Below are 139,719 nucleotides of genomic sequence, written 5' to 3'. Positions count from 1 at the left end.
ATTTGGGCCTTCCTTAGCCAGAGACCCGCATCAAGCATCCAAGGCCTCTTTCGTCTCCCGGGAGTCTCCATCCCCTGGCCGGGCTGAAGGCAGCGCGTGACCCCAGAGTTCCCCGGAGGCTCATCCATCGATTCATGGGTCACCAGAGCAGGTCACAAATAAACAGGCAATTCATTAATAATGTGGGGCTGGCAGGCAGCGGAGGGGGGAGAGTCGCTTGGGGCGCTGCTAGATTCCATTTGCCTCTCCATGGGGCTGACGTTCCCTCTCCTGGCAGGCCTCCTAGAGGGGACCTGGAAGGAAAGAGAGGGAGAAAAGGGTGGGAAGGGAAGGAGGAGGCCATGGGGAGACCAGGACTGGTCTGTCAGCCCCCTCACTCGCCCGCCCAGGTGCTGCTCCTGGGATTTTAGGCCCTTGAGGAGGAAGGAGGAGGAGGAGGAGGAAGAAGAGGAGGATGGAGGATGGAGGAAGAGGAAGAGGAGGATGGAGGAAGAGGAGGATGGAGGAAGAGGAGGAGGAAGAAGAAGAAGAAGAAGAGGAAGAGGAGGAGGAGGAAGAGGAGGATGGAGGTTGGAGGAAGAGGAGGAGGAAGAGGAATAAGAAGAAGAGGAAGAGGAGGAGGAAGAAGAAGAGGAGGAGGAGGAGGAGAGAATCCGGTTCCCCATCCTAGGAAAAGCCCCATGTTCCATTTTGCAGAGTGTTTGCTGGGCCTCCATGTGGGACATCTATCTTGCTTCCAGTCTTCCCTTTGCCAGAGGCTTCTTTTATGTCCTGGGGTGAGCCACCCCCCCCATCATCTCCTCACCTTCCCAAATCAGCCCCTCTCTTTCTGAGGGGAGAGAGGGGTGTTCAGGTGTGCGGTGGAAGCGGCCATGAATTGGAATCCTTCTGACAATAGCCGAGACTGACGGTTGCTGAGGCCGAACGTTCAGCCATCCAACTCCCCTCCTCTCCTGTGCTTTTGCCAAGCAATCCGAGACTGCGTGTCAGGGAGTGTTGATAACAAACGAGCCTGGTTAATTGGAAAGGAGATTTATTGTAAAAAACAAACAGAGTTCGACTGGAGCAGCAAGCACAGCCGTCCATCCATAAATCAAAGATGTCCCTACCAAGGAGGCTTCTTCCAGTGGAGCCAAAAGCAGCCCAGTCCTCTCTTGTGACATGTTCTGTCTTGAAGACCCCCTATACTCCTGGACCTTGGACTAAGGGGGTCAGCTCCCCCCCCCCTCCTCATTTCCGGACAATGAACTTCCGTGGTCGTTCCCGCACTCTGTGCTATGACTGATTTCAGTCTCTGTAGTTGGAACTTCACTGGTTGGTTGGCTGACAAACTGCTGGCTGGCTGCCATCAGAGCTGTTATCAGTTGGCATTCCTAAGGGTTGGGGAGCCGACTCTCAGCTATGCTCATCCAGTCTTGCATTTAACCCTCTCTTACTGCCTGCTTTTTCCAGCTGCCTGTAAATCTACCCTGGGAGCTGGTGCATTCAGGACACTCCGCCTACATCCAGTCTGCCTTCGCTCCTCCCATTTCATTCCTTTTCTGGTTCTTGGAGACCCAGTGGAAGGGAGCTTGCCACAGCAGGAGAGGTGCGATGGCCTGGGATTCAGACTCAGATGCTGAACCTGAGGAATCCCAGCCTGCACAGGATTCCCCGCCTCCAGAACCAGCTGAGCCGGGGCTGGGGCATCAGCCTGAAGGGTCCTCACCTGTGCTGGGTCCTCAGGTGCAGGCTCCAGCTGAGTCTGCTCTGGCTCCTGAGGTGATGGAGGACCCATTGCCTGCAGGTGCTCCACTCTCAGCCCCGTCAGAGGAAGGTGAGGTTGCCTCTGGGTCCGGTAACCCTCCAGCCTCTCCTGAGCTGCAGAGGCTCAGGGCAGAGAGGCGGAGGGAACTAAGTTCTCGCAAGAGGAGTGCTCGCCTCCAGGCCAGGAGAGGCGAGTCACCTGAGGATCGTGGCCGCCGTATGCCTCGTGGCAGGTAAAAGCCGGCCAACCCAGTCCCAGGTTGCGGAAGCTAGTTCCTGCCTGAGCTCCTGCCCTGCCCTAGCTTCCTGCTTGCAAGCCTGTTCCTGACTTCACCTGACTCCCTGCCCTGCACCCAGCTTCAGCTACTACTGACTGCCTCCATGTTGCATCTTTGACCTTGGACCTCGCCTCTCAGGTAACCCACGGGACCAGCACAAGGGGGAAGACACCATTGACTCTTCACTGCTTCCCTCCTCTCTGCCTCCTTCCTCCCCTGCTTCAGCCTCTGAGTCTGCACTGCTCTCTGCCACAGCCTCTCCCTGCTCACTAAGCCCTGTTCCCTCTTCAGCTTCTGACACCTCCTCTTCCCAGTCCTTTCCCTCTTCTCCCTCTGACTACTGATCATTGTCCCACCATTGCTTCCCAGCCTGTGAGCCTTCTTCCCTTGATGGTTCCCCAGCTGGTCCCCCCCATTCCTCTGTGTCCAACCAGCTCATGACAAGAGGTCAGGCAAGTAGGAGCTGGCCGAGGGCAGCCTGAGCTTGGGGGGGGGGATGCCCCATCTGCCCCGACAGATCAGCCTCCCCTGGGCCTGGCCTGACTCACCCCCTTTTGCTCAGCACCAGAAACAGGCCTCCCCTTTTGGGTTGCAGGCTCCACATTCCTTGGGGAGGGAGCCTTTGTCTTCCATCCTTGGCACAAAGGAAAAGGTAGGGGAGGGATTCTCTAAGGGGGCTTGTGAAAAGTAGAGGGATCCCTTGGGAGGGGGGCAGCTGTGGGATGTAATCCACTGGGAGCAGTCAAATACAACATTCCTTGTTTTGCTAGAGTGGACATGCAAGGGAATGTTCAGTCCAGCCAGTCGAAACTTCCTGCTCCTGTGACTAGTGGATGGGCGTGGCCTTTCCAGACCTGGTAAAAGGACAAGGCACACTGCCCCTCTCCCTCCTTTCCATCTCTGTCAAAGCAGATGGTGGAAGTGCCATTTCAGTTCCTGTGGCAGACGCCCATGTTCAAGGCAGCAGGTTCACAGAGGGCAAGGAGGGAAAGAGAGAAGAGATTTTGAGTCCTGAGTGCAATTGTGGAAATGTGTGAGGAAGAAGAAAGAGCCATGTCAGGAGAAGTTTAAATTAATGACAAATCTTCCTGTCCACCTCCTTTCCTTCATCCAGGAGTACCTCAAACGTCCTGGGGACTATTGCACTGCAGAGGTCGGAGGAGAGGTTTGGCCTCATGAAGCTGGAGAGATGGAGGGGAGAGACTTATAAGCTGCCTCCTCTGAGTCCCCCTTGCCCCTCCTGCCTGCTCTCCACCACAACCACGTCCATTCAAAAGACACACCTCCGTTGGAAAAGGGCCTCCAGGGCCAAGTCAAGGATTAGGGGGCACTTGTTAAAATCATCACGGAGGTCCTGGAAGAGAACGGAGGAGAAAAGTCAGGATGATGGCTCCAACCCCAAACTCCAAGCTTGGCTTGCCCATCCCTGACCCTCCCACCCACCCACCTCCCTGCGGGGGTCCCTCACACAACCAGAATGGCCTCTGCGCCCAGATGCTTGGAGGTCTGAATGGCCCTGAAGCCGCTCAGCGCAACTTCCTGGCAACTCTCAATGACCTGGGTCAAGAAAAGTCAAGAGAAGTCAAGACTAAGTTCATGCCTCTCTGTCCTCCTTATTCTTTTCTTCTAGGATGGCCTGGAAAGTTGTGTGGACGATTGCGCTGCCCACGTCCAAAGTGGAGACCCCCCAGCAGGCGCTGGAAGTGCCGCTTCAGTTCCCGTGGAAAAAGAAGAGAGAAGAGAGGTTGAGTCCTGACTGGAATTCTGCAAGAGCCTTGCCAAGACAAGTCCAGGCAAAGGACAGACCTCTCTGTGCTGATCCTCTTCAGGAACACCAGGTGGGAAAGGCCTGCCAGGCAGGGAGCAGGTCCTGCAGGACTCCCAGCAAGAAGACCTGAGAGGTGAGTCTTGGGTACAGACCTTCAAGCAAACAAGGGACAAGTGAGTTGCTGTCCCCAAGGTGTGGGGCTCACCTTTTGGACTTGGCCAGAAGCAGGCCAGCTCCGGCTGAACTACTGTCTTCTGCAGAGGAAAGAAAAATCCAGGTCAGATGATACAACGAAAGCCACTCTGGATGGGTGCCTCTTTGGCCAACTGGGATATCCAAATAGAGCCAGCAGGTTCCTTCAGCAATATTTTAGGGATAGTATCCATATACCTGGAATTTTGCCGTTCTTCCTCCCTTTCATATTCTCCCAACAGTCGCAGAGCTGTCTTCTCCGTGCCTCCAGGGTCTCCTTGCATTTCTGCTCTCCTCGTTGATCTTTATATTTGTACAGCCCTCCTTTAGTCCGAGAGATTTCGTCTCCTTCCAACGAGGGAATCTTCTCAGGACCATCCTGTGGATCTTGGCATCTCTACACTTCCTCTTTAGCCAGAGAAATGCCATCTCCTTCTAACAAGGGAGTTTCATCAGTCAAAGAGGGCTGCTCTCCGTCCTCTTGGATCCTCACTCACCAGAATGGCTTGGGCCATCTACTGCTTGGAGGACTCCAGTTCTTTTTCCTCTTTTCACCAATCGGTTCTCATTCCTCTGACCGGGCTCTAGATTTTCACTTTGAGTTCCAGGAGCTGCAGATTCAGAAGTCTTCGCAAGTGGACAAGAATTTGGTGATCCTATACATCTCCCCTCCTCTGGACCCTTGCCCCTCCTCTGGTCCCGCCCCCCAAAAAAGATGAAAAGAACCCAGAGATAGGTATGAAAACCAACCGAATGAGACCAAATGGAGAAAAACCACCTTCCTCCTTACCCAGTGGCCTCTCTCTGGTGTCCAGCGGAGCCCGAGGTCTGCACTGAATACATGTCTTTGATGATGATGTCATCTGGATGGAAGAGAATGGAAATGAGAGTCGGTCCAGGCGCTGCCCTCCCAGGCCAGGTGTGAAAGGCCTGCCAGACAGGGAGCAGGTGCTGCAGGATCCCAGCAAGAAAACCTGGGAAGAACGGACCTTCAAGCAAACAAGGGACAAGGGAGTTCGCTGTCTCCAAGGTGTGGGGCTCACCTTCTTTGGGTCTCCTCCAGAAGCAGGCCAGGTCTGGCTGAATTACTGTCATCTGCAAAGAAAAATCCGGGTCAGATGATACTACGAAATCCACCCTGAATGCGTGCAAGAGAATGGAAGGACAGGCCTCCCTCTGCCATGGGCCCAATCCCTTGTCCCAGAGGACCTCCCTGGGCCCTGCAGCCTCCTGGGCAGAGGTGGAAGGGCAGCAGCAGCAGCAGGAAAGGGGGCAGGAAAAGCCTCTGGCCTCATCCTGGCTCCCAGGGACACACAGAGCATCATCTGCAATAAAGGTCGCTGGGGGATGTGCTCTTTCGGGGATGGAAGCAACCAGACAAATGAAGAGAAGAAGGTGAGGGACTTACTCTGAGTTGGGGGAATCTCCGCGCCACGGCCAGAAGCAGAGAAATGCAGCCAGCCACTAGTGTTTGAGCCTCCCCAGTTTTGCCAAGGGAGTATCCTCGGCAGTCCTGTGGGAGGAAAGAGCGTCACAGTTGGGGGCAGTTGGGGCCAAAGCAGCAGGGCAGGCTCAAGGGCCCAAGCCCCAAGCAAGTTGGGGGGACACTTACACTGAGCAACTGGAGGAGGGTGCCAGGACTGGGGGCTTCCATCAGGAGACTCCCCAGCAGGAGCCGGAAGCGCCACTTCAGTTCCTGCAGGAAAAGAGAGAAAAGTTGAGTGCATGTGTTTGAGGAAGAAGAAGAAGGGAAGTCCAGACCAAGGACATACCTCTCTGTCCTCCTCCTTTTGTGGGCCCCCAAGAACAGCCTCCAGGGTCCCGTGAAGGATGGCGCTGAGCATCTCACCATTATACTTTGGCCTCATGATGCTGCAGAGATGAAGGGGAGAGGGTTAGACGTTGCCCCCTCCCCGTCTCCCTTGCCCCTTCTCCCTCCTGCCTGCTTTTCCCCACCTGGAGCTCCCCCTGGAGTTCTGCCCCCCACCCACCCCACCCCACCCCCGCAACCCCATCCATCCCAAGGACCCCACTCACCTCAGCTGGAGGAGGGCCTCCAAGTCCAGGTCAAGGGTCAAGCAGCAATCCCCCAGTGCTCCAAGGGCCCCAAGATGTCCTGGAAGAGAAGAGAGGGGGAAAGTCATGTCTTTCTGGGGGCCTCTGTAGGATGGCTCTGACCCCTAAGCCAGGCTTGGCTTTCCTGGGGAATGGCAGCCCCATGCCCTAAGCCGGCAGAGTCCTCCTCTCCAGGGGATACACAACCCCTTCCCCAAAGCCCCTCCCTCCCCGTGGGGGTCCCTCACACCACCCATCACTCACCAGAATGCCTTGGGCCAGCTACTGCTTGGAGTAGGTACTTCAGAGTTCAGAGCCCCCTGAGCTCAGCTGCCTGGCAGCTCTGGCTGACCCCCAGGAGGTAGCGCTGTTCATCCCCCAGCAGCTGAAGTGCAAAAGTCAGGCTGTCAGTTCCTCGTGAGGAGAGGGCTTCTCTGCATCAGAGAGTGCAGAGTTGGGGGCAAAGAGCCCGGGCAGCAGGGGGCAGGTCTGAAGGGTCCAGTCCCTGTTCTTGTTTTCTCCAATGCTCACCCCTGGGAAGGGATGTGGAACCGTAGCAGAACTGCAAAGAGAAGGACTCGGGGAAAGGTGAGTTCGTCCCTGAGCCCCTGGCAAGGCCATTCCAAGAATTTTCTCCTAGATTCCAAGTCCTACTAGATGGGTGGGACACCCCAGGCCTTGGGGGCCAATCCTGGCCTCCTTCCCCCAGAATGTGGCTCCCCAGGGAAGGTGCCCCTCCTGCTGACAACTGCCCCCTCCCAGCCATGCCCCCCACCCAGTCCCCTGCTTCCTCCATTGGACCCCACAAAATGGGTTGCCTGCTGGGGGAGGTAGGGTTTCCAGGCGCTGGCCCAGATGGACCTTGGGTCAGATCCAGCCATCTCGCTCTTTGCATCTTTTGACTAGCTGCCCCCCATGCCCATCCCTGCCCTCCTCTGTCCCAAAAAGGAGGGCCACTTGCTCACCTGGCACCACGGGCTGCTCCGGGCCTTGCTGGGGGGCCACCCTGTTGCAGCGTCTGAACAGGCGCCTTAAGCACCCGATCCCCTTGTCACCATGGCAACCCCCCACACACACACACTTGGACCTGGGCCCACCTGGCCCCTCCAGAGAGGGGAGGCTCCTCTCTCAGAATTGGGAAGCCCCTGCTGTTCCGCCTGCAGCTGGGCTGCATCTTCCTTTCACCTCCTTCTTCCTGCAGCCCCATTCCCAAAAGGAGACCAGCCCCACATCCTTCCAGGCAGGCTAGGGGTCTCCATAGCGCAGGATTGGACCATCTGCTTTGCATGCAGGTCTTCTGTCCTGGGCAGCATCTCGGGGGGCTAGCAATGTGTGTGTCCCCCATCCGAACCCCTGGAGAGCTGCTGCCGGTCAGTGCAGGTGATGCTGAGGTCAATGGGTCACCGGACTGACTCTGTCCATGGCAGCTTCCTAGGAATATTCCTCTTCAGTTATGTAGCTGAAGAGGAGCAAGCTCACTTCTGCACCAGACCCACCATCGATTCCTTTTGTTAAGAGACAATCTGGAAAAGTCCCTGTTTAATATACAACAGTGCATGGGCAGAAATGCTGAATGGGAGAGGAAGCAGAATTCTTCCCTCCCGCCTGCTGCAAGAAAGCCATAGGCCAAGGGACCCCTCCCCCGGTGGACTAGATGACCCCCGGGAACCCTTCCAGCTCTACCATTCTATGGTGTCAACTGCAGCAGACCCTCTGGATTTCCAAGGGGGCCGTTGGAGCATCTGAAGGCAGCGGCCCCTTCTTCTGAGTTCCTGCACAAGACTTGGCTCACCCATTCAGGCTGCAGCCCCTCTCCTGTTGTCCTCTCCCCACCCCCAGGTATTGAGAGGTACACCCCCCCCCCGAATATGGAAGCTCTCCATTCATTTTGGTTTTTAATTTAGTATATTTATATAAAAGGTACTATAAGAATTCTAAGGTCTCAGATCTATAAAACACGTGTTCATAAATGTACACGGCAAAAACATACATGAGTACATATAAACCACGTCTCTGAAATAGTACAGGAGAACAATCCTGAGGCCATTCTGATTCAATGACCTCAAATATTCCTCTGCAGTAAGGGAGGCAAATGGCAGCCTCCCCATTGTCTTTGTGCTTACAGATCCTGTCTGAAGGGTGTATTTGTGTATAAATGGGGTGAGCCTGTGACCTGCATTCAGGAACTGAAGTATGGACCATCACAAAAGAATGGCCAGGCTGCCCAGGTAATGCAGTCAGTGACCATTGTCAGGTATCCTGGCAGGCAGGATTTCTGCTGGAGCCCGACCGCCTCCTTCTGTAACAATGTTTTTGGGGGTGGTCTTGGGCCACAGGGTGGGCAATTTCAAAAGTCTATATAAGGGCTTGTGCACCATTGTTCAGGGTTCTTCCTCCTGTGTGTGGTGAATGGGGAAACTGTTGCAACAGTTCAATAAAGATCAGGCTTACTAGCCACTTTGCTTCTCAATATTCTCTGCTTGGCCTCTGTTATTTTCTTCTACCAATAAGGAACCCACTTAGGGACTCTTGACGGGCTCTTGGATACCCTATAAGGTAAAAGGAGCAGGTTTTTTTCTTATAACAAAGATAAAGCTAAAAAGTAAAGGACCCCTGGGTGGTTAAGTCCAGTCAAAGGCGACTCTGGGGTTGCAGCACTCATCTCACTTTCAGGCCGAGGGAGCCGGCGTTTGTCCACAGACAGCTTTCTGGGTCATGTGGCCAGCAGGACTAAACTGCTTCTGGTGTAATGGGACACCGTGATGGAAGCCAGAGTGCATGGAAACACTGTTGCCACAGTGGTACCTATTTATCTACTTGTACTGGTGTGCTTTCAAACTTCTAGGTGGACAGGAGTTGGGACAGAGCAACGGGAGCTCACCCCATCGTGGGGATTCGAACTGCTGACCTTCCAATCGGCAAGCCCAAGAGGCTCAGTAGTTTAGAGCACAGCACCACCCACGTTACCTTACGTTATATTGATATACCACCTTGATTTTCTAATGATCTCAAGGTGGCTTGCATGGTTTTCCTCTTCCCCATTTCCTCCTCACAACGACCTTGCGAGGTAGGTGGGGCTGACTCCAAGGGCACCCAGTGAGCTTCATGGCTGAGTGGGAATTCGAACCCAGAGGGCATCAGAGGAAGGAGGGAAGGAAAGAGGGTCAGGGGCCAGCGTTGCCCGAGGCACCCCTGAGCATCATTCAAGGCACCCCAGGGGGCCACAGCACCCTGGTCAAAAACCACTGGCTTAGATCATTCTTGAACTGCAGAGTTGGAAGGGACCTCGGGGTCACCTGGCCCAGCCTCCTGCTACTGCGCCTCCAACCTTGATCCTATATATCCTTTGCAGGGGGTTGGACTAGATGGCCCCTGGGGTCCCCTCCTGTGTAAAGGGGAATGCACTCTGCTAAGTAGAATCCTAGAATCCTAGAATCATAGAGTTGGAAGAGACCCCAAGGGCCATCGAGTCCAACCCCCTGCCAAGCAGGAAACACCATCAGAGCACTCCTGACATATGGTTGTCAAGCCTCTGCTTAAAGACCTCCAAAGAAGGAGACTCCACCACACTCCTGGGCAGCAAATTCCACTGTCAAACAGCTCTTACTGTCAGGAAGTTCTTCCTAATGTTGAGGTGGAATCTTCTTTCTTGTAGTAAAGGAACTTGCCACAGCAGCATCAACGTCACAGCCCCCACCGGCACCCAAGAGAGGGGGGGGGTCTCAGCAGCCCTTTTGCCAGGAAGAGGAGCAAGAACGGGAGGAGGAGGAGGAGGAGGAGAGTCCCTGTGGGAAGACCCCCCCCCAAAAAAAAACATTCTCCTTTTGATCTTCCTTATTTGCAATATATATCATTGCAAAACAGCGGTTGGTATAAAGCTGATTTTTTTGTTATTACAGCCCCCACCCCCTCACCTAGAGAAACACCACCTGTCAATTTATATTATTATTATTATTATTATTATTATTATTATTCCCTGCCCATCTGGTGGCTGCTCTGGGCGGCTTCAGCCCTTTAAAGCTTCCTTCTGTCCCCTCTCTGTGAATTACCTGCCCGGAGCGGGTTTCGGGGGGGGGGCGGCGCTGCTGCCGGTGTCCTCCCCGTCGAGTCTCGCCTTGCCCGGCGCGTGGCGGCCGCCCTTTCCCACACTCTGCCGGCTGCGCTGCCAAGCCCCGAGGCTCGGCCTGTCAGCGTTACCGGGCGAGCTGGCAAGCCCCCATTTGCATGTCTGTTTTCCGCAGCCCTTGGAGAGGATTAAGTCCCCCCCCCTCCCTTGCCTTCTCCGCTTCCCCGGAAAACATTCTTGGCATAACTCCATGAAAGAGGCTCCAGCCCCACATGGGGGGGGGGAGGCGGGGGAAGTGCATCCCCCAGGCCCAGTCTTGGCTCTGAGGAGCCGGGAGGACCCCCCACCTTCACCGGCCCTGGGAAAGCCCCAATTCACAGAACTGTAGAGTTGGCAGGGACCCCAAGAGTCATCTAGTCTAAGCCCCCGACAGCGCAGGAATCACAGCTAAAAAGTCCCTGGCACATGGCCACCCAACCTCCAAGGAAGGAGAGTCCACCATCTCCCATTGCCCCCCCCCCCTCTGAGGGTGGGACCTGCTCCAAGGACCCCTAATTCCGAGGTGCCCCTTCCTGCTCTCTGATTGCCACATGTTCATTTGGGGTTTAACCACACTTACCTTTCCAGAGCTGCTCTGGTGAAACCTGCTCTTTTAAGCTCATTTGGAGCAAACATCCATCTGCCGAAAGCACAAATGGACGTTTGCTCTGATTCAGCTGCAGAGAGCAGGTTTTCCTGGGGAAAGCTGGTGGGAGGGAGCACAAAACACACACACACACGCAGACCGCCATGAAGCCTGGAAAGAGGAGGACAAAAGTTGGTGCGTTGTGAAAGAGGGAGAAAAACTTTTCTCAATCCACTTCCTGACGCCGGGCACAATTTTATGAATTATTCTCACAGTGACCAAACAGAAGTCTCTCTTGGGAAGCCCCCAAGCAGTAAATCATGAACACAGCGGCCCCCACCGCTCTTCCCAGCATTTGGCATTCAGAGGTGGGCACAGCCGTTATGCCTAGTAGCCATCCTTTGTGGTTTCTCTAATTTTGAGGCTCTCCAAGTCGGTGGCCATCACTGCGTCCTGCAGCCGTGAGTTCCACAGGTTAACTGTGCTGCCTTATGTCACTGACAAACCAGGTCAGCCAGACAGCACCAATTATTATTATTATTATTGTTATTATTGTTATTATTGGTGCCATTTAATCCAGCCTGCCATCATTCTGGAGACTTGCACCCTGCTGGAGCGCCTGGCAGCTCAGCCGGGGGGCGTGGAGCAGGGCACCCTCTTCAAATGCCTGGCACAGCAGAGCCTGCCAGACTGGCCCCGTTCCGGAGTGTCAGAAACTGGAACACAATAATGAGCCCATGTGGTTCAGGGAAGGTCGAGATGAAAAGACCCGCTGACAGGCCTTGCAAACCGACACCCTGAGAACAGCTCCAGGCCTGAGGTCATTTTCGGCAGCACCAGGTAAGGGGGCGGTGAGGGGGGAGACGCCTCCTTGGGCCTCCTTTCATCCTTCACACTTGGCACTTTGAGAGCCAGGAGTTGGTCGCAGGAGAGGGGGCTCCCCCAACAGCAAGCGGGGGGGGGGCGGCATTGGGAGCGGTGCCTGCAGCAAGACGCAGCCGCCTTGGCCTCCTGGATGCAGCCGTGTAAACCTCCAGGGCAGGGGAAAGCCGTTCTCTCTCAACTCCACCAAGAGGAGCCCCCTGGATGAGGCCAAAGGGGCCCGGCTCCCTGTTCTCACTGGGGCCACGCAGCTGGGGCCATTCTGCGAAACCCGCAGGCAGGATTCGAGCGCAAAAACAGCACTCTCCCCTCCTGCAGTTTCCAGCAAGGGATATTATTCAGTTGCGCTGCTCAGTTCATGAGAGCGTGGTGCTGATATCCCTCAGGTTGCAAGTTCGGTCCCTGTAGGAGACAGCTGCGTATTCCTGCATTGCAGGGGGTCAGACTGGATGACCCTCAGGGTGCCTTCCACCTCTGCAATTCTGTGATTCTGACCATGGAGGCAGAGCCCTCGGAAGCCCCCTCCTCCATGAACTTGCCTCTTACTCCTCTTTTAAAGCCATCCTTGTTGGCCAGCCCTTCCAAGAACAGTATGGTAAACCAGGTGGGCCTTGGGCCTGATCCTGCAGCCTCTTCTCCCACCTTTGGGTTCTTGCGCTCAATGCAAAGGGGGGTCCAGAAGATTCCCCAGCTTTGTCCGTGCAACACTTGGGAGCTCCCAGTGGGACTCGAGCAAGCGCACTGAAAACGGAAGTGGCCCCATCACAAACACACACACACACACACACACACACACAGTGGTCAGGAATGCGATTCCGGCAGAAAGGAGGCTGGCGCTGCTGGAGGGGGGGGGGAGAGAGAAAATGACCCTGGGAATCGGTTTTTCCTCCAGGAAGGAAGGGCTAATCCTGTTTGGCTCAGAGGCCACCATGTCTGTCAGGCGGCTAAGTGCTGCCCTCCTGGCTGAGCCCCAGCCGCGCCTTCTTAAGTCTCCTGGGAAAGATGGATGATGATGGAGGAGGGAGAAGGAGGAGGAGAGAGAGAGACGCCTGCAAGGGAAGAAGCCCCTTCTCTCCGCTTCCCTCCCTGCATTCAAAGAAGCAGCGGTGTGCTTGGGAGGGACCCCTGGGGTCATCCAGTCCAACCCCCTGCAATGCAGGAATCTCGGCTCAAGCCTCCCTCGCACACTGGCAGCCCATAAAGCAGTCTCTGCCTGAAGCCCACCCTCCCCATCCTGGGACCCCCTCCATGAGGCAGGATGCTTCGCTCCGCCCAGGGCTGTGTCTGTGATGGACTGGGGAGGGGAAATTCCCAGAGAGATTTCTGAAGTGTGGGGGGACGGTTTTTACAGTGTCGGGGCCACATTCTCTTCTGGGTGACCTTTTTGGGTCCTGTGCCAGTGGTGGGTGGAGCCAGAGGCAGAATTGGGTGGGGGAACAGGAACAGAGCTGACCTTCCGATGAGCAGCCTCCTCCTTTTACGCCAAACTCCTTCCCTCTCCTCCTCCTCCAGCAAGAAGCAAGAGGCTCTCGGGGGGGTTCAAGGGCGCCTCCCAGCCAGGCAGCCTCACACACACAAGGAGGGTGCCGGTCAGGGCTAGTAGGGGGTGGTGCTGGGTGGCAAGAGCAGGTGTAGCTGCAGAGGCTCCCAAGGGCCAGGCACAGAGGCGTGGAGGGCCGCATTCAGCTCCTGCGCCTGAGGTTTTCAACTCCTCCTGGCCTAAAACAGGAGGCCTCCCCGGAACTGATTCCCTCCAGGTGTTTGGACATCTGCAGTGCCACAAATCCAACTCAATGGTGTAATGTCAATCACTTCTCCTATCTGGGCAGTTATCTTTACACAAGGGCTAACATTGATGCCAAATGTGTATCTGAAGAAGTGTGCATGCACACGAAAGCTCATACCAAGAACTGACTTAGTTGGTCTTTAAGGTGCTACTGGAAGGAATTTTTTTTGTTTTGACTATGGCAGACCAACACGGCTACCTATCTGTAATTGATGCCAAAATCCAGCATCGCCTGAACTCCATGAGGGCGGCTTTCTCCTGGTTGAAGTGCAGAGTGTTTGAGGGACATTTGCAAGGAAACCGAAATGCTTGTTTACAAAGCTATTGTACCACCAACCTTACTATATGCTTGTGAAACGTGGACCACTTATAAATGCCATCTCCAACTCCTTGAAAGATTCCATCAACGGGGTCTCCGAAAAATTTGACACATCACTTGGGAAGACAGGCAAACTAATATCAGTGTAGTGGAAGAAGCAAAGATCTCCAGTGTCAAAGTGATGATTCTTCAACATCAACTTCGTTGGACTGGTCATGTTGTGCGGATGCCTGATGATCGTCTTCCAAAGCTACTACTCTATTCCCAACTCAAGAATGGAAAGCGTAATGCTGGTGGTCAACAAAAGAGATTTAAAGACTGTCTCAAGGCAAATCTTTAAAAATTGTGCTATAAACACGAGCAATTGGGAAACTCTGGCCTGCGAGTGCTCCAGTTGGAGAACAGCCTTTACCAAAGGTGTCATGGGCTTTGAAAACATTCAAACTCAGGACACAAGGGAGAAACGTGCTAAGAGGAAGGCACGCTTGGCAAACCCTCACCGTGATCAACTCCCACCCAGAAACCAATGTCCCCACTGTGGAAGGACGTGCGGATCCAGAATTGGCCTCCACAGTCACTTACGGACTCATTGTTAAAGCCGTGTTCATGGAAGACAATCTTACTGGGCTATGAGGGATTGCCAAAGAGGAAGAAGGACATCCTAAACAGCTGGAGGGCACATGGTTGGGGAAGATTGGTCAAAAGCCCCTCCCTTATAAGCACTCAAAGTTAAACACAGCCGACGGTGCCGGGCTCCCCTTCCTTGGCGGTTTTTAAAGAGCTCAGATGGCTGTCTGTCAGGGATACTTTGCCTGTGAGTCCTGCACTGCAGGGGGGGTTGTCTGGAGGACCTTGTAGGGTCCCTTCCAAGTCTATAATTTTGTGATTTTGTGATTTTAAGAGCTACCTTTTGACATTGCCTAGTAACTATAGCCCTACGATTAACCAAAGCCACACCTGCTTTTCTCTTTAAAAAATAAAAATCAAAGGATTGTGCTTTGGGCAGGCCCTCTCAATACATCAGAACATTTAATTGGCCAGGCAGGGTGCTCACAAGCAAAGATGCTTGACCCTGTGCTGCATGAGGAGCTGAGAAAGCCTCAAGGCTGGGGAGACGTTTGTCCCAATTCTCTCCTGGGGGGCTGGAACTGAGCCCCACAAGAGACTTGCTTGCCTGCCTGTGTGAGCTGCGCCCGGGCGGAGCAGGCAGAGGCCGCAGGTGAGGTTCCTCTTCCTCTGTGCCCCCCCTTCCCCACCCCACAGCTCCCCTCTCGCAACTTCATCCCCCTCAGCCTCCTTCCCTGGAGTTTTTATCCCCGCACAAATATTTGCGCTTTTCAAGTTCCTCCCCGGGACTCTTGATGCTCTTGTACAAACCCAGACAGACCACATCAAACGCTCCCCGTGCTCCTTGCTCCGTCTTGTGTTAATCATTAATGCGGAGAACAGGAGCAGGTCAGGGAGCCCTTCCCCGACGGCAGCGGTGGCCCCGACCCTGGTCTGTTTGCCCAGGACAGAGCAGGAGCTCTGCCCCAAAGAGTCTCCAGTTGGGGGTGGGGAATGTGCAATGGCTGTAGGAGGCTGGCGTGAAAGCCCATGACTGGCTGCAAGGGCCATGGGGACCAGGGAAGCTGCCTTGGGCTGAGTCAAGCCCTCAGCCCATCTAGTGCATAGTGCATGGTCTGACTGGCAGCAGTGGCTTTCCAAGGTCTCAGACAGGGAGGCATCTGCTAGTCCTGCCCAGAGATGTCCCTGAGTTACGGCCTTTCCTCTTCAAGCTGGCCCCAAATGGACCGATGAGCAACCCAGAGCAGGGGGCTGACAGGTTCTTTCCTCCATCAAACAGTGCAATGAACCCCTCAATCCTCTTTGTCAGAAGTTGGCAACCTGAGGCCCATGGGCCACCTTTACCTTTACCATGGGCCCATGGGGGTGTTTAACCGGCCCATGGTAAAGGTAAAGGTAAAGGGACCCCTGACCATTAGCTCATCTCGCTTTACTGGCCAAGGGAGCCGGTGTACAGCTTCTGGGTCATGTGGCCAGCAGGACTAAGCCGCTTCTGGCAAACCAGAGCAGCATATGGAAACGCCGTTTACCTTCCCGCCGGAGCGGTACCTATTTATCTACTTGCACTTTGATGTTCTTTCGAACTACTAGGTTGGCAGGAGCAGGGACCGAGCAACGGGAACTCACCCCGTCATGGGGATTCGAACCTCCGACCTTCTGATCAGCAAGTCCTAGGCTTTGTGGTTTAACCCACAGCGCCACCTGCATCCCATGAGCTGCCCCCCAACCGAGCCGCCTGCTTGGCGAGCCCCCATGCGTTGCGCTAAACCGGCACAGCCTGGCGCGGGGACTCGCTTATGCGGCACCAAAAATTGTGTCTGCGCAAAAGCAGGCACTGGAAATCGCAGGTGGGCACATGATCCAGCCCACGGAGGGCTCTCCGCTGGAGTGAACAGGCCCAGGTGAGGTCAACCTTGCCAAGCTCTGCTCTTTGCCTTCCAGATACAGCTTTCTGCTCTTCCATAGGCATGAGCCCAGACCTCCTTCTCCCTGTGTTACTGGAGGATAAAGGGGAAAAATCTCATGAAAATGGCATTGGGGGGGCAGAGGAAAACACAATGGTTACATTCTTATTGTGTTTGTGTGTGTAATATTATGAATACTGATGGATTTAGGATCATTATAGATAATGTACAAGTAAATGGACATTATGGACATTTAAATCAATAGAGAGCATGCGTATTGCTTTGATGGATTAAACCAAGGCCCATGCAATCCAGTATTCTGTTTTCACCTAAAAAGGGGCGTTAAAGTGGTCATAGCTTGAGAAGAGGAAGGATCTTGGCTCAGTCGCTGAGCACGTTTTGCATGCAGACAGTGTCAGGTTCAATCCCTGGGTAGAGCTGGGAATGCCTGCAGCCTGAAACCTTGGACAGGTGCTGCCAGTTGGTGAGGACATCACTCAGCTAGATGCACCAAAGGGTTTGACTCGGTAAAGGACAAATATTGATGGATTTAGGATGATTACAGGTCATGGGTGACAAGTATTAAGAAATATGCAAAGTAACTCCAAGTTTTGCATTCAGTTTTCAAAAATGTGGCCAGGTGCTGAATCATACAGAACTGCATTCTTCTACTTCTCCTGCTCTCCTTCATGGTTCTCTGGCGCTTTTCAGAGCATAGGAAGAGCCTCTGCTGGATGAGGCCCATGGCCCATCTGGCCCAGCACCCTGTTCTTGCAGCAGCTGGCCAGATGCCTTAAAAGGGAGCCTGCAAGCATGATTCGAACACAAGAGCAACTCTCTCCTCCTGGGTTTCCAGAAACTTGCATTCAGAAGCATCGCTGCCTCCAGCCTGGCTAGTGGCCGTCACTGGTGGACTCTCTTCCTTCATCGGAGGTTTTACAATGGAGGCTGGATGGCGGTCTGTCATCTGATAGCTGTGCTTTCAACTCAACAGTTCTCTGTTTCTGTGCTGCTGTGGCTTCCGATTGTGTTGAGTTGACTCAATATTTGTATCCCACTTTCCCAGCAACTTTCGCAGCAACAAATGCCCAGCTCGGAATAACCACAACAGCATGAAGATGCATCAAACACTGCAGTCGCTATAGTATCAAACACAACAGCTTAGAAAGCAAACAGAGACAGCAAATTCACCAAAACAATTAATACTGGTCCAAAAAGTCATGGTAACTCATAGTATTACTTCCCTGCTGCTGCTGCTGCTTCCTCCTTCCCTTGGGGGAACAATCCCTGGAGATGATCTAGGGTTCATTTCGCCACTGAAATCTGGCCCCCAAAGCAGCCCCCGTTTTGCCCACTGAAGCCGGACAGGCTCTTTCCCGGCAGGGCGGTTTGTGCCAGGTGCGGGGAGGTGGTGCCAAGGAGGTGCCCGTGACTTTGGCTCCCGGAGCACCTGAAGCCTGACTTATTAACTTTATGAAAAGAGGCTGAGGCTTTGATGGCCCCCGAATTGCCTGGGACTGCAGGGCCTGCCTTGTTCCCACGTACTTTCCTCTCCAAAGGGCTTTGTCTTGGCACTGGCGCTGTTGTGGGGCTTGGCTTTAACAGCCTCCCATAAAGATAGTGGCCAGAGAGAGAGAGAGAGAGAGAGAGAGAGAGAGAGAGAGAGAGAGAGAGAGCACCAGCCAGGTTGTTGCAGGACAGCAGAGGAGGAGCAGCTGGCCTGGGCTAAGGGGCTCCTGCAGCTCAGGGCAAACAGGGGTGTTTTTTAGGAGGATGTGGTTCTTTTTAATATATATATAATTTTTATTTAATTTTCTGTTTTACAATTTAGAATACTCATTTAAGCACCCTTAAAATATCAATGACTTCCCTCCTTCTCTTTCCATGGTTCATTTTGCATATTTTACAAAGACTAAACCATTCAGTATTCCATTGTTGCATCCATAAAAACTTAGGTATTTACACTGTTGAATTTATCTTAATGCTGCCAATATTTTCAGCTGTGCACAATTATTTCCCATATATTCAATAAGCGTTTTCCAAACGTCTCTAAACGTATGTTCTTCTTGTTCTCTTATTCTATATTTTAAGTCTGCAAGCTGCGCGTATTCCATCAACTTAAGTTGCCATTCTTCTGTAGTTGGGGCCTCACTTGTTTTCCATTTTGGGGCTAACAAAACACAGGCCACAGTCAGGGACGCGGACTTATAAAAAATATTGGGGGGGCCCGGGAAAGCTCATGAATAATAAATAAGCTCATGAATATGCAAATAAAGTGGCGCCGCCTCCTCGTGAGCGAATAGGGGAGAGCGTGCTGCGCCTATTAATCAGCTCCAAAGGAAATTGGGTGGAGCTTTTGCTCGGGAGGGAGGGCAGGAGGCATGCAGCCCGCCCCTCCCTGTGCATTTTGGGCTGGGGGAGGGGCGGCAATGGCGCTCTGCTGGAGGGGCGCCGGAGATTATTGGGGGGGCGGAGCCCCCCCAAACGAATTTTTGAGGGGGCTCGGGCCCCCTCAAGCCCCATGGAGTCGGCGCCTATGGCCACAGTAGTGACACACATAAATAACCTTTTTTGACAGCTGGGAATTTCAGTAGAATGATACCCAACAGAAAAGACTCTGGGTTTGGGGGGGGAAGCATTTTAAACACTTTTTTCAATTCATGATGGATCATTTCCCAAAACTCTTTTACCCTTTTACAAGTCCACCAGCACCTCTTTAATCTCCTACCTTCGGACAGGAGATACAGAAGTATAGTCAGCCACACCAACAGGTTAAAGAACAGTTTTTATCCGTGGGCTGTTGGGCTGCTGGATGGGAAAAAACAGCGGTGGAACTGACTTCCGACAAGCACACAGAGCGTGAACAAGACTGAGTGTATGGGGGGGGGGAGTTCATTTAATTTCACTGCACACAGGTGGTGTAGTGACAATAAAGGTTTATTATTATTATTATTATTATTATTATTATTATTATTATTATTTAGAACGTTCAGGAGGGGGCTGGCTCTAGAGAGCTGGGCAGCTGGCACCCATAAAAAGAGCCTACTGGATTAGGCCAAAGGGGGGGGGTCCATCTAGTCCACCATCCTGTTCTCACAGTGGCTGGACAGCTGCATGTGGGAAACCCACCAGCAGGATCCAAGCACAAGAGCGTCTCTCCCCTCCTGCAGTTCCCAGCATTGCTGCTTCTGATGATGGAGGGCACAACAGAGCCATCTTGCAAGGAACCACCGACAGCCCTCTCCTCCCCCACCCAGGGCTTGCTGTTGGTCTAGCGCAGTGGCTCCCAAGCACTTTGAGCTCCCCTTGCTCGGTCCCTGCTCCTGCCAACCTAGCAGTTTAAAAGCACACCAGTGCAAGTAGATAAATAGGTACCGCTCCAGCGGGAAGGTAAACGGCGTTTCCATGCGCTGCTCTGGTTTCCACCACAGTGTCCCGTCATGCCGGAATCGGTTTAGTCCTGCTGGCCACATTACCTGGGAAACTATCTGCGGACAAACGCCAGCCCCCTCGGCCTGAAAGCGAGATGAGCATAGCAACCCCATAGTTGCCTTTGACTGGACTTAACCGTCCAGAGGTCCTTTACCTTTTGGTTCCTTCAACTCATTCCCAGTACCCCCTACCGTATAAAAAGCATTATTCAGAATAATGGTTTACATGACCCAACCAAATAGCACAATAAGATTCCAAACAGCAGCAATGAATTGCACATTTATTCAGGACGAAATCAAAACTGTTTAGTTTACTTAAATCAGTAACACGGATGAGCTTGATCTGGTGATAGCAGCTTTTCAAACACTGAGAGTCCTTTATGCCTCTGTCGTCCCCCTGCCACCCCCTCGCCCCTTAGCAGCCTCCAGGGAATCCTACTGCCCACTTGCGGAAGCCCTGATTGAGTTTCTCATCCTTTTTATCTCACTGGCCAGGGCAGGGGACAGGCACCCAGCTGGGACCCCACCATCATGCCAAGGCTTGACTCCAGGAAGCAGACTTGGGTCTGCCCAGCTCAGCAATGCTTAGACCTTTCTGGAGGCTGGTTCTGGCACACAAACTCTCTCTGCGCATGTTCAGGGGCATGTTCAATCACAGACCTGATTGCTGTGAATCCAAAGAAGGTAAGGAGGAGGAAGTGGGTACATAAGGATCCACAAGATTCACTGAAGGGTTTTCCCCCCCTAAAAGAGATGGTTGACCAATTGTCTGGGTTTCTTTAGCAGTGATTCCTACATTTCAGGGGGTTGGACTAGATGACCCTTGGGGTCCCTTCCAACTCAAGGCTTATGCAGTTCTCTGATCCTGCCTGATGATGAAAAGGACTTAGCCAAGAAACCCTTTCCCAAGGATACAAGGGAAGAAAAACAAAACCCTCCTGGCCTCTTGACTCCCTCGGGCTTAAAGGAAGAACAGAGAGGCTCTCTCTAGGCAGCCGTGCAAAAGCATGTTCACTCTTGAATGGAGAATGATTTTAAGTAAGTGGGAGGTGGGGGGGGCTGAGCTGGAGGAAGGAGGAGGAGGATGAAGCAGCAGGAAGAACTGAGCCTGGGACTGGATCTCTTCTTAGAAGTGTGGGGTGTGACTGGCCAGCCAGTCTCTGCCCTGAACACTTTTTCTAATAAAAATATTTTAATGGTTTTTTCACAATTTTATACATTTTAACTTAACCATTTCAAACATTAAAATACAAGGTTCTTTTGAACCTTCAGACCCCCTTCCCTCCATCCATGGGTTCCATATTTAAGATTAAATTTACTGCATCTTTTACCCTTGTCCATCTGTTGTATATCCATAATTACCATAATTAGTTCCACATTACAAGTGTCATTACATCCCTGCCAATGATTTTAACTATTTACAGTGGTCCTTTAAATAAATTACAAATTTGCTCCAGTCTTTAGAAAATTCTTGATCTTCCTGGTTTCGGATCTTCCCCATCAATTTCGCCATCTCCGCATAGTCCATCAGTTTCGTCTGCTATTCTTCTTTTGTTGGTACTTCTCCTTCCTTCCATCTCACTGCCATCCTAGCAGACATCAAAAGTCTTTTATCCTCGCTTGGTATCTCTTCACCTATTCTACCCTGAAAACTTTTCGCTCTGATCACTGAGGACCAGCAGCTGCCAGGGGTTGCTCAGCCGTGTGAAAGAGCACTCTGCACACACTCAGGGTGCTGTTTTCTGTGTGTTGCAGGGCTGAGGCACAGTCTCCAAAACAGCTCCTGGGGGGAGCTCCCTGTTTCTTTCAGAAGGCTGGCCAGACAGAAGACCTTAAGAACAGAAGGAAAAGCCCTGAAGCAGCAGCCAAGAATCCCCTGCTCACAGTGGCCCAAAACTGACGTTTAGTGAATCAAATGGATCATTCTGCAATGCTCCACATGAAATCAGAACTGGATTTTTAATAATAATAATAATAATAATAATAATAATAATAATAATAATAATAATAATAATAATAATACAGAATGGACACCCCTGATAGGGACCTATTCACCCAGCGAATGTCTTCTGTAGTTTCCGAAAAATGCAGGTATTTTCCTGCAGGTGTGTGTATTTTCCTGCATTTTATTTTCTTCCACACCACTTACCGTTTTTGCCCCGCTCCCAACCCCAAGTAGAATACCTGAAGCTCAGGGTAGTTCTTCTGATGGAGTAGGAGGCTGCAGCAGTCAAACGCTGTTGCCATGACCAATCTGTCAGTCTTGCTGTTGTTTTCGAGTGGCGGGTGGCATGTGATTCCTGCCGGCTCAGAGGTCTTCCCTGTGAAACCCAGATGGATGTCCCACTGGGCTTGGCTTCTCCAGCACCACATCCACCCTTAAACCCCTTGCAACCACCCAGGCAGCCTTTTATCAGCTTCTCGATCTCGGAGCAGTTACCTTACGCCCTCCATAAACAAATAAAGCAATCACGGTCCTTGTGACAGATTTGTGCCTCTCCGCCCTGGAGACTTGGCAGGGTCATCTGGCTCCCCAGAAGAGAACTGGGCAGGCTCTGCAAGCTGCCTGGGGAGGCTTCTCCGAGAAAGGGGGGCTTCCAGGCTGTGATCAGCTCACAGCCCTGGCATGGTGTAACCCACAGGGGCAAGAGATCAGGGACCCCCACTCCCTCTTCCCTTTCCCCAGGCACCTACTTAAGGTGGGAAGCTGACTGGGCAGACCCTTTGTGAGGTAGGAGGCAACTGGGGTTTCTGGAGGCAGGTTCTGGAGTATGTGGTTCATGAGAAGCTGATGATGGTAATGAATTATTGCACCTTTATATCCTGCCTTTTCTTCAAGGAGTTCATATATGGCATATGGGTCTCCTCCTCCCCATTCTGTCCCCACAACAACCCTTTGAGGTAGACTAGGCTGAGAGGCCTGTTGTTTTTGTCCATGTATAGTTCAAGCCATGGTTTTCCCAGTAGGGATGTGTGGAAGTGAGAGCTGGACCATAAAGAAGGATGATTGCCGAATAATGGATGCTTTTGAATTCTGGTGCTGGAGGAGACTCCTGAGAGTCCCATGGACTGCAAGAAAATCAAACCTCTCCATTCTGAAGGAAATCAGCCCTGAGTGCTCACTGGAAGGACAGATCCTGAAGCTGAGGCTCCAAGACTTTGGCCACCTCATGAGAAGAGAAGACTCCCTGGAAAAGACCCTGATGTTGGGAAAGATGGAGGGCACGACAGAATGGGACGACAGAGGACGAGATGGTTGGATAGTGTTTGCAAAGCTATCAGCATGAGTTTGACCAAACTGCGGGAGGCAGTGGAAGACAGGAGGGCCTGGCGTGCTCTGGTCCGGGGGGGGGGGTCACAAAGAGGCGGAAATGACTAAATGACTAAACAACAACAACAGGCTGAGAGGCAGCGACTGGTCCACTTCATTGCTGAGTAGGGATTCAAACCCAGGTCTCTCCCAAGTCGTAGTCCTGCACTCTTAACTGTTACGCCACATGGCAGCAACAAGGGTCAGGCTGGGAATAGGTTTGCAAAAAGAGGAAAGCAAACCTCATCGCCCCCACTTCCACATCACGCAAAGCCCTTGCCAGGCCCCTCCCCAGGAGTGGGTTCCCTGCAAATGCTCGAAATCTAGGAAGCGGGGAGGGGTCTTCATGTTTTCCCAGTGATAACATCTGGGTATTTTAAAGGGATAACCTTTAAAACCCTCGGGAGGTTGTAGGCTCTCCTTGGAGGTTTTTAAGCAGAGCTTGGGTGGCCATCTGTCATGGATGCTTGAGCTGAGATTCCTGCATTGCCCAGGTTGGACTGGATGACCCCTGGGGTCCCTTACAATCAGGCACGCCAAGCAGGGCCCCAAATGGGGGAGGGCTGTCTCACCTGCATGATGTCACATCCCTGATGCCCCCTACCCATCTCCAAGCTGCCCTACTGGCCCGCGCCCAGGGGTGGCGGGGAATGGCAGCCCCCTCAATATTGGGTGGGGACTCTTCCCCCTGCCTCAAAATATTGAGGAGACGGAATCCCCTCGCGCCCCATATAACCTGTCTCCAATTCTGTGATTCTATGATCAGGCCATTTTTGTTACCCCTTTGTGGGTGGGGAAGGTCTCTGCCAGGGGTCAGCAAACTTTTTCAGCCGTGGGCCGGTCCACTGTCCCTCAGACCTTGTAGGGGCCGGACTAGATTTTGAAGAAAATATATGAACGAATTCCTGTGTCCCACAAATAACCCAGAGATGAATTTTAAAGAAAAGGACACATTCTACTCATGTAAAAACATGCTGATTCCCAGACCGTCCATGGGCCGGATTGAGAAGGTGATTGGGCCGGATCCAGCCCCCGGGGAGCATCCCATTCAAAAACCAGCTGGGGAAAAGACTGGGAGAGCCATTGAACAAAGCCAAAAGGAGCACTTTGGCTGCCTGTCTGGGGTGTGTGTGTGTGTGTGTGTGTGTGTTGCGTCTCAGGAGGTGTGGGGATGGGAACGCTCTGGCTCTGGGAGCTCTGCAAACATGTCTCTTCTTTCCTGGACTTTATTTTTCTCACGGTCTATGAAAAGGCGAGATCAGGTGATATGTGTGGGACTGGCCCCAGCCAGGTGCAGATCAGGTGGGGAAGGAGGAGGAGGAGGAAGCGGGTGGTGGACTTGTGCCGCCGTCGCTGCTGCTGTGTACTTGCAGCAAAGAAGAGAGAGAGAGAGAGAGAGAGAGAGAGAGAGAGAGAGAGAGAGAGAGAGAGAGAGAGAGAGAGAGAGAGAGAGAGAGAGCGCTAGCTTTTGATGAGAGCAGCCCAGTCCTTGGCAGGCGAGTGAGTCAGCCTAAAGCCGGCAGAGCAGACTGTGGGAATCCAAGTGTGAGAAAGTCAGTCAAGCGAGGGGGGGGGAGAGAGAGAAGGGAAAGAAGGGGGGGTGAGACACCTCCTAGGCCTCCGGCAAAACACTCCACTCCCCCACTGCCTCCCTCCACAAAATGCCAGGGCTGGAGCCAGGTAGCAGGCAGGGCAGAGAGAGGCTGGCAAGGCCCAGCCAGGAGCCTCTTCCTCCTCCAACAACTGAGGCCGGCTTGGCCCCTGAAGCTTTGAAGGGCCACCTCGGCAGCTGCAAAGCAGAGGAGCTGCCCCGATGTCCTTGCCCCACCCCCAGCCCCTAACAGGACCCCAGGGAGGTGATCCAGAGCGCCGCAGGCAGGCTCTGGGTGGCAGCTGGCCAGAGAGGACATGCCGTGCCTGTTCCCAAGGATGAGGCACAGAGGAGCCTGCCAGATCCTGGGCCAGTCCATTTCCTTCAGTGCAGCCAACACTGGCTGACAGCAGCTGACAGCTTTCAGCCCTGCCTGGAGTCGCTGCCAGGGAACAGCTGCCAGGATTCCTGCAATTGCGGTTGGTTGGGCTTCCTCCTCTCTGATTATATGATTGAACCTGCAGCCTTTGGCTCCTGAGTTAGGGCCGTTTCCCAAACAGCTTCTGGGCAGACAGTTCAAAGGCCTGGTCTCTAAACATCAGGGGAAGCCCTTCCCAGATATGGACCCCTGGCCTTGTTCAGCAGCTGCTCAAAACCTTTAGAATATCCGGACCCTTCTGTTGAATCTGAGGGTTGTGGTGGTGTTTTAATGATATTGCTAAACACCTCAAGATCTTGCAGGCTTTTCTCCTTGACTGTGTGGGTGCCAGAACCCCCACCCCACCCCCCTGGAGTTGGCTTCTGTGTCAGGGAATGAATATGAAAGAAAGCAATTTATGTCTCTGAATGGAGCCATCATTACTGAGCAGTGAGAGTGGCCGCTTGCAGCCAAAGATGCCTGGCTTAAAAGCAAACGACTGACACTCTCTCTCTCTCTCTCTCTCTCTCTCTCTCTCTCTCTCTCTCTCTCTCTCTCTCTCTCTCTCTGTGTGTGTGTGTGTGTGTGTGAAAAAAGGCTGCAGAGATGCTCCTTGCATCAATGCTGCTGTGCCGTGCAGTAATGAGGCACCCAGGGGTTGCCACTGTCTCTCCCCCCCCCCAAAATTCTCATGACTGTCAAGCCAATTTCATGGGAAGGAAGCAAGAGGATTACCGCCCCCCCTCCAACTTGTAGGTGAGATTCCAAAGCTCCCTTCAGCTTCTACCACCAGGCAGCCAATCCTGTCCAGGAAGCCCCCCCCCGCAGGGAAACAGGCTCCGGAGACACCCCACCCCCTCCCCAATTTCAGGGGGCCTGGGAAACCCTTCCAGAAATGGAGCCAAATTATTGTTATCATGATTATATAATCACAGTATTTATACCCGCTTTCCCCCCTGACGACGACTCAAGGTGGCTTATGGATAAAAATAAGAACAAGTAAAGACACAAGGGGGAAAGCACCCCCAGAGAAAGGGCACAGCACCCTCAAGAGTGCCCCGGGGCTGCCAACGCTGCCCCCTTTGCCCAGCCCTTCATTGAGGCTCTTATTTTAGCTGTCTTGGAGCAAAGGAACTGCATGTCATCTCTGGCCAACCCTGAAGTTCTAAATGCCCCCAAATCCTGGGAAATGCAGCTGTGTGGGTGTGTGGGGGGTGTCTGCCTGCCTTGTGGGTCTTTCATCCCCTGCAAGAGAAAGCCCTCCTCTTCGAGCCAAAGGGCAACACTTTTGCTGGGGGCTCCTGCTGGAGCTCTGAAATCTGCTCTCCAAATAAATCCCCTCTCTCAAAGCCTCCCTCTTGGGCAGCCACAGAGAGACCCCCATGAAGACAAGCCTGCTGCCATGGCTGCCCCCAGCCCAACCTCTTCCCCAACCCCAGACACTGAGCTTTCATTGAAAAAAAAAAGCCTCTAGTCCTCCCAGAGAACTTTGGAACTCCCTGCCTAGGGAAGCTAGATGGGCTGCCTCCTTAGTGGCAGATGGGAACTGACTGTGTTTTGAGGAAAGGGCTGGCGCTGTGGTATTTGTATTGTTGCTATCCTATTTTTTAAAGACATCTGAAGGCAGCCCTGTTTAGGGAAGCTTTTAATGTTTAATGCTGTATTGTTTTTAACACTTAATTGGGATCCGCCCAGAGTGGCTGGGGAAACTCAGCCAGATGGGCGGGGTATAAAAAATAAATTATTATTATATTATTATGATGATGAGCTCAAAAGCATTCTTCAGATCACATTTCCAAAAAAACCCTGAAGCCTTTCTGTTAGTGACCATTGGCGGCCAGAATTGCATAAATTGGAAAGAAAGAGAAACCTCAACCAAAGAGAGAGAACGGCTGCACAAATTGTCAGAATTTACAGAACTTGAAAATATGACGGCCAAAGTAAGGAATCAGAATGGGGTAAAAGACAAAGGGCGAATAGGATAGTTTTGGGGAATAGTTTTAAAAATATTACACTAAAATCGATTTACAATTAGGGGTATTCCTATGAACAGCAGTTAAATACAGGAAATTAATTTATTAGCTCAGGGTGGGCTAATAAACTGATATGCATCAATGTTGAGAATGCCATGGAAGGTCAGGTTGGGAATTCTGCACAGAAATTATGCATGATGGTAAAGTACGATGTGTCAATCGAAAAATGGAAACTGCTAAACAATTTTTAAAGGGCTCTCTGGGGTCCTGAAGAGCTGCTGTTTCTCCTCCCCCTTTTAATGTACTTTTCCTGTTACTGTTTCATTTTCTAGGCAGAAGTTCCACAGGTTAAACCTTTTCTCCCTATGGCAATGCCATTTTGGGGGAAGTCTCCCCATGGTGCTTCTCTCCCCCATTCTGTGTTGTGCCACCCCTCCCCCACCCGTGGCAACCATTTTTTGACTGTCTCCCCCCCCCCCCACTCTCACAATTCAAAGTGTATCTGAAGAAGTGTGCATGCACACGAAAGCTCATACCAAGAACTGACTTAGTTGGTCTTTAAGGTGCTACTGGAAGGAATTTTTTTTGTTTTGACTATGGCAGACCAACACGGCTACCTATCTGTAATTCAAAGTGTGTCCCCCTTCGGAAAAGGGTGGCACCCCCTGCTGCAACCTCTTTTGATACTGAACTTTAAATGGCTATAAACTTCCCTGGCAGGTAAGAAATCAACAGCAGCAAGAAGAATTCGGGACTTTTTGCTCTTTTTTTCCAAAACATGCAAGTTCATACATAGCGAGAAAAAAGCAAATAGCCAAGAAGAAAAGGAGCTCCTCACTCCATGTAAATGGAGAAAGTTTGTCACCGTTACAGCCTTCTTTCAATTTTTTCAGTACACAGATCCGCTCACTCGTCTAGATACTGATGGCCTGCTTTGCATTGAAAGCTTCTTACACTGTCAAGGTAACTTTGAGGCAATACTTAATAGTTTGTGAGGTCCCGCCTAAGTGTGCAGATTCCCTGAGACGTTTTCACAGAGGGAGCTTGTCAGTAACAGTGGTATGAATTAAAAATCAAAATCATAGTATATCCATTTCTAAGCAAGATACATTTCCACCCCCGGAGGATGGAGCGTGATCTCGAGGAGAACCGCTGGGCTCTGCCCCAGGGTCCGCCCTCGCCTCCCCGCACCCGCAGCTCCTCTGGGTCGCCAGAAGGGTCCGTGGGAGGCGTCGTCCCCCCAAAAAGAGAGTTGCAGCCCCCCGCAAAAGGGAGAAACCGTCGCTCCCCAGACGTGGCCTCCAGAGCCCCGTCCCCATTTGCAGACTGCTCTGTACAGCCTCCCAGTTCAGTTCCGTCTAACATTAAAGCCAAGAAAATAATGCCCATCTAATTTTTTTTTTTTTTAGGGGCGAGGTAGTTGAAAGCAATTAAGTTCGCCCCTCCCCTGAAAAGGGGTATGCGAATTTTCAGATCCCCCCACAACCCCGCAAGGTGTGGGGGGCGCTGAGCCAGGCGGGCACCTCGAACATTTTGGGAGATGGGGATACCCAGATGTGCCCCCTTCCCCGTTTGCCGAACCAGAACGAGGGTCTTCGCCTCGGCCAGGGCCGGGCAGCATTCTTCAGGGGTGAGGCTGAGGAGGAGCCCCCCCCCCCCGCCTGCTCTGAGGCCGCATTCCTGCCCCCGCTCCCGAAGGCTGGGTTTTCCCAGGCCCTGGGGCGTCGGCGGCAGCTGCTGCTGCTTGCCGCCCGCCCGGCTTCCCTCCCCGACGGCTCCGTCCAAGCCGCGCGCCAAGGAGCGCACACCGCCCGCCGCTGAAGTCCCCGGGGGGGGGGCAGGAGGAGGAGAGGGCGGCGGCCGCAATAAAACCTCCTGGCACGTGCTGGGCTCGGAGCTGCCGCTGGCGAAAGCCCCGCTGCCCTTTACTCGCCAGGAGAGGCCGTTGTGCTCCTGCGACCCCGCGCCTTGCATTTTTCTCCTCGCCGTCGGGATCCCGGCCCCGAAGAGGAGGCTGCTCTCCGGCTCGACAGCATCTTCGAGAGGTGCAGGGACGGGCAGGTGCGCCTCCCCTCCCCAACTCACCGCATCCTGCATTCACGAGAGCAGGACACCAGCTAAGGGGGTTTCTCCCCCCACACACACACCCGCCAGCGACCCTCTCCGGCCCCGTCGGTGGGCGGCCGGGGATCCTTAGCGGATCCCCATTTAACTGCCGCACAGGGTGCTCTCGGGGGAAAAGCTCCCCTCTCCGGAGAGCCGCCGGAGAGCGAGCCCCCGAGACCCGGCTGCGAGGCGGAGCCCCGAAGCCGTCGGGTGTCCGGGCGCGCGGCGCGGCAAGGGTTAAAGTCAAGCGAGCGGCTGGTGATTGACAGGGCGGCCCCTGGTGCCCGGGGTGGCGGTAGCGGGGAGGGGGGGTGTCCGGGCGCGCGCCATTGGCCGCCGGGCGTTGCGCCGGGCGGCCAATGGGTGCGCGCCGTCCACGAGCGGGGCCGCGTGCCTCCGGCTCCCATTGGCTGAAAGTCACTGTGGGAAAGAAAGTTTGGGAAGTTTCACACGAGCCGTTCGCGTGCAGCGCAGCCTATAAATAGGCGCCGCCGGGCGGGGAGGCGGCCGGGATTGCGCCGCGCAGGGAGGCAGCAGCAGCAGCAGACGACGGAGAGCGCGCGCCAGGCAGCCGCCGCCTGTGACCCGCCCCGTCCCTCCGGGCTGCTCCACCGCGCGCGCCCGCCCGCCCGCCCGCCCGGCCGTGCGCGTCCCGGTTGCCAGGGCGGCTTGGGAAGCAGACGCCGCCGCCGCTCCGGCTCCTTTGGACTCGCCACCAGCCGGAGAGCCGCTCGCCTGGCACCCTCGACGGCCGCGGACGCTTTTTCCCACGACTCGAGGGGTTGGCGCCGGCGTTAGCAGCTTGCCCCGCCAAGCCTCTCTTGGGCCAGGATGCCCGCCGACCTGATGGAGAAGAGTTCCTCGTCGCCCGTGGCCGCCACCCCGGCCAGCATCCACGCCACTCCCGACAAGCCCCGCACGGCCTCGGACCACCGGAAGGTAACAGCCGGCGGGGCGTGGGGGGCCGCTCTTCTCCGCTCCCCTCCCCGTCTCTCCCTTCCTCCCTCCTTCCTGCGGGTCTGACGGGCGCTTGTCTCTTGCAGTCGTCCAAGCCCATCATGGAGAAGCGGCGGCGCGCGCGGATCAACGAGAGCCTCGGGCAGCTCAAGACGCTGATCCTGGACGCGCTCAAGAAGGACGTAAGTGGCCCGAGAAAGGAACCTCCCGGGCGGCGGGTGGGGGGCATCGGCCTTCGCGGGAAAGGGTCCCCCATCTCCGGGTCCCGAAGGCCGGGCGACCCCCAGGCAGGCTGTGCATTCAAGGAGGCTGGACGCCCCCCAGCCCGGAAGGCTGCGGGACGTCATTCTCACAACCAGCCTGTGATGTGTGCCCTCCCCCCACTTCAAAAAGCCAGGAGCCCCGTGGCCTTCCAGGGTCCAAAGTCTTCCCATGTCCTTGTTGCTATTATTATTATTTAGTATTTATTAAATATCAATCAATTAATTAAATGTTCTTTGTAAATTTATCAAGCAGTATATCTTAACATCCCGACGATAAATCCCACCCTCACAATTAGTGCGGATAACCTTATGGACTTGCCTGGGGGCGACCTGCCAGCCCCCTTTTTCTGGGAAAATGCCGACCAGCATGTGCTGCCCTTCTGGGACCTGGGGGTGAGGGTCTTCCTTCGCTTTCCAGCTGAGATCATCCCTCTTTCCCTCCTTTGAGATCCTCCTGTGCCCAGACTCTCTCCCTCGCCCCCCCCCAGCGTGTCGCCCCCTGGTGCTCACTCTCCCCCCCCCCCCTTGTCTTGCAGAGCTCCCGGCACTCGAAGCTGGAGAAAGCGGACATATTAGAAATGACAGTCAAGCATTTGAGAAACCTGCAGCGAGCGCAGATGACGGGTGAGTGGCTGGCCGGGCTGCGTGCGCGAGAGAGAGAGCGCGTGTCCCCCCCCTCCCTGCCCCCTCCCTCTCTCCCCTCCCTCTCCAGAGGTGATTTCTTCCAGACTTCCGCCTGCGGTTTTGAATGCCATTCAAGCTGTGTTTTACTGACTTGGCGAAGGCGGCCTTTCCCACGGTCTGGGTCTTATTTATAGCCACAACTCCAAGTTGTTACTGTTCCGGAAAAGAGGTGGGAGGGAGAGAGAGAAGGGAGAGGGTGGCAGCTTGCAGGCAGAGGAAATGGGGACGGGATAATGAGAAGCAAACGGGACACATCCTGCTGCTCCTGCCGTAGGAGGCGAGAGCCCCCCCCCTTCTCCTTGCTAAGGCTTCCCTTTGTTTAAAGCTGTGTGCAACCTTGGCAGGCAGCCTCTGAATGGAGGGTGCTTCTGCGCTGCAGAGATCTATGCCCTTGAATGCTAGGATTCGAAGGGACCCCAAGCATCATCTAGACCAACCCCCTGCAGTTTGTGTGTGTGTGTGTCGCTGTTAAGCCCCGTGACACTTTTCTTGGCTCTCTCTCCCTCCTTCCCAAGGCTGAATGCTCTGGGCTCTGTGTCTCTGTGTCTTTCTGACGGTTGCCTCTTTCCTTCCTTTCTTCCAGCCGCACTGAATACAGACCCCACTGTGCTGGGTAAATACCGGGCCGGATTCAACGAGTGCATGAACGAGGTGACCCGCTTCCTCTCCACCTGCGAGGGGGTGAACGCTGAGGTGCGAACCCGTCTCCTCGGACACCTGGCCAGCTGCATGAGCCAGATCAACGCCATGAACTATCCCGCCCCTCAGCCGTCCTCCGCTGCACTGCCGCTGCCACCCCACCCTGCACCCCCCGGGGGCCAGCACGGCCCCTCTTTCGGGCAGCCCCTGGTACAGATCCCAGCGGGTGCGGTGCCCCCTGCGGCTGGCGTTGTGCCTTGCAAGGTGGGCAGCCCAGCCGGGGAAAGCACCAAGGTGTACGGAGGCTTCCAGCTAGTGCCAGCCTCCGACGGGCAGTTCGCCTTCCTCATCCCCAGCACGGCCTTTGGGCCCCCGCACAGCAACGCCGTCATCCCCCTCTACGCTGACGGGGGCATGGGGTCGGCGTTGCCCCCCGCTGCCTCTGTCTCTCCTGCGTCTGGCGCCCCATCGCTTTCAGCAGATTCGGTGTGGAGGCCTTGGTGAAAGCAGGCGAGGGGCTGGCGGCCCACCCACCCTTCGGCCTCTGGACTTTGGGTCAGGACTTGGAGTGCCCCACCCCTGTGGCCAGGGCTCTGGGTTCTCTTCCTCCGAGGGAGCCAGTGACCTTCTGGTTCTCTGGTTGTAAATAGCTGTCTACTGTTCATATTGGATTGTGCCTTCATTTGTACCGTAGCAAATGCTCTCCTCTCCCTTTTCTTTCCTGTGGCTTTTCACGTGGCCCGTGCAAGTGTGCACACGCTTGTGAGAGAGTCCACGTTTCCAAGTCCACCTCTCCCCCCCACACACCCTCTTTCTGGCTTTGTCTCTGCCCAACTCCTTTTATTTTCAGTGACACCAAAGACCTGTTTGTTCTTAACAACGAGGAAAGCCTTTCCTTCCTTTTGGAAGTTATTTGATAAAAATAAAAAAGACCTTTGGCATTGCGTGTGCTGCAATAGCCTGGTGTGGGTGCAGCTCTCTCCTTTGTGCAGCAGGCGGTGTGGTTGTCGGGGGGGGGGGGGATGAGGGTGCAGGACCCTGAGCTGGGGGCTCTCCTGGTGGCCATGAGTTCACTCTGTTTGCCTGGCTGCTCATAAAGAGCCAAATCACATGGCCTGCAAACCTGATAAGTTCCTTGCCAATTCCCTTTTATCTTCAAAAGTGACCCCTGAATTTAATCCACACAGTAGCAGAGGGGAGGGAGGTCATGATAAGGCCGCCTACCAATGCTATGTGCAAAAAAGACCTTTTCCTCCTGTTCTGATGTGTCTCACATTTGTACACACACAGATTTCCAAATTTTCCCCATGCAGCACAAAAATGGCAGTATAGCCTTTGCTCCCTGTTGGCCCTAAAGGGACTGTGCATCTCTGTTCCAAGGGTCTCAAAAAGCTGGGATCCTGGGAAGCCCTTGTTGCTCTAGAGTGGGCTGCTCTCCATGTAAAGCAACTATCATACTCCCTTGTATAAGGTGGGGAGGAGAGCAGCAGTGCCCATGGACTAAACATGGGGAAGTGATGGACTACAGCCTGCAAATAAACACTTACTAGGGCCTGGAGTTTGAAAGCACCAAGACTGAGCCTTTTGCAGCTAGAACTAGGGGCTGTGTTAGGAAAAGGTCAGGAAGCTGGGTATATTGATTCTTTCCTAAGTAGCTTTGGCAAGTTCCTGGGTGGAAAAGGGAGACAGCCCTGTCTGGTTGGCAGACACTGGCAAAATGTTGGCTAGACCATAGCACGTTTGGTGGGTCATAGAATTGTAGAGTTGGAAGGGACCCCCCCCCGAGGGTCACCTGGTCTATCCCTTGCAATCCAGAAATCAAGGTCCACATCTGGCTGAACATCTGCACCCCAACTCCGGCATGCCCCTCTGAGGATTCTGCACCATGTGGAGGGCCATGGAGCCTCTGTCTTGGCCCTGCGCTGCTGCTGTTCAAATTTGCAGGTGGTACGAAGTTGGGAGGTTTGGCTGACACCCTGGGAGATCAACCCCAGATGGAAAAAACAATGATCTCATCAGAGTTGGAACATAGACCTGAAAGCAGCAAGATGGATTTCAACAGATCAAGGAAAAAAGCTGCAGCTGGCTGCAAAAGATCATAGGAGTAGGGAGGCCTACTTCAATGTAAGGTAATCCTACGTTAGGTCCAGTAATGACTGACTCTGGGGTTACGGCGCTCATCTCGCTTTATTGGCCGAGGGAGCTGGCGTCCAGCTTCCGGGTCATGTGGCCAGCATGACTAAGCCGCTTCTGGTGAACCAGAGCAGCGCACAGAAACACCGTTTACCTTTCCGCCTCAGCGGCACCTATTTATCTACTTGCACTTTGACGTGCTTTTGAACTGCTAGGTTGGCAGGAGCAGGGACCGAGTAACGGGAGCTCACCCTGTCCAGGGGATTTGAACCTCCGACCTTCTGATCAGGTTGGCAAGTCCTAGGCTCAGCGCCACCCATGTCCCTCAGGTACTCCTAGGCTGTATCAAAATCAAGAGAAGTCCAGCATTCCCTTCTCCCTTCAGTTCTGGTCAGGCCACCTCAAGAATATGGTGGTTCTTTCCAGGCAGGGCATCCCAGCAGGACATTGCCCAAGTGAAGAGTGTCCAGGTCTGGGATCAGGCATAAAGTTATTTCTCCAAGGAATGATGGAAACTTGTTTAGGCTGGAGAAGAGAAGCTGAACAGGAGCCATGACTCTGTTCTCCCAAAACCCGAGGGAGACTCTCAGAGAAGGGAAGGGGTGAGGCTAGTGGCCACTGAGAGGGGCAGACTCTCAATGAGAGGAAATGGCAGATTCTGGCTGAACATCTGAAGGTCCTTCAGAGCTGGGCCTGTCTGACCAGGGACAGAGGCTGCCTGCCTGCAGAGGTGGTGACCTCCCCTTCCCCGTGGATCAGAGGCTTGAGGGACTGCTGTCTGGGATGCTGAGACAGGAGTCCATCAAATCATAAGAATGTGGAGTTGGAAGGGATCCCGAGGGTCATCTAGTCCAACGCCCTGAGATGCAGGAATCACTCATCCCTGACATCCAGCCTCTGCTTAAAAGCCTCCAAGGCAACAACGGATTTCTGAATAAACAGAGATGGAGGTCGCTGGACTGGTGACTTAAGGGAGGTGGGGGAGGCAGTGTGGAAACAGGTGGAGCAGTGGGAAGCCCATCTGCAGGGAAACAGGCAGAAAGGGAAAACGGGGGGGGGGGGGGTGGCCTGCTGACTTTTTAGACTCCGGCTTCACCCACTGCCCGGTGTGGCCCGCGACAGGCTAGCTGCGAGGGAATGCAGCCCCCAGCAAGGAAAAGGGCTCTCCTGACTGAGGACCTCTTTGCAGCTGTCAGGCCCCCTTGCAATGCTCCCTTTGGGGGGGGCGGGGAACAGCTTAAGCGGGGGAGCATCCCTGCGGGGCGGGAAAGCAAAAGAGGATTTGCCCGGACCAAGAGCAACATTTTCCAGCAGGGGCCGTACCTCTGCTCCCCCCCCCATTCATCCTCGACCCCCCCCCCGTCAATGCTTCCTGAGCGAAGGCCGGGCTGCTGTGTGCTTCGCCCCACGGCCCTTGACCCGCCCCACTTCCATGCAGCTCCGGACCTCCCAGGAAAGCCGGGGCAGCCGCCCCTCCCCTAAGTCATTTTGCACGCTCCTTTCCTCCGCCCCCGGGCCTGGCCGGGCGGCGATGATTTAACACCCGCCACATCTGGTTGTGATCAGGCCTGGCGTTTCCTTTGCCCCCCCCCCTAATGGATAAAACATGTGGAGAGGGGCGCTTGGCTTCGGAGCAGCAGCAGCAGCCCTCCCCCCGCCCCTTAGTCATGCCCCATTTGCAGGCGAGATGGGGGAGAGCCGGATAAAGGGCAGGCTTGCGTTTCAGTGCCCCCCCCGCCCCCTTAATAACTCAGCCCGTGCTGAGAATTCCTCGCAAATCCCCCCAACAAAGGCGGCCGAATTCCCGCTGGAGAGACCAGGTGCCTGCCTGCCTTGCGCTCAGGTGTTGAGGAAAGGAATGCGGCGGGGGGAGAGGGGGGCTCCGACCCCTGTCAGCACAGGCCCACCGGCCTCCCTCCTTGGAAAGGCCCCAGGCGCCCAGGCAAAGGAGCCCCTCCTGTCAAGGGGGCACTTTTCGACAGTTTTGGGCCCTTGTTGCTGGCATCCGTCTACCGCGAGAAACAATGGAGTCTGCCTCCGAGGGTGAAGCCAAACCGCTGCATTAGCAGCACCCAGGGGGCCACGCGGGGCCTGAACCGTGTGCAGGAAGGCCTGGGCTGCCCAGTTGCACCCCTGCTCTCTAAAGTAAACCGCTTTATTCGAGGTGGCGGCGTTATGAAGAGGTCGCCCCCCTGCCGTGTCCCATTCTAGCAGGCTGGATGGAAGCAGCTGAGGACTTCCTCCCATCTCGCCACTGGCTCAGGGCAACCCAGGATTTGAACCCAGGTCTCTCCCAGGCCCTAGTCAGACACGCGAACCACTACGGCACGCCTCCTGCTGCCCACGTTTCCCGCTCACCTGGCTGAGAATCCGGGCGCCCGGAGCCCCTTCTGCCCCCGCTTCTAGGCTTCACTCCGCCGGGGACTCTGCGCCCCCTTGGCCCGCCCGGCTCCCGCTGCCCCCCCCCCCACCTGCTTTCAGCCTCGGCGCAGCTTTCGGTTCTGGGCTGTGCGCGCTGGCAGCCGAGGAGCCAGGAAGCCTCTCTGTGTGTCGCTGCGCCCGGCCGCCTGCTAAGCGCTCCGCGTTGAACTCCGTCCCGGGCGAGGTCGTGAGAAAGGAGCAACGGGCAGGCGGCCAGGGAGCGAGCGCCTCCCGCCACGCGAAGTCATGCCGGGCCGGCCGGCAGGCAGGCAGGCAGGCAGCCGGCTGACAGCGCTCGAGCCCCTGCTCAGCCGCTGCCCAGAGCCCCAGAATCCTACTACGGCCGAGTCTGAAGAGACTCCCCCCGGTCATCTAGCCCAATCCCTCCTTGCAAAGCAGGAATCTCAGCTAAAGCGTTCGTGGCAGGTGACCATCCAGCCTCTGCCTGAAAGCTCTCCAACAAATCACTGATGTGTAGAGTTGGAAGGGATCCCCAAGGGTCATCTAGGCTAACCCCTGCAGGGCCGGAATCGCAGCTCAAGAATCCTGGACAGAGCCTCTGTCCACCCCACTGTGGAAGAGCTCTCAGAAAGTTATTCCTAATGATTCAGAAGCATGCAGGATTGGCCTGCCTTCTGTTCCTCCTTGAGAGAAGTACAGTGGTACCTCGGTGAAGAACTTGATTCATTCCGGAGGACCGTTCTTAACCTGAAACTGTTCTTAACCTGAGGTACCACTTTAGCTAATGGGGCCTCCCACTGCCGCTGCTCAATTTCTATTCCCATCCTGAAGCAAAGTTCTTAACCCGAGGTACTATTTCTGGGTTAGCAGAGTCTGTAACCTGAAGCGTCTGTAACCCGAGGTACCACTGTTCTTCCTTCCACCTCTCTGCTTTCCTTGCCAGACTGGCCCAAGGCATTCTGCTTCCCAAGTCTAAGGACAAAGGGGTTCTTCCTGGCTTTTAGGGTGCTGCTGGCCTCGCCTGTCTTTTGCACAGGGAAGGGATCCCCTGCCTCGGCCCTTGAGCTCCCCAGAGCTGGCTTTGGGGTTCTTTGTACGCAGCTGCACCGCAAAACCATCCTGTGCTCAAAGGCTCTGACAGCCGTTTTCTAGGCGAAGAGATAATTTCCTGCACGCTTCAATTTTCTGCACCTAGATTTGGTGTATTACCCCCTGCAATCTAAATCCGGCATCTTTTGCATAAATCACCAAGTGTGAAGCCGTGGCTTTAATGATGTGCCTCCTGTTTTTGTTCTTCTGGAAGCTCTCAATTTGAGATCAGAATGTTATTTGGGGATGGATGGGGGAATCAGATGGGGAAGATGGAGATTAATTATTTTTGCAAGTAAGCTCAAGCCAGGACCGTTTGCTGGAGAATTTGTTCCCCATCAGTGCTTCCAAATTCCCTTTGCCTGCCCAGCTTGGAGACGCCCCGGGGGCCGGAGGAATTCCCTCTCTGCTCTGCGACTCCCCACCTATTTAGACAGCGTTTTATCAGGCAGGCAATCTGCCAGAGTCCCCCACAGGGACTTATCTGCAGGAAGTTTACAGAAGGAGGTTCAGGTTGGCTGGGAGAGGAAGAGGAGGAGGGGGGGGGATCTGGTTTCTACAAAGCAACTCGGAGGAGGGCAGTCAGGTTACCTGGCCTTTATCTCTTCACCACCAGATCCTTTCCCAGCTCAGCAAAACTGCCAGACCCCCCGAAATCTTACCCCTGGAAACAAATGCACATCCATGCCGCAAACGTAGCCCCACACGCCATCCCAGAGTTTTTGGTAGCCAGAGAAGAGACAGAAAGCCACTATGATGAATTCTTTTGTAGTCCAATGGAGTTCAGAATTCCAGAAGCAGGCTTGAGAGCTACACAGAAGGCTTTGGGGGGGGCAGGTTGACCCCCAGGTCCGGTTGACCAGCCAAGTGGATGAGGGCCAGTGGCAGTGGAGAGCAGTTTTTGAAAACTGAAGGGAGTTTAACTGGGTCTCGAAATCTGTAGGGAAATCACCAAGGGAAGAGGATCACCACCCACTCACCATCCCAAAACAATGTCGGGAAACATTTGGACAAGGTGTATTTCGGGTTGGGGGGATTCCAGATCAAGAAAAGAGTCAGCCGAGGGTCTCTCCACCCTCCCCAACCCTTAGAAGGACAAAACCATCCAGATTGCAGATGGGGCAGGTTTTGGAAAGCAGGTTGGCTGGCTCAAGGCTCAGTTCACGTCTGTCTGTGGCTGGCAGGTTGGATCTTGTGCCCTCTCCCCACCCTTTCAAGGCACCCGTGCTCAGCCCCCATCAGGGACCTTGCGGCTGCCCTCCAAGGAAGAGGCCTGGGCTTCGGAAGGCCCAGCACAGAGGCCTGGGCAGGCAGCCAGAGACGCCCTCTGAGCCACGCAGCCCCTGCTCCATTCATCATAGCAGAGTGCCTGGGGGACTCATTGCATTCCGGGGAGGCAGGGAGGGGAACAAGCCCTTCCTGCAGGGGGGGGGGGCATCGTGGTGGCTCCGTTTGGGAGCAAAGCCTCAAATATGCAGTGGAAGCAGCCCAGTCCTGGGGGACTCAGAACAGGCACAGGAGATGCACCAAGAGAAGGCTGTGGCTGGCCCTCCAGGAAGTGTGCCAGGGTTTGTGTGTCTTTGCCCATGGAACTCCCTCCCACAAGAGGCAGGGATGGCCTAGATGTTGGATTGGGCAAATTCATGAAGGAGGAGAGGGCTATGGATGGCTGCTAGCCAGGCTGGCTCTGCCCTGCCTACACAGCTGGAGGCAGTGAAATCTTCCGACAGCAGCAATGCTTCTGGATCCTGGTTTCTGGAAGTCACAGGAGGGGAGAGTTGCTCTTGTGTTCAAATCCTGCTTGCCAGCTTCCCTTTGGGGCTTCTGGCCAGCCACTGTGAGAAGAGGGTGCTGGACTGGATGGGCCCCTTCGGCCTGATCCAGCAGACTCTCCTTATGTTCTTTACTCATGTTCTTATGAGGCAGGACAGAGAGAAAAATCTGATCGAGTTCCCGCTGTTTGTATACCAGGATGGCAACCGCCTGAGATGCCTGCAGGACTCTGAATGGGCACCTTTTCATCAGTAGCACCACCCGGTGGGAGAAGGCCTGTAACTGCACAAGGGACCTGCTGTTGGAGTTTTTCTCCACCTGCTGGTGCATCTGAATGCAAACAGGGTCAGGGTCCCCTGGAGAGGTTTGCTGCATGGGCAGGAGGCCCTTTCCTGTGTCAACGGCACCCTGCCTTCTGCTTCAGGCAAAAACATGTCTTGATTCAGCCCCTCAGCTGGAAGACTGAGCAGTCTGCCCTTAGAACAGTCCCAAGAAGCAAACAGCTTTCATACCCATTGCACAGATGGATAAGAGTTTGGATTTGATATCCCGCCTTTCACTCCCCTTCAGGAGTCTCAAAGCGGCTAACATTCTCCTTTCCCTTCCTCCCCCACAACAAACACTATGTGAGGTAAGTGAGGCTGAGAGACTTCAGAGAAGTGTGACTGGCCCAAGGTCACCCAGCAGCTGCAGGTGGAGGAGCGGAGACGCGAACCTCAGATTACGAGTCTACTGCTCTTAACCACTACACCAGACTGGCACTCTGGAGGCTAAAAGAGGATGGATTTCCTGGGGCCAAGTAAAGGGTTCGTTTTGTAGTTTGCAACAGGGACCCCACTGTTCCAGGGCAGGCCAGTCTCTGCAGCAGTCTCCTCCCACATTAGGGTTGCCCTGCAGTTTCCACAAACTGGAGTGGGTGTGGCTGTTGCTTGGAGCCAAGGCTAAGAACACAGTCAGAGCTGATACCAGTCAGTGCCAACAACACTGGGCTGCGTGGACTACTGGCCTCACTTGTGGTAAGCCAGCTTCTCTCTGTTCCTGAGGACCATCTCCACCTCAGCCCCCTGGCACCATGTGCTCAGAGCCTGGCAAAAGTTACCCTGAGCTCAGGCAGGGCAGGCAGAGGCGCTCTGTTTGCTGCTTCTCTGAAGGGGGTCTTGAGGGGGAGGGGGAGGCAGGGTCAGAGCTCACCCCAAGGGGGCTGCGGAGACAAGAAGACAGGCAGTGTAGACACTCCCCTTTGGGACTGGGGAACACAAGAGGGAAGCCCCAATCCACATCTTTTTGTTGGCATCCACCTTTCCTGCTGTGACTTCAGGAACGCTGCTTTTTGGTGCATTTCCTCCCCAAACCAGCTTTGATCGAAATGGTGAAAAAGAGAGACCCAGTTGTAATGTGTGGACAGTCAGAAAAAATACACCAGCACCAGCAACTACTTTTCACTCTGGGAAGCCTGGGAACATGGGAGCAGGGACACCCTAGAATCTTCTGAATTCCCAGCATGCCTCTGAATGTGTCATATTCCACTCCTCCCCTGCCCAGTCCCTTCACAGATGCTGCCTCTTCCAGGTTTCCTCTGGCTCAGTCTCCTTCTGACCCAGGACGTGGTGGGCCTCTTCTTCCTTCCCCCTCTTTCCCCCTCCTTTATTTTGCATTTTGACATGTGCTCCTCCCATCCCAGTGCTTTCTCCACCAACTAACCAATTTGTATTGTCTGTTTCAGATTGTAAGCTCTTTGGGATCAGGGACCTGCACCACAAACCCAAGCCCAGGCTCCCTGTTGCTGCCTCCTCAGCCACAGCTTGACAGGCCCCTCCCTCCGCTGTCTCCTCTTCCAAATATGCAAAGAGAGGTTCCTCCGTCTAGCAGGAAACCCAGAAAAGCACCCTCCAATTCACGCCTTTTGTCTGACTTAATGGGTCAATTGAGAGGGATCATGGCAAATCTCTTGTGTGTTGGGCCAAGCAGGGTTTCATCCCCACTCCCCTTGGCCGAACCCCGCCTTGTCCCTCACCCCACCCCCACCTGGAATGCAGCGTTAAAAGATGGAGGGGGGTTCCGCCCCCTCTTTATCAGCCCAGATAAATGCTGTCCTCATCAACTGATGGGAGCCAAGTACTTTAGGTTTTATGATAACCTCTGGTCAGCTGCGGCTGCTGTTGTTGTTTTAAAAAAGCATCCTTCCTGCATCTCCCTTTCACATCCCTTCCTTGAAGCTGTAAGAAGTGGTGTACTGGACACACAGTCTGCCCAACCCACTTGCAAAAGTGTCCAGCCATGTCATATTTTTTGTAAGGTTAAGTGCAGCTGGTGAGGAGCTTGAGGGGGCCTCCTTCTCTACTCACAAGGAATCCCCTTAGCTCTGCAGCAGGTCCTGCTGAGCACTAGGGAATAAATTGACCTGGTGGCAGCTACTCCTCTGTACATAACAAACAGGTCTGGCCTCTCAGGTGGTCCTGCAGTCACACACAGCAGGTGATCTTTCCAAAAACCGGCACACAATCTGTGAATAATCAATCTGGGCACTTTTTCAATAATGGAAAAGTTGCTGATGGATTAACTCAGCAATGGGGGGCCTGTGGACTACAACTCCCATCACCCCTGACCATTGTCCATGTTGTCTGGGGTAGAGGGGAGCTGGGGTCCCAAAAACATTTGCAAGGCCACACACAGGCTTCTCATCTTAGCTAACACTACCCTAGTAGGCTGCATCCACAGAAGTCGAGTGTCCAGATCAAGGGAAGTGATAGCCCCACTCTATTCTGCCCTGGTCAGACCACACCTGGAATACCGGGTCCAATTCTGGGCACCATAATTTAAGAAGGATGTTGACAAGCTGGGAGGTGTGCAGAGGAGGGCGACCAGGATGATCAAGGGTCAGGTTAACCAAGCCTGATGAGGAAGGGTTGAGGGAATTGAGTTTGTGTAGCCCAGCAAAGAGGACACTGAGATGTGATAGGACAGCCATCTTCAAATATCTGAAGAGCTGCCACGTGGAAGAGGGAGCAAGCTTGTTTTCTCCTGCTCTGAAGGGTAGGACTCGAACCCATGGCTTCAAGTCCAACTAAACATCTGGAAGAGCTTCCAGTTCAACAGTGGAAGGGACTCCCAGGGAAGGTGGTTCTTTAGCTGCGATTCCTGGGGTTGCACTGCATGGCCCTTGGCGGTCTCTTCCAGCCCTACATTTCTATAATTCTAAGATCTCTGGATTAATCTAACCAATGGATTAATGGAGCAGCCTGTGTAATCACAGATGCCTTCTGCAGCCGTGCAAGTAATCCTGAGGCTGGGTGCGGCAAGACAAGAGCCCCCTCCCTGGGTCGAGGGCAGGCTGGCTGCAGTGGAGCCTCAAGACCCTACACTGGCCCTGAAGGCCGCAACTGGGATACTTCTCAGAGTCAAGGAGCATCAAAGGTGTTTTAAGGCTTCTGTTTACTCTAAAGGTCCCGAAAGGATTGCCTAATTTTCAGGTCTTGGATTTCCCATCAGCTAACAAACTCAAAGGTCCTTTGTTGGCTGATAATGGCCTCATTTGCTCTTCTGTCCATCAGTGTATTTTGTTTGTCTTCCAAGACCTCGGAATAACATCCCAAGTGGGGAGGGCTTTGCTGCTCTCACACTCGGGTCTTGTTGCTGGTGGACTTCTGCCCATTGGGACCTCCAGTTGGCCACTCTGGAGAACAAGAGGCTGGAGTCGATGGGCCACTGGCCAGGGAACCTCTTCTTATGGAACCTCCCTGTCCAGAGCCACTCTATGAAGATCCCTAGGTTCTGAGCGGCATTTCATCCCTGGGAGAAGGTTGGACTAGATGGGCAGTTTTAGGATCTTCCTCTTGTCTCCATCTTCCATGATGGTCAATATGGCACCTTTGAAACAGGAATTGGTCCCCCACCTCCTCTGAGCAACAGCTTCTGGTGCCTCCAGTACCCCTTGGTGCCCCAGAGGTGACCTACAAACCAACTGGTCTTGCACAGCCCTCCGTCTCCCCAGTGGGCTTCCCTATCAGACCAGGCCTTTCTGGACCCCTCATTGCTCCTCCCGCTCAGGTGAAGTGGGGAGTTTGTGTGTGGGCCTCTGTGTTTTGGCTGCCCTACTGGGTCCCTGGTGGGCAGAGCAGTGGGGGGGAGGCTGAGCCCCTAACAGCAGACGGCCAGAAAAGGCAGGGCTGTGGGGGGTGGTCCTCTCCTCCCCATCTCTGCTCATAAATTGGAAGCAATAAATATCTCCTTATCTGGGAGTCCTCCCTCCCTGCTGGCTGCCAGACTGCTCTTATCTCGGGGAGCTTTCCCAGTTGGCAGGTCATATTTTAAGCTGATAAAGAGAGGCAGGCAGAGATTAAATGGGCCCTTTTGGCTGTGCTGCTGAGAGATGGTTTCTCAGGCCATATTTCTCAACTCACCACCTTCCCCCTCCTCCTTCCTCCTCCTGCCTCTTCTGGAGACCCAGGGAGAGGCTGGCTGCTTCCTCCTCACCTGGCGCCTCCATTGCACAGCACAAAGTTAAACTATGGAACTCTCTTCCACTGGAGGAGGCCATGATGGCCTCCAACTTGGATGGCTTTGAAACAGGGATTAGACAGATTCATGGAGGAGGCAGAGCTGAGCCTCCATGGCTAGCAGCCCCCAGCCCCCCTCCTCTACAGATTTGTCTAATACACTCCTAAAGCCTTCTAGGCTGGTGTCCATGACTGCCTCTAGTGGGAGGGAGTTCCACAGTTCAACTATTTACTGCATGAAGAAGGACTTAATCTTCAGTCATATGCTCTCACAGAGCCAGAGAAGCACTCTGCACATTCTTAGAGGTAGGCTTGTATTTTGAAACCAACAGTCAAGGCGATGGAGGTTTAGGGTCAGAGTTTTCCTTCTCCTAGGTGGGCTCTGTTCCCAGCCCAACCTGCCCCTCACTTCCCTCTACAGCACAGGCAGAAGCTGCTTTCTTGACTGCTGGACCCCCCCCCCTTGGACTCAGCCACCCCACCTGCCAGAGCCTGTTTTCACATGCAGGGGAAGCCCTTAACTCACCGAGGGTTTGAGACCCATCAGCTCCCCTGGGGACATCTTCTAGGAGCCCCAGGGGAGAGCTGAATGCTAGACCAAAGGTAGGGCAACTACCCCGGAAACAGCACAATGTGTTCCCCACCAGAGGAACTACCCCACCAACACCCCCCCACCCCATAATCATGTGTTGCTTCTCTTTGTGGAGTTTGCCCGCAGCCCCCCTGACTGCTGTGTCCAGTGCCTCCAGGGTCGGAGGGGAGGGGTACCCCGAAATTCTCTCCAAAGAGCGCAGCCTGTGAGAGAGGAGAGGGCGGGGAGCCCCCGCATCACTTATTCATGGCGGATGAAACACGGCCCCCGGCGGCCCTTTTGAAGGTGCCCGGCCTCCGCATTGTCCGCGCTCCTTTCTCTTTGTGGCTGGGCCAGGCCAGCGCTGGGTCCTCATTGTGGCAGAGCAGCGGGTCGCCCTGGCAGGCAAAACCCCTTTCCTCGCCCAGCCCCATGCTCCCTTTGTGCTGACCATCGGAGAGGCGCTTTGCTCGCCGCTCGGAAAGGTCACCCCCCTGCCGGGGCGCCGTACCTGCGCCTTTGTGGCCGAGGCCTCGCCAAAGCGACATTTATTTCCAGATTACCACCGCCTGCTTTTTCTGCAGCGAGAGCCCTTTAACCGTTGAGGCTCCAGGACGCAAAGGCGGAGAAAGGCCTTCGTGAGCCGGGAGAACGGAGGCTCTGCTCCGGCAGCTGAGCCAGACCCAGCTCCACTGCTTCCACAGGGAACGTCCGAGGAGAGCCCTTCGCAAAACCATGGGACTGCAGACGCCCAAGGGTCCCCCAAAGGTCATCCAGTCCAACCCCTGCAATGCAGGAATCTCAGCTGAAGCATCCCATGAAAAGCAGAGGCAGCCTTTGGAATCCTGCAAATGGCGGCTTCAGATCAGCTTCCCCAGAAGGACCTCAGGAATCCCCAGTGCCTAGTATACTGAGTCAGACCATCTAGTTCAGTATTGTCTGCACAGGTCGGCAGCAGTTCAGACAGGGAGTCTCTCCCAGCTCCACCTGCAGGGATTGAACCTGGAGAGCAGATGCTCTTCCCCTGTAAAGGGCAAAGCAATGTCCCCTACACTTCCCAAATGGAGGCCTACTAGCCATGGTGAGTTTCCGACATTGCAGGGGGCTGGACTAGATGACTCTTGGGGGCCCCATCTTAGCCCAGCATCCTGTTCTCTCCATGGACAACTGGATGCCTCTCTTGGGAAATCCAAGATCCCAGCACAAGAGCAACTTTTCCTTCCAGCGGTTCCCCCCCCCCCCAGAAACTGGCATTCAGAAGCATCTCTGCCTCCGACTGAGGAGGGCAGAGCACAGCCCTGATCCTGGCCAGTGGCCATTGATGGTCTTCTCTTGTCCTTTTCCAAAGCCATCTGCTTAGGTGGCCTCCAGTGGGAGAGAGTTCCACAGCTTAACTTTTCATGGCGAGTTCCATTGTTCAGCCAGGCGCTGCAAGTTCTGCACTTGAATTGAATTGAATTTTATTATTACGGTCACAGACCAGTTCCGGGTCACTTACAATATCGGGAAAATCATAAAACACAACAGGGATACATTGAATTGCAATTGGGTATAACAGAGACAATTCAGATATAGCAGCAGTTAAATATCTATATTAAATCTTGATCACTAAAATATAACCTAATATTATCATTTAAAACCTTAATCATTTTGGTAGTACAACTTGTTCCCTAAGTTTTATGGCAGACGCACAGAATTTGGACACCCTTAGCGTGATCTCTAGATCCTTGCCCTCTACCAGGAGTTTTAGACATTGAAGTTCAGACCCATTTGGACATTTTTGTATAACAGGAGTGATAAATACCGAGTGTATATCCCCGTAGAAACTGCAGCGTAACAAGACATGAGAGAGAGTTTTTGCACTTCAACCATCCACTGTGTGAATAAATCCTTTCTTTTCCTTTCTCTCCCTCCTCCCTGACCCAAAGAGCCCTGCTGCCTCCATGGGGCTTAACCATAGGCGAGGCCCAAAGCGTGGCTGCTAGGACATGCCTCGCGGATGCGCGGAAGGGTCCTGCCAAGATGGAGGTCGGTGGGACTGGGGCAGCTCAGGCACGAAGCTGCCTGGGGCTCTCTTCCAGCGTGAGGAGGCACGGAGGTTGTGGCACTTTTCATCCTTCCACGCAGGAGAGCAGCCCCTTCCCGCTGCTAGGAATTTGTCTTCCCCGTCCACGTGGGAGAGCAGCGGGGCCTGGCAGCCCGGAGGACGATGGGATAACTTGATTAAGGCCGAGCGCCAATGAGCGGAGCCCACCTCCTCAAAGGGAGCCGTGCTCCTGGCCCTTAACCTCTCCTCGGGAGTTTGCAAATCATCCATTAAGGCAGGAGCCCCCCTGGATGCAGACAAATCGGCCGCCAGCTCGCTCACATGCACATCCATCACACCCAGCGGGGCTTTGTGGCCTTGCTTTTAACGCGTGGAAGTTTCCCGGGGGCTGGGGAATGTCTGCTCTGCAGGGAGGTTGGGCCAGAGTCACCCACATGAAGGAGGCCTGCTCTGCCTTTCGCGGTCTCTTTCCATTGCTGACTCGTTGGTGCCCTTTATACAAATGCTGAAAGGATTTAGGAGAAATATTTCTGCTCCTAAGGAAGGAATGTCAGGTTAGCTTGGCCATGCGAATGGGTCCACAACTCCCTCCCGCCCCATCAGAATTACTATTCTCCAACTTCTTTAAGGTTCTGTTTTCATCACTGACCATTCAGAAATAGCCTTGTTCTCATCTAGATCCAGAAAAGGCGACTGAGCTGGAGCCAAGGGCGGGTGCAGGGGGTCACCCCAAGGAAGACCCTGTCTCCCCTTTCCAAGATGAAAAGGCTGTGGGGGGAGAGATGGTGCACAGGACTTGGGAGGGGGCAGCACTGGCCGGGGGGGGGGGCAAGGAAGGAGGTTCCAGGGCCTGCATAACTGTGGTCTGGTGCATTTATTGTTTTCATGAATTGCTACTTCATTGCATTTTGTTTTTCACACTGGATTGGACAAAGAGAGGCAGTACGTAAATATTTCAAACCAATAAACATTTTTAGGGGGGATATGGGTCACAGTTTTGGTTTGGAAATATGAGAGCAACCCTGTGGGATCAGGCCCACCTAGTCCAGCCTCCTGCTCTCCCGGAGGACAACCGGATGCTTCTAGGGAATCCCACAACAGGACCCACAGTCCCTGGGATGGCTCTGCTCTGCCCTTCCCAGTTGGAGCCAACGTTGCTTCTGAACCCGAGAGACTGGAAATTATGGGGGGAGGGGGCTTGGATCCTGCGTGGACGTTTCCACAGGGATCTGGTTGGTCACTGTGAGAAGAGGATGCTGGACTAGATGGCCCTGGGCCTGATCCAGTAGGGATCCTCTTACGTTATGAATCTCTCTGAGCACCATCAGCCTTGGGACTCACACGAAGGAGCAGTGACTTGGGAGAACTTGCCCAGAACAACCTGAGGCTCAGATCTCATCCAGACTTCCTTCTGAGCTGTGTTTCTAGGCACACATCCAGCCTTTAACGCTGCTCCATTTCTGAGAACCTCCCCCCCCCCCCTTTGCCACTTGCCCACAAAATTTCCCCATAAAAACCTGCTCTTTACCACTGAATCAGAGCAAAGAGCATTTGGACATGGGACTTCGAAGCTCAGACCTGCGTCTAGAAAGTGCGGGGCGAACGGTAAGTGTGAATGCGTCCTCCGTTCCGCCTTGTCCAAGACCCGCTTTCCATGGCTGCTTCCACCCAGCGCGACTGTTCTCTGGGTGCGAGAGGCTGAGGCGGGTCCTGTGAGCTCAGGGGAGCAGGGAGGTAATAAAAGCAGCACCCAGCTGTGACTCTCAGCTGGCACAACTGCACGGCTGCCCCGGTCAGAAGCCTCTGCTCTGAGAACTCCCCCCCCCTTGCCAAAATCAGGTTCCAGTCACAAAACACCAGTCTGGGGCTGGAATGATTTACGGAGTTCAGCCAGGAGTGGAGTCAATTAAGGTCACATTTCTGTGTTACTAAACAACAGGCCCCATTCTGAGTTCAGAGCGGGCGGCTGAAAAGACGCCAAAGCCCCCCCCCCCTTTGGAACAGGCCTTTTGAGGCGGCTCAAAGAGGACAAAACAAAAGGCGGGTTCTGCGGTGTCTCTCTTCTCCCACCATTGTCCCCTCCCTGGAAAGCAAAGGGGCTTCTAATGTGTTTGGGGAGGCTTTTTAATTGTCGCCTGCAAACAATGTGGCCTCACTGAGGTTGCTGTCATTCCAAGGGTCTCCAAAACACTGCAGGAGGAGAATGCCCCTCAAGAAGCACCCAGAGCAGGGGCAGGACCCCACGGCCCTCAGGGTGTCCTCCTCACCCCAAGGGACGAAATCCCCACCCACCAGTGGAAGAAGTCCCTTGCAATGCCAGCTTCTCAGGCCCGGCCCTGCCATGTGGCAGACTAAGGCAGCTGCCTCAGGTGGCAAATTCTGAGGGATGGGCAGTGTCTGCAGCCCCAGGAGAGCTTGCTGCCTGGCATGGCTGGCATACCAATGAGGCGACCTGACGTAACCCGCCTAAGGCGGCATGCTCCTCCCACCCCGCCAGGGCATGGCCCGTATCTGTGGGTGGGAAGAAACATCCATAGCATATCTTGCCTCAGGTGCCAAAAGACCAGAGGTTGGCCCTGCAACTCCACCTTAACATAAGAACATCAGAAGGGCTGACTGGATCAGGCCAATGACCCCGTGAGTCCAGCATCCTGTTCTCACAGTGGCCAAGCAGATGGCCCAGTTGGTCAGACCCCTCCTGGAATACCGTGTCCCATTTTGGGCTCCACAATCTAAGAAGGATATTGACAAGCTGGAAGGTGTGCAGAGGAGGGCGGCCAAGAAGATCAAGGGTCTGGACATCAAGTTGAAAGAAATGGATATGTTTAGCCTGGAATAGAGGAGACTGAGAGGAGATAGGAGAGCCATCTTCAAATTCCTCAAGGGCTGCCCCACGGAAGAAGGAGCAAGTTTGTTTTCTCCTGCTCCAGAGGGGAGGACCCAAACCAACGGCTTCACGTTACAAGAGAGGAGATTCCAACTGAAGATCAGGAAGAACTTTCTGACAGTGGAAAGGTCTCCTGCAGGAGGAGGAGGAGGAGGAGGAGGAGAAGAAGAGGAGGAGGAGGAGGAGGAGGAGGAGGAGGAGGAGGAGGAGGAGGAGTTTGGATTTGATATCCCACTTTATCACTACCAGAAGGAGTCTCAAAGCGGCTCACTACCTCCTTTCCCTTCCTCCCCCACAACAAACCCTCTGTGAGATGAGTGGGGCTGAGAGACTTCAGAGAAGTGGGACCGACCCAAGGTCACCCAGCAGCTGCATTTGGAGGAGTGGAGACACGAACCCGGTTCCCCAGATTACGAGTCCACCGCTCTCCACCACTACCCCACACTGATGGACTCTCCTTCCTTGGAGGTTTTTAAGCAGAGGTTGGATGGTTCGTAAGAGACCCCCGCCAGATGGAAATGTAGAGCCCATTTCAATAGTCTTCACCAAAGGGCCCCCCTTTGCCTCTACCAGGGGGCTCAAAGGAGGCCCCCTCAAAGTTGGGGGTCCATGCCAAGTGGCCCACCTTCCTGCCCTCTGTTCTGGCTTGTCAGGGATTCTCCAGCTGTGATTCCTGCATTGCAGGGGGCTGGACTGGAAAACCCCTCCCCAGCGCTGCAGTTCTCTGACTCTGCGAGTCTTCTTTTGGAGGGAGGGTGCCATCCAGCAGCGAAGCTCGGAGACCTTGGCAGCAGTGGAGGCAAAGGCTTAGATTCATAGAACTGTTTGGTCAGAGGGGACCCCAAGGGCCATCTAGTCCAACCCCCTGCATTGCAGGAGTCCCAAGTAAAACATCCCTGACAGACGGCCGTCCAACCTCTGCTTAAAACCTCCCAGGAAGGAGAGGGGTGAGCAGCAGCAGCAGCAAGTTCTCAGCTGTTCCTCCCGGGGCTCAGATGGAAATCTAATTGGGCGGGATGTGAAAGGCAGGCAGGCAGCTCCTTCCCTCCGAGGAGGTGAGAGGAGGCAGGCGAAGCTCTGCATCTGGAAGCGATTACAAGGCCAAGGCAAGCTCTCTCCCAGGACTTCGCTTTGATGCTTCCCCCACCGCTGCGTCTTCTGCTCAGCACATGGCAGCCCAAAGCTCTTCTGGGCCTGGCAGGAGAAGCAAGGCATTCGCCACCTCCTTATGCACTGGCCGCCCTGCAGGCTCACCCCTGGGGGGGTCTCAGGGACCCTGTGGAGACCACGCCAACATTTTCTAAAAGCTGTGGCTTTGCAGATCTAAGCCAAAGTCTGTCCACACGCAATACCTCCTGACACGTTAAACTGCAGAACTCTCTCCTGCAGGAGCAGCCTGGATGGCTTTAGAAGAAGAGCAGACAAGGAGGAGGAGAGGCCCAGTGATGGCTCCCAGTCAGAATGGCTCTGCCCTGCCTCCACAGTCAGAGGCAGCGATGCTTCTGAGTGCCAGGAGAGGAGAGGGTTGCTCTTGTGTTCGAATCCTGCTTGCTGCTTTCCCTTTGGGGCACCTGCTTGGCCACTCTGAGAACAGGATGCTGGACTAGATGGGCCATTGGCCGGATCCAGCGGATTCCTCTTATGAAGTTAGGATTCCCACGCCCCACCCCAGGACACGTGGAGGGCATGGAAATCCACTGGATAAACAGCCTGCAGGAAAGGAACAAGAGTTGCAGCTGTGGAACTGTTCCCCCCGCCCCCGGGCAGAGAGGCAGGGCAGCCCCTGGGACTTTGGATCTCGCCCACTCTTGACCATGGCACTTGGGTGCTCCTTGAAAATGCCCAGAATCGCCCAGAGGCTGTGAGTTACACCTTTGTATTGCAAGAGGCCAAATCACCAAACAACTGGGTCCTGGCACCACAGCAAGGACAACTGACAGCCAGAATCGTGCTGTACAAAGCAGCAGTGGGTGGGTGTTTGTGTACACCTTTTGGGTTATCTGTTTCCAGAGGTCTGGGCAAAGACAGGAAATGGAGTTTAAAAAAAAATCACGATAAGAGGTGCAGACAGGCTACATATTTTGTCACCAATATAACATGACTGATTGCCAGAAAGGGCACCCACACTGAACAGGAATTTGGTCACTGGGGGGTCACTGCAGCAGCAGACCACCCCCCTGGACCTTCACCCCAGAGCAGGAGAGATCTGAGCGGGAGGGATGGCCTGGCCTGACTCATTCCCTCCTCCTCACCTCGCCCTGCCTTCGTCTCATTCCCCTCCTGTGCGGCCTGAAAGAATTAGAGACTCTCAAATGCCTCTCCCAGAGTTGCTCTGTTTTCACTTGCTGTGTACTTCTCAGCTGCCCAGGACAGCTTTATAGCATTCCCAGCAATTCCGTAGAAGCAACTGTATCGGTGTGCAAAGAATTTTTGTTTTTATCTCCTGGTGTTTGTCCCCACGGCAAACATCTGAGAAGGGTTAGCCTGAGAGAGGGGGGGGAGGGGTTTGGGTGGCCACCCAGGGAGCTTCATCCAAACACCCTCCACACACAGCCACGGACAGACCATGGGTGCCACGGCGGGGGTGTCCAAGGAGCACATTTGGAAGACTGTGATGCCCAAAGCGCTGGCACCCGCCTACGGGAGAGTCAGGAGCAGGGGGAGGGTGGAGAGGCGGAGCAAATCCTTCGCATCAGGCTTCACCATAGGGAAGGAGGCAAAGGCTTGCGGTGCCAACACAGAGAAGCCCCAGGAAGCCCCAAAATGGCAGGCATGCCACTAAGACCTAGTCTTGGGTGGAAGGAAGATGATATTCAAAGGTCCCTGCATTGGGCAAATGGGTCCCACTTCTGGGTTTGCTGACTGCTGAACAATGGAACAACTGAGTGTAACAGACATTATTCATTGACTTAATGCATTCATATGCCGCTGTGCTGGGCCCAGGGGTGACCCGTGAAACGCAGTCCAGGACCAGACCAGAATCCAAAGGTTCCGCTGGAGTCAGTCTGACAGGGCCAAGGCAGGACACGAGGCAGGAAACCAGGCAAGGACAGGTACAGGATCTCAGGCAGGTTCTAGCATACAGCAATGTTGCTCCTGCAACCTGGGGCAGGATCTAACAGCTTTTTATCTCTGACGGGGTAGTGGCCGGTCCTGATCCCCCGGCGACTCACCTCCCTGTTTCGCCCAAAGGTGAGCACTCCTCCTGCGAGTACTCAGGTCTCTCCTTCTCTCAGACCTGAGTCTCTGCAGCTCGGAGACGTCGGTGGGTTACTAGACCCTGAGGCTGCCTCAGCCTCCCCTGACCCAACCGGTAGTGGAGCAGCTGTAAGTTATGGCCCAGCTGGAGGCAAGGAGGTCATCCCCACATCTGGAGCCAGGGCAGGATCAGGCCCCTGACTCGGCCCAGCTGGGGTTCATTGCAGGGGAACCGACTGGGCAGACTGGGACTCTTCAGGATCAGGCCCCAGACTTGGTTCAGATGATGTCTGTGACAAAGGATCCGGTGCAGACTGAGACTCCTCCGGTTCTGAGTCCAAGCCCCAGTCCCAGGCCATGACAGCCGCCTTGGTTCTCCCTTCCCCATTCTCCCCACACAACCCTGGGAGGCAGTTTAGGCTGAAAGGCGGTGACTGTCCCAAGGACACCGAGTGAGCTTCGTGGCAGAGTGGAGATTTGAACCCAGGTCCTAGCCCAGCACTCGAACCTCTACATCATCCTGACTCCAAAATCTAAAGATGTCTGGCTCCTGCCCCCTCCCCCACCAGGGATGTCCCTGTGGCTCCACCCCTCCTCAGGCGGCTTCCAAGGTCCTGGGGTTTGGGGCCCCTGCGCCCCCCCTCACCCTCGGAAAAGCAGCCCCCAAGTGGCCACAAAGCCCATTGGAGGGAGCCCATTCTGGGGGGAGGCGTTTCTGTTTCTCCAGCCCACTGGGTTGCTTTCGCTCCCTTTGCTCAGTCATTTCCTTTTTCATTCCTCTCCTGTGAGAAGGGGGATATAAAATATGTTATTGCAGGTGCTGGGGACAGTGTGTGTGTGTGTGTGTCCGTCCAGGAGTGTGTGATGGACTCCTGGCTAATTAAGCCCCGAGGAACCATGTTTGCTTTCTGCAGTTTTTTTCTTTTAATGCCAGGAGGGTCTGCGTTGTGCCACACTTTCTGAACGCAATTTGGGAAGGGCATTTTAAAAGCACACAAGCCCAGCTGCAGCCCCAGGCAGCACACAGGAAACTCCGTCCAAGCTGCCACTTCAAATGTTCACGCAGAAATTGAATTGAAATTGAAACTGAAATACTTTATTGTCACTTGTACAACTTGTATACAGTGAGATGACACAAGCACCCCCACTCAGCTCTCTTAGTCTTAATTCCCCTCGTTTACTGACACACACACACCAAACCAGAGAGTTAGTTGCCCTGTTGTTATCTTTTCATTCAGTGGCCTAACAGCCCACGGATAGAAGCTGTTCTTTACCCTGTTGGTGCGACTAATCAGGCTTCTATATCTTCTGCCCGAGGGCAGGAGATCAAGAAAGTGTGTGAATCATCCCTGATAATTTTCCTCACTCTCCTGTGGCAACCTTCTTCCGCTATTTCATCCAGGGGATTCACGGAACAGCCCATAATATCTTGTGCTGTATTCACCACCCTCTGTAGGCACTTCCTATCAGATGATGTGAAACCAGCGGACCGCACCGTCATGTAGTATGTTCTGCAGAAGTGGCAGAACATGAGGAGAGCCTGCAGGATCAGGCCCAATGCCTCTTTAGTGCAGCACCTTCTTCTCAAAGTAGCCAAGCTGTGTGAAACCCACAAGCAGGACCTGAGTGCAAGAGCTGCTCTCCCCTTCTGTGCTTCTAGCAGAGCCATCCCGGATAGAAGCCATCTTGAGGCCTCCACACCATGAATGCGTCTAGCCATCCTGGGTCCCTTCCCAGCTTGGCTGTTCTAGGATTCCAGGTAGCCCAAAGCTCTACCACATCAGGGTCCATTCCAAAGTCTACCCCCCCCCCAAAAAAAATGGGAAGTGTGAGCTGTGCAACTTCCCAATCCCTCTCCCCGCCTTGTCCTGGCTTGGCTACCACCTTCCCCTCGGAGCACACAAATCCGAAACACATGCTGCGGCCGCTCACTGCGCTGCGCCAAGGCTGGCTGTGCGCCAGTGGCTCTCACGCCTTGTCAACTCCTCCTCAGTTTCCACAGCGGATGTTCCCTGGCTGGAGAACAGCTGGGCTGCAGTCCCAAAGGCAGCAGCCAAGACACATGAGCAGGAGATTCTCTCTCTCTCTCTCACACACACCCACCCCCCTTCCTGGATCCCCTTCTCCTCCACAGCCTTTCCAGAGAATGACACCCCTCTCTCTCTCTCTCTCTCTCTCTCTCTCTCTCTCTCTCTCTCTCTCTCTGTCTCTCTCTCTCTCTCTCCTCCTAAGAACATCAGAAGAGGCTGCAGGATCTGGCCAAGGGCCTATCCAGCCCAGCATCCTGTTCTCAGAGGGGCCAACCAAATTCCTCTTCCAGGAAACCCAAAAGCAGGATTTGAGAACAAGAGCAAGCAGCCCCTCTCCTCCTGTGCTGTTTAGCCACTGATAGCAGTGATGTATGGAAGTGAGAGCTGGACCATCAAGAAGGCTGATTGCTGAAGAATGGATGCTTTTGAATTATGGTGCTGGAGGAGACTCTTGAGAGTCCCATGGACTGCAAGAAGATCAAACCTCTCCATTCTGAAGGAAATTAGCCCTGAGTGCTCACTGGAAGGACAGATCCTGAAGCTGAGGCTCCAAGACTTTGGCCACCTCATGAGAAGAGAAGACTCCCTGGAAAAGACCCTGATGTTGGGAAAGATGGAGGGCACAAGGAGAGGGGGACGACAGAGGACGAGATGGTTGGATAGTGTTTTCGAGGTTACCAGCATGAGTTTGACCAAACTGCGGGAGGCAGTGGAAGACAGGAGTGCCTGGCGTGCTCTGGTCCAGGGGGTCACAAAGAGTCGGACATGACTAAACAACGACAACAACAACAGCATCAGGAACATTGTTGTCCCTGACTGTGAGGACAGAGCAGAGCCATCAGGGCTAATGGCCATTGAGAGCCCTCTCCTCCTCCAAAACTTTGCCAAATCCTCTTTTAAAGCCATCCAAATTGGTGATGATCATTGTCTCCTGGGGGAAGGAGTGCCATAGTTTGACTATGAGCTGCATCAAGAAGGGCTTGTTTCATCTGCCCTGAATCCTTCAGAATGACCTCGTCCAATTCTGCCATTTCATGGATCTGCAGACCTTTTCTCCAATGACTGCTTCATGCTCCCATGGAGAGAAAACCCGAGGGCTGCGTCAAGAGGAAGCTCCCATCTGCAGAAGCCCAGGAGTGTCCCACTCAGGCTGGGAATGAGGACGACTCTCCAAGCCCTTGGCGAACAGAGATGGAGAATAATAATAATCATTTTTATTTATACCCCGCCCTCCCCAGCCAAGGCCGGGCTCAGAGCGGCTTACAAGCAATAATAAAAAACAAGTTGAATGATTACAACTTAAAAACAAAATTAAAATACAACATTAAAATATTAAAATGTAGCCTCATTGCAGGAGGAGAAAGGAAAAGAAAAGAAAGAGAGGGAGGGAATCAAATTGGCTCCAAGCCAAAGGCCAGGCGGAACAACTCTGTCTTACAGGCCCTGCGGAAAGAAATCAGATCCCGCAGGGCCCTGGTCTCATGAGGCAGAGCGTTCCACGAGGCCGGAGCCAGAGTTGAAAAGGCCCTGGCTCTGGTTGAAGCCAATCTAACTTCCTTAGGGCCTGGGACCACTAGGGTGTTGTTATGTATGGACCTTGAGGCTCTCCGTGGGGCATACCAGGAGAGGCGGTTCCGTAGGTACGAGGGTCCTAGGCCGTGAAGGACTTTAAAGGTCAAAACCAGCACCTTAAATCTGACCCTGTACTCCACCGGGAGCCAATGCAGCTGGAAAAGCACTGGGTGAATGTGCTCCCATGGCAGGGACCCCGTGAGGAGCCTCGCTACTGCATTCTGCACCCGCTGGAGTTTCTGGGACAGCTTCAAGGGCAGCCCCACGTAGAGCGAATTACAGTAGTCAAGCCTGGAGATGACCGTCGCATGGATCACTGTGGCCAGGTCGGGGCGGGAAAGGTAAGGGACCAACTGCTTGATGCGGCGAAGGTGGAAAAATGTCGCCTTGGCTGTTGCTGTAACTTGCGCCTCCATGGAAAGGGAGGCATCAAGGATTACCAGTTGCTGGAAACCACAGGAGGAGAGAGTTGCTTTGGAGCTCAGATGCCGCTTGCTGGTTTCCCACAGGCACCTGGTCGGCCCCTGCAAGAAGAGGATGCTGGACTTAGATGGGCCATGGGCCTGATCCGGCAGGCTCTTCCTATGTTCTTATCAACCTGGCACATTACACGGGCTCACGGGCAGACAAGGAGGACCAGTCCTGCTTTGCACCCAGTCTTGTAGGGCAGATAGCGTTGGGGGGGGGAGAGAATGGGGTTCAATGAGAGTCTTCAGCTCCTTGTGCATCTGGTCTCTGGGCCCCATGAGGCCAAGGAAGTGGGTGGTTGACAAGGGAGGAGGCTGTGCTTCTCGTCCATCTTCCAGGGAGAGAAGTCAACGTGCTTGGCCCAACTCAGCTCAACTTTCCTCTTGCTGTGGGAGGGGAGAGTTGCTCTTGGGTGTCAATCCTGCTTGCTGGTTCTCAACATGCAGCTGTTCAGCCGCTGTGAGAAGAGTGGACTAGGTGGGCCATTGGCCTGATCTCGCACTGGCTCTCCTCATGTTCTCATGTATACTTTCCTTCCTTCTGAGCCGCCACACCCTTCCTCTTGCAGTCTGCGCTTGGAGGTCCAGTTCAACTGCAACTGGGAGAAGCCAAGCATCTGGTGAGCGGAGATATCAGAAGCCAACACACACACATGGGTGGGAGAGAGAGAGAGAGAGAGAGGAGGAGGAGCTGCAGCAGCAGCCCATTCACAATCCTCCAAACAGAACTTGCTCCCAGGAAGGAGCTAGCAGGGAGGAAGTCACCTGGCCGCCTTGGGGTGAGGAAGCCAAGCCCAGCAGCAGGCCAGGCTCTGAGGGCCTGTCCTCCTGCAGCCAGGAGGCACATCTGGGTTCCCTTTGGCCGGCCAGAAGGTGTGAGAACCCAGGACAGCAGAATCTCCCTGGAGGTGGTTTCAAGAGATTCAGGCTGGGGCAGAAGGAGGCTCCCTTTAGCCACCACAGAAAACAGCTTGATAGACTCTTCCTCCAGGAGTCTCCCCACTTGCAGGAGGCTTTTAATGCTTGATGTTCTGCTGTGTCCTGTTGTCCCAGGGGGCTGGGGCAACCCAGTCAGATGCGCGGGGCACAAGGGGAGGTGGTGGACTCTCAGCTTTTGGTGAGGAACACCAGAAGAGCTTGTTGGATCAAGCCAAAGGGGGCCCATCTGTTTTCGGATGCCAGCCAAATGCTTGTTGTGAGAAACCCAAATGCGAGAGCCCTCTGCCCTCCTGCTGTCCATCACTGCCTCCGATGGGAGCAAATGCCACAGTTTAGCTTAGTGAAAAAGCACTTCCTTTTACCTGCTGTGAATCTTCCAACCTTCAGCTTCACTGGAAGAAAAATCAGCAATTGAGGAAATCCTTCTTGGACGGAATAGATCTTTCTGGCTCCTTCCTTCCCAGCTGTTCTCAGTGGCTACAACCAGGAGCATTCTCTCATTTGTCCAGGACGGCTCTTTCCCTCCCTCTTCTTACTAAAGTTCACTGTTGATTTTTTCCGTCAGGAAAGGAGCACGGAGAATCGAGCAAATTAAATTTCATCTGCAAACAGGTGGGTGTGAAATCGTAGCAGCCCCAGGCTGTGGGGCCGCCATACCCATAGAAGAACACACCAGGGTGGGTGGGTGTGCATGGGGGGGGTTACAAATTGCCAGACATGCTCACCGGAGCAACTGCTTCCCCCCCTCCCCCATCCCGCAAAACCAATATTGAGGGCCTCCCCCTCTGACTTGCCCTGTGGTTGCCTTGAGGATTTCCCTGTGAGCAAAAGAGTAGATTTGATTAAGCCAGAAGAACGTAAAGCCTCAAAGGGAGCTCCTCAGGGGGCCCCAATCCCTCCAGCCAGCTCATCTCGGCTTAATTCTCAGCTTGCTGGGCCTCCACACTCTTTGAAGCCGGATTTCAGGACTCCAGGCCTGGTCAGGAACAAGAGGGCAGGTGGACTCACTGATGACCTGGTGGGTCATTGCAGCTCAGGTAATAAACAGGATGATGCCCTGAGATGAAGGAAGAACAGTTGGAGCAGCGCATAAAACACACAGAGGCTGGGATGGAGGCCAATGACAATCATTTACTTCCACTTGATACTTCAAATATTTGTGTCTCACAACCACACTCCATACATTCCCACCATTTGAATCATAGAACTTTAGAGTTAAAAGGGGCCCCGAAGGTCATAAGTTGAAGTCCTGAAATGCAGGAATCACAGCTAAATCATCCCTGACATTTGACCATCCAACCTCTGCTTAAAAACCTCCAAGGAAGGAGAGTCCACCAGCAGTGGCAGAACATATGCCCTCGCTGCCCAGGGCAGGCGCGCTCCCGAGGGGGCCCTCCCAGGCGCAGGATAGCAGCATGGGGGCCCAGAGTGGTGCGCGCACCCTGCAGCCGGGGGCAGAGCAAGCCGCCAATGGTGGACATTCGGTGTGCCCGTGACTTCCAAGCCTCCCCCAAACTGTCAAAATGAAGGGGGATGGGGGGAATGTCGCCGGCAAAGCGGCGCAGCTCCCCCCTTATCCCAACGGCTCGTGGTGGGCTTGGGAGTCACAGGGTGGCGGCGCACGGAATGCCACCCCCCTCAGTGAGGGCACCTGGGGCACCCCCACTGCCCCCACCGCCCCTCCTTCCTACGCCCCTGTCCACCACCTCCTGAGGGAGTCTGTTCCACTGTCAAACAGCTCTTACTGTCAGAAAGTTATTCCTGATGTTGAGTCGGAATCTCCTTTCTTGTAACTTGAAGCCATGGGTTCGAGTCCTACCCTCCGGAGGAGAAAACAAGCTTGTTCCCTCCTCCATGTGACAGCCCTTGAGATATTTGAAGATGGCTCTAATATTGTCTTTCAGTCTTCTCTTTTCCAGCCTGACACATAACAAGCGCTCCTCATAAGGCTTGGTTTCCAGACCTTGATCTTCTTGGTCTCCCTCAATGGTGTAGCCGGGGAGGCAGGGAGGCAGCAGCCCCCTAAATCCAGTAAATTAATAAAAACACTAACTGAGGTGATGCCCCCTAACATAAAGCAGGCCTCGCCCTGACCTAAATCCTGGCTGCAACAAGGTCTTCCTCTTCTGCCCACCTTCCAGCTTGTCAACATCCTTCTAAAATTGTGGTGCCCAGAAGTGGATGCAGGACTCCAGGTGATGACTGGGGTGGGACTATGGCTTCCCTTGATCTAAGGGCTTACCCACACTTCTGCTTACAGATAGGTAGCCGTGTTGGTCTGCCATAGTCAAAACAAAACAAAATTCCTTCCAGTAGCACCTTAAAGACCAACTAAGTTAGTTCTTGGTATGAGCTTTCGTGTGCATGCACACTTCTTCAGATACTTCTGCTTGTCTCTTGTTTTTTCACCTGTGCTCAGGTGTTACCTGTTGGCTTCCCATAATGGGTCTCTGGTTGGCCACTGCGAGAGCAAGATGCTGAACTAGGCAGGCTCTTATTCTGTTGGAAGTGGAAGACGAAAAGGGACCAGCTGTGAGAAACAGAGGTGGCCCTTCATCTTGGAAACTTGGGCGGGTGATGTAGGAGCTCCCCCCCCCTTTCCCAGTGTGAAAAATCAGTGGCTTAAGGACCCCCTTGGGGAGAGGCAGCCCCTGCATTAAAGCCAGGCCTGCCCCACCCCGAAATGGCTTTTAAAAAGAAACGGATGGGCTGCCTCCATCGGAGTTCAAGATCAAAACAGAGAACTTTCGCCTTTTGATGGCGCATGTTGGACAAAGTCTCCATTACACTCGCATTAGGTGCCCCTGTTTTGTAACAACACCCCCGGCCGTGGGGCTAAGCGGATTAGAGATATTGCCTGCCCTTCTCTTTGCAAATGGGCTGTCAAAAGAAACTCTTGTTCGGCAGCCTTCCCTCTGAAGCCTGTGGCGGCCTTTCCTTCGGAGGAGGCAGGGTGTCCCGGGACCCTCCAGCTCTTTGGCCACTGCTTCCCCCCCCCCCCGCCTTCTGCTCCCAGTTCTTTACTAAAGCAGGATGGGGGGGAGCATGATTAGCACTCGGTCCCGCAGTGCTGGGGAAAGGCCAGGATCACCCTCTTTTGCCTCTTCCCCTCCTGCCTTTTGGAAGGAGAAGTGACTCCTTACAGCTGTGCCTGCTTTCTGCAGAAGCCCAGAGACGCACAGATGTTGGCATTTTCCCTGGGTTAAGACGTCTTCCAAAGCCCTTTCTTCGCGTTTGTTACTTCTTTATTATCCGGGGGGGGGTGTCTTCCCTTCTGAAGAAACCGGCCTGGGATAATGAAGAGAGCGGCCGTTGCCAGGCGCACGATGATGCGGGGCCTCCTTTCTCACCCTCCCCGGAACGAGGTCTCCTTTGTGGCAGAGCAGCAGGTAGCCGCGGCCGGCAAGGTCACTGCCCCGTCCAGCCCTGGGGGGCTCCCTTTGTGCCGCCGCCTCTCACTTGCTGCACATTTGTCCGGAGATGCGAAAGGTCAGCCGCATGCCGTGGCGCCATACCTGGGCCTTTGTTTCCCGAGCTGGAGAGATCTTACAGAAATAATTTGCTGGAAAGCAGTTGCTGGGGCAGAAGGGAAGGAGGGAAGGAGGGAAGGAGGGAAGGAGCCTTGCTTGTAACATCTGCATGGAGAGGGAGGGAGGCGAGCAGAGAGCCAAGAGGATCATGGCAGCACTGCTTCCCCCCATTTCCAAGGTTGATGGACTCTGCGCAGGAGTTGGACCATGTGGGAGCAGCCAGGGGCTCTTCTCCTGACATGTGGAATTAGAATCATGGAATCATAGTCGAAGGGTCCCCAAAGGACATCTAGTCCAACCCCCTGCAATGCAGGAATCTCAGCTAAAGCATCCATGGCAGATGGCCATCCAAGCTCTTCTGAATCATGTGGCCAGCAGGACTAAGCCGCTTCTGGCAAACCAGAGCAGCGCACAGGAATGCCGTTTACCTTCCCGCTGGAGTGGTAGCTATTTATCTACTTGCACTTTGACATGCTTTTGAACTGCTAGGTGGGCAGGAGCAGGGACCGAGCAACGGGAGCTCACCCTGTTGAGGGGATTTGAACCGCTGACCTTCTGATCGGCAAGTCCTAGGCTCTGTGGTTTAACCCACAGCGCCACCCGCGTCCCTCCAAGCTCTGCTTAGAAACCTCTAATTGGTTCCTAGCTCTTTACCTGGGTTTTTCTGCATCCTCTGTTTGATGGGAAGGTCCAGGGACCATTGAAATGATGCCCTGAGATCTTAATAAACTGGCACCTCAAAAGAGTTCTGGATCACCCAGTCTGAAGTCTAGAGGCAGTAAAAAGCAGGCCTGAGTCACCGCTTCCTTGTTTTCTTTACCTTAAAGAAAATTGATCTGAGAATCTGATTAATGACCTTGGTGCTTTGACACGAATGGGATCCTTTGGTCCCCAATTAGCCAGTGTAAATGGCTTCCTTCTTATCTATGTTGGATACCTGAGAGTGGCCTTTAGTGGATGTCTGGGGTGTTTTGCACCTGAGCCAGGAGAGAAAGCCCAGGTCTCTCCCCCGGAGTGAGCTGTTAAGAAGGGGCCATTCTCCCCTAATTGGGCACTCAGGAAGCCCCTTGCAGAGGGTGGCACAAGGGGAATGGGCTGGCAAACAGCATCCTGTTTTGGAGAGGCAAGAAGAAAAAGAAGCTGCCCCTTAGAATGAGTTAAACATTAGGAAAGTATTTGGAATCACCTTTTGGAGACAAAAGGGGCTCAGGCCTTGATTAGCGCTGACATTAACCCCATGGAATCCTGTGGTCCTGCAGCTTTCCTCTTAATTGGCCACCCGAGGGATGCAAAGATGCTCACCCACCTTGGAAATTCATGTTCCTGGCTCCTGACTATCCCACACAAAGGCCCTCTGTCTGCAGGCATCCTGTCTGTCCAAAAATGCTGCCCATCAGATTTTGCTGCTGTTGAGCTAGGAGAGAAAGCTGCGCTCCAGCAATCATTCTGCACAACCTTTGCCTCATTAACTCCTCCAGAGATGGGAAAGGAAACGCTCCAAGGAGCAAATTTCAGTGCGCAACCATGTTTGACAGCTTTCCTGTTTTATCCTGTATTATCCAAAGCTGCTGCCCATCAGATTTTGCCGCCGTTGGACTAGAGAAGCAAACCGTGGTCAGGCTGTTGGCTAGCTCCTTTGGTTGGAGTGTGGCGCTGATGCCAAGGCTGCAGGCGCAATCTCCATCTGGGACGGCCGCAATTCGAGGGTTTTATGATTCTACAAAAGTCTGTCCTCATGCAGCGCTATGGAACTCCCTGCCACAGGAGGCAGAGATGGCCCCTGACCTGGATGGCTTTAAAAGAGGAGTAAGGAAAGGACTATTGATGGCTCCTAGCCAGGAGGGCCGGGCTCTGCTTTCTGCAGCAGGAGGCAGCCATGAATCCCATTTGCTGGAAACCACAAGAGGAGAAAGGGTTCTTGTGCTTGTGGGTTCAGAACAGGATGCTTGACTAGATAGGCCACTGGCCGGATCCAGGGGGCTCTCCTTGTGTTCTTATGTGGGGTGAGGGTCCTGGCAAGCAGCAGCTGGTCTCAAGTGCAGTTCTGTTGCAGGAGGCATGTGGATGAGGCCAGACTCTCAGCAGAATCCCCATCAAATGGAGCAGTTTTGGCACGGATAACCAAGCAGGCCACTGGGTCACAGAGAGACTCCTGATTACCACAGCCCACCACAAACTCTGCCACCTAACCCCTCTCAAAAGGAGATTGTTAGCCGCTTTGAGACTCCTTAAAGGTAAAGTTAAGGGGACCCCTGAACATTAGGTCCAGTCGTGACCGACTCTGGGGTTGCGGCGCTCATCTCGCTTTATTGGCCGAGGGAGCCGGCGTACAGCTTCCGGGTCATGTGGCCAGCAGGATGAAGCCGCTTCTGGCGAACCAGAGCAGCGCACGGAAATGCCGTTTACCTTCCCGCTGGAGTGGTACCTATTTATCTACTTGCACTTTGATGTGCTTTCAAACTGCTAGGTGGGCAGGAGCAGGGACCGAGCAACGGGAGCTCACCCCGTCGCGGGGATTTGAACTGCCGACCTTCTGATCGGCTAGTCCTAGGCTCTGTGGTTTAACCCACAGCGCCACCTGCGTCCCAGTTTGAGACACCTTAGAGTAGTGATAAAGCGGGATATCAAATCCAAACTCTTCTTCTTCTTCTCCCAGTGGGCCCGAGTAGGCAGGAATGGGAGCAATGGTAGGCTGCAGGGCCGGATTTAGGCCCTCAGCTCCTGAAGGTAATGGGGCCCTTTGTATGTCCAGCTGTCCTTTGTCAACAACAAATTGTCACTGTTTTTTGTGTTGAATTGATGGACCTCATAGGTATCTCAATCCATCTGCACATAGCAAATACGAGTCGACACAACACAAAACGCTGTATGTAGCTTTTATTTTATTTGTTTTTTATCTTATATTTTGGAAACGTACATCCATTTTTTTCTTTAATTTTTTTGGGGGCCACCAAGAGAGTGGGGCCCTAAGCTAGAGCTTGTTTAGCTTATACATAAATCCGGCACTGCACCTGCCCCCTCTCCCCGTGGGCCCCATAACAGGAGAGAAAGTGCCGCGTCTGGGGCAGCAAAGCAGCCTTTTCCAGCACCCTCACTGCCAGCACCATTGTGCTGCCTCCGCCTGCCGCATGTCCCTAGGAAGAGGCTTCCCCTTCAAAGGCGCGTCCCATTCTCCAGCCGGGCTCCGAAGCAGCATGGAGCTGGTCGCAGAGTCCTTCTCCCAGCGTGAGAGAGCAGGGAGGCCAGCCGAGGTTGCAGGTACTTTTCATCCTTCCACGCAGGAGAGCTGCCACTTCCTGCTGCTAGGAATTTGTCAGGGCATTTCCCCCCTCCGGACGGGAGCAACATGGGGATAACTTGATTAAGGCGATGGCAGGCCGGCAGGAGCTCTTGGCCCTTCACCCTCTCCAGGGGAACAGACACAATTTATGTGGCAATTAGCCACCCGTTCCTTCCTTGGCCACGTTCTCAGCTGCCCTCAGCCCAGAGGCAGGGACCACAAGGGCTCTCTCTGCGCGCCACTGGCCAAGCAGCAAACCCAGGAAGGTCACAAATAAAACCGTTCCTAGCAGGCCCTGCTTAGGGAATGTTGGTCTCCTCAGTCCTGTAAGAAAAGCGCTCAGATTTATTGTCCTGGAGAGGTTTGCTTCTTCTGAATCCCTATTTACTGCTGATTTGCAAAGTCAGCTCTGCCCTCTGACCCCCAAAAGTGCATTTGCAATGTTAACATGATGGTTTTCAATGTTATAATGATGATTTTAAAGCAGGCAACATTAATGCAAGCCATTTACAAAAAGACACCTGCAGTCAGTTAGGAATTAAAGCTGAGTTTAGGAGTTAACAACAAAGGAATAAAACGAAGTTGCCACCGCTCTGTTGCACTCCTGGGCCGTTCCTGATTTTTCTCCTCTGGGGCTCCGGCTGAGATGGGGAGTGGCTGCCTTCCCTGTCAGCCCAGCCTTCCCCATCCTGGCACCCTCCAGATGTTTGGACCACAGCTCCCATCAGCCTCTGCCAGCACAGCTGTATGAGGACACTGGGCCTGACAAGGCACCTTTCCAAGTTGGAAAAGGCTGAGCTTGGCATTTTCTCTGGAATGGGCATCAGTCTGTCGGTTTTTATAGAGAATCCAAGTGGTGTCATCACACACACACACACACACACCCCTCTTGGCATTCCAGGCTTTTCTGCACTGTCCTCAGCCTTCTTTCCTTTCCTCCACACTTTCCAGGCAAGGTCCATGATTTAAAGCTCCATGTCTGAACGCCCTTTTTCTTGCTCCGTAGCCTTCCCCATGGAAACCCGCTCTTTAAAGCTCAGTAGGAGCAAACAGCAATCGGCAGAAAACCCGAATTGATGTTTGCCCCGATTGAGTGCCAAAGAGCAGGTTTTCGCAGGGCAGAAACAAAAACCCTCTTGGATGCAGAGTTTGACGCACCGGCCTTTGCCTGGAGAGAGCAGGGCAAGAGGCAAGGGTCAATGGGTGGGACTAGGTCTGGGGGGCTCTTAACGGGTTCTTGCCACTTGCTGGAAACCCCTTTGTTTCTCAAAGCCTTTGGAAACTGCCTTTTGTTTTCTCTCTCCTTTGTGTACTGCTGACGAAGGGAGTGGAATGACAAGGCATCCCTTTGCGTGTCCAGATTGTACTTTATGGCATTTTACAGATTTCGTTGTACTCCACGCACACTTCTAAGAAAACCACCTTGGGGCCTGGGTGACATAAAATGGGTAAAAAGCCGTCATCACTCGGTGGGAGAGCCCCTGTCCTGCATGCAGGAAGTCCCGGGTTCAAGCAGCACCTGCAGGCTGAGCTGGGAATGCCTCTCCTCTGAAACTCTGGGAGGCTGCTGCCAGTCAGTGCGGTCACAGGTCAATAGCATGCTTTTAAAAATAACGCACCATTACAGCTAGAATCAACTGATGCTCCCCACAGCTGACTCTCCTGAACACTTTGGAGGATGCCAACAGGCAACTTGGGAATAAAGGATTCATAGATTTTCCTCAACCACCGTGAGATTCTCAATTGCCCTGGAGGGACTCGCAAGGCCTTCCATTGGAACTCTGGTATTAGAATGCAAGGATAACAGCGACTGCAGAAAACGCGGCCCATAAAACCAAAGGTTCCCATGGAAAAGAAAAACCAAACTCATTATTTTTGGCAATATGGTGGTCCTTTACTTCTTATACCAATAAACCAATAAACTCCCAGGAGTGACATTAGGCATTTGGTTATCTTAACCATCTATTGCAAGCTCTACATAATTTTATTCTGCTACGTTGCCAAACAGCAATCGGAACTGTATCATTCTTTACATTTAGAAACATCACTATTGGAACATGGCAGTGTTGTTGCTGTGGGAGGAGAATGGGGAGATGTTGTGCTATTTTTCCTGTCTTTTAAAAAAAATATAGATGCATTTTGCCAAAATCTTTTCTAAAAAATCAGCTTACGCTGTGTAGACGCTCCTGTTTCCCCTGCACCACTGGTTTGGGGAGTGATTTCACGCATCTGCAGATCGCCGTCCCTGGCGGGGCATCCCAGGGCTTCCTCGCTTTATGACCCCAGGATCTCTTCTCCCCTCCATGGCCTCTGCCTCCAGGGGGCCGGGGGGGGGCGTTCCGCCCGCCCCAGCGTTAGGCCTCCTTGCCATTGTGCCCTTTCAGAGCTGCCTGGAAACAAGGGGAGGGACTTTCATGGTTCCTGGGGGGACAAAGGCAGGACATTTCGCCCGGCTTCATTACACAATCATCAGAGATGCCTGAGCAACATTTCCCACTAGTTATCATAAATAGTTGGTTGGTTGGGGCGGAGGGCAAGCCTCTTTCGGAGGCGTCCAAGTCGGTTGCCGTCACTGCCTCCTGCAGAAGCAGAAGCTCCATCATCTAATTCTACGCTGCGTGAAGAAGCCTTTCCAAGTATTCATCCTGAATTGTCCGACATTCCACAAATGTCCACCAAGTCTAGTGTTAGGAGAGAGGGAGGGAAACTTTCCTCTCCATGCCAAGCATAATTTTATAAACTCCTATCATGTCACTTCTCTCTGGGCTTGTCTACGCTTCCCCTTGTCCCGTGTGCAGGAAGCGGAGGGTCTGAGCCCTTTTCTGCTTGTCCCGTGCTTCCAGGCCTGGATTCCTGTCACTTGCCTCTGGAAAACCTGCTCGTTAGCGTTCAGTCGGAACAAACAGCAGTCTGCGAGAAGCCCAGTGGGCAGTTGTTCCGATTCAGAGCTAAACCGCAAGAGGAAAGCAGCAGGGCAAACAGAATTGAGGAGTCCTTCCTCGCCTTTTCTCTAAACTAAAAAAAATCCCACCCACTTTTCCTCACGGGGGGGGGGGGGTCATTCCATCTGCAGACCTCCAGAAAAGATGCTCTTCAACCCACCTGCAGCCTTTACAGGTCCTTGCCTGCCTCCTGAGCACCCCACCCGCTGTGGATGTGACGATGTTGTGCTAATGCACCCCCCCACCTCCGCCCCCAAAGTCCAGGTGGCCTTGCAGGCCTCTCTCACCTGGGTTCAGCTCCGCTTGCCAGAAGCCCCTTGAAGTGAGCAACCCAGCCACCCCGAGGGCTGGAGAGGAACATGGATAAGCTGCCAGGCATCAGCCCACCTGGCTCTGGTTACCTGCTCCTCTTGCCTCTTCTCCCCCCCACAACTTGGCTTCTGCTTTTTCCAGATGTTGTTGGAGCTGAACATGGAGTCCCTTGGCCTCTGCAACCATTTTCTGCCACCTGGTAGAGGGCAGGTGAGTGTCGGGTCTCGGCCTCTAGGCCCTTCCCAAGATGCACTCCAGCCCACAGCACCTGGCAGCTGGACCTGAGCTCAGGCAGCCTTCCCTCCCTCTGCCCCCCTAGGAGACCTACCCCTTTCTGAGGTTGCGGGCGGTGGCAGCAGCACAGCAGCTCCAGGGGCTGCTTCCCAAATTGAATCCCAGGGTGAACCCCTGGACAAGTTGTGCACCTGCAGCCCTGGGTAGAGGATGCCTATGGAAACCAGCAAGCCAGATTCGAGGGCGACTCTGCTGGAAACTACAGAAGGAAAAGCTTTGCAGGAAGAGCCCTGGACTCCCAAGCACGCCCAGGCTTCCAACATTCACCCCTGCGGAGCGGGGCAGCAGCATACATGGCTAGCTGGCGCCCTCTGCTGGCTCCTTGCTAAAAAATATTCATGTTTAGACAAGGCTACCCAGATGCTTGGAAAGTGAATTTTAATCTGCTTTAGTGTTGTACATTTCCATAGGTTTTAAAGTATTGTTGTAAATTTTCCTGGTTTATTTTTTCTTTTTGTATACTGTTTTGAGGTTTTGAGGTTTGTCTTGTTTGCAATCAACCAGTGTATAAGTGTTATTAAATAAACTAACTAAGGGTGCCAGTCGTGGCATCAGCTGGTATTGGCGTCTGTTATAAGAAAAAAACTCCTTTTCCCTTATGGGGTACCCAAAAGCCCATATAGAGTCCTTTGTAGTTTCTGTATCGATAGGAGAAAATAACAGAGGCCAAGCAGAGAATATTGAGAAGCAAAGCAGCTAGTAAGCCTGATCTTTATTAAACTGTTGCAACAGGGTCCCCACTCACCCCACGCAGGGAGGAAGGAGGAACCCAGAACAATGGCGTGCAAGCTCTTATATAGACTTTTGAAATTGCCCACCCTGGAGCCCAAGACCACCCCCCAAAAAACATCATACATACCGTACATCACAGCAGAATCCTGTCCGGCAGGAAACCTGTTAATGGGTTTACCTGAAGAGCCTGGCCATTCTTTTGTGATGGAAAATATTTAATTCCTGAGTCCAGGTCACAGGCTCACCCTATTCATACACAGATAGGCCCTTAAGACAGGATTTGTAAGCAAAGAGACAATTGGGAGTTTTTCCCATTTCCTTTGTCCTTATTTGGGAGAGACAAAATGGTTTCAGGACCTTTTTCCTGTGCTGTTTCAGACATGCGGTTTATATATTTATTTATGTGTGTGTTTGCCTGGTACATTTCTTTTATATCTGTTACGGCAAAAATCTGGGTGCGAGGCTGCTCTGCCACCCAGCTCATCGGACTAAGTCCGTGGGTCCCTGCGGAGGAAAATGAGCTCAGCCGGAGACAGGAGCAAACTGCAGAAGATCGGCCGCAAAATGAGGTTGAGATTGAACAATTTTTGAAAAAAAACAGTCTTAAAAAACTTACACAAGAAAATAGATCACTCCTGAACAGTCAAATAACACGACAAGAAATTGAACATGCCATTCAGAACATGAAGTTGGGCAAATCTCCAGGACCAGATGGTCTGACCTCCAAGTACTATAAGACAATGAGTGACTATTTGATCCAACCTTTGATGGAGGTCGGCAATGAAATTTTGGAGGGAAAGAAGGCGCCGGAATCGTGGAAGGAAGCTTTTATCACGTTGATACCAAAATCAGAAACTGAAAAAACACAACTTAAGAACTACCGCCCCATCTCCCTTTTAAATGTGGATTACAAAATATTTGCTGATGTTTTAGCAGGCAGACTTAAAAGAGTTTTAAATGAAGTAATTCATAAAGACCAGGCCGGCTTTCTCCCAGGTAGACACATGTTTGCAAACACAAGGAACATCATTGACATTTTGGAACTTTTGCAAACAGATATAAACACTAAAGCAGTACTGATATTTATAGACGCGGAGAAGGCCTTCGACAACATCTCTTGGAAATTTATGAAGGGAAATTTAAAAGAAATGGGAGTGGGGCGGGGTTTTGAAAATGGGATTGACGCAATATATTCAGAACAAAAAGCTAAATTGATAGTTAACAATGTGGTAACTGAAGAGTTTAAAATTGAAAAAGGAACACGACAAGGCTGCCCGATTTCCCCTCTGTTATTTATTTCAGTTCTGGAGGTGCTCCTGAATTTGATTAGAGGGGACCGGCTGGTGCAGGGGATTCAGGTCGGAGCGAAACAATATAAATTAAAAGCTTTCGCAGATGACCTAGTTTTGACATTGCAGGAGCCAGAATCTAGTACGAAAAGAGTATTACAACTGATACATGATTTTGGTCAGGTGGCAGGATTTAAGTTAAATAAACAAAAAACGAAGGTGTTAGGGAAAAACATGACAGACACAGAGTCAGAACGGTTTCAGAGAGAAACAGAATTATCACTGGTGAAAAGGGTAAAATACCTAGGGGTCAATATAACAGCCAAAAATCTGAGTCTATTTAAAGATAATTATGAAAAATGTTGGTCGGAAATTAAGAGAGACTTGGAAAGTTGGGCAAAGTTGAAACTTTCTCTGTTAGGCCGAATTGCTGCAATTAAGATGAATGTGCTGCCAAAGATGTTGTTTTTGTTCCAAACATTGCAAATTGTGGACAAAACAGAGTGTTTCCGGAGGTGGCAGAGAGATATTTCTAAATTTGTCTGGCAGGGCAAAAAGCCCAGAATCAAGTTTAAGATATTAACAGATTCAAAGGAAAGAGGGGGCTTCGCCCTGCCAGACTTAAGGTTGTACTATGAAGCCGCAGCTTTCTGCTGGCTAAAGGATTGGCTACTTCTTGAGGACACTGATGTGCTAGATCTCGAAGGTTATAACAATGCTTTTGGTTGGCATGCATATTTGTGGTATGATAAAGTTAAGATCAATAAGGCCTTTAAGAACCATATTGTCAGAAAAGCAGTGTTTAATGTCTGGACAAAATACAAAGACTTACTGGAAAATAAAACACCAAGGTGGCTTTCACCTTTGGAAGCTAAGGCCCGAAAAGGAACCAATATGGAAGCCTACTGGCCAAAATATTGGGAACTGTTAGAAAAAGACGGAGATAATTGGAAATTGCAGAGTATGGAGAAAATGAAGGACAAAGTGCGAGACTGGTTACACTACGCTCAGATTAAGGAAACTTTTAAAAGTGACAAAAAGTTAGGATTCCAGGTGGAGAAATCGAAGTTGGAAACAGAACTGTTAGAACCTAAGACCAAGGTACTTTCAAGAATGTATAACTTGCTGTTGAAATGGAACACACAAGACGAAATGGTTAAGTCGGCTATGATAAAATGGGCACAGGATATTGGGCATAATATTATGTTTGAGGATTGGGAAAGGTTGTGGACCACTGGGCTGAACTTTACTGCATGTAATGCTTTGAAGGAAAATGTAATGAAAATGATGTACAGATGGTACATGACCCCAGTGAAATTGGCTAAAATATACCATTCGTCTGACAATAAATGTTGGAAATGTAAGGAAAATGAAGGAACATTCTACCACCTCTGGTGGACTTGCCCTAAGGTGAAGGCCTTCTGGGAAATGATATATAATGAGTTGAAAAAGGTATTTAAGTATACCTTCACCAAGAAACCAGAGGCCTTTCTTTTGGGCATGGTCGACCAGAAGGTGCTAAAGAAAGATAGAACATTTTTCATGTATGCGACAACAGCAGCAAGGATACTACTCGCTAAGAATTGGAAAAATCAAGATCTACCCACACTGGAAGAATGGCAGATGCAACTGATGGACTATATGCAACTGGCGGAGATGACTGGCAGAATCCGAGACCTGGGAGAAGAAAGGATGGAAGAAGATTGGAAGAAATTTAAGACTTATCTACAAAAATACTGTGATTTGTTGGAATGTTAAGAAAGATGCTTAGTTATAAATAATTGGCCATCACTAAAGTAGATCAGGAATTGATGACAAGAGAGATTAAGAAAAACAAATTTGCAGGAAAACTATTTTATTGTAATTAAATAAGCGGTCACAAAATTTGGAAATAAGATGATAATTTGCTGGACAAAAATTCACTAATGATGTAAATGGGAGCGGGAGGCGGGAGGAAGTTCAAAGATGATATGAAATTTTGTTAAACAAAGTAATACTTTTTATTGTTATTGGATGTTTTTTCTTTTCTTTTCTGTAAAAACCTTAATAAATATTTATAAAAAAAAAAACAACTGCAGAAGATCCAAGTTTATTGCGCAACAGGTTCAAGGCGAGATTGAACAGTGAGAAAGGGGTGACATGAGTTTTTGAAACTCCCTCCATGTCCCAGAATACAGTGCAAAACACGTCATGAATACATTAAAGAGAGGTTTGGTTACACAGATTACATCATGAATATATTAAAGGGAGGTTGGGTTACACAGATTAACATATGGAGGAGGGAGGGGGGAATATGCAGAGCTGGAGATATGCACAGATAAACACTTCCTGGGGATGAGAAAACAATAGTCCCAAATATGCATAGTCTGCCACCTGACATTGTCTGGAGGAAAGGCTGATCAGAGCAATTAGAAAGGATTAGGGTCTTGACACCTTGCTTGAGGGATTTTGCTGGACAGGGGAAATGTGATGGAGTCCTGGGGTAATTGAGCAAACTGGCACGCTGATTTTCTATGAATTTTATAGATTTTAGTCCCTTTTGACATTGACAATTGGAAATAAATTGATATATTGTAGCGAAGAAGAAGGTGAAGAAGACATGCCCCCCCCCTTCCGTAACAGTCCCCCATTCGGAGATAGATTTGCATTAAAGTTCTGTAAGAACTTGCAAATCTTTTCTCCGCACCCTAAATCTCGGTGAAGGTAGGGGTGCCGTGTGAGTGGGAATAGGCCCTAATGGAAAAGGAGGTTGGTTGAGCAGGGCAACAAAGGAGGGAGCAACACGGACCAATACAATGTATGTTTATGTTATATAGATATGCACTAAATAATAACTTTGTATCTACCGTACTAGATGTGTGGGTTTGTGCAAACCTGAAGGGGACTTGCAAATCATGCCTCTTAAGGCCATTTGCAAGTATAGTAGTGCAGATAGCTGGGTATAGGATATCGCATAAAGGAACACCTGTTGTATTTTGTTCAGTAGTGGTCTATGCTTTACATTTAGCAGGAAGGTCCACTATTGACTGGAAAAAAATGCAGTTCGCTTTGCCCCCCGCCATTTTGTGTTCTCAGGTGTCAAGGTAGCTCTTCTGTGGTCTCACGTGTCACAGTAGTGGCAATCCCTGGTGAATCCACTTAGGGCTTTCATATTAGCCATGTTGCCTGGCACCCATCACAGCTGGCACAGGTTTGGACACGTCCTGAGGGAAATGTCTTTACCTTGGCCTTTCTATGGGGTTTTATTTTAGAGGCTCTGGTCAACAGTCATGGGAAGTTGCTCACTTGCACTTAAAAGGACCAAAAGCTAATTGCAGCCTGGATACACATGCCCAATTCACACTGGGTCCAATTTGAATTTATCTTGCCCCATGGTTCTTAACTCTTCAAACCAATCTGTTAAAAGAAAACCATTCTTAAAAGGGGCACTTGTCCAAATAAGTCAATTTAACTCTATAAGGGATCATTCCTGCTAAATCAAGGCATATACACCTTCCTGAAGCTTCTCCTTGGTAAAGTGAGTTTTAACACATTTTAAAATGGGTAGGGAAGGTTGGCAGTGTGCCAGGTGGGACAGCGAAATGTGGTTATCTAAACATTGAACTACACAATAGCCTGATCCATTTGAAAGCATAAAATGTATGAAAATCCTCCATTGGAGTATAAGGAATAAGACAGTATACATTAAACATAAGACAATTACACACACACACAAAAAAAAAAATTCTTCCCTTTGTGGAAATAACACTGTCAAACACATTTCAACATTCCTACATAATAACACATAATACACAACAAACTAATTAAATATCAGTTGAATATAAGAGTCAAAAAATGTCCTTGCAATTCAACTCCTCCCCTCTTTGTCAGCCCCACTTCCCCTTTGAAAGAAATTTGTTGTTGCAGGTAATAAGTCTCGTGGTAGCGAAGCTTTTCATTGGATCTGTAGTAACACACTTGTAGAAGTGATATCCTGTAAGGACAGGGTGGACTTAAAAGACACAGTTAAATAATAATAAAACACACACACAAACACACACACACAATGATCTATGAGGAACCAAAATAAATAAATGCTAAGACACAGAATTTTAAGAGATCTGAAGTAACAATGAAAATAAAAGAGTGTTTCTTGATGTGACAACATCGGCTAGAGTGTTAATAGCAAAATACTGGAAAATGACTTAATGGCAATGTAACTTTGTGCAAGTACCTTGAACTAGCCAAAATGACAGAATTAATAAGAAATGCTCAGGCAAAAGGTAAACAAATACCATTCCACAAACAATGTTTGGTTATGCTTCAATTAATTTCATAGACATCATGAAAAAACGGATTAAATAAATGGAAACAGATTATTTATAACTTTAAAGTGTCAAAGACACAAAGGGATGGAAGTCACTAATACAGCAGGGATTTCACAGAACAGAAAGAAAGTTGTTGTGGGAAGAAAAAGGGACAAACACTTTGTTATCGGGGTTCACATATCCTGTTAAAGGGAAAATTATTTCATGTGAGAAGCCTGTCAGGAAATGCTGTTCCTAAAATGCACACAAACAAAGTCTGTGACTTAAATCCCATTGAGGGGTGGAATGCTTTGATATTTACCTGTGAAAAGAATTTGGCATGTTAAGATTTCAAACTTGAGACACATTAAGGGTGATTTCTCTCAATGGCTCCAAGTTTTACATAAACCTCCTCTTCCCCCCCTACCGTTCCCCCTCCTTCCTCTCTCTCTCTCTCTCCTTTTCCTAATTTTTTTTTTTTAGCTGATCTAGTCTCTGTGCATGTGTGGAGTTCATGTCTTAGCAAATCTTTTATACTATTGAAATGTTGCATCTTTTGGAAAATTAGAATTTGAATAAGGGAAGGGTAAGGAGTAGATTTTAAAAGAGGGTTAGATTTAAACAAAAAGGGAAACTCAGCAATTGAAGTATTCACCAACAAAAGCTAGCAATTTCAGCCCAAGCAAAGCGACTGCTTCCTTTATGTACAGGAAAGGGCTAATATCCATTTGGCCATTCGCGGAACAATGCCACGCCCTTATATATGGGGGGAAAAATGGCCAGAGAGTCAGAATTCATAAGATTTTTTAACATTCTCAGTCATTTCAGCCTTACCATTTGCAGACAAAATTTTCCTGCCCTTTATTTACAGGATGGTTAAGGCTACTCAATTATATGTCAAGGCCGATTCTACTTGATTATATGAATTTGTATGTGCTTAAACTTTGTGTAGACTTTTAAGTCTGATTTTTTGTAAATAATAGACAAAATGATAAGCACTGTAATCACTCAAATGCCTGATATCACCCGTTCTGCTTCAAAACATCACGGATTTTACCTCTCACCTTTTTAAAAAAAACAAACCAAAAAACAACAACAAAGAGTAAAGTTGGGCTGAATTTCAACTGATCACATGCTTGCAGGCACATGGCCCTCCACACAGCCACAAATTGGGAGAGCTAAAAGGGACCTTGGGTCATCTAGTCCAACCCTAAATACAGTGTTCATAGCAAGATTTCAAAGCAAGATTTCCACTACCAAAAGGGCATATACATTTAAGTACAGATTTTCAACTGGGAAAGGAAACATCTATGCTCCTATCATGTACTAAGGAAGAGGAAAAGAAAAGTAGCCAACTTTACACAGAACCGTTTTAGCAGATCTTGAGATAGTTTGAGTGAGTTTGCTTCCTTCCAGTTCCTAGAGAAATTATCTTTAAAGGAAGATTGAAGTGAACATTTTTCCTAAGAGGGAGAGGATCTCTTATAAAGCATAGTTAAAACAGCCATAGTTTTGATTTAAAAGGAATACAAAAGTGACAGTTTTTCCTGAATTTGCAGAGGAATAGTAAGCCTAGTTTATTATTTTTATTATTATTAAATAACTACACATAGGAAAGTGAGATGCAGGGTACCTTAGGAAAGATTGCTCCCCCCTCTTTGCAGTTTCCTTTAAAGGATGCTTACTCGGGAGTAAATTTACCTGGCACAGAAGTAAGAAGGGAGGAAAAAAACTGAAAGAGACAGAATGAAACAAGGGGGGCATTTTCTAAGAAAAGAGGCCAGGAAGTCTTATAGAGACTGATATCAGGAGCCTTACAATAACTCTTCTGTCCAACCAAATCAAAGTTAAAACTGGACTCAGATATTTTCCTTAGAAGGAAGACCATACTTTCATAGGCATATTCTTAATGAAGTACATACAAGGAGGAAGACTCTTTTGAGCCTCTCTCAAATAACAAACATTTATATATATAAAAACATAACAAATAACAAACACTACATTCTCATTTTTGACTTGTTTAAGATTGATAGGGTCCAGCATGGCTTCCCTAGATTTAAATTTGAAGCAAGCTTGCAGTTTAAACTATGCGCACTTAAGAAAGGCAGTCTGTCAGAGACAGAAGGAACAGACAACACACATAACAGACAACATGTAAACATACATATTTTCATATATGTATTAACAGACAACACACATAACAGACAACATGTAAACATATATATTCTCATTTTTTTAGTTGGTTATTGCAAGGAGTTGGGCCTCTCCCTTTGGCTTCATTAAGTGAAATTAGTAGGAAGGTCCCACATGGTTTTAAGAGCCTCCTTGCCTCTTCAAACACAACCAGTTAACCAAACTGGCAGGGCTCACAATGCTTAGTTGACTGGGTACCCCTTTATATATGCATGCATTGTTATTGTTGCTTTTTGTTGTTGGTTTTTCTTTTTTTTTCTGGGATAGAGAAGGGAGAAAGAGAGGGGTTGGTTTAGATTTGGGTAACTTGTACAGGGGCTATTTAGGGTTTTTTCTTTTCCTTGTTGCTTGGCGACTTCCTAACAATTTAACAAGCTTCACCCACTTGGTTCCTTTTCTTCCTATTCCTGTCTTATTTCTTCTTATTTCTTAGTTATATGTTTTTAACGAGCTCTACCCACTCGGTTCCTTTCCCTATTCTTTCCTATTTCCTATTTAATAACCTGGGGTCCTTTTCCACTCTGCCGATCCTGCCCAATTCCTCATGGGCTATCCCTCCTGGCAACCTCCTACCTATCGTCAATCTCAGGAAAAGGGGCCCTACTGAACGCCCGCGCCGTGCGGTGCCAGATCGGGTGATCCCTGGATAGAGTTTCGAACCGAAAATCCCCCTTGCTTTTGGAAGCGGGCTCACGCACGATACACGTGTTACGTGGCACCGACCAGTGCGGCTGGGATTGGATAGAAAGCCAGACCCCTTCCTGCCCCCTCGGTGAGGACGCTCGGGAAGTTCGGAAGAAGAATTCCAACCCCTTGCTTTCAACTGGGACGTCCGTTGCGGAGAGTCGGCTGTTTTTCAAGTCGGGTCTCTCCGTCTTACTTTCGGACTCCCAATTGGTGCGGCTGGCTGGAGAGGTTTTAGAGAAAGAGATAGAGCTCAGAACCCCCCTTTCGGGTCGAGCAGCAGTCCACGGTCTCTCTCACCAACTGGACCAAGAGACAGGCGAGAAGGAGCGATAGAGAGGAGGGCAGAGAATTCAGTTGCCAGGAGATTTCCACCCCTTTCCCACCAGTGCATTGGGTTTTTCCTTTTCCTTATACTCACGTGTTTTCCATGATGATCCCGGGATTGATGAGTAAGCCGGCTGGATCCCTCTTTGCTCCCCGGCTGAACTCCTGGGGCTTTCGATTACCGCCCGGAAGATGGCCGGGGGTCCAAAGGATCTTCCCAGGCAAAATGGCCTGGTGCCGGCTGAAGATTTCGGGGCCCCCGGTCAGCAACGCGGGAGAACCGCATGCCCCACATTGGGCAGCCAACTGTTACGGCAAAAATCTGGGTGCGAGGCTGCTCTGCCACCCAGCTCATCGGACTAAGTCCGTGGGTCCCTGCGGAGGAAAATGAGCTCAGACGGAGACAGGAGCAAACTGCAGAAGATCCAAGTTTATTGCGCAACAGGTTCAAGGCGAGATTGAACAGTGAGAAAGGGGTGACATGAGTTTTTGAAACTCCCTCCATGTCCCAGAATACAGTGCAAAACACGTCATGAATACATTAAAGAGAGGTTTGGTTACACAGATTACATCATGAATATATTAAAGGGAGGTTGGGTTACACAGATTAACATATGGAGGAGGGAGGGGGGAATATGCAGAGCTACACCGGATTAACATAAGGAGGAGGGAGGGGGGAATATGCAGAGCTGGAGATATGCACAGATAAACACTTCCTGGGGATGAGAAAACAATAGTCCCAAATATGCATAGTCTGCCACCTGACATTGTCTGGAGGAAAGGCTGATCAGAGCAATTTGAAAGGATTAGGGTCTTGACACCTTGCTTGAGGGATTTTGCTGGACAGGGGAAATGTGATGGAGTCCTGGGGTAATTGAGCAAACTGGCACGCTGATTTTCTATGAATTTTATAGATTTTAGTCCCTTTTGACATTGACAATTGGAAATAAATTGATATATTGTAGCGAAGAAGAAGGTGAAGAAGACATGCCCCCCCCCTTCCGTAACAGTCCCCCATTCGGAGATAGATTTGCATTAAAGTTCTGTAAGAACTTGCAAATCTTTTCTCCGCACCCTAAATCTCGGTGAAGGTAGGGGTGCCGTGTGAGTGGGAATAGGCCCTAATGGAAAAGGAGGTTGGTTGAGCAGGGCAACAAAGGAGGGAGCAACACGGACCAATACAATGTATGTTTATGTTATATAGATATGCACTAAATAATAACTTTGTATCTACCGTACTAGATGTGTGGGTTTGTGCAAACCTGAAGGGGACTTGCAAATCATGCCTCTTAAGGCCATTTGCAAGTATAGTAGTGCAGATAGCTGGGTATAGGATATCGCATAAAGGAACACCTGTTGTATTTTGTTCAGTAGTGGTCTATGCTTTACATTTAGCAGGAAGGTCCACTATTGACTGGAAAAAAATGCAGTTCGCTTTGCCCCCCGCCATTTTGTGTTCTCAGGTGTCAAGGTAGCTCTTCTGTGGTCTCACGTGTCACAGTAGTGGCAATCCCTGGTGAATCCACTTAGGGCTTTCATATTAGCCATGTTGCCTGGCACCCATCACAGCTGGCACAGGTTTGGACACGTCCTGAGGGAAATGTCTTTACCTTGGCCTTTCTATGGGGTTTTATTTTAGAGGCTCTGGTCAACAGTCATGGGAAGTTGCTCACTTGCACTTAAAAGGACCAAAAGCTAATTGCAGCCTGGATACACATGCCCAATTCACACTGGGTCCAATTTGAATTTATCTTGCCCCATGGTTCTTAACTCTTCAAACCAATCTGTTAAAAGAAAACCATTCTTAAAAGGGGCACTTGTCCAAATAAGTCAATTTAACTCTATAAGGGATCATTCCTGCTAAATCAAGGCATATACACCTTCCTGAAGCTTCTCCTTGGTAAAGTGAGTTTTAACACATTTTAAAATGGGTAGGGAAGGTTGGCAGTGTGCCAGGTGGGACAGCGAAATGTGGTTATCTAAACATTGAACTACACAATAGCCTGATCCATTTGAAAGCATAAAATGTATGAAAATCCTCCATTGGAGTATAAGGAATAAGACAGTATACATTAAACATAAGACAATTACACACACACACACAAAAAAAAATTCTTCCCTTTGTGGAAATAACACTGTCAAACACATTTCAACATTCCTACATAATAACACATAATACACAACAAACTAATTAAATATCAGTTGAATATAAGAGTCAAAAAATGTCCTTGCAATTCAACTCCTCCCCTCTTTGTCAGCCCCACTTCCCCTTTGAAAGAAATTTGTTGTTGCAGGTAATAAGTCTCGTGGTAGCGAAGCTTTTCATTGGATCTGTAGTAACACACTTGTAGAAGTGATATCCTGTAAGGACAGGGTGGACTTAAAAGACACAGTTAAATAATAATAAAACACACACACAAACACACACACACAATGATCTATGAGGAACCAAAATAAATAAATGCTAAGACACAGAATTTTAAGAGATCTGAAGTAACAATGAAAATAAAAGAGTGTTTCTTGATGTGACAACATCGGCTAGAGTGTTAATAGCAAAATACTGGAAAATGACTTAATGGCAATGTAACTTTGTGCAAGTACCTTGAACTAGCCAAAATGACAGAATTAATAAGAAATGCTCAGGCAAAAGGTAAACAAATACCATTCCACAAACAATGTTTGGTTATGCTTCAATTAATTTCATAGACATCATGAAAAAACGGATTAAATAAATGGAAACAGATTATTTATAACTTTAAAGTGTCAAAGACACAAAGGGATGGAAGTCACTAATACAGCAGGGATTTCACAGAACAGAAAGAAAGTTGTTGTGGGAAGAAAAAGGGACAAACACTTTGTTATCGGGGTTCACATATCCTGTTAAAGGGAAAATTATTTCATGTGAGAAGCCTGTCAGGAAATGCTGTTCCTAAAATGCACACAAACAAAGTCTGTGACTTAAATCCCATTGAGGGGTGGAATGCTTTGATATTTACCTGTGAAAAGAATTTGGCATGTTAAGATTTCAAACTTGAGACACATTAAGGGTGATTTCTCTCAATGGCTCCAAGTTTTACATAAACCTCCTCTTCCCCCCCTACCGTTCCCCCTCCTTCCTCTCTCTCTCTCTCTCCTTTTCCTAATTTTTTTTTTTAGCTGATCTAGTCTCTGTGCATGTGTGGAGTTCATGTCTTAGCAAATCTTTTATACTATTGAAATGTTGCATCTTTTGGAAAATTAGAATTTGAATAAGGGAAGGGTAAGGAGTAGATTTTAAAAGAGGGTTAGATTTAAACAAAAAGGGAAACTCAGCAATTGAAGTATTCACCAACAAAAGCTAGCAATTTCAGCCCAAGCAAAGCGACTGCTTCCTTTATGTACAGGAAAGGGCTAATATCCATTTGGCCATTCGCGGAACAATGCCACGCCCTTATATATGGGGGAAAAAATGGCCAGAGAGTCAGAATTCATAAGATTTTTTAACATTCTCAGTCATTTCAGCCTTACCATTTGCAGACAAAATTTTCCTGCCCTTTATTTACAGGATGGTTAAGGCTACTCAATTATATGTCAAGGCCGATTCTACTTGATTATATGAATTTGTATGTGCTTAAACTTTGTGTAGACTTTTAAGTCTGATTTTTTGTAAATAATAGACAAAATGATAAGCACTGTAATCACTCAAATGCCTGATATCACCCGTTCTGCTTCAAAACATCACGGATTTTACCTCTCACCTTTTTAAAAAAAACAAACCAAAAAACAACAACAAAGAGTAAAGTTGGGCTGAATTTCAACTGATCACATGCTTGCAGGCACATGGCCCTCCACACAGCCACAAATTGGGAGAGCTAAAAGGGACCTTGGGTCATCTAGTCCAACCCTAAATACAGTGTTCATAGCAAGATTTCAAAGCAAGATTTCCACTACCAAAAGGGCATATACATTTAAGTACAGATTTTCAACTGGGAAAGGAAACATCTATGCTCCTATCATGTACTAAGGAAGAGGAAAAGAAAAGTAGCCAACTTTACACAGAACCGTTTTAGCAGATCTTGAGATAGTTTGAGTGAGTTTGCTTCCTTCCAGTTCCTAGAGAAATTATCTTTAAAGGAAGATTGAAGTGAACATTTTTCCTAAGAGGGAGAGGATCTCTTATAAAGCATAGTTAAAACAGCCATAGTTTTGATTTAAAAGGAATACAAAAGTGACAGTTTTTCCTGAATTTGCAGAGGAATAGTAAGCCTAGTTTATTATTTTTATTATTATTAAATAACTACACATAGGAAAGTGAGATGCAGGGTACCTTAGGAAAGATTGCTCCCCCCTCTTTGCAGTTTCCTTTAAAGGATGCTTACTCGGGAGTAAATTTACCTGGCACAGAAGTAAGAAGGGAGGAAAAAAACTGAAAGAGACAGAATGAAACAAGGGGGGCATTTTCTAAGAAAAGAGGCCAGGAAGTCTTATAGAGACTGATATCAGGAGCCTTACAATAACTCTTCTGTCCAACCAAATCAAAGTTAAAACTGGACTCAGATATTTTCCTTAGAAGGAAGACCATACTTTCATAGGCATATTCTTAATGAAGTACATACAAGGAGGAAGACTCTTTTGAGCCTCTCTCAAATAACAAACATTTATATATATAAAAACATAACAAATAACAAACACTACATTCTCATTTTTGACTTGTTTAAGATTGATAGGGTCCAGCATGGCTTCCCTAGATTTAAATTTGAAGCAAGCTTGCAGTTTAAACTATGCGCACTTAAGAAAGGCAGTCTGTCAGAGACAGAAGGAACAGACAACACACATAACAGACAACATGTAAACATACATATTTTCATATATGTATTAACAGACAACACACATAACAGACAACATGTAAACATATATATTCTCATTTTTTTAGTTGGTTATTGCAAGGAGTTGGGCCTCTCCCTTTGGCTTCATTAAGTGAAATTAGTAGGAAGGTCCCACATGGTTTTAAGAGCCTCCTTGCCTCTTCAAACACAACCAGTTAACCAAACTGGCAGGGCTCACAATGCTTAGTTGACTGGGTACCCCTTTATATATGCATGCATTGTTATTGTTGCTTTTTGTTGTTGGTTTTTCTTTTTTTTTCTGGGATAGAGAAGGGAGAAAGAGAGGGGTTGGTTTAGATTTGGGTAACTTGTACAGGGGCTATTTAGGGTTTTTTCTTTTCCTTGTTGCTTGGCGACTTCCTAACAATTTAACAAGCTTCACCCACTTGGTTCCTTTTCTTCCTATTCCTGTCTTATTTCTTCTTATTTCTTAGTTATATGTTTTTAACGAGCTCTACCCACTCGGTTCCTTTCCCTATTCTTTCCTATTTCCTATTTAATAACCTGGGGTCCTTTTCCACTCTGCCGATCCTGCCCAATTCCTCATGGGCTATCCCTCCTGGCAACCTCCTACCTATCGTCAATCTCAGGAAAAGGGGCCCTACTGAACGCCCGCGCCGTGCGGTGCCAGATCGGGTGATCCCTGGATAGAGTTTCGAACCGAAAATCCCCCTTGCTTTTGGAAGCGGGCTCACGCACGATACACGTGTTACGTGGCACCGACCAGTGCGGCTGGGATTGGATAGAAAGCCAGACCCCTTCCTGCCCCCTCGGTGAGGACGCTCGGGAAGTTCGGAAGAAGAATTCCAACCCCTTGCTTTCAACTGGGACGTCCGTTGCGGAGAGTCGGCTGTTTTTCAAGTCGGGTCTCTCCGTCTTACTTTCGGACTCCCAATTGGTGCGGCTGGCTGGAGAGGTTTTAGAGAAAGAGATAGAGCTCAGAACCCCCCTTTCGGGTCGAGCAGCAGTCCACGGTCTCTCTCACCAACTGGACCAAGAGACAGGCGAGAAGGAGCGATAGAGAGGAGGGCAGAGAATTCAGTTGCCAGGAGATTTCCACCCCTTTCCCACCAGTGCATTGGGTTTTTCCTTTTCCTTATACTCACGTGTTTTCCATGATGATCCCGGGATTGATGAGTAAGCCGGCTGGATCCCTCTTTGCTCCCCGGCTGAACTCCTGGGGCTTTCGATTACCGCCCGGAAGATGGCCGGGGGTCCAAAGGATCTTCCCAGGCAAAATGGCCTGGTGCCGGCTGAAGATTTCGGGGCCCCCGGTCAGCAACGCGGGAGAACCGCATGCCCCACATTGGGCAGCCAACTGTTACGGCAAAAATCTGGGTGCGAGGCTGCTCTGCCACCCAGCTCATCGGACTAAGTCCGTGGGTCCCTGCGGAGGAAAATGAGCTCAGCCGGAGACAGGAGCAAACTGCAGAAGATCCAAGTTTATTGCGCAACAGGTTCAAGGCGAGATTGAACAGTGAGAAAGGGGTGACATGAGTTTTTGAAACTCCCTCCATGTCCCAGAATACAGTGCAAAACACGTCATGAATACATTAAAGAGAGGTTTGGTTACACAGATTACATCATGAATATATTAAAGGGAGGTTGGGTTACACAGATTAACATATGGAGGAGGGAGGGGGGAATATGCAGAGCTACACCGGATTAACATAAGGAGGAGGGAGGGGGGAATATGCAGAGCTGGAGATATGCACAGATAAACACTTCCTGGGGATGAGAAAACAATAGTCCCAAATATGCATAGTCTGCCACCTGACATTGTCTGGAGGAAAGGCTGATCAGAGCAATTAGAAAGGATTAGGGTCTTGACACCTTGCTTGAGGGATTTTGCTGGACAGGGGAAATGTGATGGAGTCCTGGGGTAATTGAGCAAACTGGCACGCTGATTTTCTATGAATTTTATAGATTTTAGTCCCTTTTGACATTGACAATTGGAAATAAATTGATATATTGTAGCGAAGAAGAAGGTGAGGAAGACATGCCCCCCCCTTCCGTAACAATATCTTAGACCTTATAATTCTCATAACAGGGTCCTATCATTGCCCAGCCTGTTCTTGCGGCTGTGTTCCTGGAGCAGGGACTGATCCTGCAGCTGGACCTCAAGGTGTGTCCCATTGGTGTGTTTTGAAGCCATAGAAGAGCTGGGAGTCATAGTCAACCTGTGGAACTCCCTCCAGCAGGAGACAGGAATGGCCACCCAGCTAGATGGCTTTCAAAGAGGATTGGGCAAATTCATGGAGGAGGAGAGGGCTACCACAGTTCTGCTCTGCTTCTACAGTTGCAGCAGCGATGCTCCTGAATGCCAGTTGCTGGAAACCACAAGAGGGGAAAGTGTTGCATTCGAATCCTGCTTGCGGGTTTCCTCTTGGGTTATCTGGTTGGGCCCTGTGAGAACAGCATGTTGGACTAGAAGGGTCACTGGCCTGATCCCTGATCAAGCTCTTCTTATGCTCCTGTGCTGAAGTCTCTTCCCAGTTAATTCAAATCTGATTACAGTCTTTGTTGCTTAGTTTGTGTTATGGAAAAATCTAGGTGTGAGGCTGCTCAAGTCACCCAGCTCGTCGCAGGTCCTTGCGGAATAAAGGAAGGAGTCCAGCCACCAACCAGAGCAAATAGCTGTAGACCAAAGTTTATTTCACAACAGGTTCAAAGAGGAATTTTGAACCCCGAGGGTGGGGTGACAAAGACTTTTAAAACTTTCCCACCATATCCCAGAATACAGTTCATACTGAATCATTGCTACATCATTGCTACATCACTGACATGTCACAAAAAGGGGAGGGGTTAACCTTGGTAAACATGTCCAGACAAGTCCTTGGTACAAGATTAGCATTAGCAGACATGGGAGGGCAAGACTCAGGTATAGGATTAGCATAGACAAATATGTCTTAAGTACCACCACCCAAAAGTACAATAGAAGTCCCTTTGCATGTCTGGCCCCTTGGCCAGTCTGGTGAGGGGATTAGGCTTTCCTTGGCCAACAATCAGCTCAGCAATTGTCACCTCTGGGCACTTCCTGGAGTCCTTTTTCAAGGGGAAAATAGCTTTGGAATGGAGGAAGCTGGCAAAGGAGTTGATTTTATATTATTTTTAAAGCTAGGTAACTTCCCTGAGCTGTCCAGTTGAAAGGATACATTCAGGCATAATATTTGTAACATTTAACAACTTTAAAGATGCCCACCCCACCCCCTAATTTCCATAACAGCTTGCAATGAGGTGGGAAAGGGTCATTATCCTGCTAAGTGACCCATAATAATTCTAAGAAAGAAGCTTGGCTTAGGGATGTTGTTGTTGTTGTTGTTTAGTCGTGTCCGACTCTTTGTGACCCCCTGGACCAGAGCACACCAGGCACTTCTGTCTTCCACTGCCTCCCACAGTTTGGTCAAACTCATGCTGGTACCTTCGAGAACACTATCCAACCATCTCGTCCTCTGCTGTCCCCTTCTCCTTGTGCCCTCCATCTTTCCCAACATCAGGGTCTTTTCCAGGGAGTCTTCTCTTCTCATGAGGTGGCCAAAGTCTTGGAGCCTCAGCTTCAGGATCTGTCCTTCCAGTGAGCACTCAGGGCTGATTTCCTTCAGAATGGAGAGGTTTGATCTTCTTGCAGTCCATGGGACTCTCAAGAGTCTCCTCCAGCACCATAATTCAAAAGCATCAATTCTTCGGCAATCAGCCTTCTTTATGGTCCAGCTCTCACTTCCATACATCACAACTGGGAAAACCATAGCTTTAACTATAACTATAGGGATAGGCTTAGGGATATTGTACTTAAAAAAAAAGTCCTTCAACAATATATTTATCCAGGGATGGGCATTGTCTTAACAACGACTAACACAGATTCCTGCCTTGCAGGGGGTTGGACTAGATGACCCTCAGGGTCACCTTCCAACTCTACAATTCCATGATTTTCTGATTCTAACTCCAGTACTTTTGCTGGAAACAATAGCAATCCTTTCCTCCGTCCACTGGGAGGCGCTGCCACACAGCTAAAGCCTCCAGGCAGGAGTCATTGGGAGAGAACTGCTGAGACGCCCTTTGTGTATTCTCAGGGGTGCTCCTCAACCCACCTCCTGCTGCAGTTGCTGTGAGTCCCTGGCATCTCTGGTTATTGCAAGAGAACATCACCAAGACCACAGAAAGCGGCTGCATTTAAATGCTTTTAAATGCATGACTTTTTCTCAGTTTAATCTTGAATTCAATAACAACAACAACAGCCCCTTCAACCTTGCTGTGCAACGAGTTCCCACCTGCTGGCATTGCCTCGTTGCCACCCACGCTTTGCCAGCCTCGCATTAAATGACTGCCCCTAGCTGTGATTCCTGCCTTGCAGGGGGTGGACTAGATGCCTCTTAGGGTCCCTTCCAACTCCACCATTCTAGGAGTCTAACTACAAATTTCTCCCCTCCCCTCGGGAGCCTGAGCTGTTCAATGGAAGTGGGGGGCAGCCAAAGCCCAGGCATCTGGCCAGGAATCTGTGGGAATGTCCAGGGAGGCAGGAGAGGATATATTGTTGAATTATATCCTTCCCAACTTGTGTTAACAAGTTCTACAATTTAGCAGAGTCACATTCCCCTTTTTAAACTTACACAGTGGATAACGTTTTTTGCCCGGCTTGCATAAGCCTCTAAAATAAGTTCCCTGGTAATTCCCCTTTTATTCCCTCATAAAAAGAATAGACATGACACAGTCTTGCATAAAAGTATATAAAAGAGTTTACTCACATTCTGTTCACAAATGGACCCTAGAAGGCAGACTTAAGTTACAAAATACATACACCTGGAATCTATCCCATAAGGAGATAGTTCCTTTGGAGCCAAGAAAGCATCTCAGGCTGATGCTTCTTTGACGAAAGCAAAATAGAGAAGAGGGAGATGTGCTGTCCTGCCCTGTGCTTTTGTTACCTGCACAGGTGAGGTCACGCCCACCTCTGGTCACATGCAGAGGAAGTTTGTCCCAGCCCAGGAGGAAACAGAAAGTTTATCTACTAGCTGGACAAACATCCCTCCTCATGTCTAAACATGTCTGCTCTAGGAATGTTGTGTTTAACTGCTCTGTGAATCATCTCCAGGCACAGGCTGGCAGCAGGGCATGACCCTGGGTGCAAATGTGCCTGTGAGAGAGTCTCTTGGGATCACACTCAGCAGGACCTGTGTAATAAACGGAAATCTGCCCTTATTCCCTTATGGGGACACAAGAGCCCTTTTAGAGTCCTTTGCAGGTTCTCCATCGGTCGGAGAAAAGAACAGAGGCCAAGCAGAGAATATTGAGAAGCAAAGCAGCTAGGAAGCCTGATCTTTATTGAACTGTTGCAACAGGGTGCTCCCCTCACACGCAGGAAAGGAGGAGGACCCAGAACAAAGGCGTGCAAGCCTTTGCCCACCCTGGAGTCCAAGACCAACCCCAGAAACATCATGCATACATCACAGAAGGGGTGCAACCTAGGACCACCCCCCAGATACATCATACTTACATCACAGAAAGGGCGGTCTACAGCAGAAATCTGAGTGCGTTGTTTATCTCCTGTCTGGCAGGTTATCTGTTAATGCTCACTTGATTGGGTCCCCTGGGGAGCCTGGCCAGTCTTTTGTAGTGACAAATACTTAGTTCTTGAGCCAGGCCACAGGCTCACCCTATTCATACACAGACATACCCTTAAGACAGGTTTTGTGAATGAAAAGACAATGGGGAGTCTTTTCCATTTTTCTTTGACCTTGCAGAGAAAACATCTGATCAGTTTGGGAGCCAAAATGGCTCCATGGCTTCTCTCCTGTGCTGCCTCAGATATGTGGCCCATACATTTATGTACGTGTTTGCCTGGCAAACACCTTTATTTATTAAGACCTTAATTTTTTATTTCAATAGTCATACCTAAGATAAGCCTACGATTTAAGCAAATTGTTACACTGGTGAGGGAGACCCCTAGGACTCAGCTACATTAGGAAAAACAACATTTTGAATGCGTTATAAACATGCAACACCAGATGACGCCAGAGAGCAAACTATTTCTATGTGATATTTACATAGCTTTTTTTTCTTTTGTAAGAATTTCATTTCTGCCTGACTTATGGCATCTCCCCCTGTGTGTAAATCCACCCCTAAAGCAATGTCAGCCCCCCAACCCAAAGTCTCTGCACCCCCCTGCTGCTTCACCTGCCTCATTTAATTTGCCATGATTCCTCATTGCATGGGGTTGGGCTAGATGACCGCTGGGGATCCTTTCCAACTCTGCCAATCTAGGATCCATTGGAGGTTTCTAAACAGAGCTTGGAGGACCGTCTGTCAGGGATTCTCTAGCTGCGATTCCTGCATTGCAGGGGCTTGAGCGAGATGCCCCCTGGACTCCCTGACAGCCCTACGATTCTAGCATCCTGTTATGTACTGAAGTTCTCACCCTGGGCCAGCAGGGGGATACTGTAGATAGTTTTCACTCAGGTCCACATATGCAAATAAAGGATTGAAAGTGACGTTCAGTGATTGGATAGTTACAGAAAGTGGTTACTGTTGAGTTCTAGTGGAGCTCTATATAAGCAGGCTGGCTGAACCCTTCAGTTCAGTTCTGTTCTGGCCTGTGAATAAACAAGAGCTGTCTGAAGAATCGCTGTGTCGTCTGATATGTTCACCCACAACTTAACAGTGAAGGTCTCTCCTGTGGCCAAACACCATCACAGCTTCATCCTTCTGGGCTTCACCTTCACCAGCTTGACCGGCACAGTGGGCGAGTCCATGGAGCGTGTGGCTCTGTGCAGGGCGTAGACACACCTGGCCAAGGCAGCGGTGCAGCAGATTTCAAGACACAGCATGGACAAATACATCATCGCAGACAGCTTGCAGTACCGGTAGTTGGAACTCAGCGAAGAGCCCCAGGCCTGGATTTTCTGGGGCGGGGGCTGATGGGGGCTGGCTGGACGGCCGGGTCTTGGGCTCGGAGGAAGGGAAGGCGTGGCTGGCGTGACAGCCGAGGAGCAAAAGGTGCAGCTGGCAGCAGCTGGAGAGGTTGTCACCCAGCCAGTGGTGGGCAGGGCAGCCTGTGTCACAGCAGAGGTGGGCGACTGGGGCATCTCAGGACGTGTAGTCGGGTCCGGCCTGGCTGTCGGTTCGGGAGACAAAGACCCAGACCTGCATCCACCAGGAAGACTGACGTTGTCAAGGCACATTGTGGAAGCCGCCACCGACGAGAATGTCTCCGTAGGGGTGGTCTCAAGCGGTGAAGGTGTGGTGGCGACTGCCTTGCTGGTTGTCCCAGGTAGCACAGGTGTGGTGGCCGATGTACCAGGGCGGCTTGTGGAAGCATCAGAAGTTGCGGTGGTTGCCCTGGCAATGGTTGTGGAGATCTGAGTGGTTGTGGTGGCACCAGAAGGGGTGGTGTGTGACATCCCAGTTGTGAAGACAGCTGTGGCAGCCACAGTCCTGGCGCTGGTAATTTCAGGGGCTGTGGTCTGAACCTTTGTTGTCGTCGTGATATGAGGGGTTGTGGGTGGCAGGTGAGCGATGGTCGTGGCTGCCCCGGGGGTTGTGGCCGGGGTTGTGATGGACACAGCGGTTGTGCTTGAGATCTCAGCGGTGGTGGCAATTTCAGGGCTTGTCTCTGCTAAGGTGGGACTTTGAGTGGTGATGGTGGAGATGGGAGGAGTTGGAGTTGGAGCCCATGTGCTGGTGGTGCTGGTGGTTTCAGAGGATGTCCCGAAGGTGGTCATGGTCTGTGAGGTTTCAGTGAGACTCTCAGAGGTGGTGATTTGAGGAGTTGAGGTCAGAGCCTCTGTGGTTTGGAGGGTTGTGGCTGCATTTGTGGTGGTGGCAGGCTCAGAAACGGAGGTGGTTGCAGCAACAGTGGCTTTTTTAGGAGATGGGGGGAGTGTCGTGCTCATCCTTGTTGTGGCAGGAGGAGGGAAAGTGGTTGTGGGCAGAGCGGTGCTTGAAATGGGCACAGTCGTTGGGCAAACCAGCTGATCTTCTGCCAAGGAACTGACTGCTTTGCCCTGCAGATCCTTGGGGCTTCCGCATATGACCTTTGTGGCGTCCTTCACTTTTTTGGGATTGCTGCTCATCCATCGGTGGAGGTAGAGAAGGAGGCAGTCACACCTCCACGGATTCTCCCCAAGATACACGGAGGTGAGCTTCGTGAAGCTGTCAAAGAGGCCCGGAGGGATGGTCTCCAGCTGGTTCTGGCGGAGCCTCAGGGTCTTCAGCCCCGGGAGGGAAGGTGGCAGGAGACCCTCCAGAGACGAGAGCTTGTTTGCCTCCACGTTGAGCTCAGAGAGTTTGCTGAGGCCTGTTAAAACACCGAGAGGGAGGCCTGCCAGCTGGTTGTGGGACAAGGTGAGCTTTGAGAGCCCCGTGAGGTTGGCAAAAAACCCTGCTGGAAGAGCCTGCAAAGCGTTCTTGCTCAAGTCCAGCTGGGTGAGCAAAGGCATCTGCCCAAAGAGCCGGCCGGGAAGACCTTTCAGCCGGTTGGAAGCCAGGGTCAGCTGCTTCAGCTTCCTCAGTCCGAAGAAGGCCTCATCCGGGAGGGTCTCCAAGAGGTTGTGCTCCAGGAACAGCTTCTCCAGGTTGGGCTTGTTCCTCAGCACCCTGGGAGGCAGCGTGCGGATCTTGTTCTTCTGGAGTCCGAGCTCCGTCAGGTCCTGCTGGCTGTCCAGGCTCCCCTCCGGGAGGTCTCCGATCTCGTTCTCGTACAGCCGGAGGACCTTCAGCCGAGAAAGTTCCTTGAAGACGTCCTCTGGGATGGCAGCGATCTTGTTCCTGGCCAGGTGCAAGAAGGTCAGGTTGGAGAGCCCATCAAAGACGCCTTCAGGGAGAGAAGGGATCTCGTTCATATGCAGGTAGATCTCCTCCAGGTCCCCGAGATCCTCAAAGAGTCCTTTCTGGAGGCCCTTGATCTGAGAGTCCCGCAGATTCAGCTTCTGCAAGCGAGGAAGAGAGCGGAAGGTGCCCACAGGGAGGGTATCCAGCTCAGCCTGCGTGATTTCCAGCTCATCCAGCTTCTCCAAGTTATCAAAGGCCCCCACCTCTACTGTTTTGATCTTGTTGCCAATGAACAGGACTTTCTGCAGGCCAGGCATGTTCCGGAAGGCTCCGCTCTTGATCTGTGTCAGGCTGGTTTGCACAAAGATCATTTCGGTGATGATGGTGCTGGCGGTCTTTGGGATCTCCGTCACGTCCCTTAGTTTGGTGTAGACTTCCTGGTGGGCCTTGGGGCAGTCATAGGCCCCTGTGCAGGCGGGCGGGCTCTGGCCAGTTCCAAGGGCCAGGCAGAGGAGGAGGACAATGGCCACTGTGGGCACCATCCTGGAAGAAAGCAAGAGATGTCCATTAGCCTTTTCACCAAGAGAGCGCACATCTGGCAAGCCTCTCTGCAGCTGGAGCGTCCGGATTCCCGGGGTCTGCTGCATCATGCACACACCCCACCTCCTTCACAATCTGCTCTTTTGTGGGAGCAGTCAAGTACAACATTCCTAGAGTGAACATGTTTACACATGGGGAGGAATGTTTGTCCAGCCAGCAGGTAAACCTCCTGTTTCCTTCTGGGCTGGGACAGACTTCCTCTCCATGTGACTAGAGGTGGGTGTAGCCTCACCTGTGCAGGTAACGACATAAGCACAGGGCAAGGCAGCCATCTCTCTCTTTGACATTGAAGAAGCAACATCTGCTTAGCCAAAGATGCTCTCTTGGCTCCAGCCAAGAAAGGACAAAGGGACGGTCTCCTTATGAGATAGTTTCCTGGCTGGTCTCCTTGTTGTTTTATCATCCAAGGGAGCCCTCAGATTTCTCCGTTAACACTGGAGAGTCCAAACAAGCAGCAGACCCGGCCCCCTGCCTCCGGGCCAAAGCCTCTCCCAGCCAGACTCCTGAGCCTCCATTCCCCCCACAAACAGCCTTCCGACCCCAAAGCCAGGACTTCTGGCAAAGAGGAAGAGTGGTGGTTAAGCAGGGGAGGGAGGCTGCCGCCTCTGACTCCCGGCTCTCTTATATTTTCCCTCCCGACCACTAGAAACAACCCTCGCTTTAAAATACTCAGAAGAATCCTGATCCTCCCCTCCAGCTGGGTCCTCCCTCCCCAAAGAGCAGAGGCAGCTGCCGTCCCTCTAACCTACTCCATACTGCCTGCACTGACTGGCAGCAGCTCTCCCAAATTGCAGCCAGGGGACGGAAACTTGCACGTTCTGAATGCAAAGCAGCTGCTCTAGCTTCACACAAAGACACAAAACACACACACGTGTGACAGGTGGAGATCCGTTATTTAGTTCACAAAATTTATGCAGGGTTTTTGTTTTCTTAAAAGACAGCAACCTCAAAGCAGTTACAGAAAGATAAAATAAGAAAATCAGGCAGACATACAGAAAGTTAAAATGCTAAAATGGATTCACATTCCTACCAGCAGCATTTCTAAACAGCTGGGCAGGCTTGCCTAGACAAGGAGGCTTTTTAGCAGGTGCCCCAAAGAGGGCAGCAAAGGCACCCGCTTGATCTCAAGAGGCAGGGAGTTCCACAGCCCAATAGATCAGATCTTGCAAATGCCGAACAGGGATTACAGTGCCAATTCCACCGCTGGAGGCGGCCGAGTGGATGCAGGTGAGCTTTGGCACGCTTGCGGGTGAGCCGGTCTCTCTGAACCAGGGGTCGGCAAGGTTTACCTCCCCTGGGCCGATTCCCTCCAGCGGAGATCCCTCTGTGGGGTGGATTGTGCGTGTGAGTGAGCGCACATGTCCACGATTTCCAGCAGTGTCTGTGTCTGCGCAGACACTTTTTCCGGCGCCGTACAAGCAAGTCCCCGTGCCGTGCCGTGCTGATTTAGTGCAGCGTGGGGGAACTCGCCGAGCAGGCGGCTCTGTTTGGGGGCGGCTCGTGGGCCGGTTAAACGACCTCCGTGGGCCTTAGGTTGCCTACCCCTGTTCTGAAGCTTTGAGCCCCCTTCAAGGCCGCAGGAGCCCAGAGCAGAGCAGCAGCCTGGTGGGCAGAGAGATGGGCTGGAGAAGGTCAGGGAGGAAGCTCCTTCCAAGCCCCAGGGAGCCTTTCAGCACTTACCAAGATCGGTTGCCGGACATTTTGCTGAGCCGGGAGAGTCGTGCACAGGCTGCCGAGCGAAGCGCCTCCAGCCTTATCTGAGGGAGGCATCCAGCGCCCGGGAGGCAAAGATCTGCCCTGCGCAGATGTTGGGCAGGTCTGCCTGGTGAGATAAAGGGTCTCAGGTGACGAATTCTTGTCACAAAACTGGGCGTCTGCTGAGGCCTGGGCCTGGCTCTTAACTGGGAAGGGTCCCTCGGGGACCATATAATTGCAGAGTTAGATGGGACCCCCTCCAGCACAGGGGTCTTCCGAGGGTGGGGCTGGCCGCCCTGGAGAGGCAGGAAAAGGCGGCAAGTGGACAGGAAGATTCAGGGACAACCCAAGAAATATTCAAGCATCTCTGTAAGGTAAAGGGACCCGTGACCATTAGGTCCAGTCATGGCCGACTCTGGAGTTGCGGTGCTCATCTCGCTTTACTGGCTGAGGGAGCCGGCGTACAGCTTCCGGGTCATGTGGCCAACATGACTAAGCCGCTTCTGGTGAACCAGAGCAGTGCACGGAAACGCCGTTTCCCTTCCCACCGGAGTGGTACCTATTTATCTACTTGCACTTTGACGTGCTTTCGAACTGCTAGGTTGGCAGGAGCTGGGACCGAGCAACGGGAGCTCACCCTGTCATTGCGGGGATTCGAACCTCCAACCTTCTGATCAGCAAACCCCCGGCTCTGTGGTTTAACCTACAGTGCCACCCGTGTCCCAGTATAGTATAGGCTTTTCTAAATGCTCACAGACCAACTGTGGAATTATATGTTCTAGGACCTTTCCGGGTTTCAATGTCCAGCTCACTGGTCGGCAGTTACCTGGGTCTTCCTTTTCTCCTATTTTTGAAGATGAGGACAACATTTGCCTGCCTCCAGTCTGTAGGGACCTCACCTGTTCTCCAAGAATTCTCAAAGAGGCTCTGAGATTACATCCACAAGCTCCTTTAGTACCATTGGGTGAAGCTCATCAGGCCTTGCAGATTTGAATTCCTTAAAAGTAGCTAGGTGTTCCCCTACTACCTTTTCCTATCTTGTTTTTTATTTTGTATTTATATTTTCCAAACAGGAAGAGAGAGCATATTTAACCCCCTCCCCTTCCCTCCCACCCCCTGTCTTTTTTTAGACATTTTCGCGAATCTGGTAGGTGTTAAATACTATCTGTGGGCCATTTTCATAATTTATTATTATTATTATTATTATTATTATTATTATTATTATTATTACTACTACTACTACTACTACTATATTTTGCTAGAGTTATAACCTATGCCCAGTTATGAATGTGTGCTTACCCTTACCCCATGCCCACAAGAAGTTCCCACACAAAGGGAATAAAGAAAGCTTGGTTTATTATATGAAATGAGTGACAAAATATATAATTGCTGCTTCAGGCAGCAAATCCTACAAGACGTAGACCCCCACCCTGCCCTGGGAGGCAGTGGATCCATGCTTTCAGAATCCCCACTGGGTGACCTTTGGGATCCTGGGGAGACCCGCAGATCAAACTACACAGACAAAGCCTGATTTGGGTCACAAAGGCTTCTGTTTCTGTTAGCGTCTGTGATGATACCAAGCACGTCCTGACACAGCCCTGCAGTGAGGATGCAGCACGGCTCAGGTGGGGCTGGAGCCCCCTCTCTCCGGAGGGCCCCCCAAGCTCTCCGGGCCACACTGGCAGGGCAGGGGATGCCGGCCTCAGGGGGCTTCCGAGGGGTCTGCCACCGCCTCCCCTCCGGGCAGGGGCTCGATGCTCACAGCCACCCGGACCCTCACGGCGCCGCAGCCCGAGTCCAGGATCCAGTCCTTGCTGAAACGCTGCCCTGTCTCCTGCAGGCTCTCTCCTGGCGGGAGACTCAGGCAAGCGTCACGGTCGCACGCCAGGTGGATGGCACCTGCCGGATCGCTGGTGGTCATGGTCTGTGAGGTTTCAGTGAGACTCTCAGAGGTGGTGATTTGAGGAGTTGAGGTCAGAGCCTCTGTGGTTTGGAGGGTTGTGGCTGCATTTGTGGTGGTGGCAGGCTCAGAAACGGAGGTGGTTGCAGCAACAGTGGCTTTTTTAGGAGATGGGGGGAGTGTCGTGCTCATCCTTGTTGTGGCAGGAGGAGGGAAAGTGGTTGTGGGCAGAGCGGTGCTTGAAATGGGCACAGTCGTTGGGCAAACCAGCTGATCTTCTGCCAAGGAACTGACTGCTTTGCCCTGCAGATCCTTGGGGCTTCCGCATATGACCTTTGTGGCGTCCTTCACTTTTTTGGGATTGCTGCTCATCCATCGGTGGAGGTAGAGAAGGAGGCAGTCACACCTCCACGGATTCTCCCCAAGATACACGGAGGTGAGCTTCGTGAAGCTGTCAAAGAGGCCCGGAGGGATGGTCTCCAGCTGGTTCTGGCGGAGCCTCAGGGTCTTCAGCCCCGGGAGGGAAGGTGGCAGGAGACCCTCCAGAGACGAGAGCTTGTTTGCCTCCACGTTGAGCTCAGAGAGTTTGCTGAGGCCTGTTAAAACACCGAGAGGGAGGCCTGCCAGCTGGTTGTGGGACAAGGTGAGCTTTGAGAGCCCCGTGAGGTTGGCAAAAAACCCTGCTGGAAGAGCCTGCAAAGCGTTCTTGCTCAAGTCCAGCTGGGTGAGCAAAGGCATCTGCCCAAAGAGCCGGCCGGGAAGACCTTTCAGCCGGTTGGAAGCCAGGGTCAGCTGCTTCAGCTTCCTCAGTCCGAAGAAGGCCTCATCCGGGAGGGTCTCCAAGAGGTTGTGCTCCAGGAACAGCTTCTCCAGGTTGGGCTTGTTCCTCAGCACCCTGGGAGGCAGCGTGCGGATCTTGTTCTTCTGGAGTCCGAGCTCCGTCAGGTCCTGCTGGCTGTCCAGGCTCCCCTCCGGGAGGTCTCCGATCTCGTTCTCGTACAGCCGGAGGACCTTCAGCCGAGAAAGTTCCTTGAAGACGTCCTCTGGGATGGCAGCGATCTTGTTCCTGGCCAGGTGCAAGAAGGTCAGGTTGGAGAGCCCATCAAAGACGCCTTCAGGGAGAGAAGGGATCTCGTTCATATGCAGGTAGATCTCCTCCAGGTCCCCGAGATCCTCAAAGAGTCCTTTCTGGAGGCCCTTGATCTGAGAGTCCCGCAGATTCAGCTTCTGCAAGCGAGGAAGAGAGCGGAAGGTGCCCACAGGGAGGGTATCCAGCTCAGCCTGCGTGATTTCCAGCTCATCCAGCTTCTCCAAGTTATCAAAGGCCCCCACCTCTACTGTTTTGATCTTGTTGCCAATGAACAGGACTTTCTGCAGGCCAGGCATGTTCCGGAAGGCTCCGCTCTTGATCTGTGTCAGGCTGGTTTGCACAAAGATCATTTCGGTGATGATGGTGCTGGCGGTCTTTGGGATCTCCGTCACGTCCCTTAGTTTGGTGTAGACTTCCTGGTGGGCCTTGGGGCAGTCATAGGCCCCTGTGCAGGCGGGCGGGCTCTGGCCAGTTCCAAGGGCCAGGCAGAGGAGGAGGACAATGGCCACTGTGGGCACCATCCTGGAAGAAAGCAAGAGATGTCCATTAGCCTTTTCACCAAGAGAGCGCACATCTGGCAAGCCTCTCTGCAGCTGGAGCGTCCGGATTCCCGGGGTCTGCTGCATCATGCTTATGGAGGAAGAGGGGGGGGGCACCTTCCCTGACCTCCTTCTCCTCCACGGGGGATCGAGGCGATGACCTCGATGGCGCACGGCTCCGGAACCCCTACACTGTTGCACAAGCACCACACTATACCCCTTGACCTTGTAAATATTCCTCATTTCCCTATACGGGCGGAATAAGCCCTCCTTCATATGCCTTTCCTATGCCTTCTTTTCGCCCTATTCTTAATACGAGTTGACCGTATCAAACTAAACCCTCCATTGACTATAATGGCCGCGCCTCAGCCAATCAGGAGCGTGCATTCCCCTGCAAGAGCTAGCTCAGGGAGCTCTTGCACGCCTCATTTAACCTCCTGACAAGGTGCTGACGGCTCCCTGCTGCGAGAACAATGGAACCGAAACCAGCGACCTTGTAAAACTGTCAAACCCTTGTTACAATGTATCCATTGATTTCCGTTTTCAATATACAATATCAACTTGACCGGCAAGGGGACCGAAAGCTTTGGAAATTGATAGAAAATCAACCAAAGCTCCGATTTTCTTCATTTTGACGCCGTTCTGCTCTGTTTCCTCTTCACTCCATGTTGCTGGCCACACCTCCATAATCCCCTGAGCGGCAAGTCACGTACTCAGGAAGACCCAGGTCACGTACTCAGGAAGACCCTAATCCGGTCGGATCGTTCTGCCAAACCCTTCCTCCGGGCAATGCCAGGTGACAGACGATGTATGTCTGCTCCATTGTCTCACCATCACCGGTACTCAGGAAATGCTTATCTATGTATATCCCTTACTCTGCATATCTCCCCCCTTCCTCCCTGAAATGTTAATGTGTGTAACCCCGCCTGTTTGTAATGTATTCATGACGTCTTTCATGTAACCCAGCCTTCCCATAATGTATTCGTGACGTTTTCCTGCTCTGTATCCTGGGACTTGGAGGGAACTTTTAAAAGTTTATGTCGCCCCACTCTCGGGGTTCAATCTCACTTTGAACCTGTTGGCCAATAAACTCGGATCTCCGCATCTTGCTCCGACTCCGGCTGAACTCATTTCTTCCGCTAGGACCCGCGGACTCAGTCCGACGAGCTGGGTGACAGGGCAGCTCTGCACCCAGAATTTACCGTAACATTTGGCGCCCGAACAGGGACGAGCGGTACTCCCGTGTTGCTGACCGGGGGCCCCGAAATCTTCAGCCGGCTCCGGGCCATTTTGCCTGGGAAGATCCTTTGGACCTCCGGCCATCCTCCGGGCGGTAATCGAACGTCCCAGGGGTTCAGCCGGGGAGCAAAGGGAATCCAGCCGGCTTACTCAACGATCCCGGGATCGCCGTAGAAGACGCGTGAGTATAGGAAAATCCAGTGCACTGGTGGGAAGGGGGTGGAAATCTCCTGGCAACCGAATTCTCTGCCCTCCTCTCTATTGATCTTTCTTGCCTTTCTCTTGGTCCGGTTGGTGAGAGAGACCGGGGACCGCCGCTCGACCCAAAAGGGGGGTTCTGAGCTCTATCTCTTTCTCTAAAACCTCTCTGGCCAGCCGCACCAATTGGGAGCCCGACAGTAAGACGGAGAGACCCGACTTGAAAAATAGCCGACTCTCCGCAACGGACATCCCAGTTGAAAGCAAGGGGCTGGAGTTCTTCTTCCGAACTTCCCGAGCGTCCTCACCGAGGGGGCAGGAAGGGGTCTGGCTTTCTATCACCAATCCCAGCCGCACCGGTCGAGCCACGTAACACGTGTATCGTGCGTGAGCCCGCTTCCGAAAGCAAGGGGGATTTTCTATTCGAACTCTGTCCAGGGTTCACCCGATCTGGCACCGCATTGTGCGGGCGTCCAGTAGGGCCCCCTTTTCCTGAGATTGTGTCAATAGGTAGGAGGTTGCCAGGAGGGATAGCCCATGAGGAATTGGGCGGGAACGGCAGAGTGGAAAGGACCCCAGTTTATCGACTAGAAAATAGGAAGAAATACCGGATAGCTAGAGCTCTTTAAAAACCCCCCCTTTAAGAAAGTTGCCAAGCGACTTAAGACCACCCCCTCTTTATCGTAAAATTCCCGTACCTCGGTATACGAAGAGGAGATATACCAACCCTTACCGTCCTTTCTCTTCCCTCTTTCCTGTCTAGACACGCATAACACCAAAATGGGTACCCAGGCTTCCAAACACGGGCGGGCTCCCTCTGGGAAGAAGGCTTCTAGAAAGCCATCTCAGTCTCAGAAGGACCCTGACTCTCCTCTCCAATTTGTCATCACGTATTGGAAGTCGATTCCTGGCCACAAGTTATTATCGAAGCAAAAATTAGAGGATCTTTGCTCTGAAACCTGGCCCGCCAGTACCGCCTCCGCCAAGCCTGAACTACGTTGGCCGGCGGGGGGTTCGTTCAATGAAGAGCGCTTAAACCACTTAAAGCAATGTTTGATGGAGGAAAAACCCCGTCAGTTAGAATATCTGGCCACCTTCGAGGCCGTGATGGGGTTCCTCCAAACCCCGAAGGGAACAACGTCTTACCAACTACCTATATTGAATCCCGGACGGCAGCCCATGCCCCCCCCTTACGAAGGGCATTCCGCAGACGATGATGCACAGCGGGCCCTGATCCCTTTCTACTATAGGGGACCGCCGCCGCCTAGAAGTAACTCGAGTAGTAGCTCAAGCAGTGATGAAGGAACGGGGGATGAAGGGGGTCAAATAAGTGAAAATAAAAGAGTCACAAGGCTACAGGCGAGAAAAGATCAAAGGGACCCCGGGCAGACAAAAACTAAAGCCAACCCCCCAACGCTTCGTTCCACAATTGAAGACTCCGTCCAAACCAAAAGAACCCCCCCCCTCCAGAAGCCAGAAAGAACACTCTCCCCTCAGAATTTTGGGAACTTGCAACTGAATTCCCAGATCACGGTGCGGGAGGTCCAGGAACTTCTGAGCTAGCAAGCTCTGCCATAAGTCCCGCCGCAGTCCAGATGCCCTTGAGAGCCTTACCAATCCCACCTCTCCAACCCGACGGGCCCCCGCGAATGGTTTATACACATCAACCCTTCTATACCTCTGATCTCGTCACTTGGTCGAACCAGATGCCCTCCCTGAGGGACGACCCCGATAAATGCCACCGCCAGATCAGCGCCATCTTTTCCACCCATAAACCCACTTGGCCAGACGTCCATGTCCTTTTGAACGCCCTCTTTAATGAGGCAGAGAAGGCAGATATTCTAACAAAAGCCGGGGAAGCACTAGAATCACCCGATTACCAGAGGGGACGACCACAAGGATTGGAAGCCCTCACAGCGCAATGCCTCCGAGTAGAACCTGCATGGGATTATAACACTACAAATGGGATCTGGTATTTAAACCTGTTTAAGAAAGCCATCTTGGACGGCGTGAAAGCCGCCGGACAACGCACCGTAAATTGGACCAAAGTCCAGACGGTAATGCAGGGGCCAAATGAACACCCCTCTGATTATTATACAAGATTGGTGTCCGCCATCAAGACATGGGGAGGGATAGATCCTGAGAATCCGCAGCACGAATTAATCGTTAAAGGTTTCTTCAAGGATCAAGCCTGCCCAGATATAAGGAAGGCCCTGAACCTCCAGATAGGATATGATGGAAAGAGCATAAGCGAAATCTTATCCATCGCAAAATCCATCTACAACTCTCGGGATGAACGAAGGAAAAAGGAAACCAAACCAGAGGTCGAACAGATTTTGGCCTTAAGCATGGAGACTACCTATGGCCCTCACCGGGGTAGAGGTCTTGGCCGAGGAAGGGGGGTCCGGGGTGGAGGACCCCCGAATCCGTATAGGCAATGGGGACCAGGCAACGGAGGGTGTTACTACTGCCAAGAGGAGGGACACATAAAAAGATTCTGCCCCTACCTCAACACACCATCTTATGGGGCGCAAGACCCCAGGTCATTTCCTACCCGAACAAACCGTCCTTCTTTTCCCCCGCCATCCAACCTGACCCAGGGACTCATTAATCACTCACCGGAGGGCTACACTCCGCAAGTGCCTCCGAACCCAACGCCCCCAACTCAACGACCTCAGACAGGCCCACGAACCCAAATGGCAACAGTAAACGCGCCTACTCACCTTTGGTCAAATGCCACTGCTCCTCCCTTGCACCCCCCGAACCAGCCACCACCCGACGACCAAGACACCTACTGACTACTAGAAGGGGATCCCAGTCTAGGTCCGACCCAAACCATCTGCCCAGTGATAACCCTGTCACCTGATGATCCTGTCTGTACTATTGAGATCGACGGCCACCCTTACCAATGCCTACTGGACACTGGAGCCACGTACTCCACCCTAACGGACAGTCACTTGGAACCAGGGACAGTGACCAAGAAAGTAATGGGACTAGATGGGATACCCCGCACCTGCCCACTCTCGCAACCGGCCAAAGTCACCCTTGGACCCTTATTAGCAGAACACGCTTTCCTCTTAACTAGTAGTCCTGTTAACCTCCTCGGCAGAGATCTCCTTTGTAAACTCAATGCCACCATAAAATGTTCCTCGGACGGCATTTACCTATATATGCCCGAGGACTCCATCCCCGCATTCCAGGGTATCATACAGGAAGCGGAATCGGACCGTCAGTTTCCCGAACTCCCTCCGGAATTGGAGAATGAATTACCCCCTTCCTTGTGGGGCACTGAATCGACCTCTGTCGGACTCCTAATATCGGCCACCCCAGTTAAGATCACCTACAGAACCGATCTGCCCTTCCCCTGCACCAAGCAATACCCCTTGCCTAAAGAAGCCATTGAAGGACTAACACCCATGATTGAGGACTTCCTCGAGAAAGGGATCCTAGTTCCATGTGCCTCGCCCTGTAATACCCCCGTGCTCCCTGTAAAGAAGCCCTCAAAGGAAGGAGCCCCGGTCCGATACCGCTTTGTCCAAGACCTGCGACTAGTGAACCAGTTCGTAATACCCCGCCACCCAGTGGTGGGCAATCCAAACTCTCTCCTGAACGCAATTCCGGCAGGCACAACTTGGTACACTGCCGCGGACTTATGCTCCGCCTTCTTCAGCATACCCCTGGACCCAGCTAGCCAATTTCTCTTCGCTTTTACTTGGGGACCCAGTCAATTAACTTGGACGAGGTTGCCCCAGGGATATGTAGAATCACCAGCAATATTCTCAGCCATCTTGCACCAGGATTTACAAGACATCCATCTCCCCGCAAGCTCCACCCTCTTGCTCTACGTTGATGATCTCTTATTATGCTCCACTAGTGAAGAAGCGTGCAAAACAGACACTAAACACCTCCTATCTGAACTAGCAAGAAAGGGACATAAAGTGTCCCCAAAGAAACTCCAATATTGTAGACAAGAAGTAAAGTACCTCGGGCACATCTTAGGAGTGGGTACCCGAAGCCTCGCCACAGACAGAGTTGAAATGGTCACTAAGATCCCTCTCCCAAAAACAAAGCGACAATTGCGCGGCTTCCTTGGAATGGCCGGCTTTTGCCGAGCATGGATTGCTGCCTACAGCGAAATAACAAAACCCTTGACCGCTATGACACGCCAAGATCACCCGGACCCCTTGGTCTGGGAAGAGGAAGCATATAAATCCTTTGAACGTCTAAAACGAGAACTGAGATCCACTCCTGCCCTGGGACTGCCCGACTACCGAATCCCCTTTAATCTGTTCATTCATGAACAAATGGGGGTCGCTTCGGGCGTTTTGACTCAACCCTTTAGGGATCAGGAAAGGCCAGTGGCCTATTATAGCCTACAATTAGACAATACAGCGAAAGGAGCCGTAAGTTGTCTCAGAGCGATTGCCGCTGCTGCGATCCTCCTCGAGAAGGCCCAAGAAACGGTACTGGGACATGAAATTACCATCCATGTTCCCCACTCTGTCTCCACTCTTTTAACTCTGAGGGGCTGTCACCACTTCTCCAACTCCCGCTTAAACCGCTACGAAGCCCTCCTACTAACTCCTTCCAATGTGACCATCAAACGTGTCAACTCCCTCAACCCAGCCACCTTATTACCCCTTCCCGACGACGGTACCCCACACCATGACTGCACCAAAATAGTTCGACAAGCTGAGAAACCTCGGGAGGACCTAGATCACCTTCCCTTAGAGAATCCGGACTTTATACTTTATACTGATGGCAGCTCTAAGGTTATAAATGGAGAGAGGAAGACCGGGTATGCAGTCGTTTCTGATTTTGAGGTTCTTGAATCCAACCCCATTAACCCACAATACAGCGCACAAGCCGCGGAGTTAATTGCACTCATACGCGCTTGTGAGATCAGTGACAGGAAAAGAGTTACCATCTACACAGATAGCAAGTACTGCTTCGGACTAGTACACACAACTGGCCAAATATGGCTTCAAAGAGGCTTTTTAACTGCCGCTGGCTCTCAAATCTCACATGCCGCCCTAGTGGAGAGACTGTTGACAGCCATCCACTTGCCCACTGCGATAGCCGTCGTCCATTGTAAGGCCCACACCAAAGGAAGTGACCCGGTCTCAAAGGGCAATAGACGAGCAGACAAAGCAGCCCAGGCAGCCGCACTTCGCCAGCCTAACAATGAGTCCGAATTCCAAGCCTTACAGTTCCCCGCAGACATAGATCCCACCCGAATATACGAGACAGCCCCAGAGGAAGAAAAATCCTCATGGAAATCCTTAGGCGCTACCGAACAAAGTGGCATGTGGATCCTCCCCGATGGTAGACCGGTCCTCCCAAAAGCCTGGACTCCTAAATTAGTGAGGATTATCCACCAGCAAACACACTGGGGAAAGGGGAGACTAATAGAACACGTAAAGAGGTCTTGGTATGCCTCCGGCATTGCAGCCGCGGCAACGGCAGCTTCAAAAAACTGCACCACTTGCAATGATTTCAACCCTAAGCGCCAGCCCAGAAAACCGCCAGGGGCAAGGCCATGGGCTTTCATCCCCTTTGAGAGCTTACAACTTGACTTTATTGATCTACCTCAATGCCAAGGTTTCAAATACGCTCTGATCATAGTTGACCAATTCTCTTCCTGGGTAGAGGGATTTCCCTGTCGAAAGGCCACCGCCACAGTGGTTGCTAGAGCCCTCTTACAGGAAATTATCCCCCGGTTTGGGATACCCCGTCGTATAGACAGTGATAGGGGAACCCACTTTACCGCTGACGTAGTACAACTAATAGCCAAAGCTCTCCAAATAAAGTGGGACCTCCATACTCCTTATCACCCACAGTCTTCCGGCCAAGTAGAGCGCATGAACCAAGAAATAAAAATACAACTGGGAAAGCTTTGCAAACTCACGGGGTTGAAATGGGTGAATGCGCTCCCACTAGTCCTTCACAACATACGCAGCGCTCCAACCGGACCTTTGAAACTTTCTCCATTCGAACTCATATTCGGAAGACCCCCCCCCCCCGTCTATAACACCCTATTTCCCCTCTCAGAACTGGAGGTGGGGGAGGCAGAACTCACTAACTATATTATTCAGCTGCAGACACAGCTCCAGCGCCTCCACCAATACGCAGCAGTCGAAGGACAGAACCTACCCATCGACGTGCAGGCTCACTCCTTCCAACCAGGCAACTGGATCCTCGTCAAAGTCTACCAGAAACAACCTCTCCAACCCTCCTGGGAAGGTCCTTACCAGGTACTTCTAACTTCACCAACCGCTGTGAAGGTAGGAGAGAAAAGCGCCTGGCTACACCACACAAGGTGCAAGGCATCACCCCCGCCCCAAAAAGCGCAGGAGAACCTTGGGGAGGACTACACCTTTGAGGCCCCACCACCCGCACCAACCTCCTACATCGACGACGAGGAGCAACAGACCGGACCTGATCGGGGCCAAGTTCGGGCTCAACAGACCGGACCTGATCGGGGCCAAGTTCGGGCTCAACAGACCGGACCTGATCGGGGCCAAGTTCGGGCTCAACAGACCGGACCTGATCGGGGCCAAGTTCGGGCTCAACAGACCGGACCAGATACAACACCACCCAACTGGACATCCGAGATCGTTCCGGGTTCCGACGCTATCAAACTGCGCCTGAAACTCGTTTGACAGCTCGCCTCTGACAGCGCCTTTGACAGCTCGCCTCTGACAGCGCCTTTGACAGCTCGCCTCTGACAGCGCCTTTGCTGACAGCGCCTTTGACAGCTCGCCGCTGACAGCGCCTTTGACAGCTCGCCGCTGACAGCGCCTTTGACAGCTCGCCTCTGACAGCGCCTTTGACAGCTCGCCTCTGACAGCGCCTTTGACAGCTCGCCTTTGACAGCGCTCTTGACAGCTCGCCTTTGACAACTCGCCTTTGACAATGCCTTGCTGCCCTTGGACTCTTATCATGCACCTTTCCTTTATCTTCATCACCCATGGGGCTCTGACCCAATCCTCCACCACACCAACGGATCATTGCACCGGATTAACCACAGACTACCATTTCTTGGATTACCATCGAGTTGAAACCGGCGGGAAGTTAAATCCTGACCGAATGGGGGACTTTGACTTTTGCCTCCCTGAATCTCGAACATTGCTACGCCATTCCCTCGTACCCCAACTAACGGACAGTGCGTACTGGGAACTTTTCATCCGGGACGAACGCCTACACCGTATTGGGTCAGCAGCAGTTACCCTTGACCAATCCTACTACCGCCTTAGCTGTGTGAACGGGACTCATTTCCTTTACGGCAATGGGGAACTCTTGAGGAGCCCAAATTGGACCGAAGTCGAGAAAGGGGGGGCCACATCGTCCTACACTGACGCAACTAACCCCTCTGACAACTTGATTTTCGGATTCCAATGTCTCCTCATGACTCCAGAACCCCGAAAACCCCAACTGCAAGGACTTTGTCTGAGAGGATTTTGCTGCCTCTGGAACCTCGGGGTCACCCACGATTGGAGGGGAGCAGAATATTTAGAGGGGTGGTATCATCCAGCACATCCCTCTCGCTCCCCAACTTGGGACCACGTTGGACCCTCGAGATGTGGAGGTATAGCCAAGGACAGGCGACTCCTGAATACCACCGACCCGCTTCATCCGCTCGGTACGGCACCCCGTCGACTCGGCACCGGCTCAGCCCTCCCAGGGGAGGACCTCCTTTCCTCCTGGGAGCAGAACTCCTACATCAAACTCCTCAGCCGGGTGGCCCAAGAGGCACCCTATCCGGAGTGCTGGGTCTGTGCCCATGCGCCCAGCCACCTCCAGCAAAGCCTTCCCCTCGTTCCAGTACCAGTAACTATACAACAGTTCCAGTCTGGAGACGTCGCCTCTTGGAATTTAACAGCATTGAACCTGACGCATCAGTACCTTTATTTGACTGGCCCGACGAAGGGACCCCTTTGTCGCACCTTCACCGGAGAAGGGACATTCATTGGGTCCAGTACCTGCGCCTTCAACTTGGAACTCCTACCAAACGGCCAAACCACTGTCACCAATATGACGGGATCACGGACCTTCCAAGATCTTACTCTCGCTTGGGCCAACGTCGTCGGACACCCTGCGACCTGGCAACCCCAGCATACCGACTCTCTGTTATTACAAGCCTTCGCCTCAGGAAGGATGGAGTCCTACCTCAGTGGCTTATTTTGGGTATGTGGCCATCGCGCATACACCTGGGTGAGTCCACATATGTCGGGTTCCTGCTTTGTGGGTTACATCGTCCCGGGCATCCGGATAGTCCCTCACCTGCCTCCAGGAAGACAAAGGAATAAGAGGGACCAGAAGGGATTATCAGACCTATCTGACGTAGCCGCCAACGGAGAAACCGTAGGACGGGCACTCTTCCCCGCCTACGGGGCAGGATCTAACCACGTCGACATCCTCCGCCTCACCGACATACTCCTCAAGTTTATGCAAGAAACAACCCAAATCACCGACTCCCTAGTGTCGGAGCTGTCAGAGGTGCGCCAGATGGCCTTGCAGACCAGGATTGCGACGGACTTCTTGCTATCCAGTCAAGGAGGGACATGTGCACTAATAGGTACAGAGTGCTGTACGTACGTCACTGACCAGACCCTGAATATCACCGGACATCTAAATAACATCCATGAGCTGGCAGGGAAACTGACCGAAATACAGCACGAGGGGCTGTCCGATGTGGACTTGTGGAACTGGCTGCCCAAACTCGGATGGCTCCGACAACTACTTAAGGTGATATTCCTTGCTGCCCTTCTTGTCATCCTTTGCATCTCTGTATTCTGTTGCACCATACACTGTGTCTCCCCTTGCTGCTCTCTCCTCCGCTGCCCCACTCAATCAACCCCTTTTTCCCTCCGAGCCTATTCCCGCTCCCACAACGGCCCCGTCTTCCCTGAATACGTGCAAATGAGGCACCTGGGGGAAGGAGAGTACGAGATAACAGGGGTATAGAGTGCGGAGAAAGGATTTGCAAGTTCTTACAGAACTTTGATGCAAATCTATCTCCGAATGGGGGACTGATACGGAGGAAGAGGGGGGGCACCTTCCCTGACCTCCTTCTCCTCCACGGGGGATCGAGGCGATGACCTCGATGGCGCACGGCCCCGGAACCCCTACACTGTTGCACAAGCACCACACTATACCCCTTGACCTTGTAAATATTCCTCATTTCCCTATACGGGCGGAATAAGCCCTCCTTCATATGCCTTTCCTATGCCTTCTTTTCGCCCTATTCTTAATACGAGTTGACCGTATCAAACTAAACCCTCCATTGACTATAATGGCCGCGCCTCAGCCAATCAGGAGCGTGCATTCCCCTGCAAGAGCTAGCTCAGGGAGCTCTTGCACGCCTCATTTAACCTCCTGACAAGGTGCTGACGGCTCCCTGCTGCGAGAACAATGGAACCGAAACCAGCGACCTTGTAAAACTGTCAAACCCTTGTTACAATGTATCCATTGATTTCCGTTTTCAATATACCGTATTTTTCGCTCTATAGGACGCACTTTTTCCCCTTCAAAAATGAAGGGGAAATGTGTGTGCGTCCTATGGAGCGAAGACACCATAGCCCCGCGACCCTCTCCCGGTTGGAGAGGTGACGCGCGGCTCAGGCAGGTGCCTCCATAGCCGCGCGTCACCTCTCCAGCCGGGAGAGCTCGCGCGGAGCTAAAGCAGCCCCTCGCGACCCTCTCCCGGCTGGAGAGGTGACGCGCGGCTATGGCAGGAGCCTCCATAACCGCGCGTCACCTCTCCAGCCCGGAGAGCGCGCGCGGAGCTAAAGCAGCCCCCCGCGACACTCTCCCGGCTGGAGAGGCGACGCGCGGCTCTGGCAGGAGCCTCAATAGCCGCGCGTCACCTCTCCAGCCGGGAGAGCGCGGACGGGGATAAAGAAGCCATAGCCCCGCGATCCTCTCCCAGCTGGAGAGGTGACGCGCGACTATGGCAGCAGCCTCTCCGCTGCGCCTTTCCGCTGCTCCCAGACCTGCTCTTTGGGGCTGGTGGTGGGCTTCCCCCCGCCAGCCCCAAAGAGCAGGTCGAAAGGAACCTGAAGCCAGGAGAGCGAGAGGGGTCGGTGCGCACTGACCCCTCTAGCTCTCCAGGCTTCCAAGGTAGCCACCTGAACGCACCTTAAATGGCAACTTGTTTTAGAGCGGGAAAACAAGAGGGGGAAAATTCTCCCACTCTCTGCGCAGCGCTTCCTGCCGCTTTGCTGAAGGGGCACTGGTCAGAGAGCGGAAGAATTTTTTTCCCTTGTTCTCCCCCCTCTAAAACAAGGTGCGTCCTATTGTCCGGTGCGTCCTATGGTGCGAAAAATACGGTACAATATCAACTTGACCGGCAAGGGGACCGAAAGCTTTGGAAATTGATAGAAAATCAACCAAAGCTCCGATTTTCTTCATTTTGACGCCGTTCTGCTCTGTTTCCTCTTCACTCCATGTTGCTGGCCACACTTCCATAATCCCCTGAGCGGCAAGTCACGTACTCAGGAAGACCCAGGTCACGTACTCAGGAAGACCCTAATCCGGTCGGATCGTTCTGCCAAACCCTTCCTCCGGGCAATGCCAGGTGACAGACGATGTATGTCTGCTCCATTGTCTCACCATCACCGGTACTCAGGAAATGCTTATCTATGTATATCCCTTACTCTGCATATCTCCCCCCTTCCTCCCTGAAATGTTAATGTGTGTAACCCCGCCTGTTTGTAATGTATTCATGACGTCTTTCATGTAACCCAGCCTTCCCATAATGTATTCGTGACGTTTTCCTGCACTGTATCCTGGGACTTGGAGGGAACTTTTAAAAGTTTATGTCGCCCCACTCTCGGGGTTCAATCTCACTTTGAACCTGTTGGCCAATAAACTCGGATCTCCGCATCTTGCTCCGACTCCGGCTGAACTCATTTCTTCCGCTAGGACCCGCGGACTCAGTCCGACGAGCTGGGTGACAGGGCAGCTCTGCACCCAGAATTTACCGTAACAATGCACACACCCCACCTCCTTCACAATCTGCTCTTTTGTGGGAGCAGTCAAGTACAACATTCCTAGAGTGAACATGTTTACACATGGGGAGGAATGTTTGTCCAGCCAGCAGGTAAACCTCCTCTTTCCTTCTGGGCTGGGACAGACTTCCTCTCCATGTGACTAGAGGTGGGTGTAGCCTCACCTGTGCAGGTAACGACATAAGCACAGGGCAAGGCAGCCATCTCTCTCTTTGACATTGAAGAAGCAACATCTGCTTAGCCAAAGATGCTCTCTTGGCTCCAGCCAAGAAAGGACAAAGGGACGGTCTCCTTATGAGATAGTTTCCTGGCTGGTCTCCTTGTTGTTTTATCATCCAAGGGAGCCCTCAGATTTCTCCGTTAACACTGGAGAGTCCAAACAAGCAGCAGACCCGGCCCCCTGCCTCCGGGCCAAAGCCTCTCCCAGCCAGACTCCTGAGCCTCCATTCCCCCCACAAACAGCCTTCCGACCCCAAAGCCAGGACTTCTGGCAAAGAGGAAGAGTGGTGGTTAAGCAGGGGAGGGAGGCTGCCGCCTCTGACTCCCGGCTCTCTTATATTTTCCCTCCCGACCACTAGAAACAACCCTCGCTTTAAAATACTCAGAAGAATCCTGATCCTCCCCTCCAGCTGGGTCCTCCCTCCCCAAAGAGCAGAGGCAGCTGCCGTCCCTCTAACCTACTCCATACTGCCTGCACTGACTGGCAGCAGCTCTCCCAAATTGCAGCCAGGGGACGGAAACTTGCACGTTCTGAATGCAAAGCAGCTGCTCTAGCTTCACACAAAGACACAAAACACACACACGTGTGACAGGTGGAGATCCGTTATTTAGTTCACAAAATTTATGCAGGGTTTTTGTTTTCTTAAAAGACAGCAACCTCAAAGCAGTTACAGAAAGATAAAATAAGAAAATCAGGCAGACATACAGAAAGTTAAAATGCTAAAATGGATTCACATTCCTACCAGCAGCATTTCTAAACAGCTGGGCAGGCTTGCCTAGACAAGGAGGCTTTTTAGCAGGTGCCCCAAAGAGGGCAGCAAAGGCACCCGCTTGATCTCAAGAGGCAGGGAGTTCCACAGCCCAATAGATCAGATCTTGCAAATGCCGAACAGGGATTACAGTGCCAATTCCACCGCTGGAGGCGGCCGAGTGGATGCAGGTGAGCTTTGGCACGCTTGCGGGTGAGCCGGTCTCTCTGAACCAGGGGTCGGCAAGGTTTACCTCCCCTGGGCCGATTCCCTCCAGCGGAGATCCCTCTGTGGGGTGGATTGTGCGTGTGAGTGAGCGCACATGTCCACGATTTCCAGCAGTGTCTGTGTCTGCGCAGACACTTTTTCCGGCGCCGTACAAGCAAGTCCCCGTGCCGTGCCGTGCTGATTTAGTGCAGCGTGGGGGAACTCGCCGAGCAGGCGGCTCTGTTTGGGGGCGGCTCGTGGGCCGGTTAAACGACCTCCGTGGGCCTTAGGTTGCCTACCCCTGTTCTGAAGCTTTGAGCCCCCTTCAAGGCCGCAGGAGCCCAGAGCAGAGCAGCAGCCTGGTGGGCAGAGAGATGGGCTGGAGAAGGTCAGGGAGGAAGCTCCTTCCAAGCCCCAGGGAGCCTTTCAGCACTTACCAAGATCGGTTGCCGGACATTTTGCTGAGCCGGGAGAGTCGTGCACAGGCTGCCGAGCGAAGCGCCTCCAGCCTTATCTGAGGGAGGCATCCAGCGCCCGGGAGGCAAAGATCTGCCCTGCGCAGATGTTGGGCAGGTCTGCCTGGTGAGATAAAGGGTCTCAGGTGACGAATTCTTGTCACAAAACTGGGCGTCTGCTGAGGCCTGGGCCTGGCTCTTAACTGGGAAGGGTCCCTCGGGGACCATATAATTGCAGAGTTAGATGGGACCCCCTCCAGCACAGGGGTCTTCCGAGGGTGGGGCTGGCCGCCCTGGAGAGGCAGGAAAAGGCGGCAAGTGGACAGGAAGATTCAGGGACAACCCAAGAAATATTCAAGCATCTCTGTAAGGTAAAGGGACCCGTGACCATTAGGTCCAGTCATGGCCGACTCTGGAGTTGCGGTGCTCATCTCGCTTTACTGGCTGAGGGAGCCGGCGTACAGCTTCCGGGTCATGTGGCCAACATGACTAAGCCGCTTCTGGTGAACCAGAGCAGTGCACGGAAACGCCGTTTCCCTTCCCACCGGAGTGGTACCTATTTATCTACTTGCACTTTGACGTGCTTTCGAACTGCTAGGTTGGCAGGAGCTGGGACCGAGCAACGGGAGCTCACCCTGTCATTGCGGGGATTCGAACCTCCAACCTTCTGATCAGCAAACCCCCGGCTCTGTGGTTTAACCTACAGTGCCACCCGTGTCCCAGTATAGTATAGGCTTTTCTAAATGCTCACAGACCAACTGTGGAATTATATGTTCTAGGACCTTTCCGGGTTTCAATGTCCAGCTCACTGGTCGGCAGTTACCTGGGTCTTCCTTTTCTCCTATTTTTGAAGATGAGGACAACATTTGCCTGCCTCCAGTCTGTAGGGACCTCACCTGTTCTCCAAGAATTCTCAAAGAGGCTCTGAGATTACATCCACAAGCTCCTTTAGTACCATTGGGTGAAGCTCATCAGGCCTTGCAGATTTGAATTCCTTAAAAGTAGCTAGGTGTTCCCCTACTACCTTTTCCTATCTTGTTTTTTATTTTGTATTTATATTTTCCAAACAGGAAGAGAGAGCATATTTAACCCCCTCCCCTTCCCTCCCACCCCCTGTCTTTTTTTAGACATTTTCGCGAATCTGGTAGGTGTTAAATACTATCTGTGGGCCATTTTCATAATTTATTATTATTATTATTATTATTATTATTATTATTATTATTATTACTACTACTACTACTACTACTATATTTTGCTAGAGTTATAACCTATGCCCAGTTATGAATGTGTGCTTACCCTTACCCCATGCCCACAAGAAGTTCCCACACAAAGGGAATAAAGAAAGCTTGGTTTATTATATGAAATGAGTGACAAAATATATAATTGCTGCTTCAGGCAGCAAATCCTACAAGACGTAGACCCCCACCCTGCCCTGGGAGGCAGTGGATCCATGCTTTCAGAATCCCCACTGGGTGACCTTTGGGATCCTGGGGAGACCCGCAGATCAAACTACACAGACAAAGCCTGATTTGGGTCACAAAGGCTTCTGTTTCTGTTAGCGTCTGTGATGATACCAAGCACGTCCTGACACAGCCCTGCAGTGAGGATGCAGCACGGCTCAGGTGGGGCTGGAGCCCCCTCTCTCCGGAGGGCCCCCCAAGCTCTCCGGGCCACACTGGCAGGGCAGGGGATGCCGGCCTCAGGGGGCTTCCGAGGGGTCTGCCACCGCCTCCCCTCCGGGCAGGGGCTCGATGCTCACAGCCACCCGGACCCTCACGGCGCCGCAGCCCGAGTCCAGGATCCAGTCCTTGCTGAAACGCTGCCCTGTCTCCTGCAGGCTCTCTCCTGGCGGGAGACTCAGGCAAGCGTCACGGTCGCACGCCAGGTGGATGGCACCTGCCGGATCGCTGGTGGTCATGGTCTGTGAGGTTTCAGTGAGACTCTCAGAGGTGGTGATTTGAGGAGTTGAGGTCAGAGCCTCTGTGGTTTGGAGGGTTGTGGCTGCATTTGTGGTGGTGGCAGGCTCAGAAACGGAGGTGGTTGCAGCAACAGTGGCTTTTTTAGGAGATGGGGGGAGTGTCGTGCTCATCCTTGTTGTGGCAGGAGGAGGGAAAGTGGTTGTGGGCAGAGCGGTGCTTGAAATGGGCACAGTCGTTGGGCAAACCAGCTGATCTTCTGCCAAGGAACTGACTGCTTTGCCCTGCAGATCCTTGGGGCTTCCGCATATGACCTTTGTGGCGTCCTTCACTTTTTTGGGATTGCTGCTCATCCATCGGTGGAGGTAGAGAAGGAGGCAGTCACACCTCCACGGATTCTCCCCAAGATACACGGAGGTGAGCTTCGTGAAGCTGTCAAAGAGGCCCGGAGGGATGGTCTCCAGCTGGTTCTGGCGGAGCCTCAGGGTCTTCAGCCCCGGGAGGGAAGGTGGCAGGAGACCCTCCAGAGACGAGAGCTTGTTTGCCTCCACGTTGAGCTCAGAGAGTTTGCTGAGGCCTGTTAAAACACCGAGAGGGAGGCCTGCCAGCTGGTTGTGGGACAAGGTGAGCTTTGAGAGCCCCGTGAGGTTGGCAAAAAACCCTGCTGGAAGAGCCTGCAAAGCGTTCTTGCTCAAGTCCAGCTGGGTGAGCAAAGGCATCTGCCCAAAGAGCCGGCCGGGAAGACCTTTCAGCCGGTTGGAAGCCAGGGTCAGCTGCTTCAGCTTCCTCAGTCCGAAGAAGGCCTCATCCGGGAGGGTCTCCAAGAGGTTGTGCTCCAGGAACAGCTTCTCCAGGTTGGGCTTGTTCCTCAGCACCCTGGGAGGCAGCGTGCGGATCTTGTTCTTCTGGAGTCCGAGCTCCGTCAGGTCCTGCTGGCTGTCCAGGCTCCCCTCCGGGAGGTCTCCGATCTCGTTCTCGTACAGCCGGAGGACCTTCAGCCGAGAAAGTTCCTTGAAGACGTCCTCTGGGATGGCAGCGATCTTGTTCCTGGCCAGGTGCAAGAAGGTCAGGTTGGAGAGCCCATCAAAGACGCCTTCAGGGAGAGAAGGGATCTCGTTCATATGCAGGTAGATCTCCTCCAGGTCCCCGAGATCCTCAAAGAGTCCTTTCTGGAGGCCCTTGATCTGAGAGTCCCGCAGATTCAGCTTCTGCAAGCGAGGAAGAGAGCGGAAGGTGCCCACAGGGAGGGTATCCAGCTCAGCCTGCGTGATTTCCAGCTCATCCAGCTTCTCCAAGTTATCAAAGGCCCCCACCTCTACTGTTTTGATCTTGTTGCCAATGAACAGGACTTTCTGCAGGCCAGGCATGTTCCGGAAGGCTCCGCTCTTGATCTGTGTCAGGCTGGTTTGCACAAAGATCATTTCGGTGATGATGGTGCTGGCGGTCTTTGGGATCTCCGTCACGTCCCTTAGTTTGGTGTAGACTTCCTGGTGGGCCTTGGGGCAGTCATAGGCCCCTGTGCAGGCGGGCGGGCTCTGGCCAGTTCCAAGGGCCAGGCAGAGGAGGAGGACAATGGCCACTGTGGGCACCATCCTGGAAGAAAGCAAGAGATGTCCATTAGCCTTTTCACCAAGAGAGCGCACATCTGGCAAGCCTCTCTGCAGCTGGAGCGTCCGGATTCCCGGGGTCTGCTGCATCATGCTTATGGAGGAAGAGGGGGGGGGCACCTTCCCTGACCTCCTTCTCCTCCACGGGGGATCGAGGCGATGACCTCGATGGCGCACGGCTCCGGAACCCCTACACTGTTGCACAAGCACCACACTATACCCCTTGACCTTGTAAATATTCCTCATTTCCCTATACGGGCGGAATAAGCCCTCCTTCATATGCCTTTCCTATGCCTTCTTTTCGCCCTATTCTTAATACGAGTTGACCGTATCAAACTAAACCCTCCATTGACTATAATGGCCGCGCCTCAGCCAATCAGGAGCGTGCATTCCCCTGCAAGAGCTAGCTCAGGGAGCTCTTGCACGCCTCATTTAACCTCCTGACAAGGTGCTGACGGCTCCCTGCTGCGAGAACAATGGAACCGAAACCAGCGACCTTGTAAAACTGTCAAACCCTTGTTACAATGTATCCATTGATTTCCGTTTTCAATATACAATATCAACTTGACCGGCAAGGGGACCGAAAGCTTTGGAAATTGATAGAAAATCAACCAAAGCTCCGATTTTCTTCATTTTGACGCCGTTCTGCTCTGTTTCCTCTTCACTCCATGTTGCTGGCCACACCTCCATAATCCCCTGAGCGGCAAGTCACGTACTCAGGAAGACCCAGGTCACGTACTCAGGAAGACCCTAATCCGGTCGGATCGTTCTGCCAAACCCTTCCTCCGGGCAATGCCAGGTGACAGACGATGTATGTCTGCTCCATTGTCTCACCATCACCGGTACTCAGGAAATGCTTATCTATGTATATCCCTTACTCTGCATATCTCCCCCCTTCCTCCCTGAAATGTTAATGTGTGTAACCCCGCCTGTTTGTAATGTATTCATGACGTCTTTCATGTAACCCAGCCTTCCCATAATGTATTCGTGACGTTTTCCTGCTCTGTATCCTGGGACTTGGAGGGAACTTTTAAAAGTTTATGTCGCCCCACTCTCGGGGTTCAATCTCACTTTGAACCTGTTGGCCAATAAACTCGGATCTCCGCATCTTGCTCCGACTCCGGCTGAACTCATTTCTTCCGCTAGGACCCGCGGACTCAGTCCGACGAGCTGGGTGACAGGGCAGCTCTGCACCCAGAATTTACCGTAACATTTGGCGCCCGAACAGGGACGAGCGGTACTCCCGTGTTGCTGACCGGGGGCCCCGAAATCTTCAGCCGGCTCCGGGCCATTTTGCCTGGGAAGATCCTTTGGACCTCCGGCCATCCTCCGGGCGGTAATCGAACGTCCCAGGGGTTCAGCCGGGGAGCAAAGGGAATCCAGCCGGCTTACTCAACGATCCCGGGATCGCCGTAGAAGACGCGTGAGTATAGGAAAATCCAGTGCACTGGTGGGAAGGGGGTGGAAATCTCCTGGCAACCGAATTCTCTGCCCTCCTCTCTATTGATCTTTCTTGCCTTTCTCTTGGTCCGGTTGGTGAGAGAGACCGGGGACCGCCGCTCGACCCAAAAGGGGGGTTCTGAGCTCTATCTCTTTCTCTAAAACCTCTCTGGCCAGCCGCACCAATTGGGAGCCCGACAGTAAGACGGAGAGACCCGACTTGAAAAATAGCCGACTCTCCGCAACGGACATCCCAGTTGAAAGCAAGGGGCTGGAGTTCTTCTTCCGAACTTCCCGAGCGTCCTCACCGAGGGGGCAGGAAGGGGTCTGGCTTTCTATCACCAATCCCAGCCGCACCGGTCGAGCCACGTAACACGTGTATCGTGCGTGAGCCCGCTTCCGAAAGCAAGGGGGATTTTCTATTCGAACTCTGTCCAGGGTTCACCCGATCTGGCACCGCATTGTGCGGGCGTCCAGTAGGGCCCCCTTTTCCTGAGATTGTGTCAATAGGTAGGAGGTTGCCAGGAGGGATAGCCCATGAGGAATTGGGCGGGAACGGCAGAGTGGAAAGGACCCCAGTTTATCGACTAGAAAATAGGAAGAAATACCGGATAGCTAGAGCTCTTTAAAAACCCCCCCTTTAAGAAAGTTGCCAAGCGACTTAAGACCACCCCCTCTTTATCGTAAAATTCCCGTACCTCGGTATACGAAGAGGAGATATACCAACCCTTACCGTCCTTTCTCTTCCCTCTTTCCTGTCTAGACACGCATAACACCAAAATGGGTACCCAGGCTTCCAAACACGGGCGGGCTCCCTCTGGGAAGAAGGCTTCTAGAAAGCCATCTCAGTCTCAGAAGGACCCTGACTCTCCTCTCCAATTTGTCATCACGTATTGGAAGTCGATTCCTGGCCACAAGTTATTATCGAAGCAAAAATTAGAGGATCTTTGCTCTGAAACCTGGCCCGCCAGTACCGCCTCCGCCAAGCCTGAACTACGTTGGCCGGCGGGGGGTTCGTTCAATGAAGAGCGCTTAAACCACTTAAAGCAATGTTTGATGGAGGAAAAACCCCGTCAGTTAGAATATCTGGCCACCTTCGAGGCCGTGATGGGGTTCCTCCAAACCCCGAAGGGAACAACGTCTTACCAACTACCTATATTGAATCCCGGACGGCAGCCCATGCCCCCCCCTTACGAAGGGCATTCCGCAGACGATGATGCACAGCGGGCCCTGATCCCTTTCTACTATAGGGGACCGCCGCCGCCTAGAAGTAACTCGAGTAGTAGCTCAAGCAGTGATGAAGGAACGGGGGATGAAGGGGGTCAAATAAGTGAAAATAAAAGAGTCACAAGGCTACAGGCGAGAAAAGATCAAAGGGACCCCGGGCAGACAAAAACTAAAGCCAACCCCCCAACGCTTCGTTCCACAATTGAAGACTCCGTCCAAACCAAAAGAACCCCCCCCCTCCAGAAGCCAGAAAGAACACTCTCCCCTCAGAATTTTGGGAACTTGCAACTGAATTCCCAGATCACGGTGCGGGAGGTCCAGGAACTTCTGAGCTAGCAAGCTCTGCCATAAGTCCCGCCGCAGTCCAGATGCCCTTGAGAGCCTTACCAATCCCACCTCTCCAACCCGACGGGCCCCCGCGAATGGTTTATACACATCAACCCTTCTATACCTCTGATCTCGTCACTTGGTCGAACCAGATGCCCTCCCTGAGGGACGACCCCGATAAATGCCACCGCCAGATCAGCGCCATCTTTTCCACCCATAAACCCACTTGGCCAGACGTCCATGTCCTTTTGAACGCCCTCTTTAATGAGGCAGAGAAGGCAGATATTCTAACAAAAGCCGGGGAAGCACTAGAATCACCCGATTACCAGAGGGGACGACCACAAGGATTGGAAGCCCTCACAGCGCAATGCCTCCGAGTAGAACCTGCATGGGATTATAACACTACAAATGGGATCTGGTATTTAAACCTGTTTAAGAAAGCCATCTTGGACGGCGTGAAAGCCGCCGGACAACGCACCGTAAATTGGACCAAAGTCCAGACGGTAATGCAGGGGCCAAATGAACACCCCTCTGATTATTATACAAGATTGGTGTCCGCCATCAAGACATGGGGAGGGATAGATCCTGAGAATCCGCAGCACGAAGTAATCGTTAAAGGTTTCTTCAAGGATCAAGCCTGCCCAGATATAAGGAAGGCCCTGAACCTCCAGATAGGATATGATGGAAAGAGCATAAGCGAAATCTTATCCATCGCAAAATCCATCTACAACTCTCGGGATGAACGAAGGAAAAAGGAAACCAAACCAGAGGTCGAACAGATTTTGGCCTTAAGCATGGAGACTACCTATGGCCCTCACCGGGGTAGAGGTCTTGGCCGAGGAAGGGGGGTCCGGGGTGGAGGACCCCCGAATCCGTATAGGCAATGGGGACCAGGCAACGGAGGGTGTTACTACTGCCAAGAGGAGGGACACATAAAAAGATTCTGCCCCTACCTCAACACACCATCTTATGGGGCGCAAGACCCCAGGTCATTTCCTACCCGAACAAACCGTCCTTCTTTTCCCCCGCCATCCAACCTGACCCAGGGACTCATTAATCACTCACCGGAGGGCTACACTCCGCAAGTGCCTCCGAACCCAACGCCCCCAACTCAACGACCTCAGACAGGCCCACGAACCCAAATGGCAACAGTAAACGCGCCTACTCACCTTTGGTCAAATGCCACTGCTCCTCCCTTGCACCCCCCGAACCAGCCACCACCCGACGACCAAGACACCTACTGACTACTAGAAGGGGATCCCAGTCTAGGTCCGACCCAAACCATCTGCCCAGTGATAACCCTGTCACCTGATGATCCTGTCTGTACTATTGAGATCGACGGCCACCCTTACCAATGCCTACTGGACACTGGAGCCACGTACTCCACCCTAACGGACAGTCACTTGGAACCAGGGACAGTGACCAAGAAAGTAATGGGACTAGATGGGATACCCCGCACCTGCCCACTCTCGCAACCGGCCAAAGTCACCCTTGGACCCTTATTAGCAGAACACGCTTTCCTCTTAACTAGTAGTCCTGTTAACCTCCTCGGCAGAGATCTCCTTTGTAAACTCAATGCCACCATAAAATGTTCCTCGGACGGCATTTACCTATATATGCCCGAGGACTCCATCCCCGCATTCCAGGGTATCATACAGGAAGCGGAATCGGACCGTCAGTTTCCCGAACTCCCTCCGGAATTGGAGAATGAATTACCCCCTTCCTTGTGGGGCACTGAATCGACCTCTGTCGGACTCCTAATATCGGCCACCCCAGTTAAGATCACCTACAGAACCGATCTGCCCTTCCCCTGCACCAAGCAATACCCCTTGCCTAAAGAAGCCATTGAAGGACTAACACCCATGATTGAGGACTTCCTCGAGAAAGGGATCCTAGTTCCATGTGCCTCGCCCTGTAATACCCCCGTGCTCCCTGTAAAGAAGCCCTCAAAGGAAGGAGCCCCGGTCCGATACCGCTTTGTCCAAGACCTGCGACTAGTGAACCAGTTCGTAATACCCCGCCACCCAGTGGTGGGCAATCCAAACTCTCTCCTGAACGCAATTCCGGCAGGCACAACTTGGTACACTGCCGCGGACTTATGCTCCGCCTTCTTCAGCATACCCCTGGACCCAGCTAGCCAATTTCTCTTCGCTTTTACTTGGGGACCCAGTCAATTAACTTGGACGAGGTTGCCCCAGGGATATGTAGAATCACCAGCAATATTCTCAGCCATCTTGCACCAGGATTTACAAGACATCCATCTCCCCGCAAGCTCCACCCTCTTGCTCTACGTTGATGATCTCTTATTATGCTCCACTAGTGAAGAAGCGTGCAAAACAGACACTAAACACCTCCTATCTGAACTAGCAAGAAAGGGACATAAAGTGTCCCCAAAGAAACTCCAATATTGTAGACAAGAAGTAAAGTACCTCGGGCACATCTTAGGAGTGGGTACCCGAAGCCTCGCCACAGACAGAGTTGAAATGGTCACTAAGATCCCTCTCCCAAAAACAAAGCGACAATTGCGCGGCTTCCTTGGAATGGCCGGCTTTTGCCGAGCATGGATTGCTGCCTACAGCGAAATAACAAAACCCTTGACCGCTATGACACGCCAAGATCACCCGGACCCCTTGGTCTGGGAAGAGGAAGCATATAAATCCTTTGAACGTCTAAAACGAGAACTGAGATCCACTCCTGCCCTGGGACTGCCCGACTACCGAATCCCCTTTAATCTGTTCATTCATGAACAAATGGGGGTCGCTTCGGGCGTTTTGACTCAACCCTTTAGGGATCAGGAAAGGCCAGTGGCCTATTATAGCCTACAATTAGACAATACAGCGAAAGGAGCCGTAAGTTGTCTCAGAGCGATTGCCGCTGCTGCGATCCTCCTCGAGAAGGCCCAAGAAACGGTACTGGGACATGAAATTACCATCCATGTTCCCCACTCTGTCTCCACTCTTTTAACTCTGAGGGGCTGTCACCACTTCTCCAACTCCCGCTTAAACCGCTACGAAGCCCTCCTACTAACTCCTTCCAATGTGACCATCAAACGTGTCAACTCCCTCAACCCAGCCACCTTATTACCCCTTCCCGACGACGGTACCCCACACCATGACTGCACCAAAATAGTTCGACAAGCTGAGAAACCTCGGGAGGACCTAGATCACCTTCCCTTAGAGAATCCGGACTTTATACTTTATACTGATGGCAGCTCTAAGGTTATAAATGGAGAGAGGAAGACCGGGTATGCAGTCGTTTCTGATTTTGAGGTTCTTGAATCCAACCCCATTAACCCACAATACAGCGCACAAGCCGCGGAGTTAATTGCACTCATACGCGCTTGTGAGATCAGTGACAGGAAAAGAGTTACCATCTACACAGATAGCAAGTACTGCTTCGGACTAGTACACACAACTGGCCAAATATGGCTTCAAAGAGGCTTTTTAACTGCCGCTGGCTCTCAAATCTCACATGCCGCCCTAGTGGAGAGACTGTTGACAGCCATCCACTTGCCCACTGCGATAGCCGTCGTCCATTGTAAGGCCCACACCAAAGGAAGTGACCCGGTCTCAAAGGGCAATAGACGAGCAGACAAAGCAGCCCAGGCAGCCGCACTTCGCCAGCCTAACAATGAGTCCGAATTCCAAGCCTTACAGTTCCCCGCAGACATAGATCCCACCCGAATATACGAGACAGCCCCAGAGGAAGAAAAATCCTCATGGAAATCCTTAGGCGCTACCGAACAAAGTGGCATGTGGATCCTCCCCGATGGTAGACCGGTCCTCCCAAAAGCCTGGACTCCTAAATTAGTGAGGATTATCCACCAGCAAACACACTGGGGAAAGGGGAGACTAATAGAACACGTAAAGAGGTCTTGGTATGCCTCCGGCATTGCAGCCGCGGCAACGGCAGCTTCAAAAAACTGCACCACTTGCAATGATTTCAACCCTAAGCGCCAGCCCAGAAAACCGCCAGGGGCAAGGCCATGGGCTTTCATCCCCTTTGAGAGCTTACAACTTGACTTTATTGATCTACCTCAATGCCAAGGTTTCAAATACGCTCTGATCATAGTTGACCAATTCTCTTCCTGGGTAGAGGGATTTCCCTGTCGAAAGGCCACCGCCACAGTGGTTGCTAGAGCCCTCTTACAGGAAATTATCCCCCGGTTTGGGATACCCCGTCGTATAGACAGTGATAGGGGAACCCACTTTACCGCTGACGTAGTACAACTAATAGCCAAAGCTCTCCAAATAAAGTGGGACCTCCATACTCCTTATCACCCACAGTCTTCCGGCCAAGTAGAGCGCATGAACCAAGAAATAAAAATACAACTGGGAAAGCTTTGCAAACTCACGGGGTTGAAATGGGTGAATGCGCTCCCACTAGTCCTTCACAACATACGCAGCGCTCCAACCGGACCTTTGAAACTTTCTCCATTCGAACTCATATTCGGAAGACCCCCCCCCCCCGTCTATAACACCCTATTTCCCCTCTCAGAACTGGAGGTGGGGGAGGCAGAACTCACTAACTATATTATTCAGCTGCAGACACAGCTCCAGCGCCTCCACCAATACGCAGCAGTCGAAGGACAGAACCTACCCATCGACGTGCAGGCTCACTCCTTCCAACCAGGCAACTGGATCCTCGTCAAAGTCTACCAGAAACAACCTCTCCAACCCTCCTGGGAAGGTCCTTACCAGGTACTTCTAACTTCACCAACCGCTGTGAAGGTAGGAGAGAAAAGCGCCTGGCTACACCACACAAGGTGCAAGGCATCACCCCCGCCCCAAAAAGCGCAGGAGAACCTTGGGGAGGACTACACCTTTGAGGCCCCACCACCCGCACCAACCTCCTACATCGACGACGAGGAGCAACAGACCGGACCTGATCGGGGCCAAGTTCGGGCTCAACAGACCGGACCTGATCGGGGCCAAGTTCGGGCTCAACAGACCGGACCTGATCGGGGCCAAGTTCGGGCTCAACAGACCGGACCTGATCGGGGCCAAGTTCGGGCTCAACAGACCGGACCAGATACAACACCACCCAACTGGACATCCGAGATCGTTCCGGGTTCCGACGCTATCAAACTGCGCCTGAAACTCGTTTGACAGCTCGCCTCTGACAGCGCCTTTGACAGCTCGCCTCTGACAGCGCCTTTGACAGCTCGCCTCTGACAGCGCCTTTGCTGACAGCGCCTTTGACAGCTCGCCGCTGACAGCGCCTTTGACAGCTCGCCGCTGACAGCGCCTTTGACAGCTCGCCTCTGACAGCGCCTTTGACAGCTCGCCTCTGACAGCGCCTTTGACAGCTCGCCTTTGACAGCGCTCTTGACAGCTCGCCTTTGACAACTCGCCTTTGACAATGCCTTGCTGCCCTTGGACTCTTATCATGCACCTTTCCTTTATCTTCATCACCCATGGGGCTCTGACCCAATCCTCCACCACACCAACGGATCATTGCACCGGATTAACCACAGACTACCATTTCTTGGATTACCATCGAGTTGAAACCGGCGGGAAGTTAAATCCTGACCGAATGGGGGACTTTGACTTTTGCCTCCCTGAATCTCGAACATTGCTACGCCATTCCCTCGTACCCCAACTAACGGACAGTGCGTACTGGGAACTTTTCATCCGGGACGAACGCCTACACCGTATTGGGTCAGCAGCAGTTACCCTTGACCAATCCTACTACCGCCTTAGCTGTGTGAACGGGACTCATTTCCTTTACGGCAATGGGGAACTCTTGAGGAGCCCAAATTGGACCGAAGTCGAGAAAGGGGGGGCCACATCGTCCTACACTGACGCAACTAACCCCTCTGACAACTTGATTTTCGGATTCCAATGTCTCCTCATGACTCCAGAACCCCGAAAACCCCAACTGCAAGGACTTTGTCTGAGAGGATTTTGCTGCCTCTGGAACCTCGGGGTCACCCACGATTGGAGGGGAGCAGAATATTTAGAGGGGTGGTATCATCCAGCACATCCCTCTCGCTCCCCAACTTGGGACCACGTTGGACCCTCGAGATGTGGAGGTATAGCCAAGGACAGGCGACTCCTGAATACCACCGACCCGCTTCATCCGCTCGGTACGGCACCCCGTCGACTCGGCACCGGCTCAGCCCTCCCAGGGGAGGACCTCCTTTCCTCCTGGGAGCAGAACTCCTACATCAAACTCCTCAGCCGGGTGGCCCAAGAGGCACCCTATCCGGAGTGCTGGGTCTGTGCCCATGCGCCCAGCCACCTCCAGCAAAGCCTTCCCCTCGTTCCAGTACCAGTAACTATACAACAGTTCCAGTCTGGAGACGTCGCCTCTTGGAATTTAACAGCATTGAACCTGACGCATCAGTACCTTTATTTGACTGGCCCGACGAAGGGACCCCTTTGTCGCACCTTCACCGGAGAAGGGACATTCATTGGGTCCAGTACCTGCGCCTTCAACTTGGAACTCCTACCAAACGGCCAAACCACTGTCACCAATATGACGGGATCACGGACCTTCCAAGATCTTACTCTCGCTTGGGCCAACGTCGTCGGACACCCTGCGACCTGGCAACCCCAGCATACCGACTCTCTGTTATTACAAGCCTTCGCCTCAGGAAGGATGGAGTCCTACCTCAGTGGCTTATTTTGGGTATGTGGCCATCGCGCATACACCTGGGTGAGTCCACATATGTCGGGTTCCTGCTTTGTGGGTTACATCGTCCCGGGCATCCGGATAGTCCCTCACCTGCCTCCAGGAAGACAAAGGAATAAGAGGGACCAGAAGGGATTATCAGACCTATCTGACGTAGCCGCCAACGGAGAAACCGTAGGACGGGCACTCTTCCCCGCCTACGGGGCAGGATCTAACCACGTCGACATCCTCCGCCTCACCGACATACTCCTCAAGTTTATGCAAGAAACAACCCAAATCACCGACTCCCTAGTGTCGGAGCTGTCAGAGGTGCGCCAGATGGCCTTGCAGACCAGGATTGCGACGGACTTCTTGCTATCCAGTCAAGGAGGGACATGTGCACTAATAGGTACAGAGTGCTGTACGTACGTCACTGACCAGACCCTGAATATCACCGGACATCTAAATAACATCCATGAGCTGGCAGGGAAACTGACCGAAATACAGCACGAGGGGCTGTCCGATGTGGACTTGTGGAACTGGCTGCCCAAACTCGGATGGCTCCGACAACTACTTAAGGTGATATTCCTTGCTGCCCTTCTTGTCATCCTTTGCATCTCTGTATTCTGTTGCACCATACACTGTGTCTCCCCTTGCTGCTCTCTCCTCCGCTGCCCCACTCAATCAACCCCTTTTTCCCTCCGAGCCTATTCCCGCTCCCACAACGGCCCCGTCTTCCCTGAATACGTGCAAATGAGGCACCTGGGGGAAGGAGAGTACGAGATAACAGGGGTATAGAGTGCGGAGAAAGGATTTGCAAGTTCTTACAGAACTTTGATGCAAATCTATCTCCGAATGGGGGACTGATACGGAGGAAGAGGGGGGGCACCTTCCCTGACCTCCTTCTCCTCCACGGGGGATCGAGGCGATGACCTCGATGGCGCACGGCCCCGGAACCCCTACACTGTTGCACAAGCACCACACTATACCCCTTGACCTTGTAAATATTCCTCATTTCCCTATACGGGCGGAATAAGCCCTCCTTCATATGCCTTTCCTATGCCTTCTTTTCGCCCTATTCTTAATACGAGTTGACCGTATCAAACTAAACCCTCCATTGACTATAATGGCCGCGCCTCAGCCAATCAGGAGCGTGCATTCCCCTGCAAGAGCTAGCTCAGGGAGCTCTTGCACGCCTCATTTAACCTCCTGACAAGGTGCTGACGGCTCCCTGCTGCGAGAACAATGGAACCGAAACCAGCGACCTTGTAAAACTGTCAAACCCTTGTTACAATGTATCCATTGATTTCCGTTTTCAATATACCGTATTTTTCGCTCTATAGGACGCACTTTTTCCCCTTCAAAAATGAAGGGGAAATGTGTGTGCGTCCTATGGAGCGAAGACACCATAGCCCCGCGACCCTCTCCCGGTTGGAGAGGTGACGCGCGGCTCAGGCAGGTGCCTCCATAGCCGCGCGTCACCTCTCCAGCCGGGAGAGCTCGCGCGGAGCTAAAGCAGCCCCTCGCGACCCTCTCCCGGCTGGAGAGGTGACGCGCGGCTATGGCAGGAGCCTCCATAACCGCGCGTCACCTCTCCAGCCCGGAGAGCGCGCGCGGAGCTAAAGCAGCCCCCCGCGACACTCTCCCGGCTGGAGAGGCGACGCGCGGCTCTGGCAGGAGCCTCAATAGCCGCGCGTCACCTCTCCAGCCGGGAGAGCGCGGACGGGGATAAAGAAGCCATAGCCCCGCGATCCTCTCCCAGCTGGAGAGGTGACGCGCGACTATGGCAGCAGCCTCTCCGCTGCGCCTTTCCGCTGCTCCCAGACCTGCTCTTTGGGGCTGGTGGTGGGCTTCCCCCCGCCAGCCCCAAAGAGCAGGTCGAAAGGAACCTGAAGCCAGGAGAGCGAGAGGGGTCGGTGCGCACTGACCCCTCTAGCTCTCCAGGCTTCCAAGGTAGCCACCTGAACGCACCTTAAATGGCAACTTGTTTTAGAGCGGGAAAACAAGAGGGGGAAAATTCTCCCACTCTCTGCGCAGCGCTTCCTGCCGCTTTGCTGAAGGGGCACTGGTCAGAGAGCGGAAGAATTTTTTTCCCTTGTTCTCCCCCCTCTAAAACAAGGTGCGTCCTATTGTCCGGTGCGTCCTATGGTGCGAAAAATACGGTACAATATCAACTTGACCGGCAAGGGGACCGAAAGCTTTGGAAATTGATAGAAAATCAACCAAAGCTCCGATTTTCTTCATTTTGACGCCGTTCTGCTCTGTTTCCTCTTCACTCCATGTTGCTGGCCACACTTCCATAATCCCCTGAGCGGCAAGTCACGTACTCAGGAAGACCCAGGTCACGTACTCAGGAAGACCCTAATCCGGTCGGATCGTTCTGCCAAACCCTTCCTCCGGGCAATGCCAGGTGACAGACGATGTATGTCTGCTCCATTGTCTCACCATCACCGGTACTCAGGAAATGCTTATCTATGTATATCCCTTACTCTGCATATCTCCCCCCTTCCTCCCTGAAATGTTAATGTGTGTAACCCCGCCTGTTTGTAATGTATTCATGACGTCTTTCATGTAACCCAGCCTTCCCATAATGTATTCGTGACGTTTTCCTGCACTGTATCCTGGGACTTGGAGGGAACTTTTAAAAGTTTATGTCGCCCCACTCTCGGGGTTCAATCTCACTTTGAACCTGTTGGCCAATAAACTCGGATCTCCGCATCTTGCTCCGACTCCGGCTGAACTCATTTCTTCCGCTAGGACCCGCGGACTCAGTCCGACGAGCTGGGTGACAGGGCAGCTCTGCACCCAGAATTTACCGTAACAATGCACACACCCCACCTCCTTCACAATCTGCTCTTTTGTGGGAGCAGTCAAGTACAACATTCCTAGAGTGAACATGTTTACACATGGGGAGGAATGTTTGTCCAGCCAGCAGGTAAACCTCCTCTTTCCTTCTGGGCTGGGACAGACTTCCTCTCCATGTGACTAGAGGTGGGTGTAGCCTCACCTGTGCAGGTAACGACATAAGCACAGGGCAAGGCAGCCATCTCTCTCTTTGACATTGAAGAAGCAACATCTGCTTAGCCAAAGATGCTCTCTTGGCTCCAGCCAAGAAAGGACAAAGGGACGGTCTCCTTATGAGATAGTTTCCTGGCTGGTCTCCTTGTTGTTTTATCATCCAAGGGAGCCCTCAGATTTCTCCGTTAACACTGGAGAGTCCAAACAAGCAGCAGACCCGGCCCCCTGCCTCCGGGCCAAAGCCTCTCCCAGCCAGACTCCTGAGCCTCCATTCCCCCCACAAACAGCCTTCCGACCCCAAAGCCAGGACTTCTGGCAAAGAGGAAGAGTGGTGGTTAAGCAGGGGAGGGAGGCTGCCGCCTCTGACTCCCGGCTCTCTTATATTTTCCCTCCCGACCACTAGAAACAACCCTCGCTTTAAAATACTCAGAAGAATCCTGATCCTCCCCTCCAGCTGGGTCCTCCCTCCCCAAAGAGCAGAGGCAGCTGCCGTCCCTCTAACCTACTCCATACTGCCTGCACTGACTGGCAGCAGCTCTCCCAAATTGCAGCCAGGGGACGGAAACTTGCACGTTCTGAATGCAAAGCAGCTGCTCTAGCTTCACACAAAGACACAAAACACACACACGTGTGACAGGTGGAGATCCGTTATTTAGTTCACAAAATTTATGCAGGGTTTTTGTTTTCTTAAAAGACAGCAACCTCAAAGCAGTTACAGAAAGATAAAATAAGAAAATCAGGCAGACATACAGAAAGTTAAAATGCTAAAATGGATTCACATTCCTACCAGCAGCATTTCTAAACAGCTGGGCAGGCTTGCCTAGACAAGGAGGCTTTTTAGCAGGTGCCCCAAAGAGGGCAGCAAAGGCACCCGCTTGATCTCAAGAGGCAGGGAGTTCCACAGCCCAATAGATCAGATCTTGCAAATGCCGAACAGGGATTACAGTGCCAATTCCACCGCTGGAGGCGGCCGAGTGGATGCAGGTGAGCTTTGGCACGCTTGCGGGTGAGCCGGTCTCTCTGAACCAGGGGTCGGCAAGGTTTACCTCCCCTGGGCCGATTCCCTCCAGCGGAGATCCCTCTGTGGGGTGGATTGTGCGTGTGAGTGAGCGCACATGACCACGATTTCCAGCAGTGTCTGTGTCTGCGCAGACACTTTTTCCGGCGCCGTACAAGCAAGTCCCCGTGCCGTGCCGTGCTGATTTAGTGCAGCGTGGGGGAACTCGCCGAGCAGGCGGCTCTGTTTGGGGGCGGCTCGTGGGCCGGTTAAACGACCTCCGTGGGCCTTAGGTTGCCTACCCCTGTTCTGAAGCTTTGAGCCCCCTTCAAGGCCGCAGGAGCCCAGAGCAGAGCAGCAGCCTGGTGGGCAGAGAGATGGGCTGGAGAAGGTCAGGGAGGAAGCTCCTTCCAAGCCCCAGGGAGCCTTTCAGCACTTACCAAGATCGGTTGCCGGACATTTTGCTGAGCCGGGAGAGTCGTGCACAGGCTGCCGAGCGAAGCGCCTCCAGCCTTATCTGAGGGAGGCATCCAGCGCCCGGGAGGCAAAGATCTGCCCTGCGCAGATGTTGGGCAGGTCTGCCTGGTGAGATAAAGGGTCTCAGGTGACGAATTCTTGTCACAAAACTGGGCGTCTGCTGAGGCCTGGGCCTGGCTCTTAACTGGGAAGGGTCCCTCGGGGACCATAGAATTGCAGAGTTAGATGGGACCCCCTCCAGCACAGGGGTCTTCCGAGGGTGGGGCTGGCCGCCCTGGAGAGGCAGGAAAAGGCGGCAAGTGGACAGGAAGATTCAGGGACAACCCAAGAAATATTCAAGCATCTCTGTAAGGTAAAGGGACCCGTGACCATTAGGTCCAGTCATGGCCGACTCTGGAGTTGCGGTGCTCATCTCGCTTTACTGGCTGAGGGAGCCGGCGTACAGCTTCCGGGTCATGTGGCCAACATGACTAAGCCGCTTCTGGTGAACCAGAGCAGTGCACGGAAACGCCGTTTCCCTTCCCACCGGAGTGGTACCTATTTATCTACTTGCACTTTGACGTGCTTTCGAACTGCTAGGTTGGCAGGAGCTGGGACCGAGCAACGGGAGCTCACCCTGTCATTGCGGGGATTCGAACCTCCAACCTTCTGATCAGCAAACCCCCGGCTCTGTGGTTTAACCTACAGTGCCACCCGTGTCCCAGTATAGTATAGGCTTTTCTAAATGCTCACAGACCAACTGTGGAATTATATGTTCTAGGACCTTTCCGGGTTTCAATGTCCAGCTCACTGGTCGGCAGTTACCTGGGTCTTCCTTTTCTCCTATTTTTGAAGATGAGGACAACATTTGCCTGCCTCCAGTCTGTAGGGACCTCACCTGTTCTCCAAGAATTCTCAAAGAGGCTCTGAGATTACATCCACAAGCTCCTTTAGTACCATTGGGTGAAGCTCATCAGGCCTTGCAGATTTGAATTCCTTAAAAGTAGCTAGGTGTTCCCCTACTACCTTTTCCTATCTTGTTTTTTATTTTGTATTTATATTTTCCAAACAGGAAGAGAGAGCATATTTAACCCCCTTCCCTCCCACCCCCTGTCTTTTTTTAGACATTTTCGCGAATCTGGTAGGTGTTAAATACTATCTGTGGGCCATTTTCATAATTTATTATTATTATTATTATTATTATTATTATTATTATTATTATTACTACTACTACTACTACTATATTTTGCTAGAGTTATAACCTATGCCCAGTTATGAATGTGTGCTTACCCTTACCCCATGCCCACAAGAAGTTCCCACACAAAGGGAATAAAGAAAGCTTGGTTTATTATATGAAATGAGTGACAAAATATATAATTGCTGCTTCAGGCAGCAAATCCTACAAGACGTAGACCCCCACCCTGCCCTGGGAGGCAGTGGATCCATGCTTTCAGAATCCCCACTGGGTGACCTTTGGGATCCTGGGGAGACCCGCAGATCAAACTACACAGACAAAGCCTGATTTGGGTCACAAAGGCTTCTGTTTCTGTTAGCGTCTGTGATGATACCAAGCACGTCCTGACACAGCCCTGCAGTGAGGATGCAGCACGGCTCAGGTGGGGCTGGAGCCCCCTCTCTCCGGAGGGCCCCCCAAGCTCTCCGGGCCACACTGGCAGGGCAGGGGATGCCGGCCTCAGGGGGCTTCCGAGGGGTCTGCCACCGCCTCCCCTCCGGGCAGGGGCTCGATGCTCACAGCCACCCGGACCCTCACGGCGCCGCAGCCCGAGTCCAGGATCCAGTCCTTGCTGAAACGCTGCCCTGTCTCCTGCAGGCTCTCTCCTGGCGGGAGACTCAGGCAAGCGTCACGGTCGCACGCCAGGTGGATGGCACCTGCCGGATCGCTGGTGGTCATGGTCTGTGAGGTTTCAGTGAGACTCTCAGAGGTGGTGATTTGAGGAGTTGAGGTCAGAGCCTCTGTGGTTTGGAGGGTTGTGGCTGCATTTGTGGTGGTGGCAGGCTCAGAAACGGAGGTGGTTGCAGCAACAGTGGCTTTTTTAGGAGATGGGGGGAGTGTCGTGCTCATCCTTGTTGTGGCAGGAGGAGGGAAAGTGGTTGTGGGCAGAGCGGTGCTTGAAATGGGCACAGTCGTTGGGCAAACCAGCTGATCTTCTGCCAAGGAACTGACTGCTTTGCCCTGCAGATCCTTGGGGCTTCCGCATATGACCTTTGTGGCGTCCTTCACTTTTTTGGGATTGCTGCTCATCCATCGGTGGAGGTAGAGAAGGAGGCAGTCACACCTCCACGGATTCTCCCCAAGATACACGGAGGTGAGCTTCGTGAAGCTGTCAAAGAGGCCCGGAGGGATGGTCTCCAGCTGGTTCTGGCGGAGCCTCAGGGTCTTCAGCCCCGGGAGGGAAGGTGGCAGGAGACCCTCCAGAGACGAGAGCTTGTTTGCCTCCACGTTGAGCTCAGAGAGTTTGCTGAGGCCTGTTAAAACACCGAGAGGGAGGCCTGCCAGCTGGTTGTGGGACAAGGTGAGCTTTGAGAGCCCCGTGAGGTTGGCAAAAAACCCTGCTGGAAGAGCCTGCAAAGCGTTCTTGCTCAAGTCCAGCTGGGTGAGCAAAGGCATCTGCCCAAAGAGCCGGCCGGGAAGACCTTTCAGCCGGTTGGAAGCCAGGGTCAGCTGCTTCAGCTTCCTCAGTCCGAAGAAGGCCTCATCCGGTGTGGGAATGTTCTGGGGTGCAGGAGAGGATATATTGACTAATTATATCCTTATCCAACTTGTGCTAACAAGTTCCCAAAATATCAGCAGAGTTTATAAACATTCCCTTTTAGTTTGCAACGGTAACGTGTGCACAGGTTCGCTAGAACCTCTATAATAATTACTCTGGTAATTTCCCCTTTGATCCCTCTTAAAATACAAGACACTACACAGTCTTTATAAAAGTATAAAAGAGTTTACTCACGTTCTGTTCACAATATGATCCCAGAAGGCACACAGACTTAAAAAGGTAAAATACATTTAGAATCTATCTTGTAGCAAGATAGTCCTTATCTCCTCTCTTGGCTGGGAGCCAAGAGAGCATCCTTAGATGTTCCTCATGGAAGGAAGATGGCAGCGAGAGGCAAGAGAGAGAGGCAAGAGGCAAGAGAGAGAGATGGCTGCCTGCCCTGTGCTTTTATCATTTACCTGCACAGGTGAGGCCACACCCACCTCTGGTCACATGTGGAGGAAGTCCGTCCCCAGGAAGTTTACCTGCTTGCTAGACAGACATCCCTCCCCATGTTCTAACATGTACACTCTAGGAATGTTGTCATTGACTGCTCCTGTGTTTACATCCCACATACCCCTTCTCAGGCAATACAACATACACAAAACATAAACAACTTTATTCAACCACCCAGAGTCCCAGCTTGACACGTAGATTCTGGAAACTCTCTCTTGGTAGGGGTTTCGTCAGGATGTCAGCAGTCATCTCTTGGGTGCTGCAGTAGGATAGTTCCACAAGTCCATCCTGGATCATCTGGGCGTATGTAGTGGTATTTAACCCCAATGTGTTTTGTTCTGGCCAGGAACTTCTCACTCTGTGTCAGCTTCAGGCAACTTTGATTGTCCTCCAGCAAGCTGACAGGCCCTTTTCTCACCAACCCAAAGTCCTTTATGAGTTGATCAAGCCAGGCGATCTCTCTGCAGGCTTCTGTTGCTGCAACGTATTCTGATTCTGTGGAAGATAATGCTACACAGCTCTGTTTATAACTGCCCCATGCAACAGGTCCATCACCAAACATGAAAACATGACCACTTGTTGATTTATAATCAGCATTATCCCCAGCCCAATCCGCATCAGTATACCCAACCAACTTAGGGTCTCTGACGGCTGGTAACCTTAATTTACAATTCATGGTACCCTTCAAATATCGCACCACCCTCTTTACACCTGCCCAATCATGCTCAGTGGGAGAATTCACTTTTCTGCTAAGAATCCCCACAGCATTAGCTAAGTCAGGTCTACATGTGGTAACTAAATACAAAAGTTTACCAATCGCCGACCTGTAGTCATTGTTGTCTGGCAACTGCTTCGAATCCTGCTGATTCTTCAGGAAGTCAGTAGCCATCGGTGTAGCAACTGGATGTGCGTCTTGCATCTGCATGTGCTCAATTAGCTCGTGGATCTTCTGTCTTTGGCTGAGAAGAAATGAACCGTCCTCTTCTCTTTCCACCTGGATCCCGAGGTAGTACTGGACATCTCCTAGCTCCTTGACCTCCACCTCTTTGCTAAGGTGTTTTACTATCTGTGTATAGTCTTTCTCACTTGCTGTGGCAATAATCAGGTCATCAACAAATGCTAGGATATATGAGAATTGTCCATTATTTGACTTACTGTACAAGCACTTGTCAGCGTCGCCTTGCTTGTACCCAAGTTGCGTCAGCATTTTATGCAACTTCTGGTTCCAGGCTCTGGCAGCCTGTTTAAGTCCATAAAGTCCTTTCTGGAGTTTGCACACTAAATGTGCCTCATGTGGTTTCACAAAACCCTTGGGCTGTTTCATGTAAATTTCTTCAGAAATCTGCCCATGTAGAAAAGCGGTAGCAATGTCTATGTGTTTCACTCTCATTTTCTTGGAGGCTGCAATGCTCAGAAGCATTCTTACACTGCTGTACCTCACAGTTGGTGCAAAAACTTCATCATAGTCTTCTCCAAAACGCTGTGAAAATCCCTGTGCTACAAGTCTAGCTTTGTAGCGCTGCACTTCTCCTTCTGACCCCTTCTTAACCTTGAAAACCCATTTACTGCCAATGGCCTTCTTACCGGGAGGCAGCTCAGTGAGTGTCCAGGTCTTGTTCTGATGCAGTGCATCCATCTCCTCCTGCGCGGCCTTCCTCCAGAGACTGGCTTCTGCAGCTGGCATCTCCTGTATCTCTTCCCAAGTGGAAGGTTCCTGTGGAAACGCCGACCCTGCAAAGTAGGACAACCGTAATGGTGGGACACCTTTGTTGGTTCTGGACGAGCGTCTGACCTCTGGTTCTGCAACCGCATCAGCTTCCTCATCCCCCTCCAACGCAGGCATGTCCCCATCTGAGTCCTCATCTTCGTCTCTGGTGCCGCCAGGGTTCTGGTCCTCTGCGTCTTCTAGTGTGTTGCCTGTAGGGGGCGCTGTAACACTCGAAGGCAGATTATTACTTTGTGGGGTCTCAAAAGGGAAATATACAAACTCTTGAGTCCTTTCTGACTCATCTGAAGAATCCACAACAGTGTTCTTAGTGTCTACTTTTCCATATTCATCAAAATAAACCGCATGGTATGCATTTGTCTTACCAGTTTGTAAGTCCATAATTCTGTATCCTTTGCCTCCAGAGGCATATCCCACAAGGATACCTGCTTTTGCCCTGGAGTCAAGCTTGTGTCTGTGTTCTTTGGGCACGTGGAAATAACACGGACTTCCAAACACACGTATGTGCGAAAGATTGGGAGCTTTCCCATGCCAAAGTTCAAATGGTGTGCGCTCTGCACCTTTAGTTGGCAGTCTATTCTGCAAATAGACCGACGTGTACACTCCTTCGGCCCACAGCTTCTGTGGCAAACATGCATCCTTTAGCATGCACCTTGTCATGTCCATAATGGACCTAAACTTTCTCTCAGCTATGGCATTCTGCTGTGGTGTGTAAGGAATTGTGGTTACGTGTGCAATCCCTTCCTTGGCCAGGAGAGCCTGCGTTTCATTTGAGCAGTACTCACCTCCATTGTCACTCATTAGCACAGCTGGAGCTCTTTGGAATTTATTCTTGACCATGGCAATGTATTCCTGGAGCTTGTCCACTGTCTCACTCTTCTCTTTGAGGAAATATACAACACAAAATCTTGAAAAGTCATCCAGAAATATTAAAATATATCTATTCTTTCCCAGTGAGGGAACATTCATGGGTCCACATATGTCAGTGTGCACTATGTCAAGCACTTTGTTGCTTCTTTGTTCTGCACAACGTGGAAATGAAGGTTTTACAGCCTTCTCAGTAATACAGCTTATGCACTTTGCTGGAGCTTTGTTGCTCTGCTTTACCTGCAAACCTCTTACAAGATCTCTTTTCTGTAGATCCAGAATGATGTTGGTGTCTCTATGTCCAAGCCTTCTGTGCCATAGGTCCAGATCTGCTTCATCCTTCTGGCTGGAATGTGCCACTTTTGCAGACTGATTCTCTGAAAGATCAAGCTCATATACACCATTGATTAGCTTTGCTTGAGCAAACACTTTGCCATTTCTAGTCACTTTACATTCTCCATTTCCAAATGTGATCTGGAAACCTTTCTTGTCCAAAGTGGACACGCTAATTAAATTGCAGCTCAGCTCTGGAACATACAAAACTCTAGAGATTGTGTTCTCAATGCATTCATTGTTTATATTGCATTTCAGACTCATGGAACCTGCACCTTTTGCTTTAACAATGTTGCCATCTGCAATCTCAATTTCAGATCCTTCTTCATCATTTATCTCATTAAAATAGTCCTTTTTATATGAAAAATGTGAACTGGCACCTGAATCTAAAATCCATTTATTACGTCTATTCTCACGATTCTGGACTGTTAAATTCCTTTCTTGCAGTAGCCATGTGCATTCACATTTCCCCTTCTTTTCTCCTTTTGGCTGAAAGGGGTGGGGTTTCTTTGCTTTAGGAGCCCTGCAATTCTTTGCAATGTGTCCTTCTTTGTTACAATTGAAACAAATCACTTTCTTAGGCATCTCTTTCGACTTTGTAAATTGCCTAGATGCATAACTACTGTCTTTGCTTCTAGCATTTCTCACTGGAGATTCAGCTCTATCTCTGCATTCTTCTTTTAAATAACCAATCAAGTCTTTAAAAGTCAGACCTTGTCTATGATCCATCAAACTTACAAATGCGCTAAAGCGTGGTCCAAGTGATGATAACAAAAATGCTATCTTTGTATCTTCATCAAAAGCTTTGGGAGTCAAATCAATTCTTTGAATAATCTCAGTAAACTTGTTGATGTGCTCTGTGAATTCCTCTTTTGAATTCATCCTCAATCTGGTTAATTTACACACCAAGTTTCTGAAGCAGTTTATGCTAGATTCTCCATACACGCGCTCAATATCTCTTAAGATTTGAGATGCATCGTCTGTACTATTTATTAATGATAGCTGCTCATCGCGAAGTCCACTCAAAATTATGTGTCTAGCTTCGCTGTTCATGCGTTTCCAAGCACTTATCTTGGCTAAATCCTCCTCAGACGATCCTGTAGGCTGAGGCTTTAAAGCTTCCAAAATGTGCTTATAATCTAAACATGCTATCAAGCGCTGCTTCCAGTGTATGAAATTGTGTTCATTCAGCACAGGCATTCCTAGCTTTGCATCAGTATCAAAAGCTGCTCTAGCCATCTTAAAATCCAAAAATTTGAAAATTCTTCAAAATTTCAAAATTTCTCAAAATTTTAAAATCAAAATCTCAAAAATCTCAAAATAATTCTTCACTGCCTTGGGTCACTGTGAACTCTGAGGGAAGGGGGGGGGTTGCTTAATCCCCACTGCACAATGGAACAAAGGACCATGTGCTTACCAGGAAGTTAACTCAGAAAAATACTACTCAACTCAAAATCACAATCCAAAGCAATCCTTCAAAAATACGCAGAAATATGCAATACTGGGGCCACTAACCCTTTGTGGGAATGTTCTGGGGTGCAGGAGAGGATATATTGACTAATTATATCCTTATCCAACTTGTGCTAACAAGTTCCCAAAATATCAGCAGAGTTTATAAACATTCCCTTTTAGTTTGCAACGGTAACGTGTGCACAGGTTCGCTAGAACCTCTATAATAATTACTCTGGTAATTTCCCCTTTGATCCCTCTTAAAATACAAGACACTACACAGTCTTTATAAAAGTATAAAAGAGTTTACTCACGTTCTGTTCACAATATGATCCCAGAAGGCACACAGACTTAAAAAGGTAAAATACATTTAGAATCTATCTTGTAGCAAGATAGTCCTTATCTCCTCTCTTGGCTGGGAGCCAAGAGAGCATCCTTAGATGTTCCTCATGGAAGGAAGATGGCAGCGAGAGGCAAGAGAGAGAGGCAAGAGGCAAGAGAGAGAGATGGCTGCCTGCCCTGTGCTTTTATCATTTACCTGCACAGGTGAGGCCACACCCACCTCTGGTCACATGTGGAGGAAGTCCGTCCCCAGGAAGTTTACCTGCTTGCTAGACAGACATCCCTCCCCATGTTCTAACATGTACACTCTAGGAATGTTGTCATTGACTGCTCCTGTGTTTACATCCCACATCCGGGAGGGTCTCCAAGAGGTTGTGCTCCAGGAACAGCTTCTCCAGGTTGGGCTTGTTCCTCAGCACCCTGGGAGGCAGCGTGCGGATCTTGTTCTTCTGGAGTCCGAGCTCCGTCAGGTCCTGCTGGCTGTCCAGGCTCCCCTCCGGGAGGTCTCCGATCTCGTTCTCGTACAGCCGGAGGACCTTCAGCCGAGAAAGTTCCTTGAAGACGTCCTCTGGGATGGCAGCGATCTTGTTCCTGGCCAGGTGCAAGAAGGTCAGGTTGGAGAGCCCATCAAAGACGCCTTCAGGGAGAGAAGGGATCTCGTTCATATGCAGGTAGATCTCCTCCAGGTCCCCGAGATCCTCAAAGAGTCCTTTCTGGAGGCCCTTGATCTGAGAGTCCCGCAGATTCAGCTTCTGCAAGCGAGGAAGAGAGCGGAAGGTGCCCACAGGGAGGGTATCCAGCTCAGCCTGCGTGATTTCCAGCTCATCCAGCTTCTCCAAGTTATCAAAGGCCCCCACCTCTACTGTTTTGATCTTGTTGCCAATGAACAGGACTTTCTGCAGGCCAGGCATGTTCCGGAAGGCTCCGCTCTTGATCTGTGTCAGGCTGGTTTGCACAAAGATCATTTCGGTGATGATGGTGCTGGCGGTCTTTGGGATCTCCGTCACGTCCCTTAGTTTGGTGTAGACTTCCTGGTGGGCCTTGGGGCAGTCATAGGCCCCTGTGCAGGCGGGCGGGCTCTGGCCAGTTCCAAGGGCCAGGCAGAGGAGGAGGACAATGGCCACTGTGGGCACCATCCTGGAAGAAAGCAAGAGATGTCCATTAGCCTTTTCACCAAGAGAGCGCACATCTGGCAAGCCTCTCTGCAGCTGGAGCGTCCGGATTCCCGGGGTCTGCTGCATCATGCACACACCCCACCTCCTTCACAATCTGCTCTTTTGTGGGAGCAGTCAAGTACAACATTCCTAGAGTGAACATGTTTACACATGGGGAGGAATGTTTGTCCAGCCAGCAGGTAAACCTCCTGTTTCCTTCTGGGCTGGGACAGACTTCCTCTCCATGTGACTAGAGGTGGGTGTAGCCTCACCTGTGCAGGTAACGACATAAGCACAGGGCAAGGCAGCCATCTCTCTCTTTGACATTGAAGAAGCAACATCTGCTTAGCCAAAGATGCTCTCTTGGCTCCAGCCAAGAAAGGACAAAGGGACGGTCTCCTTATGAGATAGTTTCCTGGCTGGTCTCCTTGTTGTTTTATCATCCAAGGGAGCCCTCAGATTTCTCCGTTAACACTGGAGAGTCCAAACAAGCAGCAGACCCGGCCCCCTGCCTCCGGGCCAAAGCCTCTCCCAGCCAGACTCCTGAGCCTCCATTCCCCCCACAAACAGCCTTCCGACCCCAAAGCCAGGACTTCTGGCAAAGAGGAAGAGTGGTGGTTAAGCAGGGGAGGGAGGCTGCCGCCTCTGACTCCCGGCTCTCTTATATTTTCCCTCCCGACCACTAGAAACAACCCTCGCTTTAAAATACTCAGAAGAATCCTGATCCTCCCCTCCAGCTGGGTCCTCCCTCCCCAAAGAGCAGAGGCAGCTGCCGTCCCTCTAACCTACTCCATACTGCCTGCACTGACTGGCAGCAGCTCTCCCAAATTGCAGCCAGGGGACGGAAACTTGCACGTTCTGAATGCAAAGCAGCTGCTCTAGCTTCACACAAAGACACAAAACACACACACGTGTGACAGGTGGAGATCCGTTATTTAGTTCACAAAATTTATGCAGGGTTTTTGTTTTCTTAAAAGACAGCAACCTCAAAGCAGTTACAGAAAGATAAAATAAGAAAATCAGGCAGACATACAGAAAGTTAAAATGCTAAAATGGATTCACATTCCTACCAGCAGCATTTCTAAACAGCTGGGCAGGCTTGCCTAGACAAGGAGGCTTTTTAGCAGGTGCCCCAAAGAGGGCAGCAAAGGCACCCGCTTGATCTCAAGAGGCAGGGAGTTCCACAGCCCAATAGATCAGATCTTGCAAATGCCGAACAGGGATTACAGTGCCAATTCCACCGCTGGAGGCGGCCGAGTGGATGCAGGTGAGCTTTGGCACGCTTGCGGGTGAGCCGGTCTCTCTGAACCAGGGGTCGGCAAGGTTTACCTCCCCTGGGCCGATTCCCTCCAGCGGAGATCCCTCTGTGGGGTGGATTGTGCGCGTGAGTGAGCGCACATGACCACGATTTCCAGCAGTGTCTGTGTCTGCGCAGACACTTTTTCCGGCGCCGTACAAGCAAGTCCCCGTGCCGTGCTGTGTTGATTTAGTGCAGCATGGGGGAACTCGCCGAGCAGGCGGCTCGTGGGCCGGTTAAACGACCTCCGTGGGCCTTAGGTTGCCTACCCCTGTTCTGAAGCTTTGAGCCCCCCCTTCAAGGCAGCAGGAGCCCAGAGCAGAGCAGCAGCCTGGTGGGCAGAGAGATGGGCTGGAGAAGGTCAGGGAGGAAGCTCCTTCCAAGCCCCAGGGAGCCTTTCAGCACTTACCAAGATCGGTTGCCGGACATTTTGCTGAGCCGGGAGAGTCGTGCACAGGCTGCCGAGCGAAGCGCCTCCAGCCTTATCTGAGGGAGGCATCCAGCGCCCGGGAGGCAAAGATCTGCCCTGCGCAGATGTTGGGCAGGTCTGCCTGGTGAGATAAAGGGTCTCAGGTGACGAATTCTTGTCACAAAACTGGGCGTCTGCTGAGGCCTGGGCCTGGCTCTTAACTGGGAAGGGTCCCTCGGGGACCATAGAATTGCAGAGTTAGATGGGACCCCCTCCAGCACAGGGGTTCTCTGGGGGTGGGGCAGGCCACCCTGGAGAGGCAGGAAAAGGTGGCAAGTCGACAGGAAGATTCAAGAAACATTTAAGCATCTCAGTATATTATAAGGTAAAGGGACCCGTGACCATTAGGTCCAGTTGTGGCCGGCTCTGGGGTTGTGGCGCTCATCTCGCTTTACTGGCCAAGGGAGCCGGCGTACAGCTTCCGGGTCATGTGGCCAGCATGACTAAGCCGCTTCTGGCGAACCAGAGCAGCGCACGGAAACGCCGTTTACCTTCCCGCTGGAGTGGTACCTATTTATCTACTTGCACTTTGACGGGCTTTCGAACTGCTAGGTTGGCAGGAGCAGGGACCGAGCAACAGGAGCTCCCCCTGTCGCGGGGATTTGAACCACCAACTTTCTGATCGGCAAGTCCTAGGCTCTGTGGTTTAACCCACAGCGCCACCCGCGTCCCAGTATAGTATAGCCTTTTCTACATGCTGACAGACCA

The 139,719-nt window shown here is 51.8% G+C and overlaps 6 protein-coding genes and 1 long non-coding RNA gene across 8 annotated transcripts; 1 reads left to right on the top strand and 6 right to left on the bottom strand.

Annotated features, from left to right (window-relative positions):
• Window positions 1-3,274: 3,274 nt before the first annotated feature.
• On the bottom strand, window positions 3,275-8,578 carry LOC309370369 (uncharacterized protein). Of its 2 annotated transcripts, XM_081912020.1 has the most exons (7): window positions 6,022-8,542; window positions 5,757-5,856; window positions 5,597-5,680; window positions 5,393-5,497; window positions 5,028-5,079; window positions 4,775-4,847; window positions 3,275-3,378 (listed from the first exon to the last, which is right to left on the bottom strand). In XM_081912020.1, exons 1-7 carry the CDS (start codon window positions 6,126-6,128, stop codon window positions 3,345-3,347), a joined length of 555 nt encoding a protein of 184 aa, XP_081768146.1. In that variant the 5' UTR covers window positions 6,129-8,542; the 3' UTR covers window positions 3,275-3,344. The 2 variants fall into 2 exon arrangements, with proteins under 2 accessions (XP_081768146.1, XP_081768145.1); XM_081912019.1 differs by having other exon boundaries at window positions 3,275-4,046; window positions 4,775-5,079; window positions 6,022-8,578.
• A 12,214-nt stretch (window positions 8,579-20,792) lies between these two features.
• LOC309370621 lies at window positions 20,793-21,970 on the bottom strand. The gene is made up of 2 exons (XR_014168627.1): window positions 21,804-21,970; window positions 20,793-21,450 (listed from the first exon to the last, which is right to left on the bottom strand). It is a non-coding gene; the product is annotated as an uncharacterized lncRNA (long non-coding RNA).
• A 7,604-nt stretch (window positions 21,971-29,574) lies between these two features.
• HES1 (hes family bHLH transcription factor 1) lies at window positions 29,575-32,504 on the top strand. Its single transcript, XM_081912507.1, has 4 exons — window positions 29,575-29,956; window positions 30,061-30,156; window positions 30,774-30,861; window positions 31,505-32,504. Exons 1-4 carry the CDS (start codon window positions 29,849-29,851, stop codon window positions 32,062-32,064), a joined length of 852 nt encoding a protein of 283 aa, XP_081768633.1. The 5' UTR covers window positions 29,575-29,848; the 3' UTR covers window positions 32,065-32,504.
• Window positions 32,505-87,356: 54,852 nt separating this feature from the next.
• Window positions 87,357-93,025, bottom strand: LOC309369476 (uncharacterized protein). The gene is made up of 2 exons (XM_081910261.1): window positions 92,922-93,025; window positions 87,357-91,184 (listed from the first exon to the last, which is right to left on the bottom strand). Exons 1-2 carry the CDS (start codon window positions 92,939-92,941, stop codon window positions 88,562-88,564), a joined length of 2,643 nt encoding a protein of 880 aa, XP_081766387.1. The 5' UTR covers window positions 92,942-93,025; the 3' UTR covers window positions 87,357-88,561.
• Window positions 93,026-94,268: 1,243 nt separating this feature from the next.
• On the bottom strand, window positions 94,269-110,630 carry LOC309370789 (uncharacterized protein). The gene is made up of 2 exons (XM_081912884.1): window positions 110,527-110,630; window positions 94,269-96,448 (listed from the first exon to the last, which is right to left on the bottom strand). Exons 1-2 carry the CDS (start codon window positions 110,544-110,546, stop codon window positions 94,639-94,641), a joined length of 1,830 nt encoding a protein of 609 aa, XP_081769010.1. The 5' UTR covers window positions 110,547-110,630; the 3' UTR covers window positions 94,269-94,638.
• A 1,243-nt stretch (window positions 110,631-111,873) lies between these two features.
• On the bottom strand, window positions 111,874-128,235 carry LOC309369773 (uncharacterized protein). The gene is made up of 2 exons (XM_081911050.1): window positions 128,132-128,235; window positions 111,874-114,053 (listed from the first exon to the last, which is right to left on the bottom strand). Exons 1-2 carry the CDS (start codon window positions 128,149-128,151, stop codon window positions 112,244-112,246), a joined length of 1,830 nt encoding a protein of 609 aa, XP_081767176.1. The 5' UTR covers window positions 128,152-128,235; the 3' UTR covers window positions 111,874-112,243.
• A 1,235-nt stretch (window positions 128,236-129,470) lies between these two features.
• Window positions 129,471-139,055, bottom strand: LOC309369963 (uncharacterized protein). Its single transcript, XM_081911457.1, has 3 exons — window positions 138,952-139,055; window positions 136,442-137,228; window positions 129,471-130,863 (listed from the first exon to the last, which is right to left on the bottom strand). Exons 1-3 carry the CDS (start codon window positions 138,969-138,971, stop codon window positions 129,841-129,843), a joined length of 1,830 nt encoding a protein of 609 aa, XP_081767583.1. The 5' UTR covers window positions 138,972-139,055; the 3' UTR covers window positions 129,471-129,840.
• Between the last annotated feature and the right edge of the window lie 664 nt (window positions 139,056-139,719).

This window comes from Podarcis melisellensis (genome assembly GCF_964234715.1).
Source record: "Podarcis melisellensis genome assembly, chromosome: 5".
NCBI classification, from domain to species: Eukaryota; Metazoa; Chordata; class Lepidosauria; order Squamata; family Lacertidae; genus Podarcis; species Podarcis melisellensis.
Note: the sequence above shows the minus strand (reverse complement) of the source record. Positions and strands in the feature narration are given on the sequence as shown.

Excerpts from the sequence above, each read along its gene's own strand:
- LOC309370369 (XM_081912019.1), bottom strand. The coding sequence starts at position 6,128 with ATGACTTTCCCCCTCTCTTCTCTTCCAGGACATCTTGGGGCCCTTGGA. Across the intron at positions 5,857-6,021 it reads GAGGCCCTCCTCCAGCTGAG|CATCATGAGGCCAAAGTATA; the intron begins GTGAGTGGGGTC and ends TCATCTCTGCAG. Across the intron at positions 5,681-5,756 it reads AAAAGGAGGAGGACAGAGAG|GAACTGAAGTGGCGCTTCCG; the intron begins GTATGTCCTTGG and ends CTTTTCCTGCAG.
- HES1 (XM_081912507.1), top strand. The coding sequence starts at position 29,849 with ATGCCCGCCGACCTGATGGAGAAGAGTTCCTCGTCGCCCGTGGCCGCC. Across the intron at positions 29,957-30,060 it reads CGGCCTCGGACCACCGGAAG|TCGTCCAAGCCCATCATGGA; the intron begins GTAACAGCCGGC and ends TGTCTCTTGCAG. Across the intron at positions 30,157-30,773 it reads TGGACGCGCTCAAGAAGGAC|AGCTCCCGGCACTCGAAGCT; the intron begins GTAAGTGGCCCG and ends CTTGTCTTGCAG.
- LOC309369476 (XM_081910261.1), bottom strand. The coding sequence starts at position 92,941 with ATGTCCGGCAACCGATCTTG. Across the intron at positions 91,185-92,921 it reads ATGTCCGGCAACCGATCTTG|GATGGTGCCCACAGTGGCCA; the intron begins GTAAGTGCTGAA and ends GCTTTCTTCCAG.
- LOC309370789 (XM_081912884.1), bottom strand. The coding sequence starts at position 110,546 with ATGTCCGGCAACCGATCTTG. Across the intron at positions 96,449-110,526 it reads ATGTCCGGCAACCGATCTTG|GATGGTGCCCACAGTGGCCA; the intron begins GTAAGTGCTGAA and ends GCTTTCTTCCAG.
- LOC309369773 (XM_081911050.1), bottom strand. The coding sequence starts at position 128,151 with ATGTCCGGCAACCGATCTTG. Across the intron at positions 114,054-128,131 it reads ATGTCCGGCAACCGATCTTG|GATGGTGCCCACAGTGGCCA; the intron begins GTAAGTGCTGAA and ends GCTTTCTTCCAG.
- LOC309369963 (XM_081911457.1), bottom strand. The coding sequence starts at position 138,971 with ATGTCCGGCAACCGATCTTG. Across the intron at positions 137,229-138,951 it reads ATGTCCGGCAACCGATCTTG|GATGGTGCCCACAGTGGCCA; the intron begins GTAAGTGCTGAA and ends GCTTTCTTCCAG. Across the intron at positions 130,864-136,441 it reads TCTTGGAGACCCTCCCGGAT|GAGGCCTTCTTCGGACTGAG; the intron begins GTGGGATGTAAA and ends CCCACACCGGAT.